Genomic DNA, 141,931 nt, shown 5'->3' with positions numbered 1-141,931 from the left:
CTCCTCTTTTTCTGTCCCTGCTAGCTCTCATTCCTAGGCTGCTTGGCTGAGTTCTTTTTCTAATGGATTCCAGTGGGATTTGGTTGCAAAGGCAGTGCCCTTTGCATAAAAAAGAACAAAAGACCACTCAAGACCAGTTTCTAGGGTTCTTTCTTTGTCTTTATTCAGCCACATAAACGCATCCTTTGGGTGCAAAGCAGTCTTTTGTGAGGTGGGCCTGGGCTCTTGGGTGAGGTCTTTGGGAACAGATTTTGCTGGACAGCTCTGGCTCTAGGTGTGCTGCCCAGGATAGCTCTCTTCCTAAAATGTTTCAGGACTTCCCAGAGCCTTCAGGCGCACAGAAGTCTTGGGCATCACCCTCTAGCTTTAGACATAACAGGTGGGAGAGGCTCGGGAGTATCAAAGCCTCCCCTGGAGCCAGTTGGGGAGGAGGGTGGTGGCCTTCAGCATGTAACTGTGGCTTCTAACTGTGAAGGCAGTGTCACTGTAAGGGAGGGGTCAAAAGCTGTAATCTACTCTATGCGTCGGAAGAGCCTTTTGGAAGATCTTTTCCTTATAGAAAAATCAGGAAAATAGCAACAAGGAAAGCCAGCAAACTAATGAGTTTAAACAGACTTTCAAAGGAAGACGGGGATTCTCGTGCAGTTCGAGTTTTGGTGGCCTTGAGGGTTCGGTCCCACTGTGTCAGGATGGTGTTTCTGGCTCCTTGCCATTTTCCTGGGCCTGTCAGGCGGAACTGGTATGGTGAGCAGGGACCAAAGAAGATGGCCAAGGCCAGGCGTGGGTCGGTCAGGAGCAGAGAGAAGAGGTTGGGCTTTGCATTGATATAGGTCAGGAGCTCGTCCACGTATTCAATGTAATCCGAATGTAAAGGCTTGCAGAAGTGCAAACCGAACCTTTGTAAAAGGAAGATGGTGGTGGGGGGAGACAAAAAGACAACAGGATAATAATCTTAGAACACAGCTGCCGCCTCCTTCTGCCTCTTTAGACTCAGCTATCACTGCATTTGCCTGGTGGGAAGAGCCAGGACACTGTGGGTGGAGTCTTCGCAGTGCTGGTTCTGAGCCAGCAGCTTATTCTGCAAGGGCCTGCTGGCTTGCACCCCGGGGCTGAGGCTCCTCTTTCCTTGGCCAGCTCTTCTACTGACCCCACCCCGCGAGTCTCCGATACTCCAGAAGCTCCCCTCTTTTCCCCAGTGTAACTGCACCTCTCTGCTCTAGTTTCCCTGTGATTCAGAAAACGGGCCTATGTGGTGCACTCACCCACTGGGCTTCTTCTGTTTCCTTTTCTCCACTTCCTCTATCCTGACGCTAGGTGGCGGCAATGTATGCAGACCTGTGGATAGACAGGACCGTGCAGTTTGACTTTGGTGCCCACTTGTGGACAGGGGAGCTTTACTCCCTCGTCCTTCATGTCCAGTGCCCTGCAACTCATCAGGTCTGGAGAAAACGTCCTCTGCCTGAGCTGATGCTGTGCTCCTGGCAATTCTGTCACCCTCAGAAAGCACAGGCACCCCTTCATCTCACTACTTAATGCAGCAGAACATCACAGTTGGTACAGACTTGTCACTCTGTTGGCCAAACTTTTACATTTTAATTGAACCTGTCAATGCAGTCAAAATAACAGGAAGATGGAGTTTATATTTTTGATACCTAGTGTATCATTTGTGCTGGTAAATGGTCCAAGTCACCCTGACAGGTAATCCAGGGAACTATAGAATGGATCCTGCTTTTAAAGATGCTGTCATTTTAAATGTCAGCTGGTAATGGTTTCAAAACCTCCAGTGTCCAAAGTCACCTGCCCTGCTGCTTCCCACACTCACCTTTCAGGACTTGGACCACCCATCGAGCTTGTACCTCTCCTGTGGGTATCATGGAGCCGAAGGGCTTGATGAGGCCAATCACAGCCAGGGTTGGCTTTTGCAGGTGCGCAGGGAAGATAAACTTGTACAGAGATGCCTGTTCACCTTCAACTTTCACAACAGATTCATCGAGGAAGGGGAAAGCAAAGGTGTACCCAGTGGCAAAGACGATGATGTCAACGGGCTCCTCCTTTGGGGTGTTGCTGAAGAGCACGGAGTTTTCCTTCACCTCTTTTATGCTGGGCTTGATCTGCACCTTGCCAGTGATGATGCAGCCCGGGAGGTCGTCGTTGATCACGGGCTCTCTTAACTGCACCCTGCACCAAAGCACAGGCAGGGGAGAGTGCTGACCAAACAGCTTAGCCTCCCTCCTCCTCCCCTAACTCTCCAGTTGGGGCCTCTCCCGGGCTGGACAAGAGGTGCCAGTCTTGGGGGAAGCTCCCTCGGTGGGAGGGGATTCAGGGATGTCCAAGGCTGACAACTGATTAGAGTTTGGGAGCCTGTGAGGAGCCAGTGCGTTCCCAGCCCCTTTACCCTCACTGTCTTCAGTGTTCAGCAATCACCTGTCATCTAGAGATCTCCCAGTGCTGCAGGGCTGGGAGGGGAGCCTCTGTATCCTGGGAACACTGCTGGAAGCTCTAGCCAGTCCCTTCTCTTCCAGAAAGCAGTTGTGTAAGGAAAACCCATGTGTTCAAAGGAACCAGGCGAGAGCCATCTTCTATGGCTGTATCTCTGAGATCGTAAGATGAGCAGTTTGTGAGTTGCTCTTGCATAAGCTGTTTTGGCTTATGGTGAATGCACAGGACGAGATGGTGTGGTGAAATGGAGGCAAATGATGGTAATAAGGGTGGTTCCTTGTCCAACTGCTTCTAACAAAGCTTGGGCAAACCATTTAGGACCTATAGGCTTTCTTCTATTCACCAACACGTGGGACACTTACACTTGCCATCCTTAAGTCATTGGGTAGAATGAAGAACATATGGCAAAGGACAACCTGCATTGAAGCGAGGAGATACCATAGCTCTATGTATGTACTATGGACAGAGTTTGTGGTGGAAGGAGTCCCAGCCCCTGAGATGCCTGGAGGCAGGGAGTGGAGATAAGAAATGGGTGGTGGTGGTGGTGGGGACAATAGAGAGAAGGGCATGTTGAAAGCCCAGGCCCTGGCTGCAGGCCCCCAGTGGTGACTGGGACCACCCATTCATGTTGGTCCAGACTGAGGTCTGGAGGGAGACCAGACAGGATCTCCAGCTGCAGTGTCAGCTGGTAGTGGCTTTTCACCCTGTAAAACTACTGAAGGCAGAAGAAAGACTTTTGGTTCTTGCTGGGGGATAAGTTGTAGGTTGTAAATGAAGAGACAGACCAACATCACGGTCATCTCTGCCATGAGAGAGGCAAGGAAGGGCAGCCAAAGGATTCCATTTTTCCAGCATAATGAAGCAAAGCAAGTATGTTGTTTTGTGAACAAAGTCCGTTTGCTGCTGTGGAGGCCCATGTAGCTTGCTGAGGCCCCAGCGCCCACTCGCTGCTCAATCAGTGCAAGTGACTGTATTTTGCTAAGCCTCCATTTCTCACAGTAATGAGGAGATGATGATAACTCCTACCTCAAAGAGCTGTTCACAGTCCACCATTCACCCACCGATCACTTAGGAGCTACTATTATCAAGGGGAATCAAATGCAGTTTTGGTTTGTTGTCGTGTTGCTGTGACCTTGCCTGGCTTGCATATGCCACTCAGAGCCCATCTCCCTGATAGCCCTGGACAGATAGATTATATCTGTCTTATATCTTACCTGTCGTCTGGTGCTAAGCCATAATTCACATGATCGAACCAGCTGTTCATCTTTCTTGCCAGCAACCAACTCACAATTGGAGTTGGGAGAGCATTTCTGAACATGTTGTGAAATCGTGTTGTGAACACCATGTCCATCGGGTTCCCTGAGTCCGAGATTCTGCTCATCACCCATGCCCCTCCAGTGGTGCTGAGGAACACCTGGAAGCAATCAGAGATTCGAGATGGGTCATGACCTGAAAGGCACCATGTGTCTGTCACCCTCAAAATGCAAACCTAAGGAGATAGTCTTGGCTCTTCTAACCACTCTTTCATTATAAGTTATAACTATAAGTTATTATAAGTTATTCTAATGGGATAATTTTGGAAAATGTAGTGTATTAAAGCATTATTGTCTGCCAGGCTTGAGATACCTGGGGACCTCGGCGTGTCACATGGGAAGATACTGGGCAGGGATCGCAGGTACCTGCACTAATCCCACTTGTTTGCAATGAGAACAGGCTGTGGAAGCCATCAGGGCTGTCTGCAAAGGTAATTTCTCCACACACTACTGGTTTAACTGGCAGTAAAATTCAGTAATACAATCAGTCTTTTTTTTTTTTTTATCAGATTGGCTGGCTGAGTTTACCACCCAGTTCACTAAGCTCGTTGTTATATTGGTACCTATAGGACAAGTAATTTCCTGTGTAATTGTTCAAAACACACACACACACAATTGGTTAACTCATCCTTTACTTTGTTAGTACAAGACAACTGATTCAACAGTGCTCGTCTCCCACCTGACGGGGCACGAGGGCCACAGCCACAGCGCCAGTGCTTTTGTCTGACTTTATGACACAGAGTGTGGCGTCTGGCACTGCACATGGCCGGCGAGAGCTGTAGGCCAGGGCTGCTCTGACGGCTTGTGCACGACCCTGCCTCTGACATGACGCCGAATTTATTGACTTGGCAGAGTCTCCCAATCAGCAGAGGGGACCTTTCAGTGGATGTGAATTGTGACCCAAGCTAAGGGGGGTTTCTTTGCTGATGATAAGATGTATGCCAAAGCATGTTTTCTGATTAAAGAAACTTCCAGATGGTCAGTGACACAGAAATAACCCTACGTCACACCCACACCAGGTGGGCCTGGGGGATGGTCCTTTTCCTTTCTTCAGATAATTCACCCTAAGCGCCTTCAAATCAATCAATCCATCTGTCAGCCAGCGAATCGGTCATCAAGCCCTTGGCCTCCTCTCATGCATGCAGGGGGACCAGTGGCCCCACTGCAGTGGCTTGTTTTGGTGATGAGGTGGCCACGCAGTGGAAGGCGTTTAGTGCAGTGCTTGGCAGAGTTTCCCAATCAGCAGTTACAATTTCTGCAGTCACCATCTCCTAACTGTGACATTTCCACTGCAGTGGGCCCACTGGGGGAGGGGCATGGGCCCCCATGGGGGAGTGGCAACGAGTAAGGAAAGATGGGGCAGGTGGGAGACCTTAGCCAGAAACAGTTGCCGGGATCTTCTGACTTCGGGACTGGATGGAGAAGAGGTGTGTCCCAGAGCTCTTGCTGGTTGACTGGGAAATGACACGTGTAACAGGTCAGAGAAGCTGGTTTTGGAGGAGAGAAGACAACTGGATTTCACAGTAAAATTCATGAACACTCAATACAAACTATGAACACTGAATAAAAGTCTATTGTGTGTTAGGCTTTTGTGCTCCCTGAACATCTGTCACGGTGTCAAACGCAGCCTGAGACACGCCTCCTATGACAAAGCTCTTCACTAAGACACATCAAGAGCGGTACCTTCTTTGCCAGGTGGCTGGCCTCCACAGCAATGTCTGTGCCGGAATTTCCCATTCCAACCACAAGGACTCTCTTATCCTTAAACATGTCTGGATATTTATACTGTCGGCTATGAAAGTACTGGCCTTTAAAAGTATGTATACCTAGAGATAAAACAAGGTCAAATAGAAGATTTATAGGGTCAGTGAATAAAGTACTAATAATATTTTTCGGTTGATAGCACCCTTTTGACAGATAATTCAGGTTATTTTTACTAATGCATTCAAGTTTGAGGAAATCTGAAATACAAATTCAATACTTTGTAAAATATCGTCAGGGAATGACTCCATGTTATTAGACGGGCCGTGAGCTGTACCTACAAGATGGTCAACTCCTGAGCTGCAGCATTAGGGCAGGAGTCCTTACGTTTAAGGGCTGTTGGAAGTCAGCGGATGATGTTCTGTTCACTAATACCCAACTCTTCCACGCTGCATAGCTTTTCACCTCCAAAGGACAGGAGTAGAGAATCTAAAGGGAACTGTGAACCAGTGCCTCTACTGGGGGACATGGGCTGTGTGCCTGCCGCTGTGTGCCTGCCACTGTGCTAGACGAAATGGGGAAATAAGACAAAATCACCAAGATCCATGTGAGCTTGGGAAGTTCACTAGTGGTTCACCTCGGTGACTGACAGTAACTGGGCCTGAGTTTGCTGAGTCATCCAGAGAAAACTGGGTTGTGGCCGACACCAGGATTTTGGGGCTAGCTCTATCTCAGGCAGTCAGTGCCAGACTAAACTTATTGAGACATCCAAGGCAAAGGGAGACTCTTTGAAAATTCTCTCAAGGCCATGTTTCACAATCAGAAGTAATTTGAACTGAACAAAGAACCAGTTGATAAGATACTGAGATTCTCCTGGGGGATAAAGGTATCTGCTTGTGAGTAGTGGCCTTGTCAAGACCAGGTGACCCTGAATCCTTAGGATTCTAGCTTGAATCCTGGTTAAAACCTGACCACAGTCCAAAGCTTACAGAATATAGCCTGGATGCAAACAAGTTCAAATATTAACTCAGTACAAAAACCCAACATGAACCCCTGAGAAGGGAGAGCTGAAGTCTTTGGGTTACCTTAGATTCTCCCCGGAGTAGGCTATTCATATGGCTGAGTTGCTTTCTTACCTCAACGTGGATAGAGGGGGAACTTATATTGGGTGAATGTGGCTGTGTTAGTGAATACCAGACTATATATAGCTGAGTGAATAAAAATAAGTCATTTGGGGGAAATTCTGCATTTATTTTAATTTTGATACCTATTATTTCCACTAAGACTTTTTGGAATACCTCCTTTGGAGTTTCCTCCAGAACTGGTGACACATTTTTTGTTAGGGTTCACAACCACCCCAGGGTGTATGTGCAGACCAGGGCGCCTGCTGTTAGGAAGGAAGGGGGCGGTAGAGATTGGGGGGCTGCATTTCAATCCAGATCACAGACTCCTGGTGCTCAAAGGCTCTGTGACAGCCCTTAGCTGGGGATTTCAGATTGGTAGTGGCTGGTTAAGTCTCACAGAGCCTCCACATGGGATTGGGTGGGGTGATCCACGGTCCTCCGTTTATGGAGGAAAGAAGCCGTGGGAGGTAAGAGACGGTAAGCTCTAGTTAGTTATGTCGCTTAGAATTCATGCCTTCTGGGTCCCAAGCTCATCCTGTTCAAACTGAGCACATTCGGCCTCTGTGCGGGCAGGGCGTGCTTTATCCTACTCTGACAGGACTCCTGAGGAGGCTTCTAGGGCAGATCTAAGACCATGGGAGGCACACGACTTCACTGAACATGTGTATTGGTATCCCTCCAGGTCATACATAGACTAATTCCTCCACTGTCTTCATACCTTCAATGCAGACCACATGTGGTCGGGTCCTCGTCTATAATGCTAGCACCTTGTGTAATTCACCAAAGGTGATGAATCAGTCCAGTTTCCCCTGTGCTGTGGAATTCTGGATTCTCTGGATAACCTTAAGCCAGGCACTCTTTCCTGAGAGATCAGAGGAGTGGCTGGTTGGGGCTTTGCTCTGCAGGTGAGAACTCGCAGGTGTTCGTCTTGTGGATGGAGAGCATCCATAATTGGGTGTGTTAGAGCAAAGCCTGTTGGACACTCAGACCCTGCAACCTGAAGCACCATTTCCTGCCTGGGAAGAAGACTGAACTTGTTCTTTTAATCCAGTGATTCTGTTCTATGGCAGTTTTCAGAATATGCATTATCCTCATTGGACCTGACTTGAGAAGTCTCTGGGGAAGATTCAGAACCATTGGAAGAATATTATTGTTTAAGACGAGTCTTGGGATTACTCCAGACCATATTGAGATGACTTCGACTGAGTTTTAACATTTTTTAAAGAAATATTATTTTAGTTGTCGATGGACTTTTATTTTAATCATTTATTTATATGCAGTGCTGAGAATCGAACCCAGTGCCTCACACATGTGACACAAGCACTCCACCACCGAGCCAGAACCCCAGCCCAGGAGTTTTAACATCTTAAATGCTTACTGCAGGTGAAATAAACCAAACTATTGTGTTTTCTATTCCCTTCAGTTGAAGTCCAATTGAAATTTGGCACAGATTGACATGAATTATGATTGCAAAAGCTAAATAAAGAAAGTAAGACCCAAAGGTGTCTGGACTTGTCTCCCCAGGTTCCTTTCTCTGTTGACTATTTATTGATCCACTTCCATAAACCCCTAATCTAGCCAATTGCTGTGGCTCATATAAAACAAACAAAAAATGGAATTGCTCTTTCCTCTGTTCACAGGTTGACCTCTGTGGCCTCTAAGCTCAGCTCTGGCACTGTGCAGATGCTGCTGAGGTGAGCAGCTTGTTCAAGTGGCCCATGTTGCCGGGTGTCACTTAAGGAGGAACAGGGAACCTGAGGGACAGAAAGCTGCTCACTAAGTTACCCGTCATTCTCTTCCATACTCATTGGTTGTTTGAAGACATGGGCTAGTTAGAAGAAGTGCCAATCACGAAAACTGTTCCCTCACAGGTGTTTACTGGAGGAGCCATAGGGGTGCATTCCCAGACCAATCAAGGATCAGCATGGGTCCCAGGAAACCATTTAAGGCCATATGCAGAACGCGCGCTGTGTACCTGGAAAGGAGTCCAGTGGCAAATGCGGGGTGGTGAGATAACCAGAGCAGACCATGACCGCATCAAAGGTGGCCGAGCTTTGCTTCCCTTCATGCATTGTGACCACTTCCCACTGGCCAGAGACGTCAAAATCTGGGCGTTTTGTCACACTGCAGACTGTGGTCTGAAAAAAGAATCAGAGACGTGATTAGCAGTTGTCAAGGGGCCCTTAGTGACTTGCTGGCTAATGTGCCAGTGGACATTTCAAAAGTTCTAGAACAAAGACCAAACATAATTAATAAGCACCTCATTCAAATCAAATCAGGCTCTCAGACTAACCATGATTTCTTGGCTGGAAATACTCTAAGCTTGGGGTTGTGGAGGGGTAGCCAGAGATTTTAAGGGACTTGCTCCAATTCTCACAGCAAGTGATAGAACAAAGGTTATATGGAAGGTATCAGATGTCTCTTGGTTTTTGTTTCTGTGGTGCAATGTTCTGTGTCACAGAGCCCTAACAACAGTTCCTTTAATAGAATTATGGATGTATCCTTGAAGACATAGTTTGGTCCCAAGTATCTTAGATTATGGAAAGTTCTATAGAATATGTTGCTGAAATTTTTCCTGACCTAGAGAGCTTTTGAAAATTGCTAAGCTTATGGCCTGAACATTTGGGAGTAGTATAAATTCAAATAGCTTATTTTTTGTTCTCATTGAGTACATACATGTATGTGAGTATTAGAACTCAGGAAGTTTATTTATTTACTTGCAGTACCAGGGACTGAACGCAGAGTCTTGTGCATGCTAGGCAACTGACTTTGCCTTCGGCCCCAGGAAATATATTTATAGTAAACCTAATATAAGTCAGATTTAAAAGCAAAAACAAAAAATGCACTAACAAAGATACTTTGTTTTTTATTCTATTCAATTTTCAAGGAAGATGGGCTTCCCAGGTCTTCCTAGGTTCATATTATTCAATATGCCTATTGAGTTTCTACGTTTGTATCGTCAACTCTGTCTTTTAGAAAAGGTGTCTTTGAGCTTGCCAGTTCAGCTCTTCTTTACAGAATCCAGAGCTGTTCTATAGAGAAGTAATAGGAAATAGGCAGGAGAACACTTTCTGACCACTAACTGAAGTTTGTGTCTTACCTTGAATTGAATGCATTCCAGAAGGTTGAACTGGTTTGCATACATTTTGAGATATTGCAGGAAATGAGAATTTGGCACATAGTTTGGATAATCTTCTGGGAAGGGAAAATCCGAGTAACAAGACATCTCCTTGCTGCTGTTGGAAACCACAGACTTGTAGAGGCTGGCTCTACCCTCTTCAACATGTTCCTGTAGAAACAGTGCTCATGGGTGAGCAGGCATGTGTGCGTGCACACAGACACACACATTCACAATGGATGTAAACCTTTTAGAAATCTCAACAGTGACCAAGCTTAAGGTGATCCAGATGACGCATGATGCCTGCCACCTTTCTAGTAGGATTTGCTGTTCTGCATCTAGGAGATGACATTCGTCCCCAGTATAAATCATGTGATCAGAATCATTCTTTCATTCATCACATGCTAACAAATAAATCCAGGATCAACTTACCTGTTCAAATTCATGCAGTGTCACTGCAAAGACAGGAGAATGGAGAAAGAGATGAGAGCCGAGAAGCAGTTTCTGGACAAGGAACAGTTGTTCGCTACTTTGGTTTCATAGTGTATTCTGAAATGATTACACCGATTATGGAAGTTTGTATCCAAAGTTAAGGGATGTGGATTTTTATGGAAAGGTCACAGAATCCACTGAAAGTTTTAAACATGGAAGTGATTCATATTAAATTTTGGAAAAGTTATTCTGGATCTACAAAAGATGGATTAGAGAGGGCTGGACAAAAAGGAAGAGGGTCAGTTAAGAGCCTAAAACACAAATATGTGATTGCTAGTGAGGACCTGAATAGAGGTGGTGGCTGTTGCCACCCAGAAAGCTGGCATCTGTGACCCGTGGTAGGTAGAAGGCATAGGATGCCGGGGCAGTTGGATTTAGGGGCTCCAGTAGAACAGCCAAAGGTTTCCAGATTGAACAACTGTGTGGATGGCACATTCTGACCAGTTTTCTACCCTCCGTTTTGACTGGAGTAACAAGTAAACATCAGCCTCTCATAAGACTGCCCCAAGAAGTTTTCATAATATCTTTACGTTGCATCTGACTTTGGATGTGGAGGATTGCGCTCCTGATTTCAGGTTATAAAAAGTCCCTGTATTTCAATGTCATTCGCTATCTTGGATTGGTATAGTTTCTTTTTCCAGGGAAGTCAAAATTATTTTATTTACATAATAAGGGAACATGAACCTCACATACGTAGAGGGCTTACTGTTGCCTTTATAAGGTAGAAAACCTAGACCTGCATGAAATGTGCAGCAATCATAGAGACTAAAAAGCAATGATGAATACCTCTGTGGTTTAAACCAACATGACTGATCTCATCAGTTGATTTGACTTTTTTTTTTTTTATAACCTGCCTATCTGTGACTCCATATCCGACAGCTTCATTGATCTAGAACAAAGCTAGAAATCTGGAGGCTGAAAGGCCTCTGGGAAGGTGGCTCTAAATCTTGCTCTGTTATCTCACTGGAATACCTACAGCAGCACTAATCAAGGGTCGTGTGTTGGAGGTACCAATATGAGCTGGTGGTCACCAGTCTGTGACAAGATACTTGCAGAAATTGAGGGTAAGCATCCAGAACCTTCTACAGCAATAATGGGACACCATTCAGCACCCAAGTTCATGCAGAACTCTTTGTGGCACAGGACGTAGCTGGGCCTCGTTTCCTGGTCTCCTTTGAGTTGCGTGGAGTCCAGCCTGTGCTCTAGCTGCAGACCTAGAACTGCAGCAGAATGTGTGGTGTTCAAGCCTCGTTGGAAACTGTCATACCTAAGTGCATAAAATATGGAATCTTTTCATTTCACTGAAAAAAACCCCTTATCTTTAAATATAAACTTACAGAATGAATTATTTGAACTGACTACTGAGAAAGGAAGAAGATAGATTTTTAAAAACAGCACTGTTTGCTTCACATTGCATAGCAGTTTTATTTTCTTTAAAAAGAATTCCTTGCACTTGCTGAGATGGTGTTAAAACCTCTTCCTCATTCTAGTCAGCACACCCCTGAGCCTTGTTTTCTTACTCTGAGCACTGTTAGGCAACACTTAGTGTAGATTTACATTGTTCCACTGAAAGATTATCTCCATCCATCCAATTCAGATTAGGTACCTTGATAAGCAAGAAGCAAGATCCTCATATCAAAAAAAACCCTTAAATATCAATACACACTGTGTATTCAAAGTGTGTCTGCAGGTATTTAATATGGAAAACTGCTATTTCATACCGAGTGTTTTGTTTGGCTGAAAGGTACAAGTGTAATAGTGGCTGTCTGTGTTAATTACCTATGTGCACAGAGAACAACGTGTCATTTTTTGTCATTATTTTCTATGTTTAGTGATATTTATGAAAATTAATCTTATGACTTTTGACTCAATACAAATTTTGAATTAATTGTTTCTCATACATTTTTGTTGGTGTACTTTTCATTTTTTTCTAAAAATTCTTTTTAATTTCATTTGACAAATAATAGCCTGTAGTTAATTGGAAATGAAGAAAACCCAGTTGTTCTCTCCAGTTTGAGAAGCACAGCTGTCCATCCCAGTGCCTCTGAATGTTGCTAAGAGCTGCCGGGAAAAATCTTACTAATGTGTGGATTCTGACTCAGTAGGACTGGGTGAGCCTGAGAGTCTGCATTTTAACAGTTTCCAAAACATAGTCCCATCTTTGAGTTACATCCTGCTGGCCCATGGACCATGCCTTAGCAAAAGGCTTTACAACAGCTTTGCGCAGTAGGAATGCAGAGGGGGCCACATATGTGGCTTTAAATTCTCCAGTGGCCACAGTTTTTCAAAAAGTAAAAAGAAACAAGTGGATTAATTTTTAAAGTCTATTTTACTTGACTCAATATATTCAAAATATTATGATTTTAAGATGTAAGAATGTTTCACATTCTTCTCAGACTGCCTTCAAGATACGATGTGTGTTTTCCACATAAGCAGTCAAATGCTCAATTTTCACTAGAAAAAGTGGACTCACCCATGTTGATCCAAGTATACTCAGAAGTTCTACAATAACTGAACTGAGTCCAAAATTGAAATCAGTTGAGATAAAAAATTCAGTTCCTTCGTCATACCAGACACATTTCAAGTGCTCCATGGCTCTGTGTGGCCAGTGGCCACCGCATTCTGGAGCTCAGTTTGAGAACATCCTTCAACGTGAAGGTGGTTTGCTTTAATCTAAATGGTAACTGGGAACAGGAATAAGAAGAGTAGCCCTGAAGATCTATAAGATGAACACACACCCAGGGGGGGAGCTGCAGAGGGGGAGAAAACATGCATCATAAACATGATGCAATCGACCAGCGCAGGCCAACGTCCCCTCACACTTCTCTGGCCCCAAGCCACAGAGTGAATACTTTATTGTTCATGCTGCCAGTTTTTGGTTAACAATAATACAAGGCTAACACACTCACACACACTCGCACCCACATCCACATACACACTCACACTCTAACACGGAAAGTGTAAGGAGGCTGAGTTACATGATGTGCTTTGTGAAGATTTACTTAAGAGTCTTTCAAAATGGAAAGCATTTGTCATGGCTTGTTTCAGCATCAGAGAGTAAAGGGGACTTGCTGGAGCTGGATAAGCAGGAACCTTGTGTTTTATGAGACCCCATCCCGCAGACATTGGCCTATCCCGGGGCCACCAGCCCTTGTGAAGGAAACACGGTCTCCTGTTACAGCGCTCAAGCCACCTCCGACAGACAGAAGCTCAGAACCCCACTCACGGTGAACCTCCACAGCCCCCCGAGGTCCTCGCTCCTCTCGAAGCAGGTGGGCTGCAGCCCCTCCTCCAGGCAGCACTTGACCGAGGCCAGGCCACTGACGCCGGCTCCCACGACCGCCACTCGCTTGGCCATGATCTCCTGAGTGGGAAAAGGCAGCGGAGCTAAGACTGGATCCACAGAAGCCCCACCCCACCCTTGGCAGCCCCGACAACCAGGAAAAGAATCTGAGGATGAGGAGGTCTCTCAGTCTGAGTCCTCTGTGGCCGCCTCTGGCGTGTGGGAGCGGGACCTGTGGGTCGCTGGCTGACTGTGCGGGGTTCTTTCCTCCCCTCTGCTGGAGCTGTGCCTGAGGTGTGTCCCTTGGCAGAGGGTGTGGCAGAAGGTGACAGCAGAAGCTTGCATTCTGGACAAGCTGCCCCAGCCTCCCCTCTCCAGGACGAGAGTGGAGCAGGCAGCAGGTCAGGGTTCCCTTCTTCCCACTATGGGAAGGTTCCCTGTGCATGACACTGAGGGGCCACACAGCAGCCGGCTGGGTGGGGTTGGGGCCACATGGGTGCTGCACCACACTGCCCAGTGCTGGCACTTGCCAGGGCCCCAGCTGTGCCGCTGACTTGGGCTTCTTTCCCTAGTCACCAGTGCATGGTCACCAGTGCAAGACAGAGTGTGGCTGCCCGTGAGGACGTGTGGTGGAAAGGCAGGCACGGAAGGCCACCCCTCCTACGAGGTTGGACAATAGTTCACCTCTGGACGCGCGTATTGCAGTCACCATCAGCACAGGTTAGAGAATCTTCTGTCCCTGGGCCACAAGTTAATGGCACAGACTTGTAAGAATGCAGAGAGGCAATATGGCATGTTGATCAAGCAACTGGCTCTTTCAGTTACTGCTGTGTGACCTTGGGTAGACTACTTACTCTTTCTGGTCATCATACAAATGGAGAAAATAGAACCAAGCTAGTTCACCCATGTGAAAGGTTTTAGAACAGTTCCTGGCCCATCCTCAGTACTCGATAAATGCAAGGTATTATAACAATAAAGACATTTCCAAAATGGGTTCCCACTTTTGGCTTTCACACCGAGTCTGTGTCCTTTAATTTCTGTTCAGTAGTACACATGTGTAGCACAAAGGCAAATGATGTTGGATATTTCCTAATTTGTGTTTGAGACCATTTTTCTCCTCAAGTTTGGGAATTTTAAAAGCACAAGAGAAGCTCCCCAAGACATAGTTTTCCTGGACATTTGCTATTTTCGTTTTTCACAGACAGACTCTCCTCGAGGCTGCATAAGCATCTTCCCGCGTTTTTAGGATTGGGGACTCAAGAGAAGCAGGTCCGCTTTAGAGACGTCACTTGTCCTATTCCTGCCTGTGCCTCCCATGTCTGAGGGCAGCATTGGAATGTCATATAACAGGTGCTTAGTAAAGCTGGGGGTCTTCAGGCGGAGGCTGAGAAGACGGCCTTGAGGATTCCAACAGGCACAAGAGGCTGGACAGAAGGTGCCAGGGAGGGACCAGCCAAGAGAAAGTGCCAGGTGTGTTCAGGAAATTCAAAAGCCTTTTGGTTTAGAGGAAGAATGAGAAGGAGGAGGGTGGCTGAATGTCTGGGCCAGAAGTTCAAATTCAGCTTGAAAAGCAACAGGTAGAGAGCAACTTGGGATGAAAAGGCCCTTCTGGTGACTGGATGTGGTCTCCCTGGAAGAGCTGGCCCTCTCCTGTTAGGGGAAGCCACGCTTTAGACCCTGATGCCCTGTAGGATCCAGACCTCTATAACCCCTGCCTGGCGTAGGGGGCGGAGGGTGACCCGACACCAGGAGAGGCAGCTGGAGGGGACATTGCAGGAGGCACGTGGGCTCCAGGTCCTTTCTCATGAAAAAGCTTGGTGACGGGAAAACTGCTCACCCTCTTGAGCCCCAGTGCCCTCATTTGCAAGATAGGATACGATGCTGGCCATTTTCGTGGGACATAACAGGCACCCATTAAGAACGCTCCCTTTCATGACTCTGGGTGCAAGAAGGAATTGCGTGTGAAAGGCCTTGGAGGCCATGCCGAAGCACGGTGCGCCCCGCAGTGTGGTCAGAGCCCTTGGCAGGACTGCAGGAAGCAGAGCAGGTCACTTGGAGGGAAGCTGAGGAGCCACTTCAAGCCCAAGCCTGGGAAGGAGGGTGAGGCCCTTTCCTTCCTGCAGCTTCTCTGAAACCAGGAGGAGGGCCCCAGGGGAGGCACAGCTTCCCCAGAGAGAGGCTGGCAGTGTCCAGAACGCCACTGCATCCAGGGGTGGCCTGGACAGGAGCAATGAGCTCTGTGTGGCCAAGACCCGTGTCCTGCGTGTCCTTGCCTAGGATGCTGCAGGCTCAGGTGCACACCTGCTCACTAGGAGCTGCTGGGAGGCCCAGTCGGATGCAATCATCTAATCCAGTTGTTAATCTGGGCCCAGAGAGACCCAGCGGGACCTGGTTCTGCTATGAGCTAACTGTGGAGGCCTTGGGCAAGGAACTGAACTGCCCTCGGCTCACTTTGCAAAAGCATTCAAGAAGTGACTCGTAATCCAAGGGCCTGATGTGATGGTGGAGCATCTGCCTTTACACCCAGAGGAGCAGCATTATGCCAGGTGGGACTGCAGAGGCTGTGTGAGCTCAAAATAAGCACTTTCAAATATTTCATGCTCTGAAGTTGGATTTATTCAAGCGGTCTAGATGGCAGATTATTGGAGGTGGTATGAATAAGTGACTATTAGTTCATGTAGAGTTGGAATCAAATGCCCTACAGGGTCCTCTACTTAGATTCTGTGATTCATTCTCTGATGAATTCAGGCATAGAGCACTCAGGGAGTGGCTTCCATGTGGCCGAGCCTAAGACTTGGTATTAGGGTGCAGAAGACGAGTTAGGTATGATGCCTTCTCTCGTGTGGCAGTTAGTCTGGTGGGAAAGTCAGACCAGAAAATAATCAGTGACATCTATCCTGATTAGGTGCCACAACAGAGGTGTGTCTGGGTACACAGTGCTGTCAGCACAGAGGGGTGCTAATGCTGACTTGGGGGGTGGGGTGGGAAAACCACAGACAGGAGTACTGTTGCTCCAGGTTCCGAAGGAATGGGTGGGACTTCAGTGGGCAGAGAGGGGAGGATGTGCTGCAGTCCCCCGTGGTGTTAGGGCTGGAGGTGGTCCCTGGAGGGAGCTTGCCTCCCCTGGGCTCTGGGAGGGACTCCAGGGCCAGCCCCAGAAGAGGCCACTGCGTTACATTGTGATGACTTCCATCCAACCGGTTGTTCTTCTGTCTACATAAAGCTCTGTCCCCCAAAATAGGGCATTTTCTTTGACTTGTCCCTTATTTTTTTATAGCACCTAGCACCTGGTGGCTTGCTCGGGCTGTAAGAGTTGCCACATAAATATTTGGCAATGGATTGATCTCTTGTTCGGAAAATGAACTCATGCTTCACCTTACACAATTCTCAATTAAAAACATTAATTGAGCAAATATTTGCAGGTAGCTAATATCCTGCATCAAAGATTCCTGCCTCAAAGTGAACTTTTATCAAACATGCAACATGTAGAAATTCTCTGAACAGTAAATCTCCTTACGACTTTTTCTGGGTCATTGGGGCCGTGGTTATGAATCAGAGACCTGGGTTTGAAATTCAGTGCTGATTGATTATCATGACATGAATTAAGTGATTTAATGATTATGTGTCTCAGTTTCCTTCTCTTTAGTCTGAAGCTAGAAGTATAACTGGTCTTAGACATTGTAAAAAAAATTTCTTTTTGTATAGGGGATTAAATTCAAGGGCACTCAACCACTGAGCCACATCCTCAGCCCTATTTTGTATTTTATTTAGAGACAGGGTCTCACTGACTTTCTTAGTGCCTCTCTTTTGCTGAGGCTGGCTTTGAACTCACCGTCCTCCTGCCTCAGTCTCCTAAGCTGCTGGGATTATAGGTGTGCACCACTGCACCCGGCTCAGTGTAAAAATTAATTGACTGATGAATACTTGGAGGCAGTTACCTCCCCATAAATGTTACTTCCTTACCTTCATGAGATTTTTCTTTGATATTTTGTGGACATCTGCCTTAACAACATGGGTTTATGTACAAAGTTACAGGATATTTGGAATCAGAGTCATTGGAAAAAACTAAAAATATATGTGAAAAAAGATGTCTTGTAGGAAATGAAAGAAATGAGTAGGGAAACCTAGGAATGGCGACAGGAGGAAGGCAGAGGGAGAAACAGAGGAGGGCGAGGATAGGCCTCCGCACCCAGAGCTCTTCTCTTCCTTCTTCTGACTTTTCTTACTGGACACTCCACAAGGTTAAAAGCTACTGTTTTGTTTTTTTTCCTAGGCACCAGGACTCCCATGAGCTCGCCTCACATTTGGAAAAGCAAACCTCAGAATGTACGGGACATGGGGACGTCACCACTCAGGTAGAATCAACACTTCTGGCACTCCTCCAAGGCTGGTGGCACACGGAACCCGAGGGATTCAATAAATGCTTTAAAAAATGAAAAGTTTTTCTCCTTAACTTTAACTAAAAATAATTTCCAGTTAGGGTTGCTATACTTTTAGATAAAGTGATTGACAAAAACAATAAGAAATTTATTAGGGTGATGAGGACACTATTACCTTGCTGATTATTGGCGTGGTTTTTCACAGGCGAAGGCAAGCATCAACCTTCCACTGTTATTGCTCTTATATGGATATTCAGTAAAATTTGGCCACTTCTTTTTGGAAGTGTTAAAAGACATCTAATTATCTTAATGAAGATAACCTCATCAAAGCTGACTACAGGGGCTGGGGATGTGGCTCAAGCGGTAGCGCGCTCGCCTGGCATGTGTGTGGCCCGGGTTCGATCCTCAGCACCACATACAAACGAAGATGCTGTGTCCGCCGAGAACTAAAAAATAAATATTAAAAAATTCTCTCTCTCTCACTCTCTCTCTCTCTCTCTAAAAAAAGCTGACTACATAGGAAAGAAATAATAAAAGTTAAGAAAATATAACTAAACTGGTAAGGTAGGTGTCACTGAGTGAAAGTGAATTTATATAAATTAAAAAAAAACACGTAAAATAACTTTAGCCACACAGAATTGTTAAATGAGCTGGGAAGTTATGCTTGGTTGCACAAATTACAAAATTTTAACTACAAGGTTAAAAGCTACTGTGTTTTTTTTCCCCTGTGTCTTCTACTTCAGAGAAGTACAATGCAAATATGTAGTTTATTGAAGCCAGGTGGAGAATCCACTTTGATTTATTGTGATAATATGGGGCAGGGGGTTAGCACACAAGGCTGGGCTGTCGTTGCCAAACTGCAGAAGTGCCTTGAGTGATTTTGCATTTTCAAGAAGAGCCCAGGCAATTCTGCCAAGAACTGATTAGATCAAGGCATTTTGCAGTTTTAGCAAGTGCTGGTGCTGTGCTCCACTCAGTGATATCCTGTTCTTGCAAAGTGGGTATTCAGCAGTTGCTGCGATAAAAAGCCATTGCAGGAAAATCGTGGTGGAACCAGAGATGAAGGGGTGACATCCTTTTATTCCAAGGTTTGAGGACTTGCACAGACAGTGCTCAGCAGGTCCATAGATCCCGGTATGAAATAATCGTGATCAAGAGTGAAATATGAGGGCTGGGGCTGAAGCTCAGTGGTGGAGGCTTGCCTAGTGTGGGTGAGGCACCGGATTGGATCCTCAGCACCACGTAACCAATGAATAAAAAATAAAGGTTAAATTCTTAAAAAAAAAAGTGAAATCTGAATATTATTATACAAAATAAACAAGCAAACAAATGACATCATGCCAGCCCAAGTGAGTCACATTTCAGGGGTAGCCTGCTCCTGGCCTCTTGCGCCAAGTGCCAGCCTTTGGTAGACAGCCTAACGGTTGTCGCAGACCCTGCTGGCGGCTGTTGGTGAAGCACAGGAAAAGGACCCACTCCCCTTGGCCTTACAGCTCCAAGTTCCCCCTTCATTTCAACTCCCGGGTGATTGACCCACCCTGGACTCACGCTCCGGCGCGCACACGAGGCTCAGTAGTCTCCCACTTCACAGCCCTTCACAGAACCCCAGCACACACCATCGCTCCCTGGGGAGCCCGTGGGGTCGGAGCAGAGGAAGCCAGTGCTGTGTGACTCCTCTGCCCCAAGCACAGCAGAACAGGGAAACTTCCAGCCCTACCTTCCTCCTCCAAAGGAAGCCGACCGAGATGGCATCTGGTTACTTACTTTGTGTATCACAATTCCTAGGGCCACTCAGGACTCTGGAGCTAGCGGAAATCAAACAGCCCCAACCAGTGTTGCCGGAGGACTCAGAAATAGGACCGTTAGGCAAAAGTTTGAAGCTACCGCTGGCTGTTGCTTACATTTTAACTTGTTGGTTTTTGCATCAGTGAAATGCCAAGAAAAACACTGTCTTGTCAGGGAACATGCACTTTAGACTCATTCTCCTGCCTGCAATCTGTAAATAAGTTTGGGAGTTACAGCGCCATCCCCATTGCTTATCAACTTTATAAAGGGACAAGAATAAAACAGAACAACTGTGCTAATAGCTGCAAAAACAGAACTTCACTTTTAAGAGTTTTGGACCATTTCACATTTAGACAAAATTATTATTAAAAAATCATATGTATCACAGTTTTTTCTTTAAAAATATTTTTATTTGTTCTTTTTGGACAGACAGGATGGTAAGAGTATATTCTGACATACTATACCTACATGGAGTATAACTTCCCATTCTTGTGGTTGTATATAATATGGAGTTTCACTGGTCAGGTATTCATATGTGAACATAGGAAAGTTATGTCCGATTCATTCTTCTTTTTCCTATTTCCATCCCCCTCCTTTCCCTTCTGGAATAGAAGTTCAGTGGTCCTCACTCGCATTTTTAAGTTTAATTTTAAAAACTCAAAAAAGTGTCGATGATTGCCCAAACCCTTGGGAAATTCTAGGCAGATGGCGTCGGAAGAGTGTGGCTTTAGAAATCACAAGTCCTGGAGTGATTTGTGATTTGTGTTCACCAGCTATTGCCAGAGTAATCTTGGGAAAATTTCTCAGGTCCATTTTCCTAATTTAAAGTAGATGTAATGTTTGGTCAATTAGTTCAGTTGATTAGAATGTGGTGCTAATAAGATAGGCATCATAATACCTGACTCAAGTAATTGCGGTCGTTAGATGACGTCATCTCTGTCAGAAGCCTTGCAGGCACGTAGTGAATTCTGTGTACCATGGTGATGGAGTGATGATGTCATTGTTAGACCAGATAATTGACAGCTGATGCATAATGTTGAAATGACTCCTCCAGGCACAGAGAGTGAACTGAAGAGACATTGGTGAACTGAGGCAGGGAGAGGGCTGTGGAAGAATTAATCTTTTCTGTTGATCCTAATACTGTGTGACCACAGCCTCTGGCTGTGCATCTGGAGGCCTTGTAAACCCTGAGCATGTTGCTAGCCACTGGGCTCACACCTGGCCTTCTTTCTGGCTTACTGAATCCTTGGCAGGGAGACAGCATCGTTAGTCCTTGGAGTTCGGTGCCTTCCTGAAGCTCTGAAGATGATGATAATCTGAATGACTTCAAACCTAATTTTTACCCAGAAGGTACACCTTGAAGACTAGTAGTACTTCAAGTATGATTTTAAAAACCAAAATACGTTGACATTGAGTCAGGACACCTGGAGAGTTAGGGCCACCATTAATGTCCCAAAGCCTAGTAATCACTAAGCACTTACCTTGATGTATACGTGGTACATACCAAGGAGATCCCTGGGCCTTGCTCACATGCTGCTGACCTGAGGGGTAGCAAAGGACTTTAAAGTGTTGACTGAGCAAAATCATGATTATTTTACCTAATTAGCTAGAGACTTGTATTAATGAAAAATGAGAAGATTGCCTTTCAGTGGCACCTTCACATTCTGCTATTTTTAGGACTTGTAGTTAGGTGAACTCTAGCCCACAAGATGAGAAAATCTCTGGATTCTCTTATTCAAGTGGCTCTAGAACCCGAGAAGCCAGATCCAAAGGTAATCATGCCCGTTAGGAAATATGCACTTTGCTTTCTGGGGACTTGGTAGGATTGTACTTTGTGGCCTCCTAGTGGTCGGTTGGAAATGTGTGATTAGGCAGCTCAAGAAACTGTGAACCCAAGTAATGTGTCCTTTCTGGATGGGAACATTAAATTGCCTGTAAAAGATCCCATGAGACTTTCTTTTCTTCGCTGTGGTAACTAGCAACTTAAGATAGCAGTTCTATTAGCCTGCATACCTGAGTGACTATGGAGAGCACAGTTGAGCCCCAAAGGACACAAGAATCAAAGAGAAGTAATCTGTTTTGTCTCAAGGTATTGAGGTTTGGGGATTACTGGTTATTGCATCTTACCTAGCTTCTACTAGATCCTTCATTGTATTTCTAAATCATCTTAAATCTCCCTTTCTTTCTTCCCTTCCTCTGATGCATATTTAGAGCAGTGTAATTTTAGAGCTGAAAGAGAGCATAGAATTTAACTTAGTTTTATTCCTGGTTGTAAATTTGACCACCTAGTGCAAATTTTTTTCTTTCTCCCTGTAAAGAACAAGGTTCATAGAAGTATAGCACCTTTCCTTTTAACCCCTCCACACAATTCATTAAGAGGTTCCCTATTTGCCCAGGCCTCTCCACAGGTACCTCTCTGTGTAGTGTTTTGTTTAAAAAGCACGCATTCTTAACAAGTCCTTTACCTGTTGAGGCTGCTCCTTTTCTTTTTGTGAGCATGCACCTGCTGAGTGAAAACACCAAAGCCCAGTACAGGGAACTCCAAGTCTATTCAAGACCAGTTACTGTGCTTGGAATAGGTCCCATCTCTGCAAGTCAGAGGTCCAAATCTCCACTCTGAGGACTGGAACCAACAGCAGCCTTCTTTTGGAATCCCTTTACAGGTCTGTCTAGCTTGGAGAGAATTTTACGGGTGTTTTAGTCAGCTTCTTTTTGCTGCTGTGAATAAAAGACCCGACAAGAACAATTTTAGAGGAGGAGAAGCTTATTTACAGGCTCATGGTTTCCGAGGTCTCAGTCCATGCACAGCGGGCTCCATTCCTCTGGGCCTAAGGTGAGGCAGAACATCATGGTGAAGAGTGTGGTGGAGGGAAGAGGCTCACAGGATGATCAGGAAGCAGAGAGAGACTCCACTCACCAGACAAAATCTATACCCCAAAGGCATGTCCCCAGGGACCCACTTCCTCCAGCCACACCCTACTGGCCTTCAGTTGCCAGTCAGTTAATCCCATTAGGGAGTTAATTCACTGATTGGGTTAAGATTCTCATAATTCAATCATAAACCTTCTTGCATTGTCTCACACATGAGCTTTTGAGGGACACCTCACATCCAAACTGTAACAATGGGAAAGCATACAATTGAGTTATAAGCTATTATATCACTTAAGGTTTGGTCCTGCATCTGCCTAGCAGTTTGCAATTAGTGGGAAATGCTGAGATGGTATATGTACAGGGGAAGAGTGTTGTGGGGAGAAGCACAGAGGACCCTGACAAGCAATCAGAGCATCTCAGTGTTCTCATCTCTGTAGAGGGGTAATCGTCCTTCTCTAGCATGCAAAGTTGTGGCAAGGCTTAGGTGAGATAATATTTGCAGAAACTCTTTGTAATGCCTCGTAACTCAATTAGCTAAACTTCAATAGTTTGTATTTCTTTTTTCTTGTCCATCTTCGTATCCCCAGACGCAGCACAGTGCTTAATCCATGTTGAAGGAGTGCATCAATAGCCGACCAGATGGCCTTGCTCGTGGGGGGAGTCTAGGTTTCTCCTTGATGTTATACATCTTGCAGAAGTCAGGACTCTGAGCTGGTCTCTTGTGTGATTTACACACCCTTTTAAGGAACCTTTCTAACGCTAGGCACCATGAGAGCTGATTTGAAATACATGTACCTTGGAGAGCAGTTGGCAAATCCCTGGCCCTGGGTACATGCCCTCTATAAGACGGCTCTCCCAGTTGTCTGTTGACTTCTCCATGGTCTTTCTATGTCTGCATTAACCTCTGAATGTGCTCTCATAGTTTGATCCACACCTATTTTTATTCTACAAAAAAGCCTCCTCCACTAATTATTTCTTGTGTTTAATAACCTTGCTAAATATTCAGAGTGCCACAGGGAGAGGTCCCTTTGCACCCTGCACAGCATCTGTCCTCCCACTGGCTCTATTCTTCCTCTTCATTCTTTTTTCTTTCCTTTTTTCCTCTTTTAAATAACTTGAATGTTTCTCTTTTTCCTGAAGACCAATTCTGCCCAAACAGGGTTGCTCACCTTTTTCTCTTAATGCATTTGTGATGGTATTTTTTTTCCTAAACAAATGCAATTCCCATTCCTATTCAGGAACACCTAAAACCTAACTAAATTCACATGATGTCAATTGACATCAATATGATTTTATCTTGTGTTGTTAGACACAAACTTATTAAAATCATTTTGAATTTTGTCTGGCAACTTGTATTTCATCAACTGTTGGGGTCATTTCTATCTTTGGTGCATACAGAAGGAGCACAACTGATTAACGTGATAGTCCCTCTAGGGTATGAGATAGATATTGGAAAAGGCAGAGGAGGTCATGATTTTTCCAGTGGCTCCATCGTCTCATGTAGCATAGGCTTGAGAACCAGCTGGTCCTGACCTCAAAATGAGCTGGGTCCACATACAAGTCAGATAATTTGGAAAGTCATTTACTCTGAGTCTCAGTTTCTTGATGCACAACATGTAGAGTTAAATATTAGGATATACCATTGAATTGTTTATAACATCTAGTGACTTTTAGTATTTTATCAGCTGGCTTAGGTTACTAAACTTTGATAGAAGCTCAGCTTCAAGAGAAACCGATGCTTTTATGCTTTCTACTGGCCAGCAGCTACAAGTATAGAGATGTTTAACAAGAGAGCCCTTTTTATGTGTCATAGTTAAAGTCCATCTCCCAGAATAGGCAGCACACATGCATGGACATCTTAGTAGTAAAACACAAGTTTTAGATAGACACGTGGCATCCATGTAGGCAGAGCAGCCTGTCCTTGCAGTGGTTGGCCCTGCATGTGGTGGAGGAATTACCAGCTCCTCCGGTCCTCTGATGGATCCTCAGTGCTTCTGTGGAATTTTCCTCCAATAGCACAGCAGGCTGAGCTGCTTCCACCCTGTCTTTGCCCCTGTCTCCTTCACTGGGAATCAGGCTTGCACTGTGGTCTGATGGCTCTTCCAGCCTTTCCTACTTGCTTCCTATTTCCTCTCCCACAGGGACTTTCCTGAATGAAACCCTTGTGTGTTTGATCTCATTTTGTCCTCTGACTTGGATGAAGTAGGATCTAACCCTAGAAGCCCTTTTCTTAGTTTCATTGATGTGCTCCCTGGTCATGTAGCAGAGTGGACAAGAGAGCGAGTTCCGTGCAGTGGGGGCATACTCCACCTGTTGCAAACAGCCCCCAATTGCAGGTTGCAGTGGCCTCTTTCATGATGAAAGGCGGGTTTCAAGGAAGAGGCTTCCTCTGGCTTAAGCTTTTCAAATCTTTATTATCTGAAATTATTGCTTGAAATTTTATTACTTATCAAGGTCCTAGTAGTGTATTTTAAAAATATCTTCATTTTTCTGTATAGAACAAATGTGACATGTTTGGCTTTCGATAGAGAAAATCAAGGAGTTATCTATCATACAGAGAAGGAGAGCTAGAAAAAGAAAGGTTAGAAAAGAACTCTTGGAAGAGGAGGTTTTGGAGGAGGTGGAAACATCTTTCCCAGGAGAAGAGCAAACTCTGTTAACTGCGGCACGAACTGAACTCAGGAGGAACTGGGTCTTGGGAGATGGAAACTACCAAGGACTGGTCTCTGAAAAGCCCCAGGGATTCGGACTCGGCAGCTGTGGGTTACTGTGACATTTGTACTTGGACCCTGCACTGCTGTGAGCTCCCAGGTATTCTAATGTAGGGGGTCTGCTGATCAGAGCTTGGAGTGAACTGCCCTAGGTGGTTTGACACATTCAGGATGTAGGGAGGCAGGAAGATGGGTGGAGTAGACCTTCCTCAGAGGCAAGAAAAACTAGTCATGTGTTTAAAAAGATAACTGGAATATCTGGAAAAATTTAAATGATTTCTAAAATTTTCAGAGCCTATATATTTGATCATACTTTTGTCCTAATGGAGCTATTTTTCCTCTTTCATTTAGCATCCACCTTGCAGGTGTCCTTCAGTGTCTTCCCCGGTAGAAGCAGGGTAAGGACCAGGGCTACTTCAGAGGAAATGAAGGAATGGGGCCAGGTGTGCAGGCCAGTCGGGACCAAGCCTTTCGTATTGTAAGGTAGGAGCTGGAGACTTTTCCTGAGAGGGTCAGACGGTAAATGTTTCAGGCTTTTTGGGGCCACACGTTTTCTACACAAGGACTCCACTCTGCCATTGAAGCCCCAAAGCAGCCACAGACAATAACTGAATAGGTGGGCCGTGCACCAGTGAAACCGCGTGCCAACCCAGGTGGTGGGCTGGGGGGCCCAGGGCGGCAGTTGCTGACCTTTGCTATTAAGGCGTATTTGCCTTTAATAATCGGCAAAGGAATCTGTTTTTAATCCAGAGCTACATATATACACCATTTGTGATTAAAAAAAGGAATTTGCTCATGAGAGCCATGAAAAAAATTGGGTGTCAATGCTGGTGTGATTTCAATGAATGTGAAGGAAAGTTTCCGCTGATGGAGGCCCCTTTACGTGGTTGCAGGCCCTTCAGAGAGAAACACAGGCCAAAATCAAGAACAGTGTCCACCAAGTTCTGGAGGAATAAAGAGAAGAGATCTGCCCGAGTCTTCAACACGTCTGCCCTTTGCCCTCTCGTGGTCTGGGCTCATGGCTCTGCTTATCTGCCAAAGCACAGTTCATGAAAGAGCCGCTAGAGCGAAGGTTCCCTGGCTCAATGTTTGCCATGTTGCTCAATGTTCGTTAACCCTGAACTGATTGTGCGTCTTTTGGCTTCAGTTCCAAGGAAATGTAAGTAGATCATCATAAAAACACGGCAGGTAGCCCTCCGGGATGGCAGAAAGGAGTCCACGGTGATGCACGTGAGCTCGGCCTGTGGGAGTTGCTCGTGTTTCCGAGGGAGAGCCTCTGTACCACGCAGATGCCAGCCAGGGAGGGCAGGAAGCCACATCAAGGGGTGGTATGAGCATCGCCTGGATTGTTCCAAGGCACCAGTCCCAAAAGGCTCGATGTCATTTACCCCCAATCAACTACTGAGGTGTCAGAAAGACAGAAATACCAGGGGTGATGTTCCTTATGCAATTTGAAGACTCACTGAAGATTTGCCTTGACTCCTATTTTAATCTTTCCATACATTTCCCAATGGCCAGGAAAGCGCACAACAATGATTTCTTCCACAGAAAATACTGCAAGAAAGAAAGAAAAAAAAAACATGAAAATTATAAATAAAAGGAACGTTTCTGGTTTTCTTTAAGACTCTGGTTACCAGTGTCAAGAAATGTCCTGGCTTCCTACTCACTGGCCAATGGACGGTGGTTACTGAGAAGGACTGGAAGCAGGAATCTACTGTTTTTGACGCTGTGATGATTTGCTCAGGACATCACGTGTACCCCAATCTGCCAACGGATTCTTTTCCTGGTAAGTATGAAAAAATATATAATAATCTGGGGCTCATATGCAAACATCAGGGTTGACAACAGATCTTTCAATAGATGGGACCTAATTGTTTTTAAGTTACCAGAGATTTCAGAAGGAAAACCATTTCAGTCTGATAATAGGCTAAACATAAACCCCTGGGTTAGGAGAGTCAAAGATGTTCAAGTCAGAGGTCGGACAGACACAAGGTCTTATTTCAGACAGTGACCACTCAATAGAAGTTCTGATGACACAGGGGGTCTCGGAGTGGGGCGCATTCAAAAAAGTAGAGTCCAGCTAGCAAATAATTTAAAGAAAGGCACATTTTCTTATTTATAGGAAAAACCTAAGACTCTAAATTCATCTTCCTCCATAATCTGCAGATTGATTTTTGTAATCCCAGTGGTTTGGGAGTGTGTGTGCTTGTGGGGTGTGTATGGAGGCACACTTCTGGGCCGTCCCAAAGTGGCAAATGTCACAGCCTCTCTGCCCCCTCTACTACTTTCTTTCCTTCTCTGCAAAAGGAACACAGTGCCCTCAAAGATAGAGTCCCATTTCCAGGCATGAGGTCCACAGGACAAAAAAGTGTGAAAGTTCATGAAAAATGGAAGTCCCAACTGCGGATGTTAGTGGGCAGTAGATGCAGCAGATAGTTGTGTGAGGTCAGAACTCCTGGGCTTCACTCCCTATTCCTCCAGCGCCTGACCACTGAAGCTCTTTGTCCCCAGTTTCGTCACCTTTTTTTTTTTTTTTTAAAGAGAGAGTGAGAGAGGAGAGAGAGAGAGAGAGAGAGAGAGAGAGAATTTTTAATATTTATTTTCCAGTTCTCGGCGGCGGACACAACATCTTTGTATGTGGTGCTGAGGATCGAACCCGGGCCGCACGCATGCCAGGCGAGCGCGCTACCGCTTGAGCCACATCCCCAGCCCAGTTTCGTCACCTTTTAAAATAGAGATATCAATGCTGGCCATTCAGGGCTGTTATCCAGAGTCGATTGTTAAAAACATGGCAAGCACTTAGCAGAGGATCCAGCCCACAGTAAGCACTGCATACGCATTAACTACTATTATACGATTGTCCAAAACAGAAATTCTAACACCTTGAGATGTTAAGACACCAGAGGTAATTATTTGTGGGCTTAGTGTCAAGAACTAAATGGGGAAGGCACGTCAGTTAGGGAATTTTTAAAACTAAGGCTGATAATAGGCTTTTTAAAAAATCGTAAAAAACGGAGTCTTCACAATTTCCCCAAATCACTCAGACCCCTCCCCGTTGCACCTAGGCCTGGAGCAGTTACAAGGCAACTACCTCCACAGCCGTGATTACAAGGGCCCAGAAGCCTTCAAGGGGAAGAGGGTCCTTGTGATCGGCCTGGGGAACTCGGGATCCGACATTGCTGTTGAGCTCAGTCGTCTGGCTGCACAGGTACGTGACCTAATGGCTTTGGGGAAGAACACACACTAAATCAACAGCCTGGGCCCTGGCGATGGTGTCCGCCATGTCATACCACCTGCTGATGTGCCCTTGAAGTCAAGGAGGCCCTGACACATCTGCACGTGCAAAGGTAATGTGGCCCAGGCCGGGAAGAAAGTTCCTTCTGTTGAGACCTGAGGTGAGTGTCCAGGCATAATTACATGAGTAAGTGTGTCTATGTAGGTTTTTGTGTTAATTTTATGTTCTGATAGCCTCCCCGTCAATCGGTTCCTAATCAGGCCCTATCTGTATTTGTCACACTATTTCCCAGCACCTACCACAAGAAAGGCACTGCCTCTGTTCTGAAGTTCTGGAACAGGCACACGGTTTGGTTTTGGCGGCCGCTTATTCCTTCGCGACAGCCAGTGTTCAGTAAATATTGGGTCCTTATTATGGGTCCGAACTCTGTTATGCTAAAAAGACAGGCGCAGTTAGAGCAGTTCCTGACTTCAAGGCCGGGAGAGGGGTGGACAGGGCACGAGACACACGTGGACCATCATGAAAGGCATCATCACGCTGAGTCTCCCAGTGGGACGAGTGTGGCCACAGCTGCACCATGAAAGGCACCTACCCCCAGGCCGAGCTGCACGGGACCAGCTGACCCACGCTTGACTGGCCCTGAGGAAACCCAGTGTATTTTTAAGGAGACAAGTACTCAATAAATAAACTCTTAAATGGATGTAAATAAAATCTAAAGTGTTTTAAAGCTAAAAATCCCCTCAAGTTGTCACAAGGAGGGTAGAACAGACCAGAGGCCAGACTCGCCTTTGTTAGAAATCCCAGGACTCCTGGGGGAGGTGCACGGGGAGGACTGGGGAAGGACACAAGGGAAGGACACTGGGCACAGAGAACAGAATTACTCCGTGGTGTCTCCGTGGCCTCGTTTCATGCAGAGATTCAGCTGCACCTTTCCCTTCAGCCCGCCTCCTTCTACCACCCACCCTCCTGGGGTCCCAGACCCTCGTCTTGGTCTATGAGTAGGCAGGAGTAGACGTGCCACAGCTGAATCCTTCCTGTTCCAAGAGGCAGGTTCTCCTCCTGTCAACACTGTCCCCAGCCCTCTGGGTAGGGAGAAGGGGTCCTGCCTCCACCTACTTTCAATTATGGACTTTTTCATCCAGACCCTTGCCTTTGAAAGGTTTTAGTCGGTTTTATTTTGGTTTGGTTTGGTTTGGATATTTTTGTTTGTTTGTGGCTTTCTTCTGTGACCAGAAGACCTGAGCAGAACAGTTTTGGAGGAGGACAAGTTTATTTGGTGCTCATGGTTTCAGAGGTCTCAGTCCATAAGGAGCCAATTCTGGCGCTCTTGGCCTGAGGTGAGGTACAACACCATGGTGGACGGTGTGGCGGTGGAGAGCAGCTCAGGATATGACAACCAGGAAGCAGAGAGAGCTCCCCTCACCACAAGCAAAATATCAACCCCAAGGGCACGCCCCCATGACCCCCCTCCACCAGCCACATCCTACCTGCTGAGTTACCATCCAGTTAATCCCTACCCGTGGATTCATGCACTGATTAGGTTAAGGCTCTCATAACCTGAACACTTCACCTCTGAAATTTCTTGCATTGTCTCCCACATGAGCTTTGGGGAGAGACCTAATTTCTAAACCATAACAGAAGGTGTTCCTATCTAAACATTGAGGGACATATGTAGAAGTGTCCAGAGAAATTGAGTCATATTTGCTTATTTCTTACAAAGTGGTACTGAAATCTGTGTTGCCTTTCCCTTCCAGGTCATTATCAGCACCAGAAGTGGTTCCTGGGTCATGAGCCAGGTTTGGGATGACGGCTACCCTTGGGACATGGTGTATGTTACCCGCTTTGCCTCCTTTCTCCTGAATATCCTTCCATCATTTGTCTCTGACTGGTTATACGTCAAGAAGATGAACACGTGGTTTAAGCATGAGAACTATGGCCTGGTGCCTTTAAATCGGTACTACAAATAGTATATATTTCATCTTTCAAAAAGCAGGGCACTAGTTAACCAAATTCTTTCTCTCTCGACCCCACTGTCATTGTCTCATTGAGTCGGGTGGGATTAAATTAAAAACTGACAGATGACACAAAAGACTGGATGATCATGTATGGGTTGGAAACCTTGTTGAGACCAGTTGGGAGAAATGTATGCAGATGAATCCAAATGGGCATGGACCAGGCAGCTAAGTGGTCCTGAAGAGCAGGATTCAGAGTAGCTACAAGCCATAGCATAGGGCGTGGAGGGCAGGGCAAACTTTTTTTTAAGACTATCTTGTCCATGCTTATGGGTGAATGAGGTTATCAATAACATCTGCTTCCCAAGACTCTTGTCATGTTCCATAGGATAAGAAAGATAAAAATGATTTTGTAAGCCATAGAGCATTACAAATATTGGCTTTTAGCCTCAGGGATTCTGATGCGCTTCTAAGGCACATTTAACAGAATAGTGTCAATCAACATGTCTCTACCAGTAGGAAATCTCAGAGCAAAGGTGGACGATTCCTCCACCCCTGGCAACTGCACAGTTTTGCGAGGCAGTCAGGAGACAGGGCACCTGTAAAGCAATGAAGGTCCATAGTGCCGACGTGACCTGTAAAATTACTAAGGTTCATTTATTTACTTCTTCTGGAGAAAAAGCCCGATACTCACTAATGAGGAAGGCGTTCTGGTTAGGAAGATCAGTATGGGGGGGGGGGACTTTTAAGTGGGTAAGAAAAGAAAGGTTTCACTAAGAAATTTCACCTGCTGGCCATGTGGGCCAAAAAGTTCAACTGCGTGTAGAGACACCAGTTAAGGAAAAATGAGGAGGAACTGTAAATTAAGCAACAGGTTTAGGAATGAAACCCTGATCCAAAGCATTTATCCTACCCCGTCTCACTGACTGCTATATCCCTCGTGAAAAATTAACGTTGACTTTACACCTTTAAAATAGATACATTTAACACAAAAGGCATTCCAAAGCTTGAGCTGGTTAATATATTTTGTCCTATAAAAGTAACTGCAAACTATATTTTGGCTTCTCCATTTAGACAGTTAATACTCAGTTTTGGAAATCCATTCATTCTGAGAACAAAGCTCCCTCCCAGAAAAGGTTCGGGGTACCCTTATCACTCTACCTTTGCTGGAGGTGAAGGAGAACAGAACCAAAAACAGGCTTTGCTGTGACCTCCTTTCTTTTTTTCTTTTTCTTTCTTTCTTTTTTTTTTTTTTGTGTGTAAGGCAAAAAGAGGTTACAGAGTTACAGAGGTGGAAAACTGTGGAAATACATAGAGATAAATTTTAACATTTAAACAGTTTCTTGGTATATGAGGTACTTAGAGGAAATTCCAGAATCCCTGAAGGAAACTTAAGTCAACATGAAATATGTTGTCATAAAAAAATATCATTCCTAGAATTTTGGCAACCAAAGCACAGTATCTAAGTTGTTATTTTTTGTTTTGTGACCAGAGCTGATGGAAGAAAACCAAACATGGCAATAAAACACTTACCACACATCTTTAAAATCTTCCCTACACAAGACCTTAAAATTGTAATAATGATCCACTTACAGTAATTGTGCAGGCATGTGCCGGGTGCGGTTCAAAGTGCTCTCTAGATAATTGTTCATTTAGTTCTCACAAGAACCCTATGAAGAAGATACTAGGATTCTCCCCTTTGTACACATAAGAAAACAAATAGAAGCAACAGCCAGAAAGTGTTGGAGCTGTCACGCCCTTGGGCCATGTGGCTTTGGTGTCTACACTCTTAAGCACTTTATTATGTCTAGAAGTGGTTTTATTCTATCTAGTGAATCGCCAAGTCATAAAAGCACCCATAAGAGAAGGCTCAAGTTTCAAGGGTCAAAAAAGGAAGCTCCAACAACATCTTAAGAATTGTAACAGCTGTAAGAAAGGAACTTCCCAAGAGACTTCTGTGACCTTCATGCTAATGGTTAGCGGATCGAATTTGGTAACAGTGCTGTAAGCATCTGCAGATATTTCTTGGAAATGAAGTATTTTTTAACATTTTTTCCACATTTTTTATTGGTGCATTATAGTTGTACGTATTGATGGGATTAATTGTGACGTATTCATACATGCACACAATATAACACTAGAATTTGGCCAATATCACTGTCCAACATTTAAAAATAGTTCTCTAGGTGGCTAGCTTGAGCTGAGAATCATAGCTCTTACAGACAATGGTCTTGAAGTTATTGAGCATATCTAATACACATTAAATTTCTAATAAAAATGTGTCAAATGAATGCATATCAGATCTCTTTTCTAGTGGTTATAAGGAATTTTTCATGCCTTATAACATGAATTTATTCATTTAAAAATGTCACAGTGGCTTTATTAAATAGTAACAGGTAACTATTCACAAAATCACTAATCAACCACTAATCATAAAGCTAGTGACTGGACCATCACACACTTCCTTTATGTTTCCTTTCCTTAGTGCAGACAAACGTGCTTTGAACATGACGTCAGCCGTTGCTTGGAAAGGAGGTGTTTCACAGCAAGGCTGTTTGCCTCTCGTTTCTGCAGTCCCCTGAGGAAAGAGCCCGTGTTCAATGATGAGCTCCTGTCCCGCATCCTGTGTGGCACCTTGTCCATAAAGCCCGGGGTGAAGAAGTTCACAGAGACCTCCGCCGTGTTTGAGGACGGGACAGTGTTTGAGGCCATCGACTGCGTCATCTTCGCCACAGGCTACGGTTATGCCTACCCCTTCCTTGACGACTCCATCATCAAAAGCAGGAACAACGAGGTCACCTTGTACAAAGGCATCTTCCCCCCTCAGCTCGAGAAGTCCACCTTGGCTGTGATTGGCCTCGTCCAGTCCCTGGGGGCTGCCATCCCCACAGCGGACCTGCAGGCCCGCTGGGCTGCGAAAGTGTTGGCAAGTAGGTGGGCCACCTGCATTTCATTCTTTTAGTCAATGAGCATTTATGGAGCACCTCCTGTATGCCAAGTACTGTGCTGGAAATCCAACGGGGTAAGAGAAGCAGGTGCTCCTTGACGTTACAGAAGTTCATATGGGACGTGGGGGGACGCCACAACAGGGGAAGCTGTGGGGTCTTCTGGGGAGGGAAGCTGGCCAGTGACTCCATGGAACAGCATGAGGAAAGACACCAAGGTGAAGAATGACATTGCATGTGTGAGGGAGCAGAAGCGTTTGGTGGAAGGGAATATAACGCAGAGGAGGGGAGTAGCAAGGGATGAAGGGAGGTGCTCGATCACCAGGGGCAAGAAAGGCTATGAAAAGCAGCCTGACCTTCTCACAGGGAACTGAGCAGCCTTTGCACGGGTTCACATAAGAGAGGACAGCATGGGGTCAGTGCAATGCCAGGTGCGTGCCAAAGACGAGGAGGGCCTGGTGGGCACTGGGGCCCGCTGGAGAGCTGGTGAACATCAGCTGGTGTCACTGTCACAGTATCACTCTGACTTTGTGACAGTCTTCTCCCCCGCCCCTTCCTTGGTTCTAGACCCCAGGATCTCCAGGGGCTGCAAGAATTCTTGTGTGAGGAGATCAAGAATATGAGAATTACATGGAGAAAGTCTCCAATATATGGATTTAATTACTCCAGTGACTGGATTAACACTAATATTGAACATGTCCTTTTATTCAAGGATTCAAGAATCTTGGTCAATGTAAATACAACCTGCCTAACAACGTTCATAAAAACTTATAAGGAATGAAGAAACTATTGCAATTATAGACTGTTTGTACATTTATGCTTTCTATAAATATTGTGGATACATACATTCCTATCTCAAATGCACCATGAGGGGTGATTATTTAAATGAATGCTGCCGTGAAATCTCTTCTATAGGTCCTCCTCTGTAAAATCCTTCTATTGTCCCTGTCTCTGGAAAGGCACAGCAGTGCCCAGAGCTTGGGGTTCATGGGAAGACAGGATATAGGTATAAATCTAGGAAACCTGCACAAAACAAAAGGTGTCATTTTATTCATTTAGCAAATATTTATTGAAAACCTACTGTGTGTCGGGCTCTATCTTATACTTAGGACACAACATCAGAGAGAGTAGACCCAGATTCTGACCCCTTTACTTTCTAGTGGAGCATACAGTAAATGATGGCTATAGGGTGCCACTAGGCAGAGGTAAGGTGCTCACAATGCCCAGGGCGTGCTCCTGTCTGCAAATGTCATACTGACTTTCCTCTGGTGTTACAAATGAGCTACAGTCATCAGTCAGAAGAAGGCTCCATAGAGGCAGTAAGATTTGCAAAAACCTAAAATTCACCTGCTTTCCCTTAAAACATCCTCCGTGGCTGCGGGCTTACGTTGAAGCCCACACTTCCTCCCACTGTCTTGTTTAGCTACCATGAGCCTTAGAATGAATGGCTTTAGCACTTTGTTTCTTTTCTTGGTTTTATTCCCTGAGCTCCAGGGGTCTTTTTTAGGAAGTTGGTGTCAACCCCAATATGATGGGCGCCCTGTGTTTTCTCACAGCAGTTGCGAGGTTTCTGGCCCAAGTCCTAAGTCTTTGACCCACGTGGGTTTGACTTCTGTGCAGGGTGAGAGAGAGCTATCTCATTTCACTCTTCACATAGGGCTGATCAGTTTTCCCAGCACCATTTGTTAAAAAGGTTCTCCAACAAATATTTTGGGCACCTTTGTCAGATGGCTGTAAGTATGCGGTTTGTCTCTGCTTTCGATTCTGTTCCATTTGGTCTTCATGCCATTTTGATGCCAATACCATGCTGGTTTTGCACTACACCTCTGTAGTATAATTTGAGATCAGGTGTTATGATGACTTGTGATCATTCTTCTTGCCGGCTTTGGCTATTCTGGGTCTCTGATTTTTCCAAGGGAATTTAAGGACCTACTTTTTCTAGTTGTGTGAAGAATATCATTAGTATTTTGATGAGGATTGCACTGAATCTCTATATTGCTTTTGGTAGTATGGCCATTTTGACAGTATTAATTGTGTCCATCCAAGAACTTGGGAGGTCTTTCCATCTTCGAAGGTCTTCTTCAATTTCTTGTTTCTGTGTTCTATAAGTTTCATCACAGAGATCTTTCACCTCCTTGGTTAGATATTAATTCTCAAGTACTGTTTTAGGTTATTGTGAATGGGATGGGTTTTTCTGATCTTTTCTTCAGCAGAATCACTTTTGGAGTATAGAAAACCCTTTGATTTATGGGTGTTGAGCTTTTATCTGATTATTTTGCTGAATTCATTTATCAGCTCTTGAAGTCTTCTGATGAAGTTTTTGGGGTCTTCCACAAATAAGCTCAGTTAATCAGCAAACAAAAATAGTTTAACTTCTTTTTTTCCTTTTTGTACCTTGTTAATTTTCTTCTTTTGCCTGATTTCTCTGGCTATTGAATGGAAGTGGTGAGAGTTGATAGCCTTGTCTTATTCCAGATTTTAGAGGAATTGTTATCAGTTGTTCTGTATTCAGTATGACATTGGCTTTGAGTTCATCACAAATGGCCTTTATATGCTGAGGTTCCTTCTATCCCTAGCTTCTCTGGCATTTTTAACATGAATGGGTGCTGGATTTAACCACAGGTCTTTTCTCTATCTAAGGAGATGATCACATGATTCTTGTCCTTAATTCCATATAAACGGTGAATTACATTGATTGATTTGCTTATGCTGAAACCCACTTGATCATGGTGTATCATTTTCTTGATGTGCTTCTGAATGCAGTTTAGCAGATTGTTCCTTGGGAAAACTTTTAATAAGAGGATACAAACAGGAAATCTGAAGAAACCCAAAGGTGTTACATGCATGAGGTGCCCCTGAGGTATGTTGAGGACCAGGCCCTCCATGACCTTGTGGGAATGGGAGACTGGATGATTTGAAGCTCCAACATCTCTGCCATCACTGTCTCCCGCCACGGCTGCTTTGCCGTTCCCTTAGAAAGTTCATAACTTCTCGGGTCTTTGTGAATCCTTAGTCTGCTAAAGGCACCAAAACAGCTCTTCTTAACACAAACATTTCATAAGTACTGGATGAATTCCCTCATGTGTCATTGCACACTTCTGATTTCTTTGTCTTTTCAATATTTTTCTCTTCATTTCTTTTTCAGACTCATGTACCCTACCAACCACAAACAAAATGATGGATGACATCGATGAGAAAATGGGGAAGAAACTAAAGTGGTGAGTGCTGGCCCTTGCTAATGACAGAGTCCCAAAGTTGCCTCTGCACATAGCAAAGCACCATCGGTCTGTAATTTGTCACCCGTCAGAGTTCATGTTTTTTGAATACCTTCAATAATTACCCATCTGTATCAGATGGGTAATCAGTCACTAAACCTCTATTTAACTCTGGAACAAAGATTCTCTGATAAGAGCAATTTTGCTCTCCAGGGAACATTTGGTAAAATCTGGTCATTGCAAGCAGGGAGGGCTTACTACTGGCCTTTACAGTTAGAGTCTGAGATGCTGCTGACCATCCTATAATGTCGGGCACAATCCACCAACCAAAGGAGTATCCAGCTCAAATCAGAATAGTGCTGCTGCTGCTGCTGCTGAGAAATGACTCCCAAACGCTCCTACTCCATCAGCCCCGTCTGCCAGCAAGTTAGCTAGTTGGAAATTGTGCAGTGGCTTCTAGTTTGCTGGAATAAGAAAGCCAAGTAAAATCTTGGGTTGAACTTCCCTGCCCTAGTGTTTTCATCCAACAGAGTTTGGCTTCAGATTCATCCAAATGTGTTTTCAAGCATAACATCAATGAGAATTGTAGAAAGTCCTGTAAATGTCTAGGCGTCAGATACTTAAGTGGACTTTTCATGTTCATTACTTCCATAACAGAAGATATTTTTCAAATGATGTATCAAAAATCTGTTGAAAGGATAATTAGGTAAGGGGCACATAGACACCTGTGTGGGAAGTTTCTTCCTCTTTCAAGCCTCTGACACATTACTCCTCTAATGCCCCAAAGTGGGTGCCTACTCAGGGCCTAGAGAAGAAATGGAATCCTCAGAGTGAACACAACCTCCCACGTGACCTCATGAGATTCTTCTAGGAGTCACGGAGGCAGGCGATCCAGTGTGCTACGATTCCTGCAGCTTGATATCCTTTCCTTTAGAGGCCAACATGAAAAAAGAGGAAGGAAAAGAGGCCTAAATGTCAATCTTATTACTTAAATGACCAACTACTCTTCCAGTTTCCTTAAGGATGAGGCCACACTCCAACTAAAAGTATGAAACAATGTACATTAATAAATGACAGCAATATTAAACTGTTCACAGGCCAATATAAAAATCAAACATTGGGGCGGATTCTATGCAAAATTGTATAAAGAATAATTGTGTTAAAGAGTAACCTCAGTTGGGCTGGGGACATAGCTCCGTGGTAGAACGCTGGCCTGGTACGTATGTTCAATCTCCAATACTGCAAACCACAGTGAATTAAGTTAATCATCCACCTTGAACCAGGGCGTCAGTTTGTTCCAGGCCATGTGGTCAGAGATGAAAGAAAACTATATCAAACTCAGATAGAGATTAGGGAGAAAAATGAAAGAAAAAAATCACTTATCCAAAAATAAAAAATAACTTCAAATTTGTAGGAAAAGATTGGGCTGAGGGGCATAACTAGAGGTGCTGGCCAAAACGTTATTATTCTGAGAAAAAAAAAATAAAGATTCATGCTTCTGTTGGCAGCTGTGACTCCTACTCAGGCATGTTCTTTTCCCTCCTCAGGTTTGGCCAGAGCCGCACTTTGCAGACAGATTACATCACTTACATGGATGAGCTGGGCTCCTTCTTAGGGGCCAAGCCTGACATAGCGTGGCTCTTCCTGACCGATCCCCGGCTGGCCCTGGAGGTCTTCTTTGGCCCCTGCAGTCCCTACCAGTTTCGACTGATGGGACCAGGGAAGTGGGAGGGGGCCAGAGATGCCATCCTGACCCAGTAGAACCGGACACTGAGGCCAACCAGGACAAGAGCCGTCAGCGAAGCTCAGCAGCCCCATCACTTCTACAATTTGCTTAAAATGCTTCCATTCCCGCTGCTCCTTCTGGCTGTGTGGCTCACATTTTATTCATGATAAGGTCCTCTGGGTCTCAGAGTTCTGCCCAGGACTTTAATCCCCAAATAAGACACTGAGACACACAATCAATCACCAGGTAGCCCCTCCTTCCCTTCCTACAGATGGGCATTTGAACAAAGTGGAAATAAACCAGGAAACACCCAGCTGCTCTGTTTCTGAGGAGAATCTATTCTTTTAAAAGGCTTGTCACATGCTGAACTGAAGTATGGGAATGTTTGAGAGGAGGAGAAGGAGGGGAAGTTGATTGGTATAAACAGGTTTTCCCACTGGAGGAAGTGTAGAAAGCTTTGTAAAAGTATTTTATCCTGTCATATAGCATATCAACCAGTGCCTTTTCCACAATAATTAGTGTTTGACAATAAATCAAGGTAAAGGTTTATAACAATATAACAACTTAGACAAAACGAATAAGAAATTGCTTGAAAGAGGACTGGCAGTGTGGCCCAGTGGCAGAGGCTTGCCTCACATGTGCAAGGCCCTGGGTTCCATCCCCAGTGCTGCAAAGCAAAAATAAAACCCACTGGGAGTTCCAGGAGGAAAATCCAGTGAACGTGTAAGAAGCATCACTGCCAATCATATGCAAAATCTACCAGAGAATTAAAAAACACATCCCTCTCCTGCTCATTGAAGAGAGCATCATCCCCTGATACCAAAGCAACACAGACATTCCAAAAATCTAAAATGCAGATCAATATGATCAATATTTCTCTTAAATATATACACACAAATTCTTAATAGATACAACATATAATCCAGTACACAGAATGGGTAATATATCATGACATGTTGCATTTATTTCAGGAATACAATGTTGGTTTAACATTCAATGCAATTCACCATATTAATGAACTAAGAGTGAAAAACCATGTATGATCATCTTGATCGATGCAGAAAAACTTCTAACAAAAGCTAACATCCACTCCTGATGAAAAAACTCTTAGCAAATAAGAATAAGAAGAAATATCCTAACTTGATAAAGCGTGTCACTGAAGAACCTACAGCTAGTATCTTACCAAACAGTGAAGGACAGAATGCTGTGTTCCTAAGATCCGGAAAGAAGGACAGACTGCCCTCCCTACTCCCGTTCAGTAATATACTGGAGCTTCTAGCCAGACACAGGCAAGAAGAGGAAATAAAGGACATCCAGACTGGATGGGAGAAGTGAAACTCCTGACACTTAGCATGATTGTCTATATAGAAATCATTGTGAAATCTACTTAAAAATACAAAAACAAATGTGCCGCAGTCTGGCTGGGCACAAATCACAAGCCACTGAAGCAGGAACAAACTTTATTTCTGAACTCCACCAGCACACTCCACACACGCTCCCCGGCAACTATCCCGAATGCCACGTGGCTCCTCCTGGAACCAGCAACTGGAAATATCCCTCCTCAGGCACTTCCCCAACCAATAGGAACTCTCCAGGAATCCCTGAGAGAACTCCAAAGTAGTGAGAACTCCAAAGCAGCAGGCCTAGGCGGACAGCAGGGGTCTAACATACACAGCTCAACATAACCATCATCATCCCAACGGCCTGCTGGCTTCACCTCTCAACCACTCCGTACTGGCAAAAATGCCATGCATCATTCAGACTCAGCTATGGCTCTCAGCACAAATGATTGCATTTCTTGATTATTATTATTTTACTTATTTTTTTTAGATATATGTGACATATTTTGCCATATTACACGTATGGAGTATAATTTATTTTATCTAGAATCCCATTCTTGTGGTTGTACATGATATGGAGTTTCACTGCAGTGTATTCATATATGAACATAGGATACTTGATTGCATTTACATATACTAACAATAAACAATAAGAAACTGAAATTTTTTAAACTGTCATTTTATGAAAACATCCAAAATTATGAATACTCCAAATACATCTGGCATAAGCTAGGTAAGATCTATACACTAAGAACCACAAAGCATAGAAGTTAAAGAGCAAAATCGAGCTGTTCCAGACCTGGGCTGAGACTCGGCATCGCCATAATGTCAGTCCTCAGTGAGATACTAACCAAATTCCCCCACAGTCTTTCTAAGAAACTACAAGTGGATTCTAAAGTCCAGGAATGCAGCAGACCTCAGTTGCCAAAACAATTCTGAAGGGGAAAAAAAAAAGAACTAATTTGGAATTCTGACCTTCCCTTATTTCAAAACTTACTATTCTGTGAAGCTACAGTAATCAAGGCAGTATGTTATTGGGATAAAGATAAACCATTAGGCCTTAGAAAAGAAAAGACTATCCAGAAAGAGAACCACACAGACATGGACTGAAGCACGAGGGGAGACAGGATGGTCTTCAATCAGTGATACCGGAAACACTGGAAGTTCATGGACACAGGAAAGAAGAGCTTTGACAGTATCTTGTAGTAACTTACAAAAACTAACTTGAAACATATCAAAGAACTAAAAGCAGACTTAAAACAACACAACTTGAGGAAGAAAGCATAAGATAAAATCTTTGGGTAAGACAATGACATTTAAAATACAATACCAAATGCACAGATCATTTAAAAAATATAAATTTTACTTTATCAAAATTAAGAATAATTATTCTTAGGAAAGAAAATAGTGAGTATATTGATATTTACAACATCTATATTAAGTTGGTATTTAATAAAAGCAAGATGAACCTGTCAAACTGGAGAAATAGAATATAGTGGGGAAAGTTCTGATTTGAGAAGAAAAATTCATAACAAGTTAGGTCAGTTTATTTTTAGGATTCACAAATTTTATTCTAGTAATCAAACCAGATGCAGCTCCAAAGTGTTCTGTATGTGTGTGTGTGTGTGTGTGTGTTCGTGGCGTGTGTTTTCTATACTAGGTTACATAACTGAAAGGAGCCCTCAAGATCTAAAGAGTGATTCCGAGGGTCCTCTGCACACACCTCTGTTACTACTCCATTTCACCTGGGACCACAAATGAAGGATGATCTGAAATGTACAGCGTCCTGGGAAGAAAACCCGCTCTGAGTAGAGGGCAGGGTGTGAGAGCTCCCTTCCCTGCTCAGACCTGGTCCTAGGTGGACGTTACTCCCACATCTGGTGGAAGTGCAGGTCAGTGGAAGTGTGCTATTGGGTCCTTCAGACTTAAGTGTCTTTGGGCCAACTGGAGACTTCCTTGGGAAATGAGGCTCAGTGTCTTCTACAAGCAAATGGATCACATTTTCATTCCACTAAATTGGACAGAAAGCTCCATGCGCTTGGTGCTGTGTACTAGTGGACATCAGTGCAGCCCTTCCCTTTACCACCCATGCAAAAGAAGAAAACAAGGGGTCACTGAGGAGGAACAAGGAGCCAAGAAGCATTCCAAACCCAAGGACACACCACTCTTCAGCTGGGACTCAGCTGATCGACTGTGAACTGTCTGGGTGTGGATCGGGGTGTACCTATGATTGAATCTAGTGGAAGGACTGTACCAAACAAGATCATCTACAGTAAATCTCTTCATACCTGTTCATTATCCATAATGATCACTGATTTCCTTGTAGGCTGGCAGCAAGCCTGACAGGCAAGAGACTGCTCTGCTTTGTATGTTGACACAAAGGAAACTGCACTCTTAATACTATGTTTTGCTTTTGAAATGCTAACATCAATTAACGCAGAAGAAGGAAATAACTGATATGTCCCTTAATCACAGAGGCTCTTTAACATTGACTCTCGACTCTCTGTTATATATCCTGTGTCAGGCCTGAATCTTCTACAAACATCTCTTCATTAGTCTTTATGGCATTTCCTGTATTTACATCACCCTGCCCTGCTTTATAATGAGGAAATAAAAGCTTTGAGGTAGCGTGGGGATTAACGGCAAAGCCAAGCCTCTTGCACCCTAATCCCATGTTCTTTCCAGAAGCTAATTGGCTGTCAGTAACTTCCTCTAAACCGCACATGAGGGTACTAAGAGCCAAAGGGACACGGGCATGTCACCACCCATGTAACATTCTCGAATGCAGAGAGAGGACTGCTCTTAATAGATATGCATAAATGCATTGTGCCCATTTTATTTCTATATGTGTGGTGCATATATACATACATACATACATATACACATACGTATACACACATATACATATATACACATACACATATACACACATATATATTGCACACAATGTATGTTTGTGTGTATGGGTACATTATCGTATATATGCACATATTTACAGAAAATGTACACTATGTATTTAACCATATCCATGGGGAGTACTACCTACTTCATATATGAAGAATACTACATGTGTATGTGTATGCATGTGTACATGTACATATAATGCATAAACATAGTATATATAATACGCAGTAAAAAATTTGATCAATATTACAAAGTGTCGGGAGCCTCCACACCGGAACCGAGCGCCGTTTAACCTTGAGTGATGGGAGTGTGGAGCTGTGGCAAGCCAGCCATGGGCTGTGTGTGTGAACTATGAGCACTGAGCGCACAGGGTGGACTGAACCCTTGTTGCCCCTCTGTTTGGGAGAGCGACATTAGTGTCTTTTATCCCGCTCTGCCTATGATCCCCACACAGCACATGAGATGGACGTGGCCTTCCTAGATGTCAGTCAACCTGCTGACCGCAGACATCAGAAGCCAGACTCAACCCCCTGAAACCTGACCCCTTGCCTCATCTGAATGGCTTCTCCCCAATAAAAGGGTTCAGCACCTGCTCCTCTCTCTCTTTATTGCCTGCCTTGCCCCTTTGTGGGAGCTGTGGCTCATGAGTGGTCACTGAACCCAAAGAAAAGGTATTGTCTGTGTCTGTGTCTTTATTTAGTCCTGGATTCACTTGGAGTGACCCTGATCAGTTTAGTCGTGTGAAGTGACGAGAAAGGAGATGGGAAAGGAGTTGTGCCCCTAATTCCCATAATGTTCAGGATTCAACTGTACGTAAAGGTTTTATCTTAAACTGAACTGCAGTGACCTAGGCTTTCAGCTGTCCTCTGCTTAAGATAATAAGGTGTAGCCTCGCTGACTACCTTCTCTTAGGATAGAAGAACTAAAAACAGAGTCCTAATGCCTGAGTTTGTTAATCTCCTCCAAGAGAAGAAATTGTCATCTTCAGGCATTTGGAGCCCTAATGTGTCACAGGTTCTTCACTACCCCACCCTGCTAATCATCTAATGAGATCTGCATCTGTCAAGGGGCTGACCCACATTACAAGTGTGACTTGGAAATGCTTCCCAGAGATCCTTAGGCTTCATTGGTCTTTGGCACTGTGCCAGGCATCCAAACCCAGATGCATTCAGGAACTAGACTGACAGGTAAGTAAGGGAAGCAGACAGGTGGCTTCTCCATCATTCTGTTGGCAAATTAAACATAGGGGACTCATTTTCTGCATCCATAAAGAAATGTGCAGGCCTCGTACAGTCAGATTTCCTAAAAATGTTTTAGAGAAGCCTGATATTGATACTTTTATCTGCTATTTCTTTATTGTTCAGCAGCTAATTTTTTTGAATACTTTTAAGACTCAGATGAACCCAGCCACAGCAAGGGTGGGTTCCAGTCCAAGTGCTCCCAGTTCAAGGCCTTGTCCTCACTTCGCCGAGAACAATCTGTATCTCCTCTTCCAATCACCACAAGTTCAAAGGGAGTGTGTGTGCTAGTTACTTGCCAACATTGGCTGACTGATGCTTGGGCCACCCGTCATCACCCGGCCTCCCCTCTGATGCCTCTTCAGACACATAATCCATTCATCACCTTCAGGAGCCACCTTCAGATAAGTGACCCCCTCTGCATTTACCAGGGTGGCCACCATCCACTCACAGAGGTGGACCCCAGAGGGTCCCGTAAGTGCCAGGTTTCCACGAAAGAGCCCCAGTTCCCTGCTCACCAACCAGAACTGCAGCCTCAGACCCATTCCAAACTAGAGTCTTAATTACTTAATTGAATATTAAAAATGCACACATGCACAAGGACATGCATTACAGTTTCATTTATAATCACGAAAAAGTGAAAATACCTCAAATACTCACCAGAGTGTGAAATAATACACATTAAAATATATGAAACCAATTTATGCACACTGACACAGAATACTTTCCAAAATACGTTGTTCAGTGAAAAGGCAAGTAACTAAATCTCTCTCTCTCTCACACACACACACACACACACACACTTTTCTTATTAATGTAATCATACATTTGTATCTATGTGGATGTAAACGTTAAGGATACACAGAAGGAAATCCCTGAAAACCAGGTGTCACCACTATTTCTCTGAAGATTGGAGTGGTTCTGGGAGTGGGAGGGAGAGGCATTCATTTTTTGTATTGCTCAAATTTTTCAATGAGGTTATTTTCACACTTGACTTGTGCTACTTTTTAAGCATTATTTGAAAAGAGGTATCATTTGGACTAGAAGACACCTGCAGGACGCCGCAGTGGTGAACCTTGTGAAGAGGAAAGAGAGAGATTTTGTGTCTGGATGGTAGCCTCAACTACAAATCATCCTCCGCTTCCTCCCCGGTATGACTTATCCCGTGTGTCACGTTACCACTCCCTGTGTTCTGATGACGGGGATTTTTTTTTATTATATAACAGTAGTTATTGTGTTACTGCAGGATAAGGCTATGGTTAGTGAGTTATGGACTGCCTGGAATGCACTTTATCAGAGCAAACACTTGTAGATGAGCTAACAGAAGGTCAAGTCCAGGCCACGGACAAAATAAACTCACAATCTTGCTCTGGGGATAAATGGTCTGGGGCCAGATATTCCCAGGACAACAGTGGCAGGATATTTTGCCCTGTCAGTGAGTGAGATAAGAAGAATGTAATCATGAATGTCCCTAGGTAGAATGTGCGGTAGACGTTTCCTCCTGGATCACCCAGATAATGCCAAGATCTGGAGCAAGATGACTGCAGGGTTTGACGACTCCCAGCCTCCCCTTACCTCTCCTCCCACTGGTGAAGGCCTGGCTATGGCGTGGCCCCCCTCAAAACCCTGCAAAGTCTTCCTCTCACCTTGAGGATAACATCCCAGCTCCAGCGCAGCCAAGGTCCTCCATGATCTGGCTAGTCTTACTTGTTCTTATCTCTCCCTTTGTCCTTGTTAACACTCATCAATATTGGGCTCAGCGCGACTCTGACTTCTTTGTTCCAATTTATGCTATTCTCTTGTCACGGATAGCCACCATCAACCTGCACAACCTCATCACCGCCATCTTGGATAAATCCTGTTCATCATGTTTTATCTTCTTTCCACGGTGGCTTTTCATGGAAACTATTGTCCTCACCTTCTTTGGCCCATACTTAGCCCACAGATCTACCCCTTCCCACTATAGGAAAACAAAATCTGAGGAACTAATTCACAATGAATTTTAAATAACTGACATCTGCTAACATAGGTGAGAGCCTTTCTAGACGGGGTTGTCAGATTGAGCCACAGGGATACAGAACACCCTGTTAGTCAGACAATGAATAATTGTTAAAGTAAGCATAGCCTCTACAATATTCTTGTTCCCTAAATGAACCCGATAAACACCAAAAGCAGAACCACAGGTGTCAACCAGCAAGTGGAGAAGGCTTTTTCTGCCAGGGCCTTCCCACTTTCCCCCATCATGCACCTGAGATAATGGTCTTCTCCTAAGTGTGACCCTAGTAGGTCCAAATACTTGTCCTTGGGCAAGCCGTCTTCTCTGTCGTAACTCCCACCTCTGATCTCATGACTCCAAAGTCTAGTCTTTCCATGCCTCTTAGATGTGCTAGCACCAACTCTAAAACTGGATCCCAAAAGACTGTACCAGGAAGGCTCTTGTTCCTGGGATGTGATGGCCCGTACAGATTAAACTCTTACAAATAATCTTTATACTCTCTCCTTTTATATTTGTAGCCAGTGGGTCACCAGATCTAAACCCGTGGGGACGGGACAGGGAAGGTCCAACACCAGGCATCCCTGCTCCTTCTGCATGCCTCTCTCTTCTAGGCGACACATGCCCAGCCCCTTAGTGAAGGGGCTACAAATGCTCCTGTCACAAGGAAAGAACTGGAAAGTCTCAGTGAAGCCTTTGGACTTTTATTCCCACTCTGGTGGCAGGGGCAGGCAGGTTGGGATACGCTGAAGGGCCATCCCGCGTCTAAAGCAAGGCGATGTAGGGTAGGTTGCCTGGACACTGCACAGGCACAGTTCTCCAGATGTTTTATGAGTACCTGGCTCACTTCCCAAGCAAGGCCACTCGGTTCTGGTCCTCACCTGAAGATGGGAGACCTGGGAAGAGGCCAGCTTCCCGCTCCACTGCCTCCTTGATCACACTCTTTAAAGTCCTTTATCTCACTGCAAACTGCCCTACACATGCTTAGTGCTCACCCCCACAACAGAGTTGCACATGTTATTAAACTTACGCTGGTTCTTCTCTTATTAATCTGTATTTAGTGACAGGGATCTTTCCCAACTTTATTTATTTATTTACTTTTTTTTTAAGCCCTGGGTATTGAATCCAGGGCCTCCTGCATGCTAGGCAAGCACTCTACCCCTGAGCTACATCTCTCGTCTTCAACTCAGAACTTTATAAAAGGTTAGACAGATATTTTCCTCACAAATTCATTAAAAGACCCAAAATGTTTTCTAACAGGAGAAAACAATGGGAGAGGGGCATTAAGCTGAGAAGAGGCATAAATTAACAACAGAAGAGAACAACCCGGCATCAGGGTAGAAAAGTTACTGTGTCGAAGGATAAAATCATGGCAGTTTAATTTAAAGATATAAACTGGCTTTATTTTCTACTCCAGAACTGGGCAGACAGAATGAGAGAATGGATGTTCCGATGGGCAGAGTGAGGGAGGCTGGTTTGTAGATAAAGAAACAGGAAAGTACAAACAAAAACCAAAAAGTGAATTAGCTGTTCCAAAGTCACTTCCCTCATAAGGTGGGAACAAGAGGCAGAACAATAGGAAAATAAATGACCGGTTCACATCAGGTTAGCTGTGTTATGTAAGGATTAGGGCAGAGGGACTTCCTCATCACATTAAGGAATCCTGATTTCTCAGGTCAGATGAATAATTGAGTTTCAACTTGTCCATCTGAAACCTTAGCATGAGTGACTCCATTTTTATTTTTGGTCTGATCTCTTGGGACTCAGTACAGGACTTTAATCCAAAACAATGGCCTCCGGTAATTTTAACAATTGTAAATAGAAAGAGTAGAAACAAGAACAGTTAGGAAACCATTGTGATAATATAGGCCTTATGTCAGTAATTCAGAAGTTACAACAATTACAATAAACATGACTGAGATGTTCCTCCTTTTTATCTGTTAAAGAGTTTGTTCACAAACATTTAATTCTACAAACAGAACAGTATGAAAAGGCTTGAACTTATATACTATCAGATATCTTGAATACTTTGGAAGAACTCACATTCCCACAGTTATTATGCCATTATACACCCTTATTTACTTTTGGAAGACTTTCGTCAGGTAACAATTTGTCCAGTAGCTCAAGTATGTGAAATAGCTGGCACACACCATGTACTCAATAAGCATTTGCAAAATAAACACACATTCCTCATTTCTCTAAAAATAGCCCCCATTCTGACATTATAGTGGTTGACTGGCTTCACCTCCCACCCCCCCACACCCCCATTACTACACATAAAGTCTCCTATCCATGAAATGAGCTGCAATCTTCGTACACAGATATTTTAAGATAGATCACACCCTTTTGTCCAATCATGGTTATGTTCAAGCTTCATGGAAACCAAGCATAAAGATGCATGGTTCACCCTGGGTCTTTGAGTCTTCCATCTCAGGGCTCCAAAGTCACATAAAACTAAGGCCAAATAAACTTGTGTGCCTTTCTCCTGTTAACCTGTTTTTGTTTCGGTTTTGTTTTTGCTTTAGGGACATCAGCCATGATCCTTTACAATGGACAGGAAAGAGATCACGGCCTTTCCTGCCTCATCCCAGCTATGGCTTCTGTTTTTAAGTTTGAAAAGCAAATGAATAAAGTAAAAAGTATTTCAAAGTAAACACAATTTCAAAGAGGAATTTTTAGGCTACCTAAGGAAAAAATGTAATCAGGTACAACTGTAACACAAAATCCATAAAAATAAGAATTATGACAGCTATAAATATATAAAAATATGTCTCTGCTTAGTAATTGCCCCCCAAGCTCTTCTCACACTCAGAGTAGTTGTGCTGCACTTAAGAACAAATTATTACTAAGACTCTTCACTAATTTACACTGATACCCTGCAATGCAAACACTAGTTGGTCTCTGTGCCTTAAATTCATAAAGTATCATAAATTCAAAGCTAGTTGGATTTTCTCGGTCATCACATGCTTTTGTTGCTGAATAATGTCTTTGTGGGATCCGTGTTTCTTGATGTAAGCAGCTTCATTTATTTCTCATTTATGGGTGTTTGGATTACTTGTTTTATTTTCTCCTAATACAGACACTACTGCCACACACATTCTTATACATGTTTCCTTATGCACCTGTTCAAGTTTCTCACTTCCTCTCTCGCTCCCTCCCTCCCTTTCTCCTTCCTCCTTCCATTTATCTATCCGAACATCTCTGGCTTCATCCTCGTTTTTATATTGAGTGTTTCACCTCACTTAATGGTGCCCTCTTCTGAAAGAACAGAAAAGTTCAGGTACTTAACTGTTTTCTTTCTGTTTAATGATGTGGGTAGGGTTTTGAATCCTCCAATTTTAGAGTTCTCTTTTGTCTTATAGGACTCTAAATTTTTCCCTTCCTTTCTTCCTTTTCCCTTTATTACCAGATTACCAAAAGGTTTGCCTACCTTCCTTTTGTCCCACTTCTCCCCTAAAACCACGATTGCAAAGATTCTCTTTAAATGTAGCCTATCCTGTTAAATTACACCTGTCCCATTTATCCTGGACAGCCCTACGCAGGGGTGCCTGGTCCTTGAAATTGCTGGTCCTAAAATTCCTTCTCAGTACCCTGTGCTCTGATCCGCTTAGATGCTTTCCCATATTTTCTGACATAAGGTGCATTTAGTCAATCTAGAGCTTGCTTAACTCCGCTTTCACTAGCCTCCTCTTCTTTCTTTCATGCTGTTTTTCTTGGTCTGTCCCTAAAAAGTCTTGCAACCTGATGGGGAGGGACAGCAGAGAGACCACACACTGACTGAGTGGTTTTCCTCTTTTTCGCAGTTACTTTGCAGTTTTGTGTTTCTCTTAGAGTTAACAGGGGCATGTTTTGACGAGAAATAACTTTTTCTTTCTAGGTGTTTGAAGTTATTTGATAAAGGGATCCTGGGAGACGGGCTCCTATGCAGCCACCATTGTCCTCCCTGCTCCAGCTGTTTCTGCCCATGTGCAGGCTTGTACAGATGTGTTCACTGAGACGGTGCATTCTTGGAAGGCAGCATCTTGCTGGATCCTTGCCAATGATTAGCACCTGTTAGAAACTGTCCACAGGGATTAAAACCAACCTAGTTAAGAACAAAGAAAACTGCATTTATTAGGGACTACTTAAGGTTACAATCTGAAAAAACAGATTCAAGCAGCCTCAAAAATGTGCTATGATGTCTTACAAAACAGCAGCTGTGTTTATAGTTGTTAAAACACAAGTGGGTTGGAAATTACATTTCTTGTTTGTAAGGAATTGTGCTTGGTGCTGGCAGAAGTTAAACTGTTTGTTTGAAAGAAATTGGGTTCAGTCTCAGGCTCTGGGTAGTTTGGAGAAAAGGATCCCATATTCAGAGGACAGCAGAGGTAACAATGTTTCAAGGGTCAACTTGCATGACAGAGAGGTGGGGTAGTTCAAGGATTCAGCTGCAGAGGCATCTGAAATCTGATTCAGAGTGGCTTCTCAACTCTTTTCTAAGTGCCCCCAATCAATGCTATAAGTTTTTTTGTTAGAGAGAGAGAGAGAGAGAGAGAGAGAGAGAGAGAGAGAGAGAGAGAGAGAGAGAGAGAGAGAGAGAATTTTAATAATTATTTTTAAGTTTTTGGCGGACACAACATCTTTGTTTGTATGTGGTGCTGAGGATCGAACCCGGGCCGCACGTATGCCAGACAAGCGCGCTTCCGCTTGAGCCACATCCCCAGCCCGCTATAATTTTTTTATAACTTTTAATTTTCCCCTTTGATAAAACTAAGTGAGAAGTTGAGACTCTATTATTTGAGCATACGGGTTATAATACAAGCCAATTCCAGTATCAATTGTAAGTTATTCTCTGTATTAAAATATTATTCCAAAACTTTTATTAACTCATAGCATTGACTAGTAATCAAGGAACTTAAAATCACAACAAAGGGGCCCGGGTTGTGGCTTAGTGGTAGAGTGCTTGCCTAGCATGCATGAGGCATTGGGTTCAATCCCTGGAACCACATAAAAATAAACAAATAAAATAAAGATATTGTGTCCATCTACAACAACAACAAAAAAATTTAAATCACAACAAAATAGTGTTCCAAAATGTTAATATCAGCAAAAAATAAATAAATAAAAGTCTGAACGTATCAACTGTCAGGAAGAGGAGGAGTGGGAACCCTTCACTGTGGAGGGAGCCCAAGTTGGTTCACACACTGTGGACAACAATTGGTCAGTATCTAGTGAAGCTGAAAATATGCCTATCTTGTTTACTGGTGCATATTAATTATTCAGAACGGGGTTTCACTGTGACATACATGCATGCAACACAATTTGATCAGTTTCATTCCAGTACCTCTCTCTGCCTCCCCTCTATCCTCCCCTGATCCCCTTTCTCTACTCTAATGCTCTCCCTTCTAGCTTCATGAGACCCTCTTCTTTTTCCTCTTTTCCTTCAGGTTTCCACATATGAGAGAAAACATAGTGCTTGCCCTTCTGAGTCTGGGCTTGTTTCCTTTGACACAGTATTCTCCAGCTCCAACAGCTTTTCTACAAATGATGTCATTTTATTCTTCTTTATGACTGAATAAAACTCCATGTGTATCTATACACCACATTTTCTTTATTCGTCTTTTGTCTGATACCTAAGCAGGTTCCATATTTGGCTACTATGAATTGTGCTGTTATAAACATGGGAGCGTGGGCTGAGATTGTGGCTTAGCGGTAGAGCGCTCGCCTAGCACATGGGAGGCACTGGGTTTGATCCTAAGCACCACATAAAAAATAAAAAAATAAATAAAATAAAGGTATTGTGTCCATCTACAACTTGAAAACAATTTTTTTTTGATTTTTAAAAGATAAACATGAGAGTGTATGTATCTCTAAACCATGCTGACTTTAATTATATTGGATAGATACTAAGGAGTGAGATAGCTGATTATTTGCTTGAATTATCAGAGAACTACCAAGGCAGCAACAACAGATCTAGAAAGTAGAAAGCCCACAGAGATGGGCCAGACGCCTCCGAACAGCCTTTTTTTTTTTTGAGACCTGTTCCATTTAGAGAGCAACAACTGAGAGGGCAGGCTTTTGCAGATTCCCAGGGGCTACAAAGGCAAAATTCCAAATTCAAGGACGGGTAGAACTGGAAAATACTCCCAGGCCCTTAATTGCAACCCATAAGGGGTTTTTAATCAGCCAAACCCAGCCTTCCAGAACATCCTAGCAAGATAACCTATGCTCTTGTAGAAAAACCAATAAAAACCAAATACAAGGAGAATATTTTAAGATTAACTGCAAAAGGAATTGTTACCTTCAAACACACAACAAAATTTACAGATGACTTCCCAACTGAAATGATGGAAGTCAGAAAGCAACGTAATACCTTCTAAGTGCATTATTTGTAATGCTGCCAATTCAGAATTCTATGCCTTTTGGAAATATCATTCAAAAGTAAAGGTCAAATAATTCATACTCAAAAAAAGAAACTAAAATAGTCACCAGCAGACTTACACTAAAGGAAGTATTAGAGTTATTTAAGAAAATTGAAAATGATCCTGAATGGAAGCGCAAAAATACTAGATGTGAAGGGATAATAATGTGCATATATTTAAAGAAATATTGATTGGATGCAGCAATAACCAAAATATCTTGTGAGGTGGTGAACACAAAAATAACTAAATCTATACAGCCATTATACTACAAAGTGTGAGGATAATAAATTTAAAGGGTTAGGCACACTTTTCACTGTCTTGGAATTGGTAAAAATACAAACACATCTCACGCTTTAAAAGAGCAAAGTTGCATATTTCAATCCCTAAGGATACTCCAAAAAGAACAGTAGGAGATAAGCTTATTATGGAAAGGAATAAAGTATTTTATTAATCCAAAAGTGGGCACAAAAGAAAAAGAAAATAGGACAGGTGAAGCAAATAAGATATAAGTGGTAAAATGATAGATTTACAGATTAAATGCAAATAAGTCAAATATTTCCATAATGAGTAAAGTTACCAGACTGTGTTTTTTTCCAAAAGGAATAGCTGTGTGACACTTTATAAATGGGTAAAGTCAAGGAAATAGTGAAAAAGCTATGTGGGATGAGGCCTATGACAAATGCTAGGGTGGTGGATTATGAGAATGAAAATACCATCCATTCTAAAGACCAGGTTTTTGTTGTTGCTGCTGTTAATTAGAATTAATACTGGATAAATACTACTGTCCCCAATCCCATGGGAGATGACGGGTGGAAGTACGGAAGAAGGATTAGTCCAGCAATTCCAAGGATGCTTATTTAATTATTATCTTAATGAACATCCTGCAGTGTGGCCTCTCCCCACACAGGCTTCCTGAGTTTGCTTCACGTGGTGAGTAAGAGCCCATCCTGTGGAACAGACAGCCTGAATTCAGAGCCCTCCTGTGTGACCTCTAGCATTCTGCCTCATCCTTGTGTGTATCAATAAGCTCTCTCAAAAGCCGTGGCTAACAAGATTCACTCTCTCGTGGGATTGCCGTATTGATCAAGTTAAGCCAAGTAGAACTTCGGTCAGGTCTGGCTAACGAAAAGGGCTAGGTCAGTGGTGGGTATTCTGGGCCTGTCCTCCCCCACTCCCCTGCCCCCTACCCCACAAGGCTCCCTCTTGTCTCTGCCCCAGGCTTCGTCCCCATTCCAGCCAGGGCTTCTGCTCTGTTCTGTCAAGATGACGCTGCAAAAATTCTGTTTTTCAGAAATTTCATCAAAATAAATCAATTATACTTCATCAAAAGTAAAACTTCTGGTTTTCAAAGTTAAAAGACAACCATCAGAAGGAGAGAAAATATTTGCCGCTCATGCATCTGATGAGATTTGTATCTAGAATACATCAAGAAGCCTCGGCTCAAGAATAAGAAGACAAAATGGGCAAAATATCTGAATAGACATTTCTCCAGAAAAGATATACAAATGGCCAAGTTCATTAATAGATGGTCAGCATGATGAGCCATTAGGAAAAAAAACAAATCAAAACCACAAAGAGATTCCACTTCACATCTACTAGGCTGGCTATAACCAAAAAGGCACACGGGGCGAGGGTTGGAGAGGATGAGGAAGAACCGGGCCTGTCATACACCGGGATGTCAAATGGCACCGCTGCGTTCGGCAGCTCCTCAAAGTGCTCAGCACAGAATTACCCCGTGACTTGGCAAATGCACTGCTTAGGTATATATCCAAGAGAAATGAAAACTATGTCCACACAAAAACTTACAGGGAATGCATGTGGCAGCATTATTCCTGCCAGTCAAAAAGTAGAAACAACAACAGTCAATCATACTTTATCAATTACACTTCATCAATTACACTTTATCAATCATACTTTATCAATTACACTTTGTCAAAAGTAAAACTTCTGTGCTTCAAAGGACACCATCAATTTTTACAACTTAAAGCCCTTGGCCTGAGAAGCACTTGCCAGACAGCACTGCCTGCACGGAGGCTTCCCAGCTGGTGCCCCTCCTGCTGTTCCACGTGGCTTGTGTGGTGTGGCCAGGTCTGGAAGGGCTTCACACAGTGCCTTTCCTCTGTCATGTCCCACTTGTGTCACTTACACACTTGCTGGCATACCTAGGTGCTTCTTCTCTGTGTGAGCAGAAGGCGTACTCATTGCCAGAAGGGCTTCCGTGAGTCATGACCAACCAGATGAGGGACAGCCAGGACATAACTGGAGAATTGTTCATGGGCCATTTACAAACTCTGTGACCCAATCGACCATGAAGCAACTTAATTGTTTTTCTTTTTAACTAAAGAAATGTGTCCAGCTCCTTCGTGTCTTGGTCATTGTTATCGTCACCTTGTCATCGAGCTACTCTATTCATTGGACACAGGAAGCCTCTCACTGTGTCCGAATTTGGTGTAGGGGATTTCAGGGAAGTAAGGCTCCCTGAACTCCATATGCATCTTGATCAACCACCCTTCCCCCGACACTCCCATCCCCTGACACTCTGGACACTCTACACTCCCGTCCTCTCCATTCTTCCTCTCCCCAGCTTCCTCTCCACCTACTGCTTATTATGTTGTCAGTGGCTGCTCTCTCCACTAGAAAGCAAGGTCCACGGGGAGGGGGGGGGCAGGGGTTTGCCCTTTTGTTCCTTGCTGTAGCTGCAGCACTTGGACAGTGACTGGCACCTAGGAAGTGTCGATATTTATCTAAGGAATTTATACCAACAGCTCAGGTGCCTGGAGCCACTGGTCCTGCTGGGCTGCAGAGGGGAGTCCCTTAGCTTCATCATTTCCACCACATCCGAGGTACCCGAAGGCTCTACCACCCCCTGCCTTAGTTTTCTAATGTTAATGCTAATAACCGAGAGTGTAAGCAAAAGGAAGTTATCCAGTTCTCCATCAAGCCAAAAAGAAGGGTGTGGGTGGGAAGAGCTTAGAAATCCCAGGAGCTTCACGCAAGCAGCGTTCACCCAACCAGAGAAACCTGGGTGAGATGTGGGTCTGAGCACGGCGAGCAAGCAAGGCACAGGCCACCACAGCATGCTGGGACCCCGAAGTCACCAAGTCTAAAAACCAGGCCAGAACAAGGACGTCAATTCCAGGAGATCAGGGACATAATCTCTCTGCCCCACCCAGGCACAGTGATGTGCCAGAAAATGTGTCTCACGTGCAGAAATGAGACTCGGTCAGGAGAGGTTGTGCCATCAGCCAAATGGAAGTCACACGCCATTAGCAACGCACCCACATGTTCAAGGTTATTGGTGGTGAAAAGACCAAGTTGGAAATCAAACTTGGAGTGCCATCCCATTTTGTGTGTGTGTGTATATATATATATATAAGCAGGTGGAAGAACATATCAAAATGGGTACTTAGGTTAGGGATGGTTTTAACTTATTTTTATTTATCCATTTTTATCAACTCAGTGCACGTTTGTTACACCCATGATAAGATGAACTTCTGAACCACCTGCTCGGCATGCCAAGTATGTGTCTTGGTCCTCGGTCACTACCTGGCTGGAGCACTGAGCCTCTTGTTTAACCCCAGGACTCCTTGGAGCTTCAGCTGGCAGAATGCTGGGGGAGGAGCAGGAAGCTCCTCCCGCTTCCCACAGCACCTCTGCCTCTTAAGACTGTCTCCAGCTCACATGCAATGGGAGAACTCTGCTCTCAGAGGGGCAGTGCTCAAAGACAAGGTAAGCATGACAGCCAGGAGCAGAGAAGGAAGGGCTCAGGACCTGGAGGGACACGACCAAGCTTGGCTCACCTCACACACTGACTTACTGCATACTTTGGCTTTGTTAAAGGGGTTGTTTTTAATGTTAGACCGAGACTCATAAACAAGGTCTGCAAGCGAGTCCAAGACAATTCAGCATCTCTCAAAGGGAAAAGGAGACTAGGATTTGACCGGCGAGGCGTTTCATTCAATTAGTGCTGCTTACTGAGTTACCATGAGATTGTTGAAATCCAGCTACCCGACCACACCACAGGGACTCTCTCACCTGTGTTAAGCAGTAATGACCGGTCAACTCCTTGACAGGACACATGGCAAAGAAGGTGGCAGTGATCGGAGCCGGGGTCAGTGGCCTGGTCTCACTGAAGTGCTGTGTGGACGAGGGGCTGGAGCCCACTTGCTTTGAGAGGACAGAAGACATCGGAGGGCTGTGGAGGTTCAAGGTAAGTGAGGTTTCCTTGCATCTTGACTGGGTGATGCTGCTATTTCAGGGTGAATCATAGCTACTTGTGGCCCTCTGCAGGGATTTCAGGGGCGACTTTGATCCAGTTCTCTTGTTACATACCTGAGTCCCAGGCTGGCATCTCTGCCCAGGTCAACACTAGGCTAGCCCAGGTGCCAACCCAGGCAGACATCCTTTGTATCCAGCCATCGTCTCGTGGCCCATATTTTTGTCATTCTCCTGTGTTCTAGTTAGGGACTATACTAAGGTTGGAGAACATCTTACAAAATAGCAGCAACAGGAATCTTTTCGAGGCACTATTTACTCCTTTTTCCATCACTGAGCCGAACGCTTCTTCAGAAAATGTGCCCCATCACTTCTGATATTCTCTCCCACAAATAACCACGTTTGTTTCTCCAAACTACAGATTATGTGGTAGTATAACTGCTATGAAACTCTTCATTAAATATTTGTATTATTTCAATTTTTGCTATTCACCAAGTGCCAATAGTGACACTGCTAGCCATCCTTAAGGATTTGTATTGAAATCAGAAAGGCACATGAAGTTTCATAATTATTCCTTCCCACAAGCTTTCAAAAGGTACTGACTTGCCACTTCCTTGCTGTGAGATCTTGGGCAAGTGACTGACATCCCTGTGCCTCAGTTTACATGGTCCCATTGGGGATAATATCAGAGACGTGGAATTATCTCACAGTGCTGCTTTGGGGATGAGGGGAGATCATTTACATAAAGAACTTAGAACAGTTCCCAACTCCCCACAGAGTTCTCTGTTAGCTACTAACAGTGTCTACATACTTTATGGACTAGCAAGTGGAGAAGGAGGGAGGTTGAGTAGCTGGCCATGGCCACACAGGTCGAGGTGTCACATTCAATCTCAGGGAGCTGAGCACCTACTTATCACTATGCCCTAACTTGTGTTCTTGCTCAAAAAGTTTAAACCAAAATTCGAGTTCATAACTCAGGAGATGCAACCTAAGGGTTATGTATTAGGTGTATCTAACTGAGGTATCGAGACACATGAGAACATTCCAGACAGGAGCAAAATGTTCAAATCTATGCAGAGGGGATGTAACCATGTCAGCAGTGGCCATCCAGAGTGCTCTTCCTTCAGGCTGACCAACTAGGGGCATGGCAAGGTCACCCGGAATATGTGCTTTGCCGATTCAAAACTCATTCCAAAGGAATGTTTCTAACATTAGACTTCTCGAATGTAATCTGACCTGAGAAACACCTGTGTGGGTTCTTAAAGACACTGATTACCGGACCTTCAGAATCAGAGTCTCCTGGGGGGTTTTAATAAGATTTCCAGTGAATCTTGTGATGAGACAAGTCTGGCAAGCACTGCACAATATCAAGCGGGAAATATTGCTCTCAAGCACTCTCGGAGTCAGAGATCGATCCTCACATGAGACACATGGCTTTGTAGAGAGGAAAGCTGGAAAACCAGCTTGAATCACATTCATTTCTTACAAACTGGCCGTTAGTCTATTATAGCTGGTCCTGAGAGGGTGATATAAAATGCTGGTCATTTCTGTTGTGATTAAAGACATACTACCTCTCTGCAGGGGAAACAGTAATCAAAACTTCACAGGCTGCACCCCGGGCCCTCCTCGCAAGGATCTTTCCGGAGACTGACTGCCAAGGGGGCCACTTGGCCACTGGCAAGCCCCCTGCTCACAGGGAAACGCCTCTTCATAACTCTACCACCCAAACCTTTTCTGTTTCCCATTTACTTACTGATGCATTACAATTCCACATCATGGCACCCGTCGTTACACATTTGTGCTGCACACAATATAATCTATCCCTTTTGTTCCCCGCCACCTCCCCTTTCCCTCCTCTTCCCTCCCTTTAGACCTCTACCCCATTCTACTATCTCTCTTCTATTTTCATGAGATCCCTCCACACCCAAAATTGGTTTATAAATGAGTTTTTCACTAATTTCTCTGTTTACACACAATCCTTTGGAGATCACTTAAAACATGTAGTGGTGACAGTTAAAAAAAAAAAATGTAAAATCCTTGTCCCAAGCCCAGCTTTGGTGCTGAATTCTAGGAGAAGTTTCTCCAGCGCCCCCTAGTGCCATCTTGGGAGGACAGGCAGGGCGGAGATCATGCTCTAGCTCTTTTCCCAGCACAGAAGCACTCAGCATGCATCTCTTGTCACTATGCCCATGGGAAGGGGGTCTTGGGATTGCCTTCACTGATATCTGAACCAGAAATTCAGGATGCAGATAAATAACACTCAGGGGAACATAATAGATGCAAAAGAACGCAAACGAAGGTCTGAGCCTTTGCATTTAACAACCTCACTGAGGTACGGAGAGAGCCATTAGCCTTCTCTGCCTATGCCCAATGCCTTGTAGTCATGGGGAGGTAACCAATGCACCCGGCTTTCCTGTTACACACAGGCCTCCCCTCTCCCAGGGCATGTGCCCAGCTATTTCAATTAATTTTCACATAACAATCTCTAGATGCCTCCGTCTCTTTCCTCTAGAGTCGGTCTGAAATATCACTTTGTCTCTTAAAACATGACTCCACCAAGGTCTAATATTTCAAATAAATTTATTTTCTCCAAAGACATTTTTCAGGGTCAAAGAGATGCCGGGCATGCCTCAGACAGTAAAAAGTGAATCAGACACCAGCACGGTCCTCGGCACATTTGTGATCATCTGGCCTGACGTTGTACACAGCCCCCACAGCGGCCTCCACTAAGGCAGGTCAAGGTTCCTTGGCTTTGACGGCATTCAAGAAATGAAAGCTCACCTTGGTAGAATTATTTTCACATGCATTATCTCATTTTATACTTGCAATAACCTTTAACATTATCTATAACTATCAACCCCATTTAACCATAAGGAAGTCAAGGTGAAGAGTCTTGCCCATATGACTAAGCAGTGACAGTTCTCAGAAGAAGCCACAGAACTGAGAATACACACATGTGGTCCACCACGGCACTGCTTCTCTCATCACGTGACTCACGCTGGTTTGGGGATCTGTTAAAACCCCGGGGTCTTGTCTATTTGAGCAACTGATGATCCAAGTCACTATTATCCTGTTCTTGTGAGGCTCATTGCTCTACCCTACTTAGAAGAATTCTCATTCATGTGTATTAAACATTAGTTAGTTTGGTCCCTGGTTGAGAAAAGTCTATCTGACATCAACCATCTGTCATCACTGTCTGCCTCCCTGCTCCAGGTCTTTACAACTTTGACGATCTGCGTTTTGTCCATGGAAGGTATTGATTAGAATGTAGATCATAGAAGGATAAAAATGAGAAGCGGTTACCTGGGCCAGCACCTGGTGGGACTTGCGACCTCAGTATGCACTCCACCTGCTTTCCTCCTCCTCAAAGCCTTTCCTGTTTTATTTGGCATGTGATTGTTAGCTGCATCTGTTCACTAAAGAGTATTGTCTTCTCTGGATGAGTTTAGAGCAAAGCGCCATTCCTTAATAGAAGACATAACGACAGCTGGCCCTCGTTTTTCTTGCAGAGGTTCTCCTAGATAAATTTATCACATCATAATTCACTACAACGGATTTTGGCACTCTGCTGCCCATTTGACAGAACCAAATTTAATATGTTAAATACGTATAACTCTCCAGGCAATCAAACGTGCAATATAATGATCCCATAGTTCTGTTTACCAGTGGTCTAAGATATAAGTTAATTTTTCCTAACATGTTTAAAGAACAATAGAATAGAATAAAATTTATAGTACACTATAAATAAATAATGTTTTATAACAGAACAAAGTTTATAGTGTACTATCAGCAAATAGTGAATGCCTATTTTTCTTATTGTTAAGTCCTTTATGCAATGATAGAAAAGGCTCCTGGTTAGCATGACTCATTCAATAAATGTATTGACTGAAGCCTCCTATACTCCGGACTCATACCAAGTGCTAAAAATACAGAGGTGTACTGTCCTCGCTGTCAAGGAGCTTGTACCTCAGGAAGGAATACAAAAGAAAATCCCTTTCAGAGTGCAATTTTATAAGGGCTAACACGCTGACTGCTGTTGGAATCACAGAGCCTCACCCAGTGGGAATCAGACTTCCATGAGGTGTGATGCTGTTATGTCTTGACAATAACTAGGGATGGGGTCTGTGAACATGCAGATAGAGAGTCTCAGGCAGAGCAAACAGCATATGCAGAAGTATGGAAGCTTGAGAGACCTGAGTCTTAGAGGACACAGAGTCACAGCACAGCTAGAATGAAGGAGGCAGGTGGAGGAGTGACAACTTTTGAGGCTCCAGAGAATGGACAGGGTCCATCCTGAGGAGACTGTGTCCCTTGTAAATACCTGAGTTGGGAAGTTGCATGAGAAAACTCCGAGGGATCGAGGCCAGTGATTCAAAGAGATGCCAGCCCAGTGGAAAGACGGGAGCCTGCAGGGATGCTAGACGGCTCCCTGACTCCTCTGCACATCTGAGTAGCGAGGGAGCTCTTCCAAAACACAGGCATCTGGGCACAATTCAGACCTACTCAAACTTGGTGGTTTTCAGAGCTCCCGAATCCTCTAGGGTAACTGGCCACCAATGCTTTTGGAGACCAGAGTTTTGTGTTCGGTTGTCAGACAAAGAAGTAAAAAGTTTCAAACATATTCATGTAGTACAGTAGATGGATGTAAGATCCATCCCAAAGAGTGAAAAGATAGCATGAGAGAAAGTTTTCAAAGAAAAGTAATTTTATTATTTCTAACTTTGTAGAATAACTATCCATCATGGGAGCAAAGTACTGATTGGTAAAGTCAATATGACGATGTTTCACAAAAAAAAAAAAAAGGACTAATGTGTAGGTTTTTGTAATTCATCTTCATAACAAGCGAATCTAATTTTGCTTTATAAGTTTGCTCTCTTGAGTAGCTTATATATATTCTACTTTGAATCTTACTTAGTTTTGACAACCTTTCTATTTTCATGAAGTCAAAAATACTTTAATCTAGTCCATGGTCAAAGATGATAAATCCAGGGCTATGATTGTGGCTCACTGGTAGAGTACTCTCCAAGCATGTGCAAGGCACTGGGTTTGATCCTCAGCACCACATAAAAATAAATAAAATAAAGGTATGTGTCAACTACAACTAAAAATATGTGTATTTTAAAAAGTTGACAAATCCCAAATCACTGTTACCTGAACTAATTTAGTTTTAAAATACAGTTTTCTGACATTCTGAAAATTTCGAATGAGGAAAATTCTCATATGACCATTTGTCTCAACCAAGTAAACTGCAGCAAATTTGACCCATAAGCAAATCCAGTCTCTGTGTGCATGAATATCATCTTTAGGAAGTGCTTGTATTTTAAGTAAACAAGTAAGTTCATTTATCTGTTTTGGAATCTGTATCTCCCTGTCCTTGTCTTGGTTGACCCCAAAGCCCCTCTTCTCTTCGTTTCTTCACTTTCATGTCCCCAAACCCTAATGCATTTTAATTCCATAGGCTAATAAGCTCCATACAAACCATTGATGTTTGCATCTTACCCCTAAGTTGAAACTTGAGGCCTTCACAGAATAAACACTTGATATATATCTGTTTATGAAGTCAGTATTAATCATCTTCCTTTTCTCCTGGGAAAACAACACCCATTTTACCTAGGTTTATTCAAACACATCTATTTCATCCAACTAAATGTAGGAAGAAATAACATTTTAAAAAATTCTTTTTTATATATATTTTGTTTTGTGGGGTGCTGGGGATAGGACCCGGGGCTTCATACACGCTGGGCAAGTGCTTTTACCATTTTATTACACCCCCAGCCCAACAAACTTTTTAAAACTACTGTCTACCAATGAACACATCTATAAAGATCTTCAGATAAGAATCCTCATATCATCATCATTTGCTGATAAACTGCACAAGCACGACTCATGAAGGTGAGCCTTGCCCTGGCCTAAGGTCACTACATGGGCTCAGGCACCAGAACAAGATCTCACCACTCAAATTCCCTTAAAATTGGCCTGATGAAAATCCACCACATTTTAAAGCCAATTCATTGAGTCTTAAAAACAAACAACTAACATCCTGGCTATAGCTTAACAGTCTAGTTTGACTGATTTTAATCTATGGTTTCTTTTAAAAGTTTACTCTAGTGGTATATAATAATAGCAAAAGAGGCAAACACTGACTGAGGACATATCTTGAGCCAGGCATTGTGATAAGTGCCTTATTGTCCTGGACTTATCACTGAGTCCCACTGTGGAGGAAACAATGAGGAGACTGGCCTATGTAATTGTCCGTGATCACCAAAACATTAGAGGTGGCGGGATTGGGATATCAGCCCAGTCCCTCTGATTCCAGAAAGCCTTACTGATTACTCTGTGTTACTCACAAAATTATCTGGTCTGATCTTACAAATATTCTTTTTTTTTTTCTTAATGAATATTTCCTATTCTGAGCACTTGATTGGATAAGAAGCTCAGGCACTCAGTCTTGCCAAGGACATTGTGTTCAGTCAAAAACTAGTTTGGCTTTAGTATTATGAAATTTGAAGCTAGTATTTGAAAATTAAAATATCATTGTTTATTTATCCAGTTTAGATCATTGTATCCCTGCATCAGGCAGAAGCCCCTCCATATTCTATCGCAAACCCCCTTAGGATTCTAATACTTGCTTACAGTTAGCAATAATATCACAGTCAACACTGACCTCCCAGGAAACTGGCCTGCCCTGACTAGCTGTTCCCAAGCCATGTGCAATCGTGACAGGCATGGTCCAAGTTTTGATTCTGTCCAGGAAAATTAAATACACACCCATGAAAAAAGACCTACAGTAAGTAAGAGGGGTGGAATGATCATGAGTGGGTGAGAAGACGAGAGAGGAAGGAGGGCAGAAGACATTTAGGAACAGCCTCTATTTAGCAAGGATCCTACATCATTGAGCTTTGGCACCCATATTGGTGCTGCTAACCCCTGAAATTAGGACACAGTGAAGTCCAGGACACAGAGGGAGCTTTACACTTAGGAGACAAGACCCCTTAAGTGTACTCTTTTGAACTCTTTGAGATCAAGTTTAACCTCTGAACAGAAAATACTAGAAATCTCAGGTTGGTGACGCGAATGCACCCGTGCAGTTATTGGTACCCGTCAGGGCAGCGACCCTGGTGGACTTCTGTGCTGCGGTGAGCAGTGAGCCTTGACTGACAGCTGTCTAAGCCTTGGCTTCCTCACTAAGGATGGCCACCGCTGCTGTGCACTGCTGCAGCCCTGTGCACACAAGAGGGGGCTGGAACTCGGGGCACTCACTGGTCCCGACTCAAAACAGTCTGAAGGAGGTGAATTCAAACTCGCATCTAACTCTAGAGACCAACGCCCTTCTGCTAGTCCACACTAACCTCCACCTAAAGATCAGGCAGGAAAGAAATGTTCTGTGAGAACAAGGATGAGGAAAGAACATGCACAACTGATCTAGGGTAGAGCTGGACTAGAGGTGAATCTTGGCTTTCCTTTGTCACACGCTGTGGAAGACCCTTTGGGGCTGTCTCAGGAAGTCTGTCACTTCTTTCGGTTGGTGAATTCCTACAGGCTTTCCGTGTCTTCATACCGGCCTTGATGCTGAACCGAGTCAGCACGTGCTATTGCTCTGCGTTATGCCTCAGTCTGTGCAACCTCAGAACACATATTGGGCTGTTCTTGGGTAGCATCATTTAAATTTCCTAATAAAGCCTCTTTGACCACACACTGATTTCACAGACTTTGAATCACCATACTCAGGTCTTTTCAGATTCCCCATGCAGGGCATTCTGCAGAGCACTATTTGTAGGAGAAATCAGACTCAACCATATGGCTGCTTCAGGTTTTGCCAAAGCACATTTGCTGACATCAGAAATCAGGTTTAAGGTTGGATCGGTGTCAGCGCGCTCCTCACCTTTATCACTGGAGGAAGGGAAAGTTGCATAAAGCACAAAGTGAAGGCAGGCAGGCAGACACAAAGCCAGATGTGAAAACTCCCCACTCTCAAATGTACTCATTTTACTTCAAACTCTCTGTCTTGTTCTCTGTCCAATGTCCCAGTGTGTCGTGGTCCCTAAAGAGGGAAGGGGTGTGTGAAGCCTCTTGAGGGCAAATTTAAGCAGTTAACTGGTTCCCAGAAGATGACATTAAATAGGTAGAGACTTGGGACACTAAATATCCTGCAATGTGCCAAATAAATGGTCCCTGCCACACCCATCAACAGCATCCCATTCAGCAAAGCTGGCAAACGCACACAGGTCCCAACACAAGAATGCACTGCACCTCTCCATCCATGCATTCTAATCCTGCTGCACATTACAGAGTCACTTGGCACAGGAGTGTGAGGAAGGTGGGAAACCAAGGGATTGCTCCAGTACATGACCACCCCTAATTATTTCACTCCCTCCTTCAGGAAAACGTAGAAGATGGCCGAGCAAGTATCTACCGATCCGTCATCACCAACACCAGCAAGGAAATGTCCTGTTTCAGTGACTTTCCTATGCCTGAAGATTTCCCAAACTTCCTACACAATTCCAAACTTCTGGAATATTTCAGGATTTTTGCCAAAAAGTTTGATCTTCTAAAATACATCCAATTCCAGGTACTGTATTTTTGGGGAAACGAGTTTCTCTACGTTAGTTCAGTTCACTTTTAAATAAAAAAGTTATCCTGATGATAGAAGAAGTTGTGAATAAACTCTCTTTGTTAAAAGGTTAGAGCATGATACTAATCCCCCCAAACAGTGTGATTGCTCCTGCCTGGTCTTGTAGATCGTTTACATTAACAGAAGAAAATCAACTGTTAAAATTGAACATTTAATGATGATAATATTAATGGTAAAACTGCATTTAAACTATATCCATTACCATTGAATGTCCCTAGCTTATTTCCCTTGAGAGGATATATGAAGAAAACCAGATTACTTTTTCTAACATCTCTATAATGGGATTTCTTGATATGTGTTAAATAAACTTGCTACTCTCCCTTTACCTCAGAAGCCTGTGGGAACTATCCCTGCTAATTTCACAACCTCCATCAACACAGAGATGGCAGATCATTTTGAAATACATTTGGAACCATCTTTTCCTTTGCTTTCTCAAAAACAAATAATCAACAACAATAACCAAACATTGTCATTCAACACACTGCCTTGTTATCATTAACATATTCTCTGAGAACTAGTAACTATATAGAAAATACAGTCATAAAAATTTGCTTATGACCAAGCGAATCGTTGGTGCAGAGATATCATTAGACCATAGAAACATGAAGATTTAAACACATATATTAAATTATGTAGAGACATTAATGAACAAGAGCAAGTTGTGGCAGCTGCAGTAAAACAGGCTTTATATGCCAGGCCAAGAACATGCTACAATTGTGAACAAACAGGACATTTTAAAAGGAATTGCCCCATAGGAGGAGGGTTTAACAAAACTAGGTATCAAAGGAATAGAATACCGGGTATTTGCCCACGATGCCGTAGAGGGAGACATTGGGCTAATGAATGCCGTTCTCAAACCACCATAGAGGGTACTCCATTATCAAAAAACGAACAAGGACAAGGTGTTTATCCACAATATCGTGGACAAAGGCATCGGGCTCCATTGCCAAAAAATGGACAGGGGGCCCCAATGCTCCGGGGCCCCAAGCCACAAATATATGGAGCACAGGAGGAACCCAGCAACCCCATCAGGGTAGTGCCCAGGACACATTTTCCATCAGATCCCTCATCAGACAAACCAGAGGGAGCGCAGGGTTGGACATCTGCGCCTCCGCCAGATCAGTACTAACTCCAGAGATGGGAGTTCAAATCATTCCCACAGGGGTAAAAGGACCTCTTCCCAAAGGAACAGTAGGCTTGTTATTGGGACGCAGCTCTTCTACTCTAAAAGGACTTATGATAAGTCCTGGGGTAATTGATCCCAATTATGAAGGTGAAATAAAAATTATAGCCAGTTTTCCAAAGGGTATATCAGTAATTTCACCAGGAGATAGAATAGCACAGTTACTAATAATACCCAGCCTACATGATAAATTTTCCAGTCATGCTGTAGAAAGAAGTTCCAAGGGATTAGGCTCCACAGGTGTAGATTGGGCTATGCTTTCTTTAAATTTAGATTCTCGCCCCATGCTAAAACTAAATATTCAAGGACATGAATTTAATGGGCTACTGGACACAGGTGTAGACCTTAGCATCATCTCTCTTCAAGAATGGCCAAAACATTGGCCATTACAACAAGCCACTCAAACGCTTCAAGGCCTAGGAGTGGCGACTAATCCCCATAGAAGTGCAATGGTATTAGATTGGAAGGATCCTGAAGGATGTGAAGGAACTATACAGCCATATGTATTGGATCATCTTCCCATAAATTTATGGGGACGAGATGTCCTAGATCAATTAGGTTTGACATTAACAAATAACATCAATCAAAATGCACCCACTATTATGGCTAGACAAGGTTTTAGGAAAGGAAAAAGATTAGAAAAACAAGAACAAGGTATAGCAGCACCAATACAAATAGATCAAGGAACAGACAGACATGGGTTGGATTTTCCCAAAAGGCCGCTGAGACAATAAAAATTACATGGAAATCAGAAAGACCTATGTGGGTTCTTCAGTGGCCCCTGAATAAAGAAAAGATACAAGCAGCCCATGATCTGGTCAAACAACAATTGGCGGAAGGACATATACAACCTTCTGTATCTCCCCATAATACTCCCATTTTTGTCATCAAAAAGAAATCTGGTAAATGGAGATTATTGCAAGATTTAAAAGCCATTAATAATGAGATGGTTATTATGGGACCTGCTCAATTGGGGATTCCTCAATTGTCTGCTTTACCAAAAACTTGTTATGTTTTAGTTATATATATTAAAGATTTTTTTTTTCAATTCCAATTCATCCTGAGGATAGTCCACGTTTTGCATTTACTATCTCTGCACTGAATCATGAAGTTCCTGATCAGAGATATGAATGGAAAGTACTCCCTCAAGGGATGGCTAACAGCCCAACTATGTGTCAAATTTATGTTAACAAAGTAATCCAGCCACTTAGAAATCAAAATCCTGAACTACAAATATTCCACTATATGGATGATGTATTATTAGCACACAAAGATAAAACACATTGCTAGAAAGTTATGCCACACTTACAAACTTATTAAAAAATTATAATCTAGAGATAGCAATAGATAAAGTACAAATAAATTTTCCAATTAATTATTTAGGAGTTCTATTATTCTCAACCATGGTCAAAAATTCAAATACGAGTAGATCAACTCAAATCACTTAATGACTTTCAAAAGTTATTAGGAGACATAAATTGGATAAGGCCTTATCTAGGTATACCAACAGGAGAGTTAGGACCTTTATTTGATATCCTAAAAGGTCCATCAGATCCAAATTCACCCCAAATGTTAATGCCTGAAGCAAGAAAGGCATTAAAAATCATTGAAACATATATGGAAAATATGCATTTGGATAGAATTGATATAAGTTTGCCTTTATTATTTATTGTACTACCAACAAAAAATATTCCTACAGGAGTATTTTGGCAAGAAGGTCCATTATTATGGATACATTTATCTTATTCTCCTAACACTATTCTTACTAGGTAAGACTATAGGACAATTGATACTCAAAGGAATAAAAGCAGCAAAGGGAGTGTTTGGAATTTCTCCCAATAAAATTATTACTCCATATACTATGAATCAAATTGTTGAATTAGCTAATGAGTTAAATACTTGGGCAATAATCATGTGCAAATCTAATGTTTCATTTGATAACCACTTACCATCTAATCCTTTATTGTCTTTTTGGTCATTGCATCCTGTAATTTTTCCAAAAATGACAAGAAAAACACCTATCATGAATGCTCCAAATATATTCACTGATGGGTCAAATAATGGTACAGCAGCAATAGTTACACCTGATTAAACTTTTACATTTTTAGTATCCAAACAATCAGTTCAAAAGGTAGAGCGTAAAGCAGTATTACAAGCTTTTGTGATGTTTAAAGATTCTGTATTTAATTTATTTTCCTATAGTCAGTATATAGTTAATGCTATAGTATCCCTTGAAGATGCTGGTAGGATTTCCCCTTCCTCTTCTGTTTTCTCTTTGTTTTCCACTATACAAAATCTAATCTGGGACAGAAAAGATCCATTCTTTATAGGACATATCAGGGCACATACAGGATTGCCTGGAGCCCTTAGTCCATATTTCTACTATAATACAACCCAACAAGATAAGACCAGACAAAACCGAGACAGAATGAAATAAAAATGGAACAACAAAAAATCATTATAGCCTTTCTCCCTATCTGTCCCTCAGACGCAAATAGTTTTTCCTCAGATGTGAGCGGTTTTTCTTCCGTCTCACTCATCTCCAGGGACAAGCAACTTAAAACAAAAGTGAAGCAAAACAAAAGAGGAGACTTAGAATGGCTCCCCATCCTCTCGCCCTGCCCTCAGGGGAGAGCAGTTTACTTACCCTCAGTCACTCCCCTGGCGAGCCACCAAATGCCGCAGTCTGGCTGGGCACAATTCAGGAGCCACTTGTCAAAATAAACGAACTTTATTTTTAGAACTACAAACGTCAAACAAAACAGCTCCTCAGGAAAACCCCTCAGAGCCCAACTGCCACCACCGGCTTCCACAAGCCTCTCACCCCCACCCCAGCCTCCCAACCTCCCACAATCCTCCTGCTCTTGAGGCCGATTGGCTGGGTTGCATGGGCGGAGCCAAGGACGTCCCCCAATGAGCAGCTCCATGGAGGAGCCAATCAGCTAGATGTTGCTGGGGCCGCTGTGAGCCAATCATCAGCTGGCAGTCTGAAGGGCAGGGAAAAAACCCAATGAACATCACCGCAGAGGAGCCAATCCGCTAGATGTTGCTAGGGCCGCTGTGAGCCAATCATCAGCCAGCAGCTGGAAGTTTGCTGGCAGCTGGAAGTTTGCTTGGGCCCCTTTGGCTGTGGCTCCCAAGAGACCCCAACTGCATGTGCTCCAGGAGTGGTGGGGCCGGCTAGCTCCGACCCCAAGCAGTAGGTAGGATCTCAGCAGAAAGGAGCAAAGAGAACAGGCAGGACATCCAGTATGAATCAGGGACCAACCCCAAGGGAGAACTGGGGTGGTAAGTGAGGGAAACACTGAAGGACAGTGTCTAGGACCTAACAAAAGTCCTGCCAAGTCAGCCTAGGGGCAAGACTGAAGCTGGGACCACCCAGAGACCCACAGTCCAACAGTGTTTTGTGGGGGTGCTCCCACAGCCTAAGGATTGAGGCCCTTGCCGCAAATTGTATCTCCAAATTCAAGCTCAGTCCAGATGTGAGTCACTGTAGGAAACCAGCCCCTCCAGCCTGAATTTACAAAATGGGAACAGCCAGCAGTGCTCACAGCTCGCCAGGCAGTACCTGAAGTACTTAACACGTAGCACCTCGTTTAATCTGAATGATACCCCCATTTTAGAGAGAGAGACACGGAGGCACAGAGAGGTTGAAATAACTCACTCAGGACTACACAACTGACTAAGCAGTGGGTCTGGGATTCAAATCTAGGCAGTCTGGATCCAGAGTGCATGGTCTTAACTTCTTAAGTGAATCATTTATCAAGGGCAGCCTTAAACCATAGAACTCAAAAGGACAAGTGAAAATCTGAGACAAGCAGTTCTAACGTGCACTTGGAGATTGGGAGAGCAAGGAAAACACTTATATTTGAAAAGAGATTTAAGTACATGTTCTGAAAACAAGGGAAACCCTAGTACACAAGGTAAAGAGTACACCTGAAAGGGAACCCAGGGCTGTACTTGAAGAGAAACAGAACCGCAGCGTCGGTTCAGAGTTTTCGACCTTTAAAACCCAGCGTGGAAGGCAGTTCCCCTCACTGCGCTCCCTCCGGGGGGGGTGCAGACCCCACTTTAGCCTGTGCCGTCATCAGGCTGTGGCCACACATTTCCAAGGGTTGTAAACATTCACCTGGACCGTGAAAGAAATGGGGGAGGGTGGGCAAGGCGAGTGGATCTCCTGGGAGCAGAAAACCACTCTGTAGACACAGCAGAGATGGTGGACCTGACCTCTGGTATTACCCAAGATATTCTCACGGGTCCACGCAGTCCTCAGGGGGCGTCGAAGCCACTGGTCCCCCATTGATGATAAAGCTGACAGTGAAACTAGAAGGACGTCACTTTGAGGCCATGTCCCCTCACAACAGACTGGATCTTCATGAGAGATTCCCAGGGAATTCTGGAGCCATATGCATTAGATCCCCTACCCAGTAGATTCCTCCGGGGTAACAGTGCTCTGTACCGTGTTCCAATTACACTGCACTCCTTTTGTTTCCCAGGTATTTATCAGCACCAGAAAAGGCTCCTGGGTCTTGAGCCGGATCTCTGAAGATGGTTATCCTTGGGACTCTGTGTTCCACACTAGATTCAGCTCCATGCTCCGGAACGTTCTGCCACGGGCCATTGTCAAATGGATGTTGGAGCAACAGATGAATCGGTGGTTCAATCACGAAAATTATGGTCTTCAGCCTGAAAACAAGTAGAGTCATTTTGCTTTTCTATGATTTGGTGCCTCGGTAAGCTAGGTTGTCTGAAGATGACCCTCTTTACAAAGATCCATGTTGCTAACAGGGTAGGTAGTCTGAGCCACAACCTAACAGTATGTGCAGCATACGGGTTCTGCAGTGAGAATGCCAATCTTGTTCTCTGTATCTTAAAAAACATATTTCAGAAGATTACGTAGGCGTGTCAGACGCTGCTCCAAAAGCAGAATTGGGGCTTATGGGAAGAACTTTCTAGCACCAGAGTTGACCCAACTGGAGAAGGCTACTTCAAGAGACCCCAGCCTTTTTTCCAAGGGACGAGGTAGGAAGCACATAGCTCCCCATCTGAGTAGCTCAGCCAGGGTGGTGCACCCCAAGGGCTCTCCCACCGGTAGCTTTTGAGGACAGATTCCTTTCTCTTTACCAAAGGACAAATATTAGTCGATCTCAAATATATACATCATTGATATCGTAAGCACAAGCAAACATTATGGGTGTTTATTTTTCTTTCGTGGATAAGAGACTCCTTCCATTAAAAAAAAAATAGATCTTTAGTTCTTAATAAACTCCAGGAAACTGCTGTACTGAGGCCTGACACAAGTGCATGTGCTGTCGCACTTTAAAAAAGAAAAAAGGAAATGGTTCTCAGATCTACATAAAGAAAAAAATAGAACTCCAGAAATAGTTCAGTCCACCATCCCGTTACCACAAAGATACTCAGGATCAACCGATGTCCCCAGACCTATCTTACATGTTGACTCTCACACGGATCCCCCAGCAGGTTTCATTACTAATCAAGTGAAGTTTTCTCTTCCTTTCTTCTGATCAGGTGGGAATTAAATGAAAAGGCAAAATGAAGCTGATAACAAAAAACTCAGAAGCACCGATTGGACATGGTGCCCAGCCCTCCCGGGATTGACCGAGTGCTGGCTGTGTCTAAGCCCTGGGGAGGGGGCCTTCTCTTTTACTCCCTTCACCTACATGCTGTCCTTTCTTTATTGAAGGGAGGGATCTGGGGACTGAGAATGAAGTCAGGTTAGAGTCGAGGATACCTGAGAAACCCCTTTGTTTTCAGAGCTACCACCCCAAATGCCCAGGGGGCCCAAGGTGGCTCCGTGAAAGGTCGTCCTGAGTGTTTTCTCTGTGTGTCCCAGGTACCTCCTGAAGGAACCGGTCCTCAATGATGACCTCCCGAGCCGCATACTCTACGGAGCTGTCAAGGTGAAACCCAGGGTGACGGGGCTCACCGAGACCGCTGCCATTTTTGAGGATGAGACGGTAGAAGAGGACATCGATGTCATTGTCTTCGCCACAGGATACACCTTCGCTTTCCCCTTCCTGGAAGAGTCCCTGGTCAAGGTGGAGGACGGCAGGGTCTCGCTGTATAAACACATGTTCCCCCCGCAGCTGGAGAAGGCCACCCTCGCGTGCATGGGTCTCATCCAGCCCCTGGGGTCCATCTTCCCGACCGTTGAGCTGCAGGCACGCTGGGCGACACGCGTTTTCAAAGGTGAGTGGGCAGCTTGCCCTCCTACAGCCCTGCAGAGGTGCCCACTAAAGGCTTCTCCCGGGCACGGGGGCAGCTCTCACCCTCCTGGGCAGGTGATTCCCCCCGCCTCTGGGGTTCAACTCTGCAACATTTCTGTTGACCGAGTCCAGGTCACTGGACACCTGTGCTGGGACCTGGGGGCACAGAGAGAAACCTAAACAAATCCTTTTAACACTGCACAGCAAATGCCTTGGTATAGGAACACACAAGAGCTATGGCGTGGGACAAGGGAGGGCATCTGGCCGAGGACAACTTCCTGGGTGGCTGCTGTTCTAGGGCAGAAAAGGAACCCCCTGAGAACGCACAAAGGTCCATGCACCTGGCGAGCTGCCAGCTCCTCGGCATTCCCAGAGCGCGGGGGTGAGGGGGAGAGGCATGGGAGCAACCTTGGGGAAGGTGACGGGACAGGAAGCAAAACTGCACCATGCGGAGGGTCTTGGATTGCAACGTGTAAATTGGTTCTTCCCAAATCTGGCTGCACCTAAAATTGTCTGGTGTACACTTCTGGACCCTTACTGATTAAGTGTGGCCTGCGATTAAGCCTTAGAAAGCTCTTCAGCCAGAGACAAGTGGAGAGGTATAAGCAAGGAACAGGACAATGCTGTATTATTAGTTACCTGTGTGTTCTATAGCTGATCTCCTGAGCTTTTTCATCTTTCATTTTGAAAGAGTCTGACCACTCTCCATTCCCTCCCACTCTCAGCCCCTGCCAACTGCCCTTCTCTCTGCTTCTATGAATTCAACTATGTTAGATAGTTTATGTGAGTAGAATCATGCTGTGTCTGTGTGCGACTAGCCGATTTTGCATAGTATAATCTTCTCCCAGCTCATCCATCTCCTACTTAAGGCAGAATTTCCTTTTTTCAGGCTTAATAATGTTCTATGGTGTGTATATTTCACATTTTCTTTAACCATTCATCTGTTGATGGGCATTTGTTCACCATATTTAGCTATTGTGAACAATGCTACAAGGACGGGGAGAGTGGAGGTGTGAGACCCTGGTTTCAGTTTTCTTGCATGTACACCCCAAAATGAGATTGGTGCATCATATACCATCATACTTTTGATTTTTTGAGGACTTTTCACACTGTTTTCCGTAATAACACACCATTTTGTATTCCTACCAAGAGCATGGCCATCTTCTCGTCCTTCCTGGTGTGCATAGCTTTGTTTATGATAATAGCTATCCTGTCAGGTGTGGGGTGATAAATCCTTGTGGTTTTAATTGCATTACCTAACAATTAGTGGTGTTGAACACCTTTACCTCTTGGTCATTTGTGTGTTTTATTTGGAGAATGTTAAGTCCTTTGCCAATTTTAGAATCAATTATTTGGTTTTGACTTCTGACCTCTTCTCAGATATGTGGTTCGCGGTCTTTCTCCCTCCCACAGGATGCCTTTCCTTTGCAGTATGCAGGACGTGTACTGTGGTGGAGTTCCACTTGTCTGGCTTTGCTTTTGCTGCCTGTTCTTTTGGTACCTGTTATGGTTTGGAAGTGAGGTGTTTCCTAAAAGCTCCTGCTCATGCAGGAATGCTCAGAGGTGAAATGACTGGTCTGTGAGTGCTGTCACCTGATCAACCCGTCCTAGTTCGAATGGGCTGACTGGTGGTACCTGTAGACAGGTGGTGGTACCTGTAGACAGGTGGGGCATGGCTGAGGAGGTGGTCACTGGGGGCTGTCCTGAGGCTATGCCCAGCTTGGCTTCTGGAGGTGCATCTTCCCTGCGACCCTTCCCACCTGTGCTTCCTGACCCCACCATGAGCTGAGCAGCTCCTCTACTGGGTCCTTTCCCCATGTTTGCTGTTTTGCTTTGGGCCCAGAGCAATGGAGTCAGCCATCTATGGACTGAGACCTCTGAAACCATGAGCCTCAGATAAACGTATCTGCCAATGTCTCGGCTTGGCACTGAATCACGAGCCACTCACAGCTTTGTAGATTCAAACAGCAATTCTTTATTCCCGAACTCACCCTGGCCTCCACACACGTTCAGGAGAAATCCAAAATCTGCCCGCCCAATTCACCTACTCCAGGAGGCTTTTTTTCCAAATCCCATTTTAATCTCACGAGAACTCAAGGGGAACAAGCAGCAGGAACACCCTATTCCTAGCAGCAATAATCTTCAACCTCCAACTTCCCTAAAATCCATATTGTATTAAACCGGGAACGCCTTAAACTCAAGGAGCCAAGGAGCGGGAAACTTCCTCAAACCTGATCAGCTCTAAACCGGGATCCGCCCTGGTCCTTGAGCAAGGTCACCTTACATGCAATGTCAACAGTGAAATTCCAAAGCAAGTCCATTTAACATGGGGTATGCTGGCAAGGAAATTTCGATGCGTCATTCCTACTTGGCAATGGCCCTCAACACGTATCCTCCTCTAACTCATTCTTTCAGGTATTTTGGTTACAGTGATGCCAAAGTTGGCTAATACAGTGTCACAGCCCAAATTTCATTGCCAAAACAAATGTCAAGAAGGATATAATGAGAAGTTGGCTGTTTGCACGTAGATTGCTTTGGGAAGTGTGGATATTTTAGCAATAGTAAGTCTTCTAACCCATGTTTACATTTAATTATTTAACCTGTTTTAGTCGATGTTTCTGTATGGTGTAAGAAAAAGGCATTCTTTTGCATGAGGATTTCCAGTTTCTTGGCCGCATTTATTAAAGAGGCTCCTTCCTGTTGTATATGCTTGGCACTCTTATCTTAGGATGTGCAACATTACAATTACCCCTGTATAGCATGCTTTTTTTTTTAGTGCTGTTGAAATCAATGAAGACAGACCTGGCTCAGCAAGATGTCGGGCCCCTGTCTCTAGTGTCTGGCATAGATTTGAAAGGGTAAGTTTCTAAGCTGGAAAACTTGAATGTAAAAGATTAGGTATTATTAAGTTCCACTGTTACACCCAGATTCCTGAGATAGTTAAAACAAAGCCCTACTGGCCATTTAGCCTAGGGCCCTGTGCAGTTTGTCACAGGGCCAGAACCAATCAGTTTGAATGTGTAACCAGCTTAGGAATGACCAATCACCCCCGCCCAACCTGTTCCCCCCAATGAATGTGCCAATCAAGTCTCAGAGTTTTTGTTCAATTTTCCCGCGCCTCATGATGATTTGTTCTGATGTATGCAAAGCCCCCCCCCTGCCCTCCCCAAAAAGTGTACTTAAGCTCTGTTTGAACCTCTGCTCGGGGCTCTGGGCTGCTCTCCCTTCTTGAGTAAGCACGGAGCCCCAGCCCGCTGGAATGGATCCCCAATAAATCCCCTTTTGCCAATTGCATGGAGTAAGTCTCTTGTGTGGTCTCTCCCTCTGACGCTCCACCGGACCCCTCTTACTGATTCAAAGGCGGGCAGAGGAGTTTTCATAATGAAGAACAGAGCAGGCTTCTGGTGTCCCCTTCTGGAGGTTGCTGGCATGGCGTGGCTCACCAGAAGTGAGACAGCATGTGGAAGTGGTGTGGGGAGCTTACCGGGTCTTGTTTGGTGCTCCTGCGCTGGAAGTGAAGCCAGAATCAGACAGGCAGTCAGTGGAGATAGGTAAATGGAGTCAGGTCGGATCGAGGAGGCCAATTTTGAGTGAGTCTGGGAAGTTGGAGACTGTCCCCTGAGGGATTAAAATGTTAATCCCTTGAGACCCCTTCTTCCACCCTTATCAAGAGCCTGCCCCCGCCACAACCTGCTTCCAAGGTAACCTGTCCCAGGAATAGCCCCTCCCTATAGGGAGCTATAAGGTTGCTAATGTGTCCTGCTCCATCCTGCCCTACCCCTTCAGCCCACCTGTCTCCCACCTTTTGGTCATCCTGAGGTGAGGTTTGTCATCCAAGCCCATTAATGAGGCCAAGGGAAGGCAAAGCCTTCTCTGACCAGCATCACATGCTCGTCAGCTGTAGCCCTGGGGTGGGCAGGCTGGGTTAGCAAAGCACTGACTGGCTCTTTGCTTTTGCTCCTCTTTTTCTGTCCCTGCTAGCTCTCATCCCTAGGCTGCTTGGCTGAGTTCTTTTTCTAATGGATTCCAGTGGGATTTGGTTGCAAAGGCAGTGCCCTTTGCATAAAAAAGAACAAAAGACCACTCAAGACCAGTTTCTAGGGTTCTTTCTTTGTCTTTATTCAGCCACATAAACGCATCCTTTGGGTGCAAAGCAGTCTTTTGTGAGGTGGGCCTGGGCTCTTGGGTGAGGTCTTTGGGAACAGATTTTGCTGGACAGCTCTGGCTCTAGGTGTGCTGCCCAGGATAGCTCTCTTCCTAAAATGTTTCAGGACTTCCCGGAGCCTTCAGGCGCACAGAAGTCTTGGGCATCACCCTCTAGCTTTAGACATAACAGGTGGGAGAGGCTCGGGAGTATCAAAGCCTCCCCTGGAGCCAGTTGGGGAGGAGGGTGGTGGCCTTCAGCATGTAACTGTGGCTTCTAACTGTGAAGGCAGTGTCACTGTAAGGGAGGGGTCAAAAGCTGTAATCTACTCTATGCATCGGAAGAGCCTTTTGGAAGATCTTTTCCTTATAGAAAAATCAGGAAAATAACAACAAGGAAAGCCAGCAAACTAATGAGTTTAAACAGACTTTCAAAGGAAGACGGGGATTCTCGTGCAGTTCGAGTTTTGGTGGCCTTGAGGGTTCGGTCCCACTGTGTCAGGATGGTGTTTCTGGCTCCTTGCCATTTTCCTGGGCCTGTCAGGCGGAACTGGTATGGTGAGCAGGGACCAAAGAAGATGGCCAAGGCCAGGCGTGGGTCGGTCAGGAGCAGAGAGAAGAGGTTGGGCTTTGCATTGATATAGGTCAGGAGCTCGTCCACGTATTCAATGTAATCCGATTGTAAAGCCTTGCAGTAGTGCAAACCGAACCTTTGTAAAAGGAAGATGGTGGTGGGGGAGACAAAAAGACAACAGGATAATAACCTTAGAACACAGCTGCCGCCTCCTTCTGCCTCTTTAGACTCAGCTATCACTGCATTTGCCTGGTGGGAAGAGCCAGGACACTGTGGGTGGAGTCTTCGCAGTGCTGGTTCTGAGCCAGCAGCTTATTCTGCAAGGGCCTGCTGGCTTGCACCCCGGGGCTGAGGCTCCTCTTTCCTTGGCCAGCTCTTCTACTGACCCCACCCCGCGAGTCTCCGATACTCCAGAAGCTCCCCTCTTTTCCCCAGTGTAACTGCACCTCTCTGCTCTAGTTTCCCTGTGATTCAGAAAAGGCGCCTATGCGGTGCACTCACCCACTGGGCTTGTTCTGTTTCCTTTTCTCCACTTCCTCTATCCTGACGCTAGGTGGCGGCAACGTATGCAGACCTGTGGATAGACAGGACCATGCAGTTTGACTTTGGTGCCCACTGGTGGACAGGGGAGCTTTACTCCCTCGTCCTTCATGTCCAGTGCCCTGCAACTCATCAGGTCTGGAGAAAACGTCCTCTGCCTGAGCTGATGCTGTGCTCCTGGCAATTCTGTCACCCTCAGAAAGCACAGGCACCCCTTCATCTCACTACTTAATGCAGCAGAACATCACAGTGGGTACAGACTTGTCACTCTGTTGGCCAAACTTTTACATTTTAATTGAACCTGTCAATGCAGTCAAAATAACAGGAAGATGGAGTTTATATTTTTGATACCTAGTGTATCATTTGTGCTGGTAAATGGTTCAAATCACCCTGACAGGTAATCCAGGGAACTATAGAATGGATCCTGCTTTTAAAGATGCTGTCATTTTAAATGTCAGCTGGTAATGGTTTCAAAACCTCCAGTGTCCAAAGTCACCTGCCCTGCTGCTTCCCACACTCACCTTTCAGGACTTGGACCACCCATCGAGCTTGTACCTCTCCTGTGGGTATCATGGAGCCGAAGGGCTTGATGAGGCCAATCACAGCCAGGGTTGGCTTTTGCAGGTGCGCAGGGAAGACATACTTGTACAGAGATGCCTGGCCACCTTCAACTTTCACAACAGATTCATCGAGGAAGGGGAAAGCAAAGGTGTACCCAGTGGCAAAGACGATGATGTCAACGGGCTCCTCCTTTGGGGTGTTGCTGAAGAGCACGGAGTTTTCCTTCACCTCTTTTATGCTGGGCTTGATCTGCACCTTGCCAGTGATGATGCAGCCCGGGAGGTCGTCGTTGATCACGGGCTCTCTTAACTGCACCCTGCACCAAAGCACAGGCAGGGGAGAGTGCTGACCAAACAGCTTAGCCTCCCTCCTCCTCCCCTAACTCTCCAGTTGGGGCCTCTCCCGGGCTGGACAAGAGGTGCCAGTCTTGGGGGAAGCTCCCTCGGTGGGAGGGGATTCAGGGATGTCCAAGGCTGACAACTGATTAGAGTTTGGGAGCCTGTGAGGAGCCAGTGCGTTCCCAGCCCCTTTACCCTCACTGTCTTCAGTGTTCAGCAATCACCTGTCATCTAGAGATCTCCCAGTGCTGCAGGGCTGGGAGGGGAGCCTCTGTATCCTGGGAACACTGCTGGAAGCTCTAGCCAGTCCCTTCTCTTCCAGAAAGCAGTTGTGTAAGGAAAACCCATGTGTTCAAAGGAACCAGGTGAGAGCCATCTTCTATGGCTGTATCTCTGAGATCGTAAAATGAGCAGTTTGTGAGTTGCTCTTGCATAAGCTGTTTTGGCTTATGGTGAATGCACAGGACGAGATGGTGTGGTGAAATGGAGGCAAATGATGGTAATAAGGGTGGTTCCTTGTCCAACTGCTTCTATCTAACAAAGCTTGGGCAAGCCATTTAGGACCTATAGGCTTTCTTCTATTCACCAACACGTGGGACACTTACACTTGCCATCCTTAAGTCATTGGGTAGAATGAAGAACATATGGCAAAGGACAACCTGCATTGAAGCGAGGAGATACCATAGCTCTATGTATGTGCTATGGATAGAGTTTGTGGTGGAAGGAGTCCCAGCCCCTGAGATGCCTGGAGGCAGGGAGTGGAGATAAGAAATGGGTGGTGGTGGTGGTGGGGACAATAGAGAGAAGGGCATGTTGAAAGCCCAGGAAGGGGCTGCAGGCCCCCAGTGGTGACTGGGACCACCCATTCATGTTGGTCCAGACTGAGGTCTGGAGGGAGACCAGACAGGATCTCCAGCTGCAGTGTCAGCTGGTAGTGGCTTTCCACCCTGTAAACCTACTGAACACAGAAGTAAGACTTTTGGTTCTTGCTGGGGGATAAGTTGTAGGTTGTAAATGAAGAGACAGACTGACATCACGGTCATCTCTGCCATGAGAGAGGCAAGGAAGGGCAGCCAAAGGATTCCATTTTTTCCAGCATAATGAAGCAAAGCAAGTATGCTGTTTTGTGAACAAAGTCCATTTGCTGCTGTGGAGGCCCATGTAGCTTGCTGAGGCCCCAGTGCCCACTCACTGCTCAATCAGTGCAAGTGACTGTATTTTGCTAAGCCTCCATTTCCCACAGTAATGAGGAGATAATGATAACTCCTACCTCAAAGAGCTGTTCACAGTCCACCATTCACCCACCAATCACTTAGGAGCTACTATTATCAAGGGGAATCAAATGCAGTTTTGGTTTGTTGTCGCGTTGCTGTGACCTTGCCTGGCTTGCATATGCCACTCAGAGCCCATCTCCCTGATAGCCCTGGACAGATAGATTATATCTGTCTTATATCTTACCTGTCGTCTGGTGCTAAGCCATAATTCACATGATCGAACCAGCTGTTCATCTTTCTTGCCAGCAACCAACTCACAATTGGAGTTGGGAGAGCATTTCTGAACATGTTCTGAAATCGTGTTGTGAACACCATGTCCCACGGGTTCCCTGAGTCCGAGATTCTGCTCATCACCCATGCCCCTCCAGTGGTGCTGAGGAACACCTGGAAGCAATCAGAGATTCGAGATGGGTCATGACCTGAAAGGCACCGTGTGTCTGTCACCCTCAAAATCCAGACCCAACGAAATAGTCTTGGCTCTTCTAACCACTCTTTTATTATTATTATAATATATAATTATAAGTTATTATAAGTTATAATTATAGGTTATTCTAATATATAATTATAAGTTATTCTAATGGGATAATTTTGGAAAATGTAGTGTATTAAAGCATTATTGTCTGCCAGGCTTGAGATACCTGGGGACCTCGGCGTGCCACATGGGAAGATGCTGGGCAGGGATCGCAGGTACCTGCACTAATCCCACTTGTTTGCAATGAGAACAGGCTGTGGAAGCCATCAGGGCTGTCTGCAAAGGTAATTTCTCCACACACTACTGGTTTTACTGGCAGTAAAATTCAGTAATACAATCAGTCTTTTTTTTTTTTTTATCAGATTGGCTGGCTGAGTTTACCACCCAGTTCACTAAGCTCGTTGTTGTATTGGTACCTACAGGACAAGTAATTTCCTGTGTAATTGTTCCAAACACACACACACACACAATTGGTTAACTCATCCTTTACTTTGTTAGTACAAGACAACTGATTCAACAGTGCTCGTCTCCCACCTGACGGGGCACGAGGGCCACAGCCACAGCGCCAGTGCTTTTGTCTGACTTTATGACACGGAGTGTGGCGTCTGGCACTGCACATGGCCGGCGAGAGCTGCAGGCCAGGGCTGCTCTGACGGCTTGTGCACGACCCTGCCTCTGACATGACGCGGAATCAGAGGGGACCTTTCAGTGGATGTGAATTGTGACCCAAGCTAAGGGGGGTTTCTTTGCTGATGATAAGATGTATGCCAAAGCATGTTTTCTGATTAAAGAAACTTCCAGATGGTCAGTGACACAGAAATAACCCTACGTCACACCCACACCAGGTGGGCCTGGGGGATGGTCCTTTTCCTTTCTTCAGATAATTCACCCTAAGCGCCTTCAAATCAATCAATCCATCTGTCAGCCAGCGAATCGGTCATCAAGCCCTTGGCCTCCTCTCATGCATGCAGGGGGACCAGTGGCCCCACTTCAGTGGCTTGTTTTGGTGATGAGGTGGCCACGCAGTGGAAGGCGTTTAGTGCAGTGCTTGGCAGAGTCTCCCAATCAGCAGTTACAATTTCTGCAGTCACCATCTCCTAACTGTGACATTTCCACTGCAGTGGGCCCACTGGGGGAGGGGCATGGACCCCCATGGGGGAGTGGCAACGAGTAAGGAAAGATGGGGCAGGTGGGAGACCTTAGCCAGAAATAGTTGCCAGGATCTCCTGACTTCGGGACTGGATGGAGAAGAGGTGTGTCCCAGAGCTCTTGCTGGTTGACTGGGAAATGACATGTGTGACAGGTCAGAGAAGCTGGTTTTGGAGGAGAGAAGACAACTGGATTTCACAGTAAAATTCATGAACACTCAATACAAACTATGAACACTGAATAAAAGTCTATTGTGTGTTAGGCTTTTGTGCTCCCTGAACATCTGTCACGGTGTCAAACGCAGCCTGAGACACGCCTCCTATGACAAAGCTCTTCACTAAGACACATCAAGAGCAGTACCTTCTTTGCCAGGTGGCTGGCCTCCACAGCAATGTCTGTGCCGGAATTTCCCATTCCAACCACAAGGACTCTCTTATCCTTAAACATGTCTGGATATTTATACTGTCGGCTATGAAAGTACTGGCCTTTAAAAGTATGTATACCTAGAGATAAAACAAGGTCAAATAGAAGATTTATAGGGTCAGTGAATAAAGTACTAATATTTTTCGGTTGATAGCACCGTTTTGACAGTTAATTCAGGTTATTTTTACTAATGCATTCAAGTTTGAGGAAATCTGAAATACAAATTCAAGACTTTGTAAAATATCGTCAGGGAATGACTCCATGTTATTAGACGGGCCGTGAGCTGTACCTACAAGATGGTCAACTCCTGAGCTGCAGCATTATGTTATAAAAATGTTTTAAGCAGGAGTCCTTACGTTTAAGGGCTGTTGGAAGTCAGCGGATGACGTTCTGTTCACTAATACCCAACTCTTGCAGGCTGCATAGCTTTTCACCTCCAACGGACAGGAGTAGAGAATCTAAAGGGAACTGTGAACCAGTGCCTCTACTCGGGGACATGGGCTGTGTGCCTTCCACTATGTGCCTGCCACTGTGCTAGACGAAATGGGGAAATAAGACAAATTCACCAAGATCCATGTGAGCTTGGGAAGTTCACTGGTAGTTCACCTCGGTGACTGACAGTAACTCGGCCTGAGTTTGCTGAGTCATCCAGAGAAAATTGGGTTGTGGCCGACACCAGGATTTTGGGGCTAGCTGTATCTCGGCAGTCAGTGCCAGACTAAACTTATTGAGACATCCAATGCAAAGGGAGACTCTTTGAAAATTCTCTCAAGGCCATGTTTCACAATCAGAAGTAATTTGAACTGAACAAAGAACCAGTTGATAAGATACTGAGATTCTCCTGGGGGATAAAGGTATCTGCTTGTGAGTAGTGGCCTTGTCAAGACCAGGTGACCCTGAACCCTTAGGATTCTAGCTTGAATCCTGGTTAAAACCTGACCACAGTCCAAAGCTTACAGAATATAGCCTGGATGCAAACAAGTTCAAATATTAACTCAGTACAAAAACCCAGCATGAACCCCTGAGAAGGGAGAGCTGAAGTCTTTGGGTTACCTTAGATTCTCCCCGGAGTAGGCTATTCATATGGCTGAGTTGCTTTCTTACCTCAACGTGGATAGAGGGGGAACTTATATTGGGTGAATGTGGCTGTGTTAGTGAATACCAGACTGTATGTAGCTGAGTGAATAAAAATAAGTCATTTGGGGGAAATTCTGCATTTATTTTAATTTTGATACCTATTATTTTCACTAAGACTTTTTGGAATACCTCCTTTGGAGATTCCTCCAGAACTGGTGACACATTTTTTGTTAGGGTTCACAACCACCCCAGGGTGTATGTGCAGACCAGGGCGCCTGCTGTTAGGAAGGAAGGGGGCGGTAGAGATTGGGGGGCTGCATTTCAATCCAGATCACAGATTCCTGGTGCTCAAAGGCTCTGTGACAGCCCTTAGCTGGGGATTTCAGATTGGTAGTGGCTGGTTAAGTCTCACAGAGCCTCCACATGGGATTGGGTGGGGTGATCCACGGTCCTCCGTTTATGGAGGAAAGAAGCCGTGGGAGGTAAGAGACGGTAAGCTCTAGTTAGTTATGTCGCTTAGAATTCATGCCTTCTGGGTCCCAAGCTCATCCTGTTCAAACTGAGCACATTCGGCCTCTGTGCGGGCAGGGCGTGCTTTATCCTACTCTGACAGGACTCCTGAGGAGGCTTCTAGGGCAGATCTAAGACCATGGGAGGCACACGACTTCACTGAACATGTGTATTGGTATCCCTCCAGGTCATACATAGACTAATTCCTCCACTGTCTTCATACCTTCAATGCAGACCACATGTGGTCGGGTCCTCGTCTATAATGCTAGCACCTTGTGTAATTCACCAAAGGTGATGAATCAGTCCAGTTTCCCCTGTGCTGTGGAATTCTGGATTCTCTGGATAACCTTAAGCCAGGCACTCTTTCCTGAGAGATCAGAGGAGTGGCTGGTTGGGGCTTTGCTCTGCAGGTGAGAACTCGCAGGTGTTCGTCTTGTGGATGGAGAGCATCCATAATTGGGTGTGTTAGAGCAAAGCCTGTTGGACACTCAGACCCTGCAACCTGAAGCACCATTTCCTGCCTGGGAAGAAGACTGAACTTGTTCTTTTAATCCAGTGATTCTGTTCTATGGCAGTTTTCAGAATATGCATTATCCTCATTGGACCTGACTTGAGAAGTCTCTGGGGAAGATTCAGAACCATTGGAAGAATATTATTGTTTAAGACGAGTCTTGGGATTACTCCAGACCATATTGAGATGACTTCGACTGAGTTTTAACATTTTTTAAAGAAATATTATTTTAGTTGTCGATGGACTTTTATTTTAATCATTTATTTATATGCAGTGCTGAGAATCGAACCCAGTGCCTCACACATGTGACACAAGCACTCCACCACCGAGCCAGAACCCCAGCCCAGGAGTTTTAACATCTTAAATGCTTACTGCAGGTGAAATAAACCAAACTATTGTGTTTTCTATTCCCTTCAGTTGAAGTCCAATTGAAATTTGGCACAGATTGACATGAATTATGATTGCAAAAGCTAAATAAAGAAAGTAAGACCCAAAGGTGTCTGGACTTGTCTCCCCAGGTTCCTTTCTCTGTTGACTATTTATTGATCCACTTCCATAAACCCCTAATCTAGCCAATTGCTGTGGCTCATATAAAACAAACAAAAAATGGAATTGCTCTTTCCTCTGTTCACAGGTTGACCTCTGTGGCCTCTAAGCTCAGCTCTGGCACTGTGCAGATGCTGCTGAGGTGAGCAGCTTGTTCAAGTGGCCCATGTTGCCGGGTGTCACTTAAGGAGGAACAGGGAACCTGAGGGACAGAAAGCTGCTCACTAAGTTACCCGTCATTCTCTTCCATACTCATTGGTTGTTTGAAGACATGGGCTAGTTAGAAGAAGTGCCAATCACGAAAACTGTTCCCTCACAGGTGTTTACTGGAGGAGCCATAGGGGTTCATTCCCAGACCAATCAAGGATCAGCATGGGTCCCAGGAAACCATTTAAGGCCATATGCAGAACGCGCGCTGTGTACCTGGAAAGGAGTCCAGTGGCAAATGCGGGGTGGTGAGATAACCAGTGCAGACCATGACCGCATCAAAGGTGGCCGAGCTTTGCTTCCCTTCATGCATTGTGACCACTTCCCACTGGCCAGAGACGTCAAAATCTGGGCGTTTTGTCACACTGCAGACTGTGGTCTGAAAAAAGAATCAGAGACGTGATTAGCAGTTGTCAAGGGGCCCTTAGTGACTTGCTGGCTAATGTGCCAGTGGACATTTCAAAAGTTCTAGAACAAAGACCAAACATAATTAATAAGCACCTCATTCAAATCAAATCAGGCTCTCAGACTAACCATGATTTCTTGGCTGGAAATACTCTAAGCTTGGGGTTGTGGAGGGGTAGCCAGAGATTTTAAGGGACTTGCTCCAATTCTCACAGCAAGTGATAGAACAAAGGTTATATGGAAGGTATCAGATGTCTCTTGGTTTTTGTTTCTGTGGTGCAATGTTCTGTGTCACAGAGCCCTAACAACAGTTCCTTTAATAGAATTATGGATGTATCCTTGAAGACATAGTTTGGTCCCAAGTATCTTAGATTATGGAAAGTTCTATAGAATATGTTGCTGAAATTTTTCCTGACCTAGAGAGCTTTTGAAAATTGCTAAGCTTATGGCCTGAACATTTGGGAGTAGTATAAATTCAAATAGCTTATTTTTTGTTCTCATTGAGTACATACATGTATGTGAGTATTAGAACTCAGGAAGTTTATTTATTTACTTGCAGTACCAGGGACTGAACGCAGAGTCTTGTGCATGCTAGGCAACTGACTTTGCCTTCGGCCCCAGGAAATATATTTATAGTAAACCTAATATAAGTCAGATTTAAAAGCAAAAACAAAAAATGCACTAACAAAGATACTTTGTTTTTTATTCTATTCAATTTTCAAGGAAGATGGGCTTCCCAGGTCTTCCTAGGTTCATATTATTCAATATGCCTATTGAGTTTCTACGTTTGTATCGTCAACTCTGTCTTTTAGAAAAGGTGTCTTTGAGCTTGCCAGTTCAGCTCTTCTTTACAGAATCCAGAGCTGTTCTATAGAGAAGTAATAGGAAATAGGCAGGAGAACACTTTCTGACCACTAACTGAAGTTTGTGTCTTACCTTGAATTGAATGCATTCCAGAAGGTTGAACTGGTTTGCATACATTTTGAGATATTGCAGGAAATGAGAATTTGGCACATAGTTTGGATAATCTTCTGGGAAGGGAAAATCCGAGTAACAAGACATCTCCTTGCTGCTGTTGGAAACCACAGACTTGTAGAGGCTGGCTCTACCCTCTTCAACATGTTCCTGTAGAAACAGTGCTCATGGGTGAGCAGGCATGTGTGCGTGCACACAGACACACACATTCACAATGGATGTAAACCTTTTAGAAATCTCAACAGTGACCAAGCTTAAGGTGATCCAGATGACGCATGATGCCTGCCACCTTTCTAGTAGGATTTGCTGTTCTGCATCTAGGAGATGACATTCGTCCCCAGTATAAATCATGTGATCAGAATCATTCTTTCATTCATCACATGCTAACAAATAAATCCAGGATCAACTTACCTGTTCAAATTCATGCAGTGTCACTGCAAAGACAGGAGAATGGAGAAAGAGATGAGAGCCGAGAAGCAGTTTCTGGACAAGGAACAGTTGTTCCCTACTTTGTTTTCACAGTGTATTCCTGAAATGATTATACCGATTATGGAAGTTTGTATCCAAAGTTAAGGGATGTGGATTTTTACGGAAAGGTCACGGAATCCACTGAAAGTTTTAAAAATGGAAGTGATTCATATTAAATTTTGGAAAAGTTATTCTGGATCTACAAAAGATGGATTAGAGAGGGCTGGACAAAAAGGAAGAGGGTCAGTTAAGAGCCTAAAACACAAATATGTGATTGCTAGTGAGGACCTGAATAGAGGTGGTGGCTGTTGCCACCCAGAAAGCTGGCATCTGTGACCCGTGGTAGGTAGAAGGCATAGGATGCCGGGGCAGTTGGATTTAGGGGCTCCAGTAGAACAGCCAAAGGTTTCCAGATTGAACAACTGTGTGGATGGCACATTCTGACCAGTTTTCTACCCTCCGTTTTGACTGGAGTAACAAGTAAACATCAGCCTCTCATAAGACTGCCCCAAGAAGTTTCGTAATATCTTTACGTTGCATCTGACTTTGGATGTGGAGGATTGCACTCCTGATTTCAGGTTATAAAAGGTCCCTGTATTTCAATGTCATTCGCTATCTTGGATTGGTATAGTTTCTTTTTCCAGGGAAGTCAAAATTATTTTATTTACATAATAAGGGAACATGAACCTCACATACGTAGAGGGCTTACTGTTGCCTCTATAAGGTAGAAAACCTAGACCTGCATGAAATGTGCAGCAATCATAGAGACTAAAAAGCAATGATGAATACCTCTGTGGTTTAAACCAACATGACTGATCTCATCAGTTGATTTGACTTTTTTTTAATAACCTGCCTATCTGTGACTCCATATCCGACAGCTTCGTTGATCTAGAACAAAGCTAGAAATCTGGAGGCTGAAAGGCCTCTGGGAAGGTGGCTCTAAACCTTGCTCTGTTATCTCACTGGAATACCTACAGCAGCACTAATCAAGGGTCGTGTGATGGAGGTACCAATATGAGCTGGTGGTCACCAGTCTGTGACAAGATACTTGCAGAAATTGAGGGTAAGCATCCAGAACCTTCTACAGCAACAATGGGACACCATTCAGCACCCAAGTTCATGCAGAACTCTTTGTGGCACAGGACGTAGCTGGGCCTCGTTTCCTGGTCTCCTTTGAGTTGCGTGGAGTCCAGCCTGTGCTCTAGCTGCAGACCTAGAACTGCAGCAGAATGTGTGGTGTTCAAGCCTCGTTGGAAACTGTCATACCTAAGTGCATAAAATCCGGAATCTTTTCACTTCACTGAAAAAAACCCCTTATCTTTAAATATAAACTTACAGAATGAATTATTTGAACTGACTACTGAGAAAGGAAGAAGATAGATTTTTAAAAACAGCACTGTTTGCTTCACATTGCATAGCAGTTTTATTTTTTTTAAAAAGAATTCCTTGCACTTGCTGAGATGGTGTTAAAACCTCTTCCTCATTCTAGTCAGCACACCCCTGAGCCTTGTTTTCCTACTCTGAGCACTGTTAGGCAACACTTAGTGTAGATTTACATTGTTCCACTGAAAGATTATCTCCATCCATCCAATTCAGATTAGGTACCTTGATAAGCAAGAAGCAAGATCCTCATATCAAAAAAAACCCTTAAATATCAATACACACTGTGTATTCAAAGTGTGTCTGCAGGTATTTAATATGGAAAACTGCTATTTCATACCGAGTGTTTTGTTTGGCTGAAAGGTACAAGTGTAATAGTGGCTGTCTGTGTTAATTACCTATGTGCACAGAGAACAACGTGTCATTTTTTGTCATTATTTTCTATGTTTAGTGATATTTATGAAAATTAATCTTATGACTTTTGACTCAATACAAATTTTGAATTAATTGTTTCTCATACATTTTTGTTGGTGTACTTTTCATTTTTTTCTAAAAATTCATTTTTTTTACATTTGACAAATAATAGCCTGTAGTTAATTGGAAATGAAGAAAACCCGGTTGTTCTCTCCAGTCTGAGAAGCACAGCTGTCCATCCCAGTGCCTCTGAATGTTGCTAAGAGCTGCCGGGAAAAATCTTACTAATGTGTGGATTCTGACTCAGTAGGACTGGGTGAGCCTGAGAGTCTGCATTTTAACAGTTTCCAAAACATAGTCCCATCTTTGAGTTACATCCTGCTGGCCCATGGACCATGCCTTAGCAAAAGGCTTTACAACAGCTTTGCGCAGTAGGAATGCAGAGGGGGCCACATATGTGGCTTTAAATTCTCTAGTGGCCACAGTTTTTCAAAAAGTAAAAAGAAACAAGTGGATTAATTTTTAAAGTCTATTTTACTTGACTCAATATATTTAAAATATTATGATTTTAAGATGCAAGAATGTTGCACATTCTTCTCAGACTGCCTTCAAGATAGGATGTGTGTTTTCCACATAAGCAGTCAAATGCTCAATTTTCACTAGAAAAAGTGGACTCACCCATGTTGATCCAAGTATACTCAGAAGTTCTACAATAACTGAACTGAGTCCAAAATTGAAATCAGTTGAGATAAAAAATTCAGTTCCTTCGTCATACCAGACACATTTCAAGTGCTCCATGGCTCTGTGTGGCCAGTGGCCACCGCATTCTGGAGCCTAGTTTGAGAACATCCTTCGACGTGAAGGTGGGCATTAGAACCACGCGTGAAGTTGGTTTGCTTTAATCTAAATGGTAACTGGGAACAGGAATAAGAAGAGTAGCCCTGAAGATCTATAAGATGAACACACACCCAGGGGGGAGCTGCAGAGGGGGAGAAAACATGCATCATAAACATGGTGGGATCGACCAGCGCAGGCCAACGTCCCCTCACACTTCTCTGGCCCCCAAGCCACAGAGTGAATACTTTATTGTTCATGCTGCCAGTTATTGGTTAACAATAATACAAGGCTAACACACTCACACACACTCGCACCCACATCCACATACACACTCACACTCTAACACACGGAAAGTTTAAGGAGGCTGAGTTACATGATGTGCTTTGTGAGGATTTACTTAAGAGTCTTTCAAAATGGAAAGCATTTGTCATGGCTTGTTTCAGCATCAGAGAGTAAAGGGGACTTGCTGGAGCTGGATAAGCAGGAACCTTGTATTTTATGAGACCTTAAAGCAAATGGAAATAAAAAATGAAACAAATGAAAACAGAAGAGAAAACCCCCTCTTTGCATAAGGGAAGGAGAAGCAGGCAGAGAAGAAGGCTTGGCGCAGCACTGGAGCCTGTGGTGAGATAATGTATCACAGATGCAGCCACCGAGGAGTGGTGGAGGGAGAAATTTAGCCCTCAGGGTGGAATCCAAGAACAGCTCCGCCTCCCTCTTGCCTCCCACTAGCTGTTTTTCCTGGAAAAGCCCAAGTCTGGGGTATTGGGCACAGGCCCAGGCAGCAGGGTCACGTCCCTTGTCAGTGCAGGAGGCTCATGGTGTGTTCGAGCTGGAAAGCACCTTCAAGAACACCTCCTTTGGGCATTTTCAAAGTACTCTCAGGGTTCTCCCAGAGACTTGTCTATCCAGAGAAGTCTGCTAAATGAAGCTCGGGTGGATTTTCCTACTTCCCAGGCGACTGATGATTCAGCACTGTCCTTTTTTCAAAGTGCTCCATGGGTTCATTTTATAAGTGAGGTGACAGGCGGAACGACTTGGTGGTGGGGAGGCATTTACCTGGTCCACTACTGCACCGTCCTCTGATGTCCTACCACGTTCCTCGCCATGTCTCTTCGCCAGCTCCTCTATTTCCCCAGTCCTCCAGTTCCCCTGGCCACCCCTGCACCCTCCTCGTCCCCTGCCGCTGAGGCCGAGGCTCTGGGGTGCTGCTCCTGCGCCCACCTTTCCTCTCCCTCAGCGCTGGCCTCTCTGCCTCTCCAGGTACAGTCCCACTGCTCCCGTCTGCCAGGGTCTTGTCCCAGCCTGGACTGGTGTCCAGTGGTCAGTGGCCTCCTGCTGCCCATAGATCCTCTCTTCACCTACAGACCTCTCTGCGTCTTCCTATCACACACACAACACAACTCATGGAGAACAGCTGCAGGCACAACCACAACCACGACTCGTGATTTTGTTCAAGCTGCTTTTCAAGCAGAATTTGAACTTCTGGCCCAGACATTCAGCCACCCTCCTCCTTCCCATTATTCCTCTAAACCAAAAGGCTTTTGAATTTCCTGAACACACCTGGCACTTTCTCTTGGTTGGTCCCTCCCTGGCACCTTCTGTCCAGCCTCTTGTGCCTGTTGGAGTCCTTCAGGGCCGTCATCAGGCCTCTCTTCCAGGAACCTCCCCTGGCTCCCTGAGTCTCCCCCATGTGACCATCCAGGCGCCATCTCTGACTTGCAGCATGTGGGCTTCTCCCATCTGCCTGACGGCTCCCTGAGCAGGCGGACCCGTCTCACTTCTGTGTCCCCCTGCATGGGTGTGTGATCTGCACAAGTCACACCGCCAGTTGCCTTCAGCTGGATGGAGACCTGTTTCTCTTCATTCTTAGATGAGTGAGTTTTAGTGTAAAGAATAAGGAGAATTTTTTGTTGTTGTTTTTTGTACAGGGGATTGAACTCAGGGGCTCTCAACCTCTGAGCCAGCATCCCCAGCCTTATTATGTATTTTATTTAGAGACAGAATCTCACTGAGCTGCTTAGTGCCTCGCCATTACTAAGGCTGGCTTTGATCTCGCAATACTCCTGTCTCAGTCTTCTGAGCCCCTGTGATTATAGGTATATGTCACCGCTCACTTCCTGCTTAGGGAGCATTTTGTCATCCCAAGAGGCTAAGTGCAGCTTTTAGTCTTTGGACTCGCTTTTTGCCTTGACTGAGATCACCCTAGCCAAACAACTCTGCTACTTGGGCAGTTTTATCTTTCAGGAAACTCCCAGCTCTGACTGATTGTGTTTGTCTGGAATACCTGAAGGAATCTGAGACTTATCAGAGGAAAGGTCCACTGCTTGATTAGTATTGTCCTCAGTGGACACAGGGTGGGGAGAGTTTGGCTCAGGTATCGGGGCTCCGCCATCCTGTTGGACCATACGCAGTTTGAATTATGGGGACAGATGTGCTCTGTTGCATCTGTTTTTGGAGAGCCTGCGCCTCTCAGTGATCACATATGGTGGCTGGGCGCATTCTCAGATGCACACTTCTGTGTGCGAGCCACGCTGGCCGGTGCTGGCGGACTGTGCCCAAACCAGCAGCCCTAGCCTCTCTGAAGCTTCGCTCACTGAATTATAAAATTATTGACTCTGGTTCCAAATTCTGCAGTGCTGTAATGGAGGAACGCTAAGTTTTTTCCCTTGAGCCTCTCAGAGGCTCTGAGGCCATCGGACACCTTGTTGTCACGATTCCTGACAATGTTCCTCTTCACAGATTCAAAACTCATGGGAAATATTTTGCCCTGCAGGAGTCTAAACAGGAGTTTGGGGGAGCTCTGCTGTAGCGCCCCACAGCGGAGCACTGGGGCTCCACAACGCTGTCTGTCTGGGTTGGGTTTCAGTGACCAGAAGCAGGGCTGCTGGGCGCCCCCGGGGCTCCAGGCCAGTTAGGTGAGAGTTCTAGTCCCCTCTCCTATCCAGCCTGCAACCCTGTTAAGGTTTTAGAATATGGCTTCTCTTTTGTTTGGGGAACCAAAAAGACTTCAAACTCATCTTCTTTGTTTCTGATTGTTCCCAGCTGGCCTGGGATTGCTTGGGCCCAGGACCTGGGACTCATCCTGCACTGAGCCCTGGCCACTCTAATGCAGGTGTGCGTAAAGCAGGGGTCTTGCAGGCAGAGGCTGGAGTTCCTGCTGTTACCCCCACGCTGCAGGCTCTGGGCTGCTTAGACCCTGGCTCTGCGCCTACTCCCCGTCCTGGGCTTGCCCGGTCACCCCCTTCCTTCCAAACTCTGTGGCTTGCTCGTTGACATCTCCTCCCCCTCACCCTGGTGCAATCCTCAGGCTGCGGCACACCTCCCTCCCGCCCTCAGCCGAGCCCATTTTGTCTTTGACACTTTCAGCGCCCCTCCTGCCCCCCATCCCGCAGACATTGGCCTATCCCGGGGGCCACCAGCCCTTGTGAAGGAAACACGGTCTCCTGTTACAGCGCTCAAGCCACCTCCGACAGACAGAAGCTCAGAACCCCACTCACGGTGAACCTCCACAGCCCCCCGAGGTCCTCGCTCCTCTCGAAGCAGGTGGGCTGCAGCCCCTCCTCCAGGCAGCACTTGACCGAGGCCAGGCCACTGACGCCGGCTCCCACGACCGCCACTCGCTTGGCCATGATCTCCTGAGTGGGAAAAGGCAGCGGAGCTAAGACTGGATCCACAGAAGCCCCACCCCACCCTTGGCAGCCCCGACAACCAGGAAAAGAATCTGAGGATTAGGAGGTCTCTCAGTCTGAGTCCTCTGTGGCCACCTCTGGCGTGTGGGAGCGGGACCTGTGGGTCGCTGGCTGACTGTGCGGGGTTCTTTCCTCCCCTCCGCTGGAGCTGTGCCTGAGGTGTGTCCCTTGGCAGAGGGTGTGGCAGAAGGTGACAGCAGAAGCTTGCATTCTGGACAAGCTGCCCCAGCCTCCCCTCTCCAGGACGAGAGTGGAGAGGCAGCAGGTCAGGTTCCCTTCTTCCCACTATGGGAAGGTTCCCTGTGCATGACACTGAGGGGCCACACAGCAGCCGGCTGGGTGGGGTTGGGGCCACATGGGTGCTGCACCACACTGCCCAGTGCTGGCACTTGCCAGGGCCCCAGCTGTGCCGCTGACTTGGGCTTCTTTCCCTAGTCACCAGTGCATGGTCACCAGTGCAAGACAGAGTGTGGCTGCCCGTGAGGACGTGTGGTGGAAAGGCAGGCAGGGAAGGCCACCCCTCCTACGCGGTTGGACAATAGTTCACCTCTGGACGCGCGTATTGCAGTCACCATCAGCACAGGTTAGAGAATCTTCTGTCCCTGGGCCACAAGTTAACGGCACAGACTTGTAAGAATGCAGAGAGGCAATATGGCATGTTGATCAAGCAACTGGCTCTATCAGTTACTGCTGTGTGACCTTGGGTAGACTACTTACTCTTTCTGGTCATCATACAAATGGAGAAAATAGAACCAAGCTAGTTCACCCATGTGAAAGGTTTTAGAACAGTTCCTGGCCCATCCTCAGTACTCGATAAATGCAAGGTATTATAACAATAAAGACATTTCCAAAATGGGTTCCCACTTTTGGCTTTCACACCGAGTCTGTGTCCTTTAATTTCTGTTCAGTAGTGCACACGTGTAGCCCAAAGGCAAATGACGTTGGATATTTCCTAATTTGTGTTTGAGACCATTTTTCTCCTCAAGTTTGGGAATTTTAAAAGCACAAGAGAAGCTCCCCAAGACATAGTTTTCCTGGACATTTGCTATTTTCCTTTTTCACAGACAGACTCTCCTCGAGGCTGGATAGGCATCTTCCCGCGTTTTTAGGATTGGGGACTCAAGAGAAGCAGGTCCCCTTCAGGGACGTCACTTGTCCTATTCCTTCCTGTGCCTCCCATGTCTGAGGGCAGCATTGGAATGTCATATAACAGGTGCTTAGTAAAGCTGGGGGTCTCCAGGCGGAGGCTGAGAGGACGGCCTTGAGGATTCCAACAGGCACAAGAGGCTGGACAGAAGGTGCCAGGGAGGGACCAACCTGGAGAAAGTGCCAGGTGTGTTCAGGAAATTCAAAAGCCTTTTGGTTTAGAGGAAGAATGGGAAGGAGGAGGGTGGCTGAATGTCTGGGCCAGAAGTTCAAATTCAGCTTGAAAAGCAACAGGTAGAGAGCAACTTGGGATGAAAAGGCCCTTCTGGTGACTGGATGTGGTCTCCCTGGAAGAGCTGGCCCTCTCCTGTTAGGGGAAGCCACGCTTTAGACCCTCATGCCCTGTAGGATCCAGACCTCTATAACCCCTGCCTGGCGTAGGGGGCGGAGGGTGACCCGACACCAGGAAAGGCAGCTGGAGGGGACATTGCAGGAGGCACGTGGGCTCCAGGTCCTTTCTCATGAAAAAGCTTGGTGACGGGAAAACTGCTCACCCTCTTGAGCCCCAGTGCCCTCATTTGCAAGATAGGATACGATGCTGGCCATTTTCGTGGGACATAACAGGCACCCATTAAGAACGCTCCCTTTCATGACTCTGGGTGCAAGAAGGAATTGCGTGTGAAAGGCCTTGGAGGCCATGCCGAAGCACGGTGCGCCCCGCAGTGTGGTCAGAGCCCTTGGCAGGACTGCAGGAAGCAGAGCAGGTCACTTGGAGGGAAGCTGAGGAGCCACTTCAAGCCCAAGGCTGGGAAGGAGGGTGAGGCCCTTTCCTTCCTGCAGCTTCTCTGAAACCGGGAGGAGGGCCGCAGGGGAGGCACAGCTTCCCCAGAGAGAGGCTGGCAGTGTCCATCACGCCACTGCATCCAGGGGTGGCCTGGACAGGAGCAATGGGCTCTGTGTGGCCAGGACCCGTGTCCTGCTTGTCCTTGCTTAGCATGCTGCAGGCTCAGGTGCACACCTGCTCACTAGGAGCTGCTGGGAGACCCAGTCGGATGGAATCATCTAATCCAGTTGTTAATCTGGGCCCAGAGGAACCAGCGGCACCTGGTTCTGCTATGAGCTAACTGTGGAGGCCTTGGGCAAGGAACTGAACTGCCCTCGGCTCACTTTGCAAAAGCATTCAAGGAGTGACTCGTAATCCAAGGGCCTGATGTGATGGTGGAGCATCTGCCTTTACACCCAGAGGAGCAGCATTATGCCAGGTGGGACTGCAGAGGCTGTGTGAGCTCAACATAAGCACTTTCAAATATTTCATGCTCTGAAGTTGGATTTATTCAAGCGGTCTAGATGGCAGATTATTGGAGGTAGTATGAATAAGTGACTAATAGTTCATGTAGAGTTGGAATCAAATGCCCTATAGGGTCCTCTACTTAGATTCTGTGATTCATTCTCTGATGAATTCAGGCATAGAGCACTCAGGGAGTGGCTTCCATGTGGCCGAGCCTAAGGCTTGGTATTAGGGTGCAGAAGACGAGTTAGGTATGACGCCTTCTCTCGTGTGGCAGTTAGTCTGGTGGGAAAGTCAGACCAGAAAATAATCAGTGACATCTATCCTGATTAGGTGCCACAACAGAGGTGTGTCCGGGTACACAGTGCTGTCAGCACAGAGGGGTGCTAATGCTGACTTGGGGGGTGGGGTGGGAAAACCACAGACAGGAGTACTGTTGCTCCAGGTTCCGAAGGAATGGGTGGGACTTCAGTGGGCAGAGAGGGGAGGATGTGCTGCAGTCCCCCGTGGTGTTAGGGCTGGAGGTGGTCCCTGGAGGGAGCTTGCCTCCCCTGGGCTCCGGGAGGGACTCCAGGCCCAGGCCCAGAGGCCACTGCGTTACATTGTGATGACTTCCATCCGACCGGTTGTTCTTCTCTCTACATAAAGCTCTGTCCCCCAAAATAGGGCATTTTCTTTGACTTGTCCCTTATTTTTTTATAGCACCTAGCACCTGGTGGCTTGCTCGGGCTGTAAGAGTTGCCACATAAATATCTGGCAATGGATCAATCTCTTGTTTGGAAAATGAACTCATGCTTCACCTTACACAATTCTCAATTAAAAAACATTAATTGAGCAAATATTTGCAGGTAGCTAATATCCTGCGTCAAAGATTCCTGCCTCAAAGTGACCTTTTATCAAACATGCAACATGTAGAAATTCTCTGAGCAGTAAATCTCCTTACGACTTTTTCTGGATCATTGGGGCCGTGGTTATGAATCAGAGACCTGGGTTTGAAATTCAGTGCTGATCGATTATCAGTGACATGAATTAAGTGATTTAATGATTATGTGTCTCAGTTTCCTTCTCTTTAGTCTGAAGCTAGAAGTATAACTGGTCTTAGACATTGTAAAAAAAAATTTCTTTTTGTACAGGGGATTAAATTCAAGGGCACTCAACCACTGAGCCACACCCTCAGCCCTATTTTGTATTTTATTTAGAGACAGGGTCTCACTGACTTGCTTAGTGCCTCTCTTTTGCTGAGGCTGGCTTTGAACTCACCGTCCTCCTGCCTCAGTCTCCTAAGCCGCTGGGATTATAAGTGTGCACCACTGCACCCGGCTCAGTGTAAAAATTAATTGACTGATGAATAAAAAGCACTTTTCACAGTACTTGGGGGCAATTACCCCCCCATAAATGTTACTTCCTTACCTTCATGAGATTTTTCTTTGATATTTTGTTGACATCTGCCTTAACAACATGGGTTTATGTACAAAGTTACAGGATATTTGGAATCAGAGTCATTGGAAAAAACTAAAAATATATGTGAAAAAAGATGTCTTGTAGGAAATGAAAGAAATGAGTAGGGAAACCTAGGAATGGTGACAGGAGGAAGGCAGAGGGAGAAACAGAGGAGGGCGAGGATAGGCCTCCGCACCCAGAGCTCTTCTCTTCCTTCTTCTGACTTTTCTTACTGGACACTCCACAAGGTTAAAAGCTACTGTTTTTTTTTTTTTTTTCTAGGCACCAGGACTCCCATGAGTTCGCCTCACATTTGGAAAAGCAAACCTCAGAATGTACGGGACATGGGGACGTCGCCACTCAGGTAGAATCAACACTTCTGGCACTCCTCCAAGGCTGGCGGCACACGGAACCCGAGGGATTCAATATATGCTTTAAAAAATGAAAAGTTTTTCTCCTTAACTTTAACTAAAAGTAATTTCCAGTTAGGGTTGCTATACTTTTAGATAAAGTGACTGACAAAAACAATAAGAAATTTATTAGGGTGATGAGGACACTATTACATTGCTGATTATTGGCGTGCTTTTTCACAGGCGAAGGCAAGCATCAACCTTCCACTGTTATTGCTCTTATATGGATATTCAGTAAAATTTGGCCACTTCTTTTTGGAAGTGTTAAAACACATCTTATTATCTTAATGAAGATAACCTCATCAAAGCTGACTACAGGGGCTGGGGTGTGGCTCAAGCGGTAGCGCGCTCACCTGGCATGCGTGCGGCCCTGGTTCGAGCCTCAGCACCACATACCAACAAAGATGTTGTGTCCGCTGAAAACTACAAAATAAATATTTAAAAATTCTGTCTCTCTCTCTTTCTCTCATCTCTCTCTCTCTTTAAAAAAAAAAAGAAAAAGAAAAAATTCTCTCTCTCTCTCTAAAAAAAGCTGACTACATAAGAAGGAAATAATAAAAGTTAAGAAAATATAACTAAACTGGTAAGGTAGGTGTCACTGAGTGAAAGTGAATTTATATAAATTAAAAAAAAACACGTAAAATAACTTTAGCCAAACAGAATTGCTAAATGAGCTGGGAAGTTATGCTTGGTTGCACAAATTACAAAATTTTAACCACAAGGTTAAAAGCTACTGTTTTTTTTTTTTTTCCTGTGTCTTCTACTCCAGAGAAGTACAATGCAAATATGTAGTTTACTGAAGCCAGGTGGAGAGTCCACTTTGATTTATTGTGATAATATGGGGCAGGGGGTTAGCACACAAGGCTGGGCTGTCGTTGCCAAACTGTAGAAGTGCCTTGAGTGATTTTGCATTTTCAAGAAGAGCCCAGGCAATTCTGCCAAGAACTGATTAGATCAAGGCATTTTGCAGTTTTAGCAAGTGCTGGGGCTGTGCTCCACTCAGTGATATCCTGTTCTTGCAAAGTGGGTATTCAGCAGTTGCTGCGATAAAAAGCCATTGCAGGAAAATCGTGGTGGAACCAGAGATGAAGGGGTGACATCCTTTTATTCCAAGGTTTGAGGACTCGCACGGACAGTGCTCAGCAGGTCCATAGATCCCGGTATGAAATAATCGTGATCAAGAGTGAAATATGAGGGCTGGGGCTGAAGCTCAGTGGTGGAGGCTTGCCTAGTGTGGGTGAGGCACCGGATTGGATCCTCAGCACCACGTAACCAACGAATAAAAAATAAAGATTAAATTCTTAAAAAAAAGAAAAGTGAAATCTGAATATTATTGTACAAAATAAACAAGCAAACAAATGACATCATGCCAGCCCAAGTGAGTCACATTTCAGGGGTAGCCTGCTCCTGGCCTCTTGCGCCAAGTGCCAGCCTTTGGTAGACAGCCTAACGGTTGTCGCAGACCCTGCTGGCGGCTGTTGGTGAAGCACAGGAAAAGGACCCACTCCCCTTGGCATTACAGCTCCAAGTTCCCCCTTCATTTCAACTCCCGGGTGATTGACCCACCCTGAACTCAAGCTCCCGCGCACACACAAGGCTCAGCAGTCTCCCACTTCACAGCCCTTCACAGAACCCCAGCACACACCATTGCTCCCTGGGGAGCCCGTGGGGTCGGAGCAGAGGAAGCCAGTGCTGTGTGACTCCTCTGCCCCAAGCACAGCAGAACAGGGAAACTTCCAGCCCTACCTTCCTCCTCCAAAGGAAGCCGACCGAGATGGCATCTGGTTACTTACTTTGTGTATCACAATTCCTAGGGCCACTCAGGACTCTGGAGCTAGCGGAAATCAAACAGCCCCAACCAGTGTTGCCGGAGGACTCAGAAATAGGACCGTTAGGCAAAAGTTTGAAGCTACCGCTGGCTGTTGCTTACATTTTAACTTGTTGGTTTTTGCATCAGTGAAATGCCAAGAAAAACACTGTCTGGGAACGTGCACTTTAGACTCATTCTTCTGCCTGCAATCTGTGAATAAGTTTGGGAGTTACAGTGCCATCCCCATTGCTTATCAACTTTATAAAGGGACAAGAATAAAACAAGACAACTGTGCTAATAGCTGCAAAAACAGAACTTCACTTTTAAGAGTTTTGGACCATTTCACATTTAGACAAAATTATTATTAAAAACATCATATATATCACAGTTTTTTCTTTAAAAATATTTTTATTTGTTCTTTTTGGACAGACAGGATGGTAAGAGTATATTCTGACATACTATACCTACATGGAGTATAACTTCCCATTCTTGTGGTTGTATATAATATGGAGTTTCACTGGTCAGGTATTCATATGTGAACATAGGAAAGTTATGTCCGATTCATTCTTCTTTTTCCTATTTCCATCTCCCTCCCTTCCTTTCGGGAATAGAAGTTCAGTGGTCCTCACTCGCATTTTTAAGTTTAATTTTAAAAACTCAAAAAAGTGTCGATGATTGCCCAAACCCTTGGGAAATTCTAGGCAGATGGCGTCGGAAGAGTGTGGCTTTAGAAATCACAAGTCCTGGAGTGATTTGTGATTTGTGTTCACCAGCTATTGCCAGAGTAATCTTGGGAAAATTTCTCAGGTCCATTTTCCTAATTTAAAGTAGATGTAATGTTTGGTCAATTAGTTCAGTTGATTAGAATGTGGTGCTAATAAGATAGGCATCATAATACCTGACTCAAGTAATTGCGGTCGTTAGATGACGTCATCTCTGTCAGAAGCCTTGCAGGCACATAGTGAATTCTGTGTACCATGGTGATGGAGTGATGATGTCATTGTTAGACCAGATAATTGACAGCTGATGCATAATGTTGAAATGACTCCTCCAGGCACAGAGAATGAACTGAGGCAGGGAGAGGGCTCTGGAAGAATTAATCTTTTCTGTTGATCCTAATACTGTGTGACCACAGCCTCTGGCTGTGCATCTGGAGGCCTTGTAAACCCTGAGCATGTTGCTAGCCACTGGGCTCACACCTGGCCTTCTTTCTGGCTTACTGAATCCTTGGCAGGGAGACAGCATCGTTAGTCCTTGGAGTTCGGTGCCTTCCTGAAGCTCTGAAGATGATGATAATCTGAATGACTTCAAACCTAATTTTTACCCAGAAGGTACACCTTGAAGACTAGTAGTACTTCAAGTATGATTCTAAAAACCAAAATACGTTTGACATTGAGTTAGGACACCTGGAGAGTTAGGGCCACCATTAATGTCCCAAAGCCTAGTAATCACTAAGCACTTACCTTGATGTATACGTGGTACATACCAAGGAGATCCCTGGGCCTTGCTCACAGGCTGCTGACCTGAGGGGTAGCAAAGGACTTTAAAGTGTTGACTGAGCAAAATCATGATTATTTTACCTAATTAGCTAGAGACTTGTATTAATGAAAAATGAGAAGATTGCCTTTCAGTGGCACCTTCACATTCTGCTATTTTTAGGACTTGTAGTTAGGTGAACTCCTGCCCACAAGATGAGAAAATCTCTGGATTCTCTTATTCAAGTGGCTCTAGAACCCGAGAAGCCAGATCCAAAGGTAATCATGCCCCTTAGGAAACATGCACTTTGCTTTCTGGGGACTTGGTAGGATTGTACTTTGTGGCCTCCTAGTGGTCGGTTGGAAATGTGTGATTAGGCAGCTCAAGAAACTGTGAACCCAAGTAATGTGTCCTTTCTGGATGGGAGCATTAAATTGCCTGTAAAAGATCCCATGAGACTTTCTTTTCTGTGCTGTGGTAACTAGCAACTTAAGATAGCAGTTCTATTAGCCTGCATACCTGAGTGACTATGGAGAGCACAGTTGAGCCCCAAAGGACACAAGAATCAAAGAGAAGTAATCTGTTTTGTCTCAAGGTATTGAGGTTTGGGGATTACTGGTTATTGCATCTTACCTAGCTTCTACTAGATCCTTCATTGTATTTCTAAATCATCTTAAATCTCCCTTTCTTTCTTCCCTTCCTCTGATGCATATTTAGAGCAGTGTAATTTTAGAGCTGAAAGAGAGCATAGAATTTAACTTAGTTTTATTCCTGGTTGTAAATTTGACCACCTAGTGCAAATTTTTTTCTTTCTCCCTGTAAAGAACAAGGTTCATAGAAGTATAGTACCCTTGCTTTTAACCCCTCCACACAATTCATTAAGAGGTTCCCTATTTGCCCAGGCCTCTCCACAGGTACCTCTCTGTGTAGTGTTTTGTTTAAAAAGCACGCATTCCTAACAAGTCCCTTACCTGTTGAGGCTGCTCCTTTTCTTTTTGTGAGCATGCACCTGCTGAGTGAAAACACCAAAGCCCAGTACAGGGAACTCCAAGTCTATTCAAGACCAGTTACTGTGCTTGGAATAGGTCCCATCTCTGCAAGTCAGAGGTCCAAATCTCCACTCTGAGGACTGGAACCAACAGCAGCCTTCTTTTGGAATCCCTTTACAGGTCTGTCTAGCTTGGAGAGAATTTTACGGGTGTTTTAGTCAGCTTCTTTTTGCTGCTGTGAATAAAAGACCCGACAAGAACAATTTTAGAGGAGGAGAAGCTTATTTACAGGCTCATGGTTTCCGAGGTCTCAGTCCATGCACAGCGGGCTCCATTCCTCTGGGCCTAAGGTGAGGCAGAACATCATGGTGAAGAGTGTGGTGGAGGGAAGAGGCTCACAGGATGATCAGGAAGCAGAGAGAGACTCCACTCACCAGACAAAATCTATACCCCAAAGGCATGTCCCCAGGGACCCACTTCCTCCAGCCACACCCTACTGGCCTTCAGTTGCCAGTCAGTTAATCCCATTAGGGAGTTAATTCACTGATTGGGTTAAGATTCTCATAATTCAATCATAAACCTTCTTGCATTGTCTCACACATGAGCTTTTGAGGGACACCTCACATCCAAACTGTAACAATGGGAAAGCATACAATTGAGTTATAAGCTATTATATCACTTAAGGTTTGGTCCTGCATCTGCCTAGCAGTTTGCAATTAGTGGGAAATGCTGAGATGGTATATGTACAGGGGAAGAGTGTTGTGGGGAGAAGCACAGAGGACCCTGACAAGCAATCAGAGCATCTCAGTGTTCTCATCTCTGTAGAGGGGTAATCGTCCTTCTCTAGCATGCAAAGTTGTGGCAAGGCTTAGGTGAGATAATATTTGCAGAAACTCTTTGTAATGCCTCGTAACTCAATTAGCTAAACTTCAATAGTTTGTATTTCTTTTTTCTTGTCCAGCTTCGTATCCCCAGACGCAGCACAGTGCTTAATCCATGTTGAAGGAGTGCATCAATAGCCGACCAGATGGCCTTGCTCGTGGGGGGAGTCTAGGTTTCTCCTTGATGTTATACATCTTGCAGAAGTCAGGACTCTGAGCTGGTCTCTTGTGTGATTTACACACCCTTTTAAGGAACCTTTCTAACGCTAGGCACCATGAGAGCTGATTTGAAATACATGTACCTTGGAGAGCAGTTGGCAAATCCCTGGCCCTGGGTACATGCCCTCTATAAGACGGCTCTCCCAGTTGTCTGTTGACTTCTCCATGGTCTTTCTATGTCTGCATTAACCTCTGAATGTGCTCTCATAGTTTGATCCACACCTATTTTTATTCTACAAAAAAGCCTCCTCCACTAATTATTTCTTGTGTTTAATAACCTTACTAAATATTCAGAGTGCCACAGGGAGAGGTCCCTTTGCACCCTGCACAGCATCTGTCCTCCCACTGGCTCTATTCTTCCTCTTCATTCTTTTTTCTTTCCTTTTTTCCTCTTTTAAATAACTTGAATGTTTCTCTTTTTCCTGAAGACCAATTCTGCCCAAACAGGGTTGCTCACCTTTTTCTCTTAATGCATTTGTGATGGTAATTTTTTTCCTAAACAAATGCAATTCCCATTCCTATTCAGGAACACCTAAAACCTACTAAATTTACATGATGTCAATTGACATCAATATGATTTTATCTTGTGTCGTTAGACACAAACTTATTAAAATCATTTTGAATTTTGTCTGGCAACTTGCATTTCATTAACTGTTGGGGTCATTTCTATCTTTGGTGCATACAGAAGGAGCACAACTGATTAACGTGATAGTCCCTCTAGGGTATGAGATAGATATTGGAAAAGGCAGAGGAGGTCATGACTTTTCCAGTGGCTCCATCGTCTCATGTAGCATAGGCTTGAGAACCAGCTGGTCCTGACCTCAAACTGAGCTGGGTCCACATACAAGTCAGATAATTTGGAAAGTCATTTACTCTGAGTCTCAGTTTCTTGGTGCACATGTAGAGTTAAATATTAGGATATACCATTGAATTGTTTATAACATCTAGTGACTTTTAGTATTTTATCAGCTGGCTTAGGTTGCTAAACCTTGATAGAAGCTCAGCTTCAAGAGAAATCGATGCTTTTATGCAATCAACCACTTTCTACTGGCCAACAACTACAAGTATAACAATAGAACCCTTTTTATGTGTCATAATTAAAGTCCATCTCCCAGAATATGCAGCACACATGCATGGAGATCTTAGTAGTAAAACACAAGTTTTACATAGACACGTGGCATCCATGTAAGCAGACCAGCCTGTCCTTGCAGTGGTTGGCCCTGCATGTGGTGAAGGAATTACCAGCTCCTCTGGTCCTCTGATGGATCCTCAGTGCTTCTGTGGAATTTTCCTCCAATTGCACAGCAGGCTGAGCTGCTTCCACCCTGTCTTTGCCCCTGTCTCCTTCACTGGGAATCAGGCTTGCACTGTGGTCTGATGGCTCTTCCAGCCTTTCCTACTTGGTTTCTATTTCCTCTCCCACAGGGACTTTCCTGAATGAAACCCTTGCGTGTTTGATCTCATTATGTCCTCTGACTTGGATGAAGTAGGATCTAACCCTAGAAGCCCTTTTCTTAGTTTCATTGATGTGCTCCCTGGTCATGTAGCAGAATGGACAAGAGAGCGAGTTCCGTGCAGCGGGGGCATACTCCACCTGTTGTAAACAGCCCCAAATGGCAGGTTGCAGTGGCCTCTTTCAGGATGAAAGTCGGGTTTCAAGGAAGAGGCTTCCTCTGGCTTAAGCTTTTGAAATCTTTATTATCTGAAATTATTGCTTGAAATTTTATTACTTATCAAGGTCCTAGTAGTTTATTTTAAAAATGTCTTCATTTTTCTGTATAGAACAAGTGTGACATGTTTGGCTTTTGATAGAGAAAATCAAGGAGTTATCTATCATACAGAGAAGGAGAGCTAGAAAAGGAAAGGTTAGAAAAGAACTCTTGCAAGAGGAGGTTTTGGAGGAGGTGGAAACATCTTTCCCAGGAGAAGAGCAAACTCTGTTAACTGTGGCACGAAGCGTCAGAGCTGAACTCAGGAGGAATTGGGTCTTGGGAGATGGAAACTACCAAGGACTGATCTCTGAAAAGCCCCTGTTGTTGCGACTGCAGCAGGGATTCGGACTCGGCAACTGTGGGTTACTGTGACATTTGTACTCGGACCCTGCACTGCTGTGAGCTCCCAGGTATTCTAAAGTAGGGGGTCTGCGGATCAGAGCTTGGAGTGAACTGCCCTAGGTGGTTTGACACATTCAGGATGTAGGGAGGCAGGAAGATGGGTGGAGTAGACCTTCCTCAGAGGCAAGAAAAACTAGTCATGTGTTTAAAAAGATAACTGGAATATCTGGAAAAATTTAAATGATTTCTAAAATTTTCAGGGCCTATATATTTGATCATACTTTTGTCCTAACGGAGCTATTTTTCCTCTTTCATTTAGCATCCACCTTGCAGGTGTCCTTCAGTGTCTTCCCCGGTAGAAGCAGGGTAAGGACCAGGGCTACTTCAGAGGAAATGATGAATCGGGCCAGGTGTGCAGGCCAGTCGGGACCAAGCCTTGCGTATAGTAAGGTAGGAGCTGGAGACTTTTCCTGAGAGGGTCAGACGGTAAATGTTTCAGGCTTTTTGGGGCCACACGTTTTCTACACAAGGACTCCACTCTGCCATTGAAGCCCCAAAGCAGCCACAGACAATAACTGAATAGGTGGGCCGTGCACCAGTGAAACCGCGTGCCAACCCAGGTGGTGGGCTGGGGGGCCCAGCGTGGCAGTTGCTGACCTTTGCTATTAAGGCGTATTTGCCTTTAATAATCGGCAAAGGAATCTGTTTTTAATCCAGAGCTACATATATACACCATTTGTGATTAAAAAAAGGAATTTGCTCATGAGAGCCATGAAAAAAATTGGGTGTCAATGCTGGTGTGATTTCAATGAATGTGAAGGAAAGTTTCCGCTGATGGAGGCCCCTTCACGTGGTTGCAGGCCCTTCAGAGAGAAACACAGGCCAAAATCAAGAACAGTGTCCACCAAGTTCTGGAGAAATAAAGAGAAGAGATCTGCCCGAGTCTTCAACACGTCTGCCCTTTGCCCTCTCGTGGTCTGGGCTCATGGCTCTGCTTATCTGCCAAAGCGCAGTTCATGAAAGAGCCGCTAGAGCCAAGGTTCCCTGGCTCAATGTTTGCCATGTTGCTCAATGTTCATTAACCCTGAACTGACTGTCTTTTGGCTTCAGTTCCAAGGAAATGTCTGTCTCCCCAAACTAACGGATGGCTTCCTCTTATCGGGTGCCAAGGGTTCTGAGCCATTCAGCATGTTGTCTTGGTGACCTGTGAGGTCAGCGCCAGGCCCAAGGCTCAGCCATCACCAAGCTTTCCATCCACCTGTGAGATGCACCTTTCCTTCTCTTCACTGATTCCTACTTTTTCATAGGATCCTTTACAGTAAATTCCTTTAGATGCCTTTTAAAAATTTGTTCTTTTAAAATATACTCGAATGCTTTCTTGATTTACCTGAAACATAAACTAAACATTGTAAATAAAATTAATCTGATCATATCTGCAAGGGGAGAGTACTGTTGCCCATGAAGAGGTCCCCCAAACTAACATGGATAGTATAATAAACAGCATTAAATATTGATAAGTCCTTCATCATATTTTTGTAAAAAAACATATTCTGAACTGAGAACAGGAACTTCAGTTGAAAGTCCAACAAACCTGGGCTGCGATTTGAGCTCCATCTCAAGCCCAGCTGTGTGGTCTTGGGCAGGTTTTATAACTGCTCTGAGTCTTAGTTTTATCATCTGTAAGTGCGTAGAATAGCTATTCCTACCTTGAATTGTGGTGAGAGTTAAATAAAGCAATACATAAGCTGTGCACACAGCACAGTTTCTGGTCTGTGGGAAATACTCTAGCTAGCTGTCATGGTGTGTTCTTTTTTGAACATTTTTGCAGCAGTTTTGCTGTCAAATGCAAGTGATGGGCTGTTGGTTTAGCTTTCCATTTGACGCTCAAGGTCTCTCTGAGCATCGGGTGCTTTTCTGTCTGTCCTCTCATTGTTTCCTCCAGCGTTTTTGAGCACGACCTAGTATCTGAGAACTTTGGTACCAAAAAGAGCCCGCGTAGGAACACGGTCAAGGGCGCTGTGCAGGAGCTGTAAGTGTTGACCACAGTTTACGTTTCTCAGTTATTTAAGCCAGTGAGCTGCTTTCCGCTTGCGTAATTTCTACCATTTCCTCCCCAAGGCTCGTGACTCTAACTTCCTGGGGATCAGTGGTATTTTATGGTACTTTTTGGAGCCTGGTGAACTTGAGGAGAAGGTGGAATGGGAAAGAGATTTCATGCCACGATCTTGTTTTATGTATAGACCCAATTCTCCTAATTCCCCACAGTTGCCCCACTAACTTGTTCCTCCTGACTCTAACATTTAGAATATGATGATATTTCCTTCTAGTCTTGGTTTCCTTTAAGAGGCACTGACTGACAAGATGATAGAGCCACAAACCTGGGCTGTGATTTGAGCTCCATCTCAAGCCCTGCCGTGTGGTCTTGGGCACAGATCAGAACCACTAAATGTGGAAAAACAGGGCCGCGAGGATGGCCAGAAGCCCCATCACGGTCAGCAGGAGGGAGGCAGGGAGAGGGGGTGAGGCCTTCAGAGACCGGGTCTTCAGGGGCTTCAGGATCCTTTGCTTCTGGGTGAGGATGGCCCTCCTGGCTCCTTCCCACTGCCCAGGCCCAGTCAGGCGGTACTGGTAGGAGTTGCAGGGCCCGAAATAGAGTTTCAGCGCCAGCTTGGGGTCTCGGAAGAAAAGGGAGACCAAGTCTGGCTTCGCACCTATCTCTGAGGCCAGCTCGTCCAGGTAGTCGACGTAATTGGTCTGCAGTAGCTGGCTCTGGCTGGTTCCAAACCTTAAGGAAGAAGGGGAAAAGGACAGATCCACATGAGTTCCAGGTCACATGGGAATACACGGCATCCACTAGCTGCTGAAAGGATGGAGGGTGAGTGGAGGATGCATGTGCTTTGAATGAGTCTGGGTGGAAAGTGGGAGTTTATCCTGGGAGGAAACCCTTAGCTCAGACGGACAGTAGGCCATAACTCAATAATCCAGAATCCCCAGGGACTGGGGAAGCTGACGAGGGTGACTGGGACTCTCATTTAGTGTTTTTTGAGCAGTTGTGAGTCTCCAGGCAAGGACATACCAGTCAGGGTTGCTGCAGAGTCATGTAGGACACATGCAAAAGCCAAGACGCTTGATATTTGCTTGTTAAGTTACTAATGTACCCAGAAGTCTGGCTGGCATGTAGTAGATGCTCAATAAATGTTAGATAAGAAGATAACCCCTTAAATCAGACATAAGACCCCCGAGACAACTTTCCCAGGATACTCCATCACTGTCGAATCCCATTCCATCTCAACAAAAATGACTAATCCTTGGTTCGTCACACCAAAATCCTTTCCGGATTTATTTTGATGGGTACCCCCAACTAACCTTCAGGAGATCTTCAGGCTACTGTCACACCACTGCCCCATCTCATTCCCTCTCTAACTGGGGTGTGGTGGCCTGAGAAGATCTGGAATCTCACATGTTCGTCATATAAAACTGAAACAAAATTACTCTAAGGAAAATGTTCTGATTTGGCAAAATTTCTAAGTAATTGGTTCTCAAAGTAGTATGTCCTACAAAACTGCAAATTCCCAGTCTCATCCGCAGAGCTTCTGATCTGGCTGGACTGGGTTGCAACCCAGCAATATGCACTTTTCTCAGCTAGGTGGCTTTTGTAGGTGGTCAGATCGCCATACTTTGAGAAACACTGGCCTGCATAAACATTTTTTAAACACATGCTTACAGGTCAATTCTTCTTTCATTCCTTGTGACGATGTCCTCCATCATGGCCTTCTCTGTGGGCAAGCTGCACAAGCCTAGAAAACAGAAGTTTGGTTTGAGTCATGGGCACGATCCGGCATCCTCGCTCTGTCTAGCAGTTGGTTCAAAAATCCGCTTCGGGCCATTTCATCAACCAGACAGGGCTGCTGTGTAGCCGAACCCAGGGGCGGGGCTGCTGGGGCCTTCTGTGTGATGCTCTCCTGCCGCACAGTCAGCGTGGACCAAGGGCCAGAGGCTCTGAGAAGAGATGGGGACGGTAAGCCCGTCTGAGGAGCTGGAACCCGGCCGAGGGGCATGGGCTCTGTTCTGGGGGAGAGAGGACCCTGGGACCACGTCAGACCTGCCTTTGGAAAGATCCATCTGGTGCCGTGTTGGGGGAAAAGGCTGAAGGGAGGTGAGCCTACAGGTTGAGAGACCAGGAAACGGCCATCAAACCCAGGCTGGTGAGAGATGAGAGTGGCCCCCACTAGTGAAGGGCAGTGGGCAGGGAAGGTAGATCAGGGCAGGACTCCTCACTGTGGGCTTGTGATTCCACCCCCCGTCCACAGGTGTCCTCTGAGCTCCACAGGTACTGAGAAACGGTCAAGTCCCTGCTCGTGGCCAGCCCTCTGACCCTCAGGTTCCGGAAGTCAGAACTGAGCTCGTCCTTGAAGCCCCCCTGTCCAGACTCGCATCCTCTCTGGCTGTCCGTCTGTTCCCAGCACTCTGTCCACCCAGGTTCCAGGGCTGGATTCTGCAAGCCCGCCTTGGTTCCTTCTCTCCCCCTGTTGAACCACCCTTCATCCTGCTGGTTTTGTCCTGAGTGATTTCGCACATTCCTGTCCTCCTCTCTGCTTTGTGCTCTGGCCCAGGCACATTGTGTATCAGCAGAGAGGATGGCAGGGGCCTTCTTGCTGGGCTCGGAGGCCCCATTCTCCCCCCTTTCTTTTCTCTATTCTGCACCTCTGCTGGAATAATCTACCTTAAGTACAAATCTGCTGATGCCTGTTCCTTGCTTATACCTCTCCACTTGTCTCTGGCTGAAGAGCTTTCTAAGGCTTAATCGCAGGCCACACTTAATCAGTAAGGGTCCAGAAGTGTCCACCAGACAATTTTAGGTGCAGCCAGATTTGGGAAGAACCAATTTACACGTTGCAATCCAGGACCCTCCGCATGGTGCAGTTTTGCTTCCTGTCCCGTCACCTTCCCCAAGGTTGCTCCCATGCCTCTCCACCTCACCCCCGTGCTCTGGGAATGCCGAGGAGCTGGCAGCTCGCCAGGTGCATGGACCTTTGTGCGTTCTCAGGGGGTTCCTTTTCTGCCCTAGAACAGCAGCCACCCAGGAAGTTGTCCTCGGCCGGATGCCCTCCCTTGTCCCACGCCATAGCTCTTGTGTGTTCCTACACCGAGGCATTTGCTGTGCAGTGTTAGAAGGATTTGTTTAGGTTTCTCTCTGTGCCCCCAGGTCCCAGCACAGGTGTCCAGTGAGTTTTCTGTTGCAGAGTTGAACCCCAGAGGCGGGGGGAATCACCTTCCGAGGAGGGTGAGAGTTGCCCCCGTGCCCGGGAGAAGCCTTTAGTGGGCACCTCTGCAGGGCTGTAGGAGGGCAAGCTGCCCACTCACCTTTGAAAACGCGTGTCGCCCAGCGTGCCTGCAGCTCAACGGTCGGGAAGATGGACCCCAGGGGCTGGATGAGACCCATACACGCGAGGGTGGCCTTCTCCAGCTGCGGGGGAAACATGTGTTTATACAGCGAGACCCTGCTGTCCTCCACCTTGACGAGGGACTCTTCCAGGAAGGGGAAAGCGAAGGTGTATCCTGTGGCGAAGACAATGACATCGATGTCCTCTTCTACCGTCTCATCTTCAAAAATGGCAGCGGTCTCGGTGAGCCCCGTCACCCTGGGTTTCACCTTGACAGCTCCGTAGAGTATGCGGCTCGGGAGGTCATCATTGAGGATGGGTTCCTTCAGGAGGTACCTGGGACACACAGAGAAAACACTCAGGACGACCTTTCACGGAGCCACCTTGGGCCCCCTGGGCATTTGGGGTGGTAGCTCTGAAAACAAAGGGGTTTCTCAGGTATCTTCGACTCTAACCTGACTTCATTCTCAGTCCCCAGATCCCTCCCTTCAATAAAGAAAGGACAGCATGTAGGTGAAGGGAGTAAAAGAGAAGGCCCCCTCCCCGGGGCTTAGACACAGCCAGCACTCGGTCAATCCCGGGAGGGCTGGGCACCATGTCCAATCGGTGCTTCTGAGTTTTTTGTTATCAGCTTCATTTTGCCTTTTCATTTAATTCCCACCTGATCAGAAGAAAGGAAGAGAAAACTTCACTTAATTAGTAATGAAACCTGCTGGGGGATCCGTGTGAGAGTCAACATGTAAGATAGGTCTGGGGACATCGGTTGATCCTGAGTATCCATGGACTCTCTTTGTGGTAACAGGATGGTGGACTGCACTATTTCTGGAGTTCTATTTTTTTCTTTATGTAGATCTGAGAACCATTTCCTTTTTTAAAGTGCGACAGCACATGCACTTGTGTCAGGCCTCAGTACAGCAGTTGCCTGGAGTTTATTAAGATCTAAAGATCTATTTTTTTTTTTTAATGGAAGGAGTCTCTTATCCACGAAAGAAAAATAAACACCCATAATGTTTGCTTGTGCTTACGATATCAATGATGTATATATTTGAGATCGACAAATATTTGTCTTTTAGTAAAGAGAAAGGAATCTGTCCTCTAAAGCTACCGGTGGGAGAGCCCTTGGGGTGCACCACCCTGGCCGAGCTACTCAGATGGGGAGCTATGTGCTTCCTACCTCGTCCCTTGAAAAAAAGGCTGGGGTCTCTAGAAGTAGCCTTCTCCAGTGGGGTCAGCTCTGGTGCTAGAAAGTTCTTCCCATAAGCCCCAATTCTGCTTTTGGAGCAGCGTCTGACACGCCTACGTAATCTTCTGAAATATGTTTTTTAAGATACAGGGAACAAGATTGGCATTCTCACTGCAGAACCCGTATGCTGCACGTACTGTTAGGTTGTGGCTCAGACGTCCTACCCTGTTAGCAACATGGATCTTTGTAAAGAGCGTCATCTTCAGACAACCTAGCTTACCGATGCACCAAATCATAGAAAAGCAAAATGACTCTACTTGTTTTCAGGCTGAAGACCATAATTTTCGTGGTTAAACCACCGATTCATCTGTTGCTCCAACATCCATTTGACAATGGCCCGTGGCAGAACGTTCCGGAGCATGGAGCTGAATCTAGTGTGGAACACAGAGTCCCAAGGATAACCATCTTCAGAGATCCGGCTCAAGACCCAGGAGCCTTTTCTGGTGCTGATAAATACCTGGGAAATAAAAGGAGTGCAGTGTAAATGGAACACGGTACAGAGCACTGTTCCCCCGGGAGGAGTCTACTGGGTGGGTGATCTAATGCGTATGGCCCCAGAATTCCCTGGGAATCTCTCATGAAGATCAAGTCTGTTGTGAGGGGACATGGCCTCAAAGTGACGTCCTTCTAGCTTCACTGTCAGCTTTATCATCAATGGGGGACCAGTGGCTTCGACGCCCCCTGAGGACTGCGTGGACCCGTGAGAATATCTCTGGGTAATACCAGAGGTCAGGTCCACCATCTCTGCTGTGTCTACAGAGTGATTTTCTGCTCCCAGGAGATCCACGTGCCTTGCCCACCCTCCCCCATTTCTTTCACGGTCCAGGTGAATATTTACAACCCTTGGAAATGTGTGGCCACAGCCTGATGACAGCACAGGCTAAAGCGGGGTCTGCACCCCCCGGAGGCAGCGCAGTGAGGGGAACTGCCTTCCACGCTGGGTTTTGAAGGTCGAAAACTCTGAACCGACGCTGCGGTTCTGTTTCTCTTCAAGTACAGCCCTGGGTTCCCTTTCAGATGTACTCTTTACCTTGTGTACTAGGGTTTCCCTTGTTTTCAGAACGTGTACTTAAATCTCTTTTCAAATATAAGTGTTTTCCTTGCTCTCCCAATCTCCAAGTGCACGTTAGAACTGCTTGTCTCAGATTTTCACTTGTCCTTTTGAGTTCTATGGTTTAAGGCTGTCCTTGATAAATGATTCACTTAAGAAGTTAAGACCATGCACTCTGGATCCAGACTACCTAGATATGAATCCCAGACCCACTGCTTAGTCAGTTGTGTAGTCCTGAGTGAGTTATTTCAACCTCTCTGTGCCTCCATGTCTCTCTCTCTAAAACGGGGGTATCATTCAGATTAAACGAGGTGCTACGTGTTAAGTACTTCAGGTACTGCCTGGCAAGCCGTGAGCTCTGCTGGCTGTTCCCATTTTGTAAATTCAGGCTGGAGGGGCTGGTTTCCTACAATGACTCACATCTGGACTGAGCTTGAATTTGGAGATACAGTTTGCGGCAAGGGCCTCAATCCTTAGGCTGTGGGAGCACCCCCACAAAACACTGTTGGTCTGTTGGTCTCTGGGTGGTCCCAGCTTCAGTCTTGCCCCTAGGCTGACTTGGCAGGACTTTCGTTAGGTCCTAGACACTGTCCTTCAGTGTTTCCTTCACTTACCACCCCAGTTCTCTCTTTGGGTTGGTCCCTGATTCATACTGGATGTCCTGCCTGTTCTCTTTGCTCCTTCCTGCTGAGATCCTACCTACTGCTTGGGGTTGGAGCTGGCCGGCCCCACCACTCCTGAAGCACATGCAGTTGGGGTGTGTTGGGAGCCGCAGCCAAAGGGGCCCCAGCAAACTTCCAGCTGCCAGCAAACTTCCAGCTGCCGGCTGATGATTGGCTCACAGCGGCCCCAGCAACATCTAGCTGATTGGCTCCTCTGCGGTGATGTTCATTGGGCTGTTTCCCTGCCCTTCAGACTGCCAGCTGATGATTGGCTCACAGCGGCCCCAGCAACATCTAGCTGATTGGCTCCTCTGCGGTGATGTTCATTGGGCTGTTTCCCTGCCCTTCAGACTGCCAGCTGATGATTGGCTCACAGCGGCCCCAGCAACATCTAGCTGATTGGCTCCTCTGCGGTGATGTTCATTGGGCTGTTTCCCTGCCCTTCAGACTGCCAGCTGATGATTGGCTCACAGCGGCCCCAGCAACATCTAGCTGATTGGCTCCTCCATGGAGCTGCTCATTGGGGGGGCGCCCTTGGCTCCGCCCATGCAACCCAGCCAATCGGCCTCAAGAGCAGGAGGATTGTGGGAGGTTGGGAGGCTGGGGTGGGGGTGAGAGGCTTGTGGAAGCCGGTGGTGGCAGTTGGGCTCTGAGGGTTTTTTCCTGAGGAGCTGTTTTGTTTGGCGTTTGTAGTTCTAAAAATAAAGTTAGTTTCTTTTGACAAGTGGCTCCTGAATTGTGCCCAGCCAGACTGCGGCAGGGGTCCGGCCCAGGCTGATCCCTCTGAGATGGGCTTCAGGATGGAGGGCAGGATTTTGGAGTTTAGAGGGAATGCATGGATGACCAGCCCCATCCCACAGTGTCCTGAGTGGGGCTTCTGGGCTCTGGCCGTGGGGCTGGATCCTGTGAACGTGACCTTCTTTTAACAGAGCAGGGCTCCCTCAGGATCTTGGTCATTCAGCTGTAATTTAAGTTCTGCAGTTGCACCCAGGTCTGTCTCTGGTGTGCACAGCTCTCGTAAGACCTCTGGTAAGTCTTCTCCCAGGAGATTTGAGAAGGCATTATTCTGAATAGAGATTTTGTAAGTACAGATTTATGTGATTAATTAGTATTGAGGAGGCTGGGGAAAGAAGAATGAGCTATTAAGCTCACAAATATGGCCAAGGTGGTTTCTTAATATTGAATCTGGCATCACAAGCAGGCCTTGTGCATGGCATGACCCCTGTGAAGGACTGGCTCTTGCAGTCCAGGACTTGGTATCTTTGGAGCATCCATCCTAAACCCAAAGCCCTGTCCTGATGCCCTACAGTGATCGAGGGTGGATTTTGCTTGATGGATGGCAATGTCAGCTCAGCTGTCTTCATCTCACCCAGTCACATGCCCTTCCCCCTGCCGTATAGGTGTCCCCAGTACGAGGGCATCGGGCAGGTGACCCCACACCCTTGCTGTGCTTGAGCTTTGATAGTTACTGCCTTCACACTTGTTCTTTATACCGAGGTCTTAAAGCTTTGAAAAGTGAAAGCTAATTTCTTTTCACACTTGGTTCTAATAAGTCCTTTTCTGGTTTTAGCAACCTGCTGTGTCCCTAGGTTGGCACTGATAATTCTGAGTGACAAGTGACTCTGAAAGGTCCCGTGTAACCCTTTCATTAACCTTCTGGGGAAACACCATGTGTATTTATCACATTTGCTACTGGGCATCTCAATGGCTCAATGTATAAGACTCAGGACAGGAAAGTTTTACAGGACAAAAGACAAGGCTGAGGCTGCCTGTGCAGCCAGAGACAGCAGCAGAGGAGCCCACGGTAGGGTGACTGGGCTCTGGCTCCAGGCCCTGTCAGGAGTGGACACTGGAGGGAGAACCCTTAGTTGTCCTCATCTTTGCCTGGGTCTGTCCTCTAGAAGGGATTTATTTTCTGCCATTTATTTAAATATGCCATCTGTTGACCCTATCCACTTCTGGTAATACTTGACTGGTGGTCGGCTGGCGTCCTTCCTGAGTGTGCGGGAGTTTTGGAGAGCACATGAACAGCTCCCATCCCAGGTGGGTGGCTGGCTGTCTATTCGCTCTTTCTTTCCTGGTATTTGTGCAACTGAGCATTATCTATATTTCAAATACCCTGAATTTCTAAAAGGCAGTCCCCAAAATATGAACAGGTCAGCTTCTCAGTAAGTCCCCTTGGGAGAAACTAGGTCTCTTATACTGAAAATCATCTAGTGGAAATTTCTCCTTTTACAAATGAGGGAGCCACAGCCCAGAAGTGACATGATCCCCTCTAGGACTCATGGCTGGTAGGGGCAGAGCGAAGAGGTACCATACTGGGCAACCCAACCAACTGGCGAGTAATGACTGATTTTGCAGCTGGGATGTGCCAGTTTGCCTGTCCCCCCTCTTCTCCCCAGGGTACCAGGTCAGCAGAGAGCATCGCACCTGCGCAGCCTCCTTGCTCAGCTCAACAGCAATGTCCGAGGCCGAGTTTCCGATTCCAATCACCAGGATGCGTTTGCCCTCAAATCCAACTGGGCGCTTGTATTGCCGGCTATGGAAATACTGGCCTTGGAACCTCTCGATACCTTCAGGGGGAAGAGGAGAGAAGGCTGTGAATGTCCAAGGGTGCAAGGGTGTCAGGCTAATTCCAGTGGAATGGCATTGTTGGTTTGCCTTTTTGGGGTCAGTCACTCATTTTCCTTTATCCCCTCTCACAGGAGTTACAGCACAGGTCAGCTGGGAAACTCAGAGTGGAGATCAGGAAAGTACAGGGAGAGGTTGAAACAAGAGGCTGCAGCACATGTATTTACCAGACAAAAAATGTGTTTGATGAACAGAGCAAGTGAGGTGCTGGCTTCTGACGACCCATGATTTGATTCTGGACTCTCTAGGGACACTTCTGTATCATACGGCAGATATTCTTTTAAATATATTTTAAACACATTATGAAATGATATTATTATAATTGTATAATAATTAGAATACATTTATTATTCTAATTTTGCAAATGCAAATGAAAACTAAAATAAGCCCAAACCCAGGCCTATAGAAGGAATGCACTGAGTAAGTCGGTAACCTGTTGGTGGTTGATTGCAGATAAGCATCTCCGTGTGCTTTCCTGGTCACCCGGGTCACTCTTCCCAGGAACACATGACTTTATTGAAGTACTTGTCTTTGGTTGTGTTGTTACTTGCAAGAACCATTATACCTTGTTTCTTAAAATGGGGGCCGTGGCCAGCAATGTCAGGATCCCCTGGGAACTTATTAGAACTGCAGATTCTTAGCTTCCTGCCAGGTATATGGGATCAGAAATCCTAGGGTGTGTTTCTCAGTCTGCCAGGTGATTCTGTTTGGGTTCCATTGCTTTGGACAGGAGGGCCCAAGCGTGATGGCCTGTTAAGTGCCCTGAACAAGCCTGCCACAGCCCCGGAGTCTGAGTGGGCAGGAGGAGCACTGCATTCCAGGTCTTCCTGCAAGGGAGGGCTGGGGCAGCCTCAGGACAGACCGTGGCAGTGCCCCTCTCCTGCCCTCCTCCCCGTCACAGTGCTGTGGCAGCACCGAGTCCCAGGCCCTCCCTCTGGACTGCTGACTGGGCATGGCTCTGAGGCTTGGGCTCCAGAGATCCAACAGACTCCTCTGCGCTGGGCAGGCACAGGGCTAACAGGGCCTCTTCTGCGCAGAGCCAGTGTGTGTGAGAATTCTCTGGAAAGCCTTGTGACTTTAAAGGACATCCGTGTGATGAAGACCCAAAGAGGTTGATACATGGATGGTGTTTGGAGTCTCATCTTTCCAGCTCCATCCCAGTCTTCCACTCCCCCAGCCCTGGCAGCAATCCAGGACACCTGCTCCCCACTTCGAATCCCCTGGCCTCACCTGGAAAGGACTGCAGGGGCATGTGGGGCAGGATGTGATGGCCACTGCAAACCATGACTGCATCAAAAGTGGCGCTCTGCTCTTTGCCGGCGCTCTGGGTGACAACCTCCCACTGGCCAGAGGATGAGAAATCTGGGCGTCTTTTCACATGGAGGACGGTCGTCTGGAGCAAACACAGAAGGCGTCATTTGAGAAAGGCTCAGGCTTGGCGTGGGCTTCCCGGGGCCTGGGAGTGGGGGTGGGTGGAGTGTGATGCAGAACCCCCATTAGTTCTCCTCCAAGCGCCCGTCCCTGCAGGCCCATGAGGCGAAGAGTGCCAAGTGTGCCCCTCCCATTCTCCGACAGGCAGCACCAGGGATGTGCTGCTCTGCACACCAGGCCTGACTCTGCAGTGGGGACCCTGTCCTGAGGGAGGACTTGAGGGAGAAAAGAGAAGGAAGGCAAGTCTGCTCATGCCATTCAAGTGCCCCACAGCGAGCATTTGTCAAGACACTCTTAGGGTGCCCCTGTGTGGGGACTCTGGGGGAACAGAGTTTCTCACGTGGAGCACTCAGCAGAGAGCTTGGCAGGTTGTCAGCCCTCCTTTGAGTGGCATTGTTAATGTTCATCATTGTTGAGAGTATGACCTGTTAGCTGTGCAGCTCAGGATGTCATCTGCTTGAAATAATTTATTGCTTCACGAATTGTTTTTAACAAGCCCATTGTCTGGAAGTCTAGTAGTTTAAAAAAGTGTTCCTAAGTGTTTCATGCCGGAGGTATTTAAGAAACCAATGGAAGCAGAGCTTGCCACACGTCTAGAGGAATGACATGCTGTAACTCTGGATTTCAGGTATCTGAGTCTCCTCTGTACATACTATGACTTGGGTAAGTGTCCCCCAGAGGCCCACTCACCAAGGGCTCGGTCTCCAGCCCACGGCACTGTGGGGAGGTGGTGGACCATTTAAGAGGTGGGGCCTAGCAAGAGGAAGTCTGGACACTGTGGGTGTACCCTAGAAGGGGACACTGGGCTCAGTCCCTTCTTGTCTCTGTACCCAGATGCCATGACATTGGCAGCCTTGCTCCACTGTGGGTTCCCCTCCACAGCTACTGCCTCCCTACATGCCCAAGGCAGTGGGCCAGTTGAACATCACTGAGACTTCCAAAACCACGAGCCAAAATAAACCTTTCCTTCTCTGAAGCTGATTAGCACAATATTGTTTTTTAAAAAATTAGACATTTTTCAAAATACCAGTTTGGTGACTTTTAAAGCTGTCTCAATTTAAAAATGGGTAGGTGACATGGATGGAAAACATGTGAAAGAGATTCACAATAGGTGGGTAGACAGCAGCTGAGAGAAGCTCTCAGATTTGTAGCTCAGAGTTGCCCATTAACCAAGCACTGTGAGTCCTTGCTATTCCAGGTGTGATATGAGGACCAGGGCCTTTAGGTCACCCAGGAGCCTGAAGGACGTGCAGACTCTGAGTTGTCATTGGAAGCCTGTTTAACCAGAGTCTGCACTTGAACAAGCTCTCTGCGTGGTTTCATCTGCAGTTGAGAAGCTGGTGCAGGTTACATTGCCACTCAGTAGAGCCTTGCACAGTTCACCTACTTCTTCTATTTTTATTTTTAATTTTTTTTTGGTACCAGGGACGCTTTACCACTGGGTTATATCCCCCATCCATATATATATGCAGATGGACACAGTACCCTTATTTGTTTTGTTTATTTTTATGTGGTACTGAGGATCGAACCCAGTGCCTCACAAGTGCAAGGCAAGCGCTCTAAGGCTGAGCCTCAATCCCAGCCCTCCCAATCCTTTTATTTATTTATTTTTTAAATTTTGAAACCAGATCTTGCTAATTTCCTGAGGCTGGCTTGAAACTTGTAAGCATCCTGAGTTGCTGGGATTACTGTTGTGCACCTCTGCACCTGGCCTTTTTTTTTTTTTTTTAAATGAGGTGACATTCACTTTATTAATTCTTGATGCAGCATAGACTACAATGTGAATAAACATCAGTGAAAGGCAAGATGGTTTTCATGCAGCATTTGTTTTCCTATCTCTGAACTGTCAGCCCTAGTATCTACTGTTTCTTGAATCAAGTCCTAACATCTATGACTTAATCAGGGCAGAGACCAGTAAACGGAAATCCCCACCCTCCAGAAAACAATGGCAGCAGTAACATAATAAACAGGAGAAACAGCTCCCTTGTAACTTTAACATGATCTTTAGAAGAACAGAGAGTATAAACTGCATTTTACAGGAGGGCTGTAGGTTTGTTACCTAGATTGATAGCTAGATGGACAAAGACCTACCATTAAGCTTCTGTTTTAAAGAACCAGCCATTCACAAGATAAAAGTACCAGGAATCGGGATAAACTATATTAGGTAAAACTGCACATTTTAACAGTGTTTACAAATATAGACTTCCATAAAAATTAATAATTAAAAACTAATATGATACAAGCCTGGTACATGTAAAAGTAGAATTACTAAGAAAATGAGATGTATCAAAACAAATATGCCTAACAGTATTTATCTGAAATATAATTTAAAATTCATTTTCAATAATTTAAAATTCATTTTCTATAGAGTTACTAGTCCTCAGAGAATATGTTAATGATAACAAGGCAGTGTGTGGAATGACAATGTTTGGTTATTGTTGTTGATTATTTGTTTTTGAGAAAGCAAAGGAAAAGATGATTCCAAATGTATTTCAAAATGATCTGCCATCTGTGTGTTGCTGGAGGTTGTGAAATTAGCAGGGATAGTTCCCACAGGCTTCTGAGGTGAAGGGAGAGTACCAAGTTTATTTAACACATATCAAGAAATCCCATTATAGAGATGTTTAAAAAAGTAATCTGATTTTCTTCAGATATCCTCTCAAGGAAAATAAGCTAGGGACATCAATGGTAATGGATATAGTTTAAATGCAGTTTTACCATTAATATTATCATCATTAAATGTTCAATTTTAACAGTTGATTTTCTTCTATTAATGTAAACGATCTACAAGACCAGGCAGGAGCAATCACACTGTTTGGGGGGATTAGTATCATGCTCTAACCTTTTAACAAAGAGAGTTTATTCACAACTTCTTCTATCATCAGGATAACTTTTTTATTTAAAAGTGAACTGAACTAACGTAGAGAAACTTATTTCCCCCCAAAATACAGTACCTGGAATTGGATGTATTTTAGAAGATCAAACTTTTTGGCAAAAATCCTGAAATATTCCAGAAGTTTGGAATTGTGTAGGAAGTTTGGGAAATCTTCAGGCATAGGAAAGTCACTGAAACAGGACATTTCCTTGCTGGTGTTGGTGATGACGGATCGGTAGATACTTGCTCGGCCATCTTCTACATTTTCCTGAAGGAGGGAGTGAAATAATTAGGGGTGGTCATGTACTGGAACAATCCCTTGGTTTCCCACCTTCCTCACACTCCTGTGCCAAGTGACTCTGTAATGTGGCAGCAGGATAGAATGCATGGGTGGAGAGGTGCAGTGTGTTCCTGTGCTGGGACCTGTGTGCGTTTGCCAGCTTTGCTGAATGGGATGCTGTTGATGGGTGTGGCGGGGACCATTTATTTGGCACATTGCAGGATATTTAGTGTCCCAAGTCTCTACCTATTTAATGTCATCTTCTGGGAACCAGTTAACTGCTTAAATTTGCCCTCAAGAGGCTTCACACACCCTTTCCCTCTTTAGGGACCACAACATGCTGGGACATTGGACAGAGAACAAGATAGAGAGTTTGAAGTAAAATGAGTACATTTGGGAGTGGGGAGTTTTCACATCTGGCTTTGTATCTGCCTGCCTGTGCTTTATGCAACTTTTCCTTCCTCCAGTGATAAAGGTGAGGAGCGCTGACACCGATCGAACCTTAAACCTGATTTCTGATGTCAACAAATGTGCTTTGGCAAAACCTGAAGCAGCCATATGGTTGAGTCTGATTTCTCCTACAAATAGTGCTCTGCAGAATGCCCTGCATGGGGAATCTGAAAAGACCTGAGTATGGTGATTCAAAGTCTGTGAAATCAGTGTGTGGTCAAAGAGGCTTTATTAGGAAATTTAAATGATGCTACCCAAGAAGAGCCCAATATGTGTTCTGAGGATGCACACACTGAGGCATAAGGCAGAGCAATAGCACGCGCTGATTCGGTTCAGCATCAAGGCCGGTATGAAGACACGGAAAGCCTGTAGGAATTCACCAACCGAAAGAAGTGACAGACTTCCTGAGACAGCCCCAAAGGGTCTTCCACAGCGTGTGACAAAGGAAAGCCAAGAGTCACCTCTAGTCCAGCTCCACCCTAGATCAGTCGTGCATGTTCTTTCTCATCCTTGTTCTCACAGAACATTTCTTTCCTGCCTGATCTTTAGGTGGAGGTTAGTGTGGACTAGCAGAAGGGCGTTGGTCTCTAGAGTTAGATGCGAGTTTGAATTCACCTCCTTCAGACTGTTTTGAGTCGGGACCAGTGAGTGCCCCGAGTTCCAGCCCCCTCTTGTGTGCACAGGGCTGCAGCAGTGCACAGCAGCGGTGGCCTTCCTTAGTGAGGAAGCCAAAGCTTAGACAGCTGTCAGTCAAGGCTCACTGCTCACCGCAGCACAGAAGTCCACCAGGGTCGCTGCCCTGACGGGTACCAATAACTGCACGGGTGCATTCGCGTCACCAACCTGAGATTTCTAGTATTTTCTGTTCAGAGGTTAAACTTGATCTCAAAGAGTTCAAAAGAGTACACTTAAGGGGTCTTGTCTCCTAAGTGAAAAGCTCCCTCTGTGTCCTGGACTTCACTGTGTCCTAATTTCAGGGGTTAGCAGCACCAATATGGGTGCCAAAGCTAAATGATGTAGGATCCTTGCTAAATAGAGGCTGTTCCTAAATGTCTTCTGCCCTCCTTCCTCTCTCGTCTTCTCACCCACTCATGATCATTCCACCCCTCTTACTTACTGTAGGTCTTTTTTCATGGGTGTGTATTTAATTTTCCTGGACAGAATCAAAACTTGGACCATGCCTGTCACGATTGCACATGGCTTGGGAACAGCTAGTCAGGGCAGGCCAGTTTCCTGGGAGGTCAGTGTTGACTGTGATATTATTGCTAACTGTAAGCAAGTATTGGAATCCTAAGGGGGTTTGCCATAGAATATGGAGGGGCTTCTGCCTGATGCAGGGATACAATGATCTAAACTGGATAAATAAACAATGATATTTTAATTTTCAAATACTAGCTTCAAATTTCATAATACTAAAGCCAAACTGGTTTTTGACTGAACACAATGTCCTTGGCAAGACTGAGTGCCTGAGCTTCTTATCCAATCAAGTGCTCAGAATAGGAAATATTTCATTAAGAAAAAAAAAAAAGAATATTTGTAAGATCAGACCAGATAATTTTGTGAGTAACACAGAGTAATCAGTAAGGCTTTCTGGAATCAGAGGGACTGGGCTGATATCCCAATCCCGCCACCTCTAATGGTTTGGTGATCATGGACAATTACATAAGCCAGTCTCCTCATTGTTCCCTGCACAATGGGACTCACTGATAACTCCAGCATAATAAGGCACTTATCACAATGCCTGGCTCAAGATATGTCCTCAGTCAGTGTTTGCCTCTTTTGCTATTATTATATACCACTAGAGTAAACTTTTAAAAGAAACCATAGATTAAAATCAGTCAAACTAGACTGTTAAGCTATAGCCAGGATGTTAGTTGTTTGTTTTTAAGACTCAATGAATTGGCTTTAAAATGTGGTGGATTTTCGTCAGGCCAATTTTAAGGGAATTTGAGTGGTGAGATCTTGTTCTGGTGCCTGAGCCCATGTAGTGACCAGGGCAAGGCTCACCTTCATGAGTCGTGCTTGTGCAGTTTATCAGCAAATGATGATGATATTAGGATTCTTATCTGAAGATCTTTATAGATGTGTTCATTGGTAGACAGTAGTTTAAAAAGTGTGTTGGGCTGGGGGTGTAATAAAATGGTAAAAGCACTTGCCCAGCGTGTATGAAGCCCCGGGTCCTATCCCCAGCACCCCACAAAACAAAATATATATAAAAAAGAATTTTTAAAAATGTTATTTCTTCCTACATTTAGTTGGATGAAATAGATGTGTTTGAATAAACCTAGGTAAAATGGGTGTTGTTTTCCCAGGAGAAAAGGAAGATGATTAATACTGACTTCATAAACAGATACATATCAAGTGTTTATTCTGCGCAGGCCTGGAGTTTCAACTTAGGGGTAAGATGCAAACATCTATGGTTTGTATGGAGCTTATTAGTCTATGGAATTAAAATGCATTAGGGCTTTGGGGACATGAAAGTGAAGAAACGAAGAGAAGAGGGGCTTTGGAGTCAACCAAGACAAGGACAGGGAGATACAGATTCCAAAACAGATAAATGAACTTACTTGTTTACTTAAAATACAAGCACTTCCTAAAGATGATATTCATGCACACAGAGACTGGATTTGCTTATGGGTCAAATTTGCTGCAGTTTACTTGGTTGAGACAAATGGTCATATGAGGATTTTCCTCATTCGAAATTTTCAGAATGTCAAAAAACTGTATTTTAAAACTAAATTAGTTCAGGTAACAGTGATTTGGGATTTGTCAACTTTTTAAAATACACATATTTTTAGTTGTCGTTGACACATACCTTTATTTTATGTGGTGCTGAGGATCGAACCCAGTGCCTTGCACATGCTTGGAGAGTACTCTACCAGTGAGCCACAATCATAGCCCTGGATAGATCATCTTTGACCATGGACTAGATTAAAGTATTTTTGACTTTATGAAAATAGAAAGGTTGTCAAAACTAAGTAAGATTCAAGGTAGAATATATATAAGCTATTCAAGAGAGCAAACTTATAAAGCAAAATTAGATTCGCTTGTTATGAAGATGAATTACAAAAACCTACACATTAGTCCTTTTTTTTTTGTGAAACATCGTCATATTGACTTTACCAATCAGTACTTTGCTCCCATGATGGATAGTTATTCTACAAAGTTAGAAATAATAAAATTACTTTTCTTTGAAAACTTTCTCTCATGCTATCTTTTCACTCTTTGGGATGGATCTTACATCCATCTACTGTACTACATGAATATGTTTGAAACTTTTTACTTCTTTGTCTGACACTGAACACAAAACTATGGTCTCCAAAAGCATTGGTGGCCAGTTACCCTAGAGGATTCGGGAGCTCTGAAAACCACCAAGTTTGAGTAGGTCTGAATTGTGCCCAGATGCCTGTGTTTTGGAAGAGCTCCCTCGCTACTCAGATGTGCAGAGGAGTCAGGGAGCCGTCTAGCATCCCTGCAGGCTCCCGTCTTTCACTGGGCTGGCATCTCTTTGAATCACTGGCCTCGATCCCTCAGAGTTTTCTCATGCAACTTCCCGACTCAGGTATTTACAAGGGACACAGTCTCCTCAGGATGGACCCTGTCCATTCTCTGGAGCCTCAAAAGTTGTCACTCCTCCACCTGCCTCCTATATTCTAGCTGTGCTGTGACTCTGTGTCCTCTAAGACTCAGGTCTCTCAAGCTTCCATACTTCTGCATATGCTGTTTGCTCTGCCTGGGACTCTCTATCTGCATGTTCACAGACCCCATCCCTAGTTATTGTCAAGAAATAACAGCATCACCACCTCATGGAAGTCTAATTCCCACTGGGTGAGGCTCTGTGATTCCAACAGCAGTCAGCGTGTTAGCCCTTATAAAATTGCACTCTGAAAGGGATTTTCTTTTGTATTCCTTCCTGAGGTACAAGCTCCTTGACAGAGGACAGTACACCTCTGTATTTTTAGCACTTGGTATGAGTCTGGAGTATAGGAGGCTTCAGTCAATATGTTTATTGAATGAGTCATGCTAACCAGGAGCCTTTTCTATCATTGCATAAAGGACTTAATAATAAAAAAATAGGCATTCACTATTTGCTGATAGTACACTATAAACTTTGTTCTGTTATAAAACATTATTTATTTATAGTATACTATAAATTTTATTCTATTCTATTGTTCTTTAAACTTGTTAGGAAAAGTTAACTTATATCTTAGACCACTGGTAAACAGAACTATGGGATCATTATATTGCACGTTTGATTAAATTTGGTTCTGTCAAATGGGCAGCAGAGTGCCAAAATCCATTATAGTGAATTATGATGTGATAAACTTCTCTAGGAGAACCTCTGCAAGAAAAACCAAGGTCAGGCTGTCGTTATGTCTTCTATTAAGGAGATGGCGCTTTGCTCTAAACTCATCCAGAGAAGACAATACTCTTAAGTGAACAGATGCAGCTAACAATCACATGCCAAATAAAACAGGAAAGGCTTTGAGGAGGAGGAAAGCAGGTGGAGTGCATACTGAGGTCGCAAGTCCCACCGGGTGCTGGCCCAGGTAACTGCTTCTCATTTTTATCCTTCTATGATCTACATTCTAATCAATAACTTCCACGGACACAAACGCAGATCGTCAAAGTTGTGAAGACCCGGAGCAGGGAGGCAGACAGTGATGACAGATGGTTGATGTCAGATAGACTTTTCTCAACCAAGGATCAAACCAACTAATGTTTAATACACACAAATGAGAATTCTTCTAAGTAGGGTAGAGCAATGAGCCACTCAAGAACAGGATAATAGTGACTTGGATCATCAGTTGCTCAAATGGACAAGACCCTGAGGTTTTAACAGATCCCCAAATCAGCGTGAGTCACGTGATGAGAGAAGCAGTGCCGTGGTGGACCACATGTGTGTATTCTCAGTTCTGTGGCTTCTTCTGAGAACTGTCACTGCTTAGTCATATGGGCAAGACTCTTCACCTTGACTTCCTTATGGTTAAATGGGGTTGATAGTTATAGATAATGTTAAAGGTTATTGCAAGTATAAAATGAGATAATGCATGTGAAAATAATTCTACCAAGGTGAGCTTTCATTTCTTGAATGCCATCAAAGCCAAGGAACCTTGACCTGCCTTAGTGGAGGCCGCTGTGCGGGCTGTGTACAACGTCAGGCCAGGTGATCACAAATGTGCCGAGGACCGTGCTGGTGTCTGATTCACTTTTTACTGTCTGAGGCATGCCCGGCATCTCTTTGACCCTGAAAAATGTCTTTGGAGAAAATAAATTTATTTGAAATATTAGACCTTGGTGGAGTCATGTTTTAAGAGACAAAGTGATATTTCAGACCGACTCTAGAGGAAAGAGACGGAGGCATCTAGAGATTGTTATGTGAAAATTAATTGAAATAGCTGGGCACATGCCCTGGGAGAGGGGAGGCCTGTGTGTAACAGGAAAGCCGGGTGCATTGGTTACCTCCCCATGACTACAAGGCATTGGGCATAGGCAGAGAAGGCTAATGGCTCTCTCCGTACCTCAGTGAGGTTGTTAAATGCAAAGGCTCAGACCTTCGTTTGCGTTCTTTTGCATCTATTATGTTCCCCTGCGTGTTATTTATCTGCATCCTGAATTTCTGGTTCACATATCAGTGAAGGCAATCCCAAGACCCCCTTCCCATGGGCATAGTGAAGAGAGATGCATGCTGAGTGCTTCTGTGCTGGGAAAAGAGCTAGAGCATGATCTCCGCCCTGCCTGCCCTCCCAAGATGGCACTAGGGGGCGCTGGAGAAACTTCTCCTAGAATTCAGCACCAAAGCTGGGCTTGGGACAAGGATTTTACATTTTTTTTTTTAAAACTGTCATCACTACATGTTTTAAGTGATCTCCAAAGGATTGTGTGTAATCAGAGAAATTAATGAAAAACTCATTTATAAACCAATTTTGGGTGTGGAGGGATCTCATGAAAATAGAAGGGAGATAGTAGAATGGGGTAGAGGTCTAAAGGGAGGGAAGAGGAGGGAAAGGGGAGGTGGCGGGGAACAAAAGGGATAGATTATATTGTGTGCAGCACAAATGTGTAACGACGGGTGCCATGATGTGGAATTGTAATGCATCAGTAAGTAAATGGGAAACAGAAAAGGTTTGGGGTGGTAGAGTTGTGAAGAGGCATTTCCCTGTGAGCAGGGGGCTTGCCAGTGGCCAAGTGGCCCCCTTGGCAGTCAGTCTCCGGAAAGATCCTTGCGAGGAGGGCCCGGGGTACAGCCTGTGAAGTTTTGATTACTGTTTCCCCTGCAGAGAGGTAGTATGTCTTTAATCACAACAGAAATGACCAGCATTTTATATCACCCTCTCAGGACCAGCTATAATAGACTAACGGCCAGTTTGTAAGAAATGAATGTGATTCAAGCTGGTTTTCCAGCTTTCCTCTCTGCAAAGCCATGTGTCTCATGTGAGGATCGATCTCTGACTCCGAGAGTGCTTGAGAGCAATATTTCCCGCTTGATATTGTGCAGCGCTTGCCAGACTTGTCTCATCACAAGATTCACTGGAAATCTTTTAAAACCCCCAGGAGACTCTGATTCTGAAGGTCCGGTAATCAGTGTCTTTAAGAACCCACACAGGTGTTTCTCAGGTCAGATTACATTCGAGAAGTCTAATGTTAGAAACATTCCTTTGGAATGAGTGTTTAATCGGCAAAGCACATATTCCGGGTGACCTTGCCATACCCCTAGTTGCTCAGCCTGTAGGAAGAGCACTCTGGATGGCCACTGCTGACATGGTTACATCCCCTCTGCATGGATTTGAACATTTTGCTCCTGTCTGGAATGTTCTCATGTATCTCGATACCTCAGTTAGATACACCTAATACATAACCCTTAGGTTGCATCTCCTGAGTTATGAACTCGAATTTTGGTTTAACCTTTTTGAGCAAGAACACAAGTTAGGGCATAGTGATAAGTAGGTGCTCAGCTCCCTGGGATTGAATGTGACACCTCGACCTGCGTGGCCATGGCCAGCTACTCAACCTCCCTCCTTCTCCACTTGCTAGTCCATAAAGTATGTAGACACTGTTAGTAGCTAACAGAGAACTCTGTGGGGAGTCGGGAACTGTTCTAAGTTCTTTATGTAAATGATCTCCCCTCATCCCCAAAGCAGCACTGTGAGATAATTCCACGTCTCTGATATTATCCCCAATGGGACCATGTAAACTGAGGCACAGGGATGTCAGTCACTTGCCCAAGATCTCACAGCAAGGAAGTGGCAAGTCAGTACCTTTTGAAAGCTTGTGGGAAGGAATAATTATGAAACTTCATGTGCCTTTCTGATTTTAATACAAATCCTTAAGGATGGCTAGCAGTGTCACTATTGGCACTTGGTGAATAGCAAAAATTGAAATAATACAAATATTTAATGAAGAGTTTCATAGCAGTTATACTACCACATAATCTGTAGTTTGGAGAAACAAACGTGGTTATTTGTGGGAGAGAATATCAGAAGTGGTGGTGCACATTTTCTGAAGAAGCGTTCGGCTCAGTGATGGAAAAAGGAGTAAATAGTGCCTCGAAAAGATTCCTGTTGCTGCTATTTTGTAAGATGTTCTCCAACGTTAGTATAGTCCCTAACTAGAACACAGGAGAATGACAAAAATATGGGCCACGAGACGGTGGCTGGATACAAAGGATGTCTGCCTGGGTTGGCACCTGGGCTAGCCTAGTGTTGACCTGGGCAGAGATGCCAGCCTGGGACTCAGGTATGTAACAAGAGAACTGGATCAAAGTCGCCCTGAAATCCCTGCAGAGGGCCACAAGTAGCTATGATTCACCCTGAAATAGCAGCATCGCCCAGTCAAGATGCAAGGAAACCTCACTTACCTTGAACCTCCACAGCCCTCCGATGTCTTCTGTCCTCTCAAAGCAAGTGGGCTCCAGCCCCTCGTCCACACAGCACTTCAGCGAGACCAGGCCACTGACCCCGGCTCCGATCACTGCCACCTTCTTTGCCATGTGTCCTGTCAAGGAGTTGACGGGTCATTACTGCTTAACACAGGTGAGAGAGTCCCTGTGGTGTGGTCAGGTAGCTGGATTTCAACAGTCTCATGGTAACTCAGTAAGCAGCACTAATTGAATGAAACGCCTCGCCGGTCAAATCCTAGTCTCCTTTTCCCCTTGAGAGATGCTGAATTGTCTTGGACTCGCTTGCAGACCTTGTTTATGAGTCTCGGTCTAACATTAAAAACAACCCCTTTAACAAAGCCAAAGTATGCAGTAAGGCAGTGTGTGAGGTGAGCCAAGCTGGGTCGTGTCCCTCCGGGTCCTGAGACCTTCCTTCTCTGCTCCTGGCTGTCATGCTTACCTTGTCTTTGAGCACTGCCCCTCTGAGAGCAGAGTTCTCCCATTGCATGTGAGCTGGAGACAGTCTTAAGAGGCAGAGGTGCTGTGGGAAGCGGGAGGAGCTTCCTGCTCCTCCCCCAGCATTCTGCCAGCTGAAGCTCCAAGGAGTCCTGGGGTTAAACAAGAGGCTCAGTGCTCCAGCCAGGTAGTGACCGAGGACCAAGACACATACTTGGCATGCCGAGCAGGTGGTTCAGAAGTTCATCTTATCATGGGTGTAACAAATGTGCACTGAGTTGATAAAAATGGATAAATAAAAATAAGTTAAAACCATCCCTAACCTAAGTACCCATTTTGATATGTTCTTCCACCTGCTTATATATATATATATACACACACACACAAAATGGGATGGCACTCCAAGTTTGATTTCCAACTTGGTCTTTTCACCACCAATAACCTTGAACATGTGGGTGCGTTGCTAATGGCGTGTGACTTCCATTTGGCTGATGGCCCAACCTCTCCTGACCGAGTCTCATTTCTGCACGTGAGGCACATTTTCTGGCACATCACTGTGCCTGGGTGGGGCAGAGAGATTATGTCCCTGATCTCCTGGAATTGACGTCCTTGTTCTGGCCTGGTTTTTAGACTTGGTGACTTCGGGGTCCCAGCATGCTGTGGTGGCCTGTGCCTTGCTTGCTCGCCGTGCTCAGACCCACATCTCACCCAGGTTTCTCTGGTTGGGTGAAAGCTGCTTGCGTGAAGCTCCTGGGATTTCTAAGCTCTTCCCACCCACACCCTTCTTTTTGGCTTGATGGAGAACTGGATAACTTCCTTTTGCTTACACTCTCGGTTATTAGCATTAACATTAGAAAACTAAGGCAGGGGGTGGTAGAGCCTTCGGGTACCTCGGATGTGGTGGAAATGATGAAGCTAAGGGACTCCCCTCTGCAGCCCAGCAGGACCAGTGGCTCCAGGCACCTGAGCTGTTGGTATAAATTCCTTAGATAAATATCGACACTTCCTTGGTGCCAGTCGCTGTCCAAGTGCTGCAGCTACAGCAAGGAACAAAAGGGCAAACCCCTGCAGCCCCCCCCCCCCCCCCTGTGGACCTTGCTTTCTAGTGGAGAGAGCAGCCACCCACAACATAAATAAGCAGTAGGTGGAGAGGAAGCTGGGGAGAGGAAGAATGGAGAGGACAGGAGTGTCAGGAGTGTCAGGGGACGGGAGTGTCGGGGGAAGGGTGGTTGATCAAGTTGCATGTGGAGTTCAGGGAGCCTTACTTCCCCGAAATCCCCTACACCAAATTCAGGCACAGTGAGAGGCTTCCTGTGTCCAATGAATAGAGTAGCTCGATGACAAGGTGACGATAACAATGACCAAGACACGAAGGAGCTGGACACATTTCTTTAGTTAAAAAGAAAAACAATTAAGTTGCTTCATGGTCAGTTGGGTCACAGAGTTTGTAAATGGCCCATGAACAATTCTCCAGTTATGTCCTGGCTGTCCCTCGTCTGGTTGGTCACGACTCACGGAAGCTCTGCTGGCGATGAGTACACCTTCTGCTCACACAGAGAAGAAGCACCTAGGTATGCCAGCAAGTGTGTAAGTGACACACGTGGGACAAGACAGAGGAAAGGTGCTGTGTGAAGCCCTTCCAGACCTGGCCACACCACTCACACCATGTGGAACAGCAGGAGTGGGCACCAGCTGGGCAGGTGCTGCCTGGCAAGTGCTTCTCAGTCCAAGGGTTTTAAAGTTGTGAAAATTGAGGGTGTTCTTTGAAGTACAGAAGTTTTACTTTTGACAAAGTGTAATTGATAAAGTATGATTGATAAAGTGTAATTGATAAAGTGTAATTGATAAAGTATGATTGACTGTTGTTGTTTCTACTTTTTGACTGGCACGAATAATGCTGCCGCATGCATTCCCTGTAAGTTTTTGTGTGGACATAGTTTTCATTTCTCTCGGATATATACCTAAGCAGTGCGTTTGCCAAGTCATGGGGTAATTCTGTGCTGAGCACTTTGAGGAGCTGCCGAACACAGCGGTGCCATTTGACATCCCGGTGTATGACAGGCCCGGTTCTTCCTCATCCTCTCCAACCCTCGCCCCGTGTGCCTTTTTGGTTATAGCCAGCCTAGTAGATGTGAAGTGGAATCTCTTTGTGGTTTTGATTTGTTTTTTTTCCTAATGGCTCATCATGCTGACCATCTATTAATGAACTTGGCCATTTGTATATCTTTTCTGGAGAAATGTCTATTCAGATATTTTGCCCATTTTGTCTTCTTATTCTTGAGCCGAGGCTTCTTGATGTATTCTAGATACAAATCTCATCAGATGCATGAGCGGCAAATATTTTCTCTCCTTCTGATGGTTGTCTTTTAACTTTGAAGCCCAGAAGTTTTACTTTTGATGAAGTATAATTGATCTATTTTGATGAAATTTCTGAAAAACAGAATTTTTGCAGGGTCATCTTGACAGAACAGAGCAGAAGCCCTGGCTGGAATGGGGACGAAGCCTGGGGCAGAGACAAGAGGGAGCCTTGCAAGGTGGGGGGCAGAGGAGGGGGGCAGGAGAGGCCCAGAATACCCACCACTGATGTAGCCCTTGTCCTTAGCCAGACCTGATCAAAGTTCTACTTGGCTTAACTTGATCAATATGGCAATCCCACGAGAGAGTGAATCTTGTTAGCCACGGCTTTTGAGAGAGCTTATTGATACACACAAGGATGAGGCGGAATGCTAGAGGTCACACAGGAGGGCTCTGGATTCAGGCCGTCTGTTCCACAGGATGGGCTCTTACTCACCACGTGAAGCAAACTCAGGAAGCCTGTGTGGGGAGAGGCCACACTGCAGGATGTTCATTAAGATAATAATTAAATAAGCATCCTTGGAATTGCTGGACTAATCCTTCTTCTGTACTTCCACCCGTCATCTCCCATGGGATTGGGGACAGTAGTATTTATCCAGTATTAATTCTAATTAACAGCAGCAACAACAAAAACCTGGTCTTTAGAATGGATGGTATTTTCATTCTCATAATCCACCACCCTAGCATTTGTCATAGGCCTCATCCCACATAGCTTTTTCACTCTTTCCTTCACTTTACCCATTTATAAAGTGTCACACAGCTATTCCTTTTGGAAAAAAAATACAGTCTGGTAACTTTACTCATTATGGAAATATTTGACTTATTTGCATTTAACCTGTAAATCTATCATTTTACCACTTATATCTTATTTGCTTCACCTGTCCTATTTTCTTTTTCTTTTGTGCCCACTTTTGGATTAATAAAATACTTTATTCCTTTCCATAATTAGCTTATCTCCTACTGTCCTTTTTGGAGTATCTTTAGAGATTGAAATATGAAACTTTGCTCTTTTAAAGCGTGAGATGTGTTTGTATTTTTACCAATTCCAAGACAGTGAAAAGTGTGCCTAACCCTTTAAATTTATTATCCTCACACCTTTTAGTATAATGGTTGTGTAGATTTAGTTATTTTTGTGTTCACCACTTCACAAGACATTTTGGTTATTGCTGCATGCAATCAATATTTCTTTAAATACATGCACATTATTATCCCTTCACATCTAGTATTTTTGCACTTCCATTCAGGATCATTTTCAATTTTCTTAAACAACTCTAATACTTCCTTTAGCGTAAGTCTGCTGGTGACTATTTTAGTTTCCTTTTTTGAGTATAAATTATTTGACCTTTACTTTTGAATGATATTTCCAAAAGGCAAAGAATTCTGAATAGGAGCATTACAAATAATGCACTTAGAAGGTATTACATTGCTTTCTGACTTCCATCATTTCAGTTGGGAAGTCATCTGTAAATTTTGTTGTGTGTTTGAAGGTAACAATTCCTTTTGCAGTTAATCTTAAAATATTCTCCTTGTATTTGGTTTTTATTGGTTTTAGTATAAGAGCACAGGTTATCTTGCTAGGGTGTTCTGGAAGGCTGGGTTTGGCTGATTAAAAACCCTTTATGGGTTGCAATTAAGAGCCTGGGAGTATTTTCCGGTTCTACCCGTCCTTGAACTTGGAATTTTGCCTTTGTAGCCCCTGGGAATCTGCAAAAGCCTGCCCTCTCAGTTGTTGCTCTCTAAATGGAAAAGGTCTCAAAAAAAAAAAAAAAAAAGGCTGTTTGGAGGCGTCTGGCCCATCTCTGTGGGCTTTCTACTTTCTAGGTCTGTTGTTGCTGCCTTGGTAGTTCTCTGATAATTCAAGCAAATAATCAGCTATCTCACTCCTTAGTATCTATCCAATATAATTAAAGTCAGCATGGTTTAGAGATACATGCACTCTCATGTTTATCTTTTAAAAATCAAAAACATTTGTTTTCAAGTTGTAGATGGACACAATACCTTTATTTTATTTATTTCTTTATTTTTTATGTGGTGCTTAAGATCAAACCCAGTGCCTCCCATGTGCTAGGCGAGCGCTCTACCGCTAAGCCACAATCTCAGCCCACGCTCCCATGTTTATAACAGCACAATTCACAGTAGCCAAATATGGAACCTGCTTAGGTATCAGACAAAAGACGAATAAAGAAAATGTGGTGTATAGATACACATGGAGTTTTATTCAGTCATAAAGAAGAATAGAATGACATCATTTGTAGAAAAGCTGTTGGAGCTGGAGAATACTGTGTCAAAGGAAACAAGCCCAGACTCAGAAGGGCAAGCACCATGTTTTCTCTCATATGTGGAAACCCGAGGGAAAAGAGGAAAAAGAAGAGGGTCTCATGAAGCTAGAAGGGAGAGCATTAGAGTAGAGAAAGGGGATCAGGGGGGACAGAGGGGAGGCAGAGAGAGGCACTGGAATGAAACTGATCAAATTGTGTGGCATGCATGTATGTCACAGTGAAACCCCGTTCTGAATAATTAATATGCACCAGTAAACAAGATAGGCATATTTTCAGCTTCACTAGATACTGACCAATTGTTGTCCACAGTGTGTGCACCAACTTGGGCTCCTTCCACAGTGAATGGCTCCCCCTCCTCCTCTTCCTGACAGTTGATATGTTCAGACTTTTATTTATTTATTTTTTGCTGATATTAACATTTTGGAACACTATTTTGTTGTGATTTAAATTTTTTTGTTGTTGTTATAGATGGACACAATATCTTTATTTTATTTGTTTATTTTTATGTGGTTCCAGGGATTGAACCCAATGCCTCATGCATGCTAGGCAAGCACTCTACCACTAAGCCACAACCCGGGCCCCTTTGTTGTGATTTTAAGTTCCTTGATTACTAGTCAATGCTATGAGTTAATAAAAGTTTTGGAATAATATTTTAATACAGAGAATAACTTACAATTGATACTGGAATTGGCTTGTATTATAACCCATATGCTCAAATGATAGAGTCTCAACTTCTCACTTAGTTTTATCAAAGGGGAAAATTAAAAGTTATAAAAAAATTATAGCGGGCTGGGGATGTGGCTCAAGCGGTAGTACGCTTGCCTGGCATACGTGCGGCCCGGGTTCGATTCTCAGCACCACATACAAACAAAGATGTTGTGTCCGACAAAAACTTAAAAATAAATATTAAAATTCTCTCTCTCTCTCTCTCTCTCTCTCAAAAAAAACTTATAGCATTGATTGGGGGCACTTAGAAAAGAGTTGAGAAGCCACTCTGAATCAGATTTCAGATGCCTCTGCAGCTGAATCCTTGAACTACCCCACCTCTCTGTCATGCAAGTTGACCCTTGAAACATTGTTACCTCTGCTGTCCTCTGAATATGGGATCCTTTTCCCCAAACTACCCAGAGCCTGAGACTGAACCCAATTTCTTTCTCAGGAACAGTTTAACTTCTGCCAGCACCAAGCACAATTCCTTACAAACAAGAAATGTAATTTCCAACCCACTTGTGTTTTAACAACTATAAACACAGCTGCTGTTTTGTAAGACATCATAGCACATTTTTGAGGCTGCTTGAATCTGTTTTTTCAGATTGTAACCTTAAGTAGTCCCTAATAAATGCAGTTTTCTTTGTTCGTAACTAGGTTGGTTTTAATCCCTGTGGACAGTTTCTAGCAGGTGCTAATCATTGGCAAGGAACCAGCAAGATGCTGCCTTCCAAGAATGCACCCTCTCAGTGAACACATCTGCACAAGCCTGCACATGGGCAGAAACAGCTGGAGCAGGGAGGACAATGGTGGCTGCATAGGAGCCCGTCTCCCAGGATCCCTTTATCAAATAACTTCAAACACCTAGAGAGAAAAAGTTATTTCTCATCAAAACATGCCCCTGTTAACTCTAAGAGAAACACAAAACTGCAAAGTAACTGCGAAAAAGAGGAAAACCACTCAGTCAGTGTGTGGTCTCTCTGCTGTCCCTCCTCATCAGGTTGCAAGACTTTTTAGGGACAGACCAAGAAAAACAGCATGAAAGAAAGAAGAGGAGGCTAGTGAAAGCGGAGTTAAGCAAGCTCTAGATTGACTAAATGCACCTTATGTCAGAAAATATGGGAAAGCATCTAAGCGGATCAGAGCACAGGGTACTGAGAAGGAATTTTAGGACCAGCAATTTCAAGGACCAGGCACCCCTGCATAGGGCTGTCCAGGATAAATGGGACAGGTGTAATTTAACAGGATAGGCTACATTTAAAGAGAATCTTTGCAATCGTGGTTTTAGGGGAGAAGTGGGACAAAAGGAAGGTAGGCAAACCTTTTGGTAATCTGGTAATAAAGGGAAAAGGAAGAAAGGAAGGGAAAAATTTAGAGTCCTATAAGACAAAAGAGAACTCTAAAATTGGAGGATTCAAAACCCTACCCACATCATTAAACAGAAAGAAAACAGTTAAGTACCTGAACTTTTCTGTTCTTTCAGAAGAGGGCACCATTAAGTGAGGTGAAACACTCAATATAAAAAACGAGGATGAAGCAAGAGATGTTCGGATAGATAAATGGAAGGAGGAAGGAGAAAGGGAGGGAGGGAGCGAGAGAGGAAGTGAGAAACTTGAACAGGTGCATAAGGAAACATGTATAAGAATGTGTGTGGCAGTGGTGTCTGTATTAGGAGAAAATAAAACAAGTAATCCAAACACCCATAAATGAGAAATAAATGAAGCTGCTTACATCAAGAAACACGGATCCCACAAAGACATCATTCAGCAACAAAAGCATGTAATGACCGAGAAAATCCAACTAGCTTTGAATTTATGATACTTTATGAATTTAAGGCAAAGAGACCAACTAGTGTTTGCATTGTAGGGTATCAGTGTAAATTAGTGAAGAGTCTTAGTTATAATTTGTTCTTAAGTGCAGCACAACTACTCTTAGTGTGAGAAGAGCCTGGGGGGCAATTACTAAGCAGAGACATATTCTTATATATTTATAGCTGTCATAATTCTTATTTTTATGGATTTTGTGTTACAGTTGTACCTGATTGCATTTTTTTCTTAGGTAGGCTAAAAATTCCTCTTTGAAATTGTGTTTACTTTGAAATACTTTTTACTTTATTCATTTGCTTTTCAAACTTAAAAACAGAAGCCATAGCTTGGATGAGGCAGGAAAGGCCGTGATCTCTTTCCGGTCCATTGTAAAGGATCATGGCTGATGTCCCTAAAGCAAAAATAAAACAAAAACAAGTTAACAGGAGAAAGGCACACAAGTTTATTTGGCCTTAGTTTTATGTGACTTTGGAGCCCTGAGATGGAAGACTCAAAGACCCAGGGTGAACCATGCATTTTTATGCTTGGTTTCCATGAAGCTTGAACATAAACATGATTGGACAAAAGGGTGTGATCTATCTTAAAATATCTGTGTACGAAGATTGCAGCTCATTTCATGGATAGGAGACTTTATGTGTAGTAATGGGGGTGTGGGGGGGTGGGAGGTGAAGCCAGTCAACCACTATAATGTCAGAATGGGGGCTATTTTTAGAGAAATGAGGAATGTGTGTTTATTTTGAAAATTCTTATTGAGTACATGGTATGTGCCAGCTATTTCACATACTTGAGCTACTGGACAAATTGTTACCTGACGAAAGTCTTCCAAAAGTAAATAAGGGTGTATAATGGCATAATAACTGTGGGAATGTGAGTTCTTCCAAAGTATTCAAGATATCTGATAGTATATAAGTTCAAGCCTTTTCATACTGTTCTGTTTGTAGAATTAAATGTTTGTGAACAAACTCTTTAACAGGTAAAAAGAAGGAACATCTCAGTCATGTTTATTGTAATCGTTGTAACTTCTGAATTACTGACATAAGGCCTATATTATCACAATGGTTTCCTAACTGTTCTTGTTTCTACTCTTTCTATTTACAATTGTTAAAATTACCGGAGGCCATTGTTTTGGATTAAAGTCCTGTACTGAGTCCCAAGAGATCAGACCAAAAATAAAAATGGAGTCACTCATGCTAAGGTTTCAGATGGACAAGTTGAAACTCAATTATTCATCTGACCTGAGAAATCAGGATTCGTTAATGTGATGAGGAAGTCCCTCTGCCCTAATCCTTACATAACACAGCTAACCTGATGTGAACCGGTCATTTATTTTCCTATTGTTCTGCCTCTTGTTCCCACCTTATGAGGGAAGTGACTTTGGAACAGTCAATTCACTTTTTGGTTTTTGTTTGTACTTTCCTGTTTCTTTATCTACAAACCATCCTCCCTCGCTCTGTCCATCGGAACATCCATTCTCTCATTCTCTCTGCCCAGTTCTGGAGTAGAAAATAAAGCCAGTTTATATCTTTAAATTAAACTGCCATGATTTTATCCTTCGACACAGTAACTTTTCTACCCTGATGCCGGGTTGTTCACTTCTGTTATTAATTTATGCCTCTTCTCAGCTTAATGCTCCTCTCCCATTGTTTTCTCCTGTTAGAATACATTTTGGGTCTTTTAATGAATTTGTGAGGAAAATATCTGTCTAACCTTTTATAAAGTTCTGAGTTGAAGACGAGAGATGTAGCTCAGGGGTAGAGTGCTTGCCTAGCATGCATAAGGCCCTGGATTCAATACCCAGGGCTTAAAAAAAAAAAAGTAAATAAATAAATAAAGTTGGGACAGATCCCTGTCACTAAACAGATTAATAAGAGAAGAACCAGCGTAAGTTTAATAACATGTGCAACTCTGTTGTGGGGGTGAGCACTAAGCATGTGTAGGGCAGTTTGCAGTGAGATAAAGGACTTTAAAGAGTGTGATCAAGGAGGCAGTGGAGCGGGAAGCTGGCCTCTTCCCAGGTCTCCAGTCTTCAGGTGAGGACCAGAACCAAGTGGCCTTGCTTGGGATGTGAGCCAGGTACTCATAAAACTTCTGGAGAACTGTGCCTGTGCAGTGTCCAGGCAACCTACCCTACATCGCCTTGCTTTAGACGCGGGATGGCCCTTCAGTGTATCCCAACCTGCCTGCCCCTGCCACCAGAGTGGGAAATAAAAGTCAAAGCCTTCACTAAGACTTTCCAGTTCTTTCCTTGTGACAAGAGCATTTGCAGCCTCTTCATTAAGGGCCTGGGCAGTGTGTCGCCTAGAAGAGAGAGGCATGCAGAAGGAGCAGGGATACCTGGTGTTGGACATTCCCTGTCCCGTCCCCACGGGTTTAGATCTGGTGACCCACTGGCTACAAATATAAAAGGAGAGAGTATAAAGATTATTTGTAAGATTTTAATCTGTGTGGGCCATCACATCCCAGGAACAAGAGCCTTCCTGGTACAGTCTTTTGGGATCCAGTTTTAGAGTTGGGGCTAGCACATCTAAGAGGCATGGAAAGACTAGACTTTGGAGTCACGAGATCAGAGGTGGGAGTTACGACAGAGAAGACGGCTTGCCCAAGGACAAGCATTTGGACCTACTAGGGTCACACTTAGGAGAAGGCCATTATCTCAGGTGCATGATGGGGAAAAGTGGGAAGGCCCTGGCAGAAAAAGCCTTCTCCACTTGCTGGTTGACACCTGTGGTTCTGCTTTTGGTGTTTATCGGGTTCATTTAGGGAACAAGAATATTGTAGAGGCTATGCTTACTTTAACAATTATTCATTGTCTGACTGAAACTTAACAGGGTGTTCTGTATCCCTGTGGCTCAATCTGACAACCCCGTCTAGAAAGGCTCTCACCTATGTTAGCAGATGTCAGTTATTTAAAATTCATTGTGAATTAGTTCCTCAGATTTTGTTTTCCTATAATGGGAAGGGGTAGATCTGTGGGCTAAGTATGGGCCTAAGAAGGTGAGGACAATAGTTTCCATGAAAAGCCATCGTGGAAAGAAGATAAAACATGATGAACAGGATTTATCCAAGATGGCGGTGATGAGGTTGTGCAGGTTGATGGTGGCTATCCGTGACAAAGAGAATAGCATAAATTGGAACAAAGAAGTCAGAGTCGCGCTGAGCCCAATATTGATGAGTGTTAACAAGGACAAAGGGAGAAATAAGAACAAGTAAGACTAACCAGATCATGGAGGACCTTGGCTGCGCTGGAGCTGGGACGTTATCCTTAAGATGAGAGGAAGACTTTGAAGGGTTTTGAGGGGGGCCACGCCATAGCCAGGCCTTCACCAGTGGGAGGAGAGGTAAGGGGAGGCTGGGAGTCGTCAAACCCTGCAGTGATCTTGCTCCAGATCTTGGCATTATCCGGGTGATCCAGGAGGAAACGTCTACCGCACATGCTACCTAGGGACATTCATGATTACATTCTTCTTATCTCACTCACTGACAGGGCAAAATATCCTGCCACTGTTGTCCTGGGAATATCTGGCCCCAGACCATTTATCCCCAGGGCAAGATTGTGAGTTTATTTTGTCCGTGGCCTGGACTTGACCTTCTGTTAGCTCATCTACAAGTGTTTGCTCTGATAAAGTGCATTCCAGGCAGTCCATAACTCACTAACCATAGCCTTATCCTGCAGTAACACAATAACTACTGTTATATAATGAAAAAAAAAATCCCCGTCATCAGAACACAGGGAGTGGTAACGTGACACATAGGATAAGTCATATCGGGGAGGAAGCGGAGGATGATTTGTAGTTGAGGCTACCATCCAGACACAAAATCTCTCTCTCTCCTCTTCACAAGGTTCACCACTGCGGCGTCTTGCAGGTGCCTTCTAGTCCAAATGATACCTCTTTTCAAATAATGCTTAAAAAGTAGCACAACTCAAGTGTGAAAATAACCTCATTGAAAATGAATGCCTCTCCCTCCCACTCCCAGACCCACTCCAATCTTCAGAGAAGATAGTGGTGACACCTGGTTTTCAGGGATTTCCTTCTGTGTGTCCTTAACGTTTACATCCACATAGATACAAATGTATGATTACATTAATGAGAAAATTGTGTGTGTGTGTGTGTGTGTGTGTGTGTGTGTGTGTGTGAGAGAGAGAGAGAGAGATTTAGTTACTTGCCTTTTCACTGAACAACGTATTTTGGAAAGTATTCTGTGTCAGTGTGCATAAATTGGTTTCTATATTTTAATGTGTATCATTTCACACTCTGGTGGGTATCTGAGGTATTTCCACTTTTTTCATGATTATAAATGAAACTGTAATGCATGTTCTTGTTCATGTGTGCATTTTAAATATTCAATTAAGTAATTAAGACTCTAGTTTGGAATGGGTCTGAGGCTGCAGTTCTGGTTGGTGAGCAGGGAACTGGGGCTCTTTCGTGGAAACCTGGCACTTACGGGACCCTCTGGGGTCCACCTCTGTGAGTGGATGGTGGCCACCCTGGTAAATGCAGAGGGGGTCACTTATCTGAAGGTGGCTCCTGAAGGTGATGAATGGATTATGTGTCTGAAGAGGCATCAGAGGGGGTCCGGATGATGACGGGTGGCCCAAGCATCAGTCAGCCAATGTTGGCAAGTAACTAGCACACACACTCCCTTTGAACTTGTGGTGATTGGAAGAGGAGATACAGATTGTTCTCGGCGAAGTGAGGACAAGGCCTTGAACTGCGAGCACTTGGACTGGAACCCACCCTTGCTGTGGCTGGGTTCATCTGAGTCTTAAAAGTATTCAAAAAAATTAGCTGCTGAACAATAAAGAAATAGCAGATAAAAGTATCAACATCAGGCTTCTCTAAAACATGTTTAGGAAATCTGACTGTACGAGGCCTGCACATTTCTTTATGGATGCAGAGAATGAGTCCCCTATGTTTAATTTGCCAACAGAATGATGGAGAGGCCACCTGTCTGCTTCCCCTACTTACCTGTCAGCCTAGTTCCTGAATGCATCTGGGTTTGGATGCCTGGCACAGTGCCAAAGACCAATGAAGCCTAAGGATCTCTGGGAAGCATTTGCAAGACACACTTGTAATTGGGTCAGCCCCTTAACAGATGCAGATCTCATTAGATGATTAGCAGGGTGGGGTAGTGAAGAACCTGTGACACATTAGGGCCCCAAATGCCTGAAGATGACAATTTCTTCTCTTGGAGGAGATTAACAAACTCAGGCATTAGGACTCTGTTTTTAGTTCTTCTATCCTAAGAGAAGGTAGTCAGCGAGGCTACACCTTATATCTTAAGCAGAGGACAGCTGAAAGCCTAGGTCACTGCAGTTCAGTTTAAGATAAAACCTTTACGTACAGTTGACTCCTGAACATTATGGGAATTAGGGGCACAACTCCTTTCCCATCTCCTTTCTCGTCACTTCACACGACTAAACTGATCAGGGTCACTCCAAGTGAATCCAGGACTAAATAAAGACACAGACACAGACAATACCTTTTCTTTGGGTTCAGTGACCACTCATGAGCCACAGCTCCCACAAAGGGGCAAGGCAGGCAATAAAGAGAGAGAGGAGCAGGTGCTGAACCCTTTTATTGGGGAGAAGCCATTCAGATGAGGCAAGGGGTCAGGTTTCAGGGGGTTGAGTCTGGCTTCTGATGTCTGCGGTCAGCAGGTTAACTGACATCTAGGAAGGCCACGGCCATCTCATGTGCTGTGTGGGGATCATAGGCAGAGCGGGATAAAAGACACTAATGTCGCTCTCCCAAACAGAGGGGCAACAAGGGTTCAGTCCACCCTGTGCGC

At 44.8% G+C, this 141,931-nt stretch overlaps 5 protein-coding genes and 2 long non-coding RNA genes across 16 annotated transcripts; 2 read left to right on the top strand and 5 right to left on the bottom strand.

Moving 5' to 3' along the window:
- Positions 1–137: 137 nt before the first annotated feature.
- Positions 138–19,772, bottom strand: LOC101968879 (flavin-containing monooxygenase 1). Of its 3 annotated transcripts, none has more exons than XM_078022299.1 (9): positions 19,614–19,772; positions 13,414–13,551; positions 9,678–9,866; positions 8,553–8,715; positions 5,436–5,578; positions 3,654–3,853; positions 1,823–2,178; positions 1,263–1,335; positions 138–896 (listed from the first exon to the last, which is right to left on the bottom strand). In XM_078022299.1, the coding sequence occupies exons 2-9, from the start codon at positions 13,543–13,545 to the stop codon at positions 554–556; spliced, it is 1,599 nt and encodes a 532-aa protein (XP_077878425.1). In that variant the 5' UTR covers positions 13,546–13,551; positions 19,614–19,772; the 3' UTR covers positions 138–553. The 3 variants fall into 3 exon arrangements, with proteins under 3 accessions (XP_077878425.1, XP_077878426.1, XP_013211592.4); XM_078022300.1 differs by having other exon boundaries at positions 19,567–19,754; XM_013356138.4 differs by lacking the exon at positions 13,414–13,551 and having other exon boundaries at positions 19,614–19,760.
- On the bottom strand, positions 10,361–13,407 carry LOC144367109 (uncharacterized). The gene is made up of 2 exons (XR_013426350.1): positions 12,661–13,407; positions 10,361–11,454 (listed from the first exon to the last, which is right to left on the bottom strand). It is a non-coding gene; the product is annotated as an uncharacterized LOC144367109 (long non-coding RNA).
- A 5,942-nt stretch (positions 19,773–25,714) lies between the features above and the next one.
- Positions 25,715–28,969, bottom strand: LOC144367108 (uncharacterized). The gene is made up of 3 exons (XR_013426349.1): positions 28,751–28,969; positions 26,884–26,999; positions 25,715–26,770 (listed from the first exon to the last, which is right to left on the bottom strand). It is a non-coding gene; the product is annotated as an uncharacterized LOC144367108 (long non-coding RNA).
- LOC144367107 (putative dimethylaniline monooxygenase [N-oxide-forming] 6) lies at positions 26,619–38,602 on the top strand. Its single transcript, XM_078022294.1, has 6 exons — positions 26,619–27,002; positions 28,282–28,424; positions 30,206–30,405; positions 32,978–33,333; positions 36,494–36,566; positions 38,111–38,602. Exons 1-6 carry the CDS (start codon positions 26,948–26,950, stop codon positions 38,322–38,324), a joined length of 1,041 nt encoding a protein of 346 aa, XP_077878420.1. The 5' UTR covers positions 26,619–26,947; the 3' UTR covers positions 38,325–38,602.
- A 17,094-nt stretch (positions 38,603–55,696) lies between these two features.
- On the top strand, positions 55,697–97,650 carry LOC101969167 (dimethylaniline monooxygenase [N-oxide-forming] 2-like). 4 transcript variants are annotated; one of them, XM_078022301.1, is made up of 7 exons: positions 55,697–55,894; positions 56,239–56,375; positions 64,761–64,949; positions 70,692–70,891; positions 72,050–72,405; positions 97,075–97,156; positions 97,386–97,650. In XM_078022301.1, the coding sequence occupies exons 1-7, from the start codon at positions 55,852–55,854 to the stop codon at positions 97,438–97,440; spliced, it is 1,062 nt and encodes a 353-aa protein (XP_077878427.1). In that variant the 5' UTR covers positions 55,697–55,851; the 3' UTR covers positions 97,441–97,650. The 4 variants fall into 4 exon arrangements, with proteins under 4 accessions (XP_077878427.1, XP_077878429.1, XP_077878428.1 ...); XM_078022303.1 differs by lacking the exons at positions 97,075–97,156; positions 97,386–97,650 and adding an exon at positions 75,182–75,716 and having other exon boundaries at positions 55,701–55,894; positions 72,050–72,116; positions 72,211–72,405; XM_078022302.1 differs by lacking the exons at positions 97,075–97,156; positions 97,386–97,650 and adding an exon at positions 75,182–75,716 and having other exon boundaries at positions 55,711–55,894.
- Positions 76,517–99,135, bottom strand: LOC101969732 (flavin-containing monooxygenase 1). 2 transcript variants are annotated; one of them, XM_040277752.2, is made up of 9 exons: positions 98,996–99,135; positions 92,727–92,864; positions 86,089–86,277; positions 84,964–85,126; positions 81,834–81,976; positions 80,037–80,236; positions 78,201–78,556; positions 77,641–77,713; positions 76,517–77,275 (listed from the first exon to the last, which is right to left on the bottom strand). In XM_040277752.2, exons 2-9 carry the CDS (start codon positions 92,856–92,858, stop codon positions 76,933–76,935), a joined length of 1,599 nt encoding a protein of 532 aa, XP_040133686.2. In that variant the 5' UTR covers positions 92,859–92,864; positions 98,996–99,135; the 3' UTR covers positions 76,517–76,932. The 2 variants fall into 2 exon arrangements, with proteins under 2 accessions (XP_040133686.2, XP_077878424.1); XM_078022298.1 differs by lacking the exon at positions 98,996–99,135 and adding an exon at positions 98,949–98,967.
- Fmo2 (flavin containing dimethylaniline monoxygenase 2) lies at positions 98,012–129,136 on the bottom strand. Of its 4 annotated transcripts, XM_078022296.1 has the most exons (11): positions 128,978–129,136; positions 128,497–128,633; positions 119,988–120,176; positions 116,833–116,995; positions 115,402–115,544; positions 111,516–111,715; positions 109,996–110,351; positions 108,356–108,428; positions 100,476–107,416; positions 98,996–100,380; positions 98,012–98,459 (listed from the first exon to the last, which is right to left on the bottom strand). In XM_078022296.1, the coding sequence occupies exons 1-9, from the start codon at positions 129,018–129,020 to the stop codon at positions 107,074–107,076; spliced, it is 1,647 nt and encodes a 548-aa protein (XP_077878422.1). In that variant the 5' UTR covers positions 129,021–129,136; the 3' UTR covers positions 98,012–98,459; positions 98,996–100,380; positions 100,476–107,073. The 4 variants fall into 4 exon arrangements, with proteins under 4 accessions (XP_077878422.1, XP_077878423.1, XP_005319873.2 ...); XM_078022297.1 differs by having other exon boundaries at positions 98,949–107,416; XM_005319816.5 differs by having other exon boundaries at positions 98,996–107,416.
- Positions 129,137–141,931: the final 12,795 nt, after the last annotated feature.

The sequence above is a fragment of the Ictidomys tridecemlineatus genome, chromosome 10, assembly GCF_052094955.1.
Source record: "Ictidomys tridecemlineatus isolate mIctTri1 chromosome 10, mIctTri1.hap1, whole genome shotgun sequence".
NCBI lineage: Eukaryota > Metazoa > Chordata > Mammalia > Rodentia > Sciuridae > Ictidomys > Ictidomys tridecemlineatus.
This window is presented reverse-complemented; position numbering and strand designations above follow the sequence as displayed.

Coding starts and splice junctions, on each gene's coding strand:
- Fmo2 (XM_078022297.1), bottom strand. CDS start 129,020: ATGGGAGAACTCTGCTCTCAGAGGGGCAGTGCTCAAAGACAAG. Junction 115,545..116,832: donor GCCCCTGCAGTCCTTTCCAG/GTGAGGCCAGGG, acceptor TTCCCCCTGAAG/GTATCGAGAGGTTCCAAGGC. Junction 108,429..109,995: donor GGCGACACGCGTTTTCAAAG/GTGAGTGGGCAG, acceptor TCTGTTTTCTAG/GCTTGTGCAGCTTGCCCACA.
- LOC101969732 (XM_040277752.2), bottom strand. CDS start 92,858: ATGGCCAAGCGAGTGGCGGTCGTGGGAGCCGGCGTCAGTGGCCTGGCC. Junction 81,977..84,963: donor GCCACTGGACTCCTTTCCAG/GTACACAGCGCG, acceptor TTTTATCTCTAG/GTATACATACTTTTAAAGGC. Junction 78,557..80,036: donor GGCTTAGCACCAGACGACAG/GTAAGATATAAG, acceptor GCTTTGGTGCAG/GGTGCAGTTAAGAGAGCCCG.
- LOC144367107 (XM_078022294.1), top strand. CDS start 26,948: ATGATTTGCTCAGGACATCACGTGTACCCCAATCTGCCAACGGATTCT. Junction 33,334..36,493: donor GGCTGCGAAAGTGTTGGCAA/GTAGGTGGGCCA, acceptor TTTCTTTTTCAG/ACTCATGTACCCTACCAACC. Junction 36,567..38,110: donor ATGGGGAAGAAACTAAAGTG/GTGAGTGCTGGC, acceptor TTCCCTCCTCAG/GTTTGGCCAGAGCCGCACTT.
- LOC101969167 (XM_078022301.1), top strand. CDS start 55,852: ATGGGAGAACTCTGCTCTCAGAGGGGCAGTGCTCAAAGACAAG. Junction 55,895..56,238: donor GGGCAGTGCTCAAAGACAAG/GTAAGCATGACA, acceptor ACTCCTTGACAG/GACACATGGCAAAGAAGGTG. Junction 56,376..64,760: donor GAGGGCTGTGGAGGTTCAAG/GTAAGTGAGGTT, acceptor TCCCTCCTTCAG/GAAAACGTAGAAGATGGCCG.
- LOC101968879 (XM_078022299.1), bottom strand. CDS start 13,545: ATGGCCAAGCGAGTGGCGGTCGTGGGAGCCGGCGTCAGTGGCCTGGCC. Junction 1,336..1,822: donor GGTGGTCCAAGTCCTGAAAG/GTGAGTGTGGGA, acceptor GTCTATCCACAG/GTCTGCATACATTGCCGCCA. Junction 897..1,262: donor AAACAGAAGAAGCCCAGTGG/GTGAGTGCACCA, acceptor CCTTTTACAAAG/GTTCGGTTTGCACTTCTGCA.